This window comes from Choloepus didactylus, chromosome X, assembly GCF_015220235.1.
Source record: "Choloepus didactylus isolate mChoDid1 chromosome X, mChoDid1.pri, whole genome shotgun sequence".
Lineage (NCBI taxonomy): Eukaryota > Metazoa > Chordata > Mammalia > Pilosa > Megalonychidae > Choloepus > Choloepus didactylus.
The window spans coordinates 73,478,003-73,622,181 of NC_051334.1; the positions used below are offsets into that span (position 1 = coordinate 73,478,003).

A 144,179-nucleotide genomic window follows, 5' to 3' on the forward strand; every position below is an offset into this window, starting at 1 on the left:
TTAATATTTGTGTAGGGGGTGAGGTAGGGGTCCTCTTTCATTCTTTTGGATATGGATATCCAACTCTCCCAGCCCCATTTGTTGAAAAGACCGTTATGGCTCAGTTCGGTGACTTTGGGGGCCTTATCAAAGATCAGTCGGCCATAGATCTGAGGGTCTATCTCTGAATTCTCAATTCGATTCCATTGATCTATATGTCTATCTTTGTGCCAGTACCATGCTGTTTTGGCAACTGTGGCTTTATAATAAGCTTCAAAGTCAGGGAGTGTAAGTCCTCCCACTTCGTTTTTCTTTTTTAGAGTGTCTTTAGCAATTCGAGGCATCTTCCCTTTCCAAATAAATTTGATAACTAGATTTTCCATGTCTGCAAAGTAGGTTGTTGGAATTTTGATTGGGATTGCATTGAATCTGTAGATGAGTTTGGGTAGAATTGACATCTTAATGACATTTAGCCTTCCTATCCATGAACATGGAATATTTTTCCATCTTTTAAGGTCCCCTTCTATTTCTTTTAGTAGAGTTATGTAGTTTTCTTTGTGTAGGTCTTTTACATCTTTGGTTAAGTTTATTCCTAGGTACTTGATTTTTTTAGTTGCTATTGAAAATGGTATCTTTTTCTTGAGTGTCTCTTCAGTTTGTTCATTTCTAGCATATAGAAACATTACTGACTTATGTGCATTAATCTTGTATCCCGCTACTTTGCTAAATTTGTTTATTAGCTCTAGTAGGTGTATTGTTGATTTCTCAGGGTTTTCTAGATATAAGATCATATCATCTGCAAACAATGACAGTTTTACTTCTTCTTTTCCAATTTGGATGCCTTTTATTTCTTTGTCTTGTCGGATTGCCCTGGCTAGCACTTCCAGCACAATGTTGAATAACAGTGGTGACAGCGGGCATCCTTGTCTTGTTCCTGATCTTAGAGGGAAGGCTTTCAGTCTCTCACCATTGAGTACTATGCTGGCTGTGGGTTTTTCTTATATGCTCTTTATCATGTTGAGGAAGTTTCCTTCAATTCCTACCTTTTGAAATGTTTTTATCAAAAACGGATGTTGGATTTTGTCAAATGCTTTTTCAGCATCTATTGAGATGATCAATTGATTTTTCCCTTTTGACTTGTTAATGTGTTGTAATACATTGATTGTTTTTCTTATGTTGAACCATCCTTGCATGCCTGGAATGAACCCCACTTGGTCATGGTGTATGATTTTTTTAATGTGTCTTTGGATTCGATTTGCAAGTATTTTGTTGAGGATTTTTGCATTTATATTCATTAGGGAGATTAGCCGGTAGTTTTCCTTTTTTGTAGCATCTTTGCCTGGTTTTGGTATTAGATTGATGTTAGCTTCATAAAATGCGTTAGGTAGTGTTCCATTTTTTTCAATGTTTTGAAAGAGTTTGAGTAAGATTGGTGTCAGTTCTTTCTGGAAAGTTTGGTAGAATTCCCCTGTGAAGCCATCTGGCCCTGGGCATTTATTTGTGGGAAGATTTTTGATGACTGATTGGATCTCTTTGCTTGTGATGGGTTGGTTGAGGTCTTCTGTTTCTTCTCTGGTCAGTCTAGGTTGTTCATATGTTTCCAGGAAATTGTCCATTTCTTCTACATTATCCAGTTTGTTGCCATACAGTTGTTCATAATATCCTCTTATAATTTTTTTAATTTCTTCAGGATCTGCAGTTATGTCACCTTTTTCATTCATTATTTTGTTTATATGGGTCTTCTCTCTTTTTGATTTTGTCAGTCTAGCTTGGGGCTTGTCAATCTTGTTGATCTTCTCAAAGAACCAACTTTTGGTGATATTTATCCTCTCTATTGTTTTTTTGTTCTCTCTGTCATTTATTTCTGCTTTAATCCTTGTTATTTCTTTTCTTGTACTTGGTTTAGGATTGGTTTGCTGTTCATTTTCTAGCTTCTTCAGTTGATCCATTAGTTCTTTGATTTTGGCTCTTTCTTCCTTTTTAATATATGCGTTTAGTGCTATAAATTTCCCCCTTAGCACTGCTTTTGCTGCATCCCATAGGTTTTGGTATGTTGTGTTCTCATTTTCATTCGTCTCTATATATTTAGCAATTTCTCTTGCTATTTCTTCTTTAACCCACTGATTGTTTAGGAGTGTGTTGTTTAACCTCCAGGTATTTGTGAATTTTCTAAGTATGTGATGGTTATTGACTTCTAATTATATTCCATTGTGGTCGGAGAATGTGCTTTGAATAATTTCAATCTTTTTAAATTTATTGAGGCTTGTTTTATGTCCCAGCATATGATCTATTCTGGAGAAAGTTCCGTGAGCACTAGAAAAGTATGTGTATCCTGGTGATTTGGGATGTAATGTCCAGTAGATGTCTGTTAAATCTAATTCATTTATCAGATTGTTTAGGTTTTCAGTTTCCTTATTGGTCTTCTGTGTGGTTGATCTATCTATAGGAGAGAGTGATGTGTTGAAGTCTCCCACAATTATTGTGGAAACATCCATTGCTTCCTTTAGTTTTGCCAGTGTTTCTCTCATGTATTTTGTGGCACCTTTATTGGGTGCATAGACATTTACGATTGTTATTTCTTCTTGCTGAATTGCCCCTTTTATTAGTATGTAGTGGCATTCTTTGTCTCTCAAAACATCCCTGCATTTGAAGTCTATTTTATCTGAGATTAATATTGCTACACCTGCTTTCTTTTGGCTGTAGCTTGCATGAAATATTTTTTTCCATCCTTTCACTTTCAGTTTCTTTGTGTCCCTGTGTCTAAGATGAGTCTCTTGTATGCAACATATTGATGGTTCATTTTTTTTGATCCATTCTGCGAATCTATATCTTTTAATTGGGGAGTTTAATCCATTTACATTCAACGTTAAAACCGTGAAGGCATTTCTTGAATCGGCCATCTTATCCTTTGGTTTATGTTTGCCATATTTTTCCCTCTCTCTGTTAATATCCTTTATTGTACCCATACCGAATCTCTTTAGTACTGAACCTTTCTCCAAGTCTCTCTGTCCTGTCTTTGTTTCTCTGTCTGTAGGGCTCCCCTTAGTATCTCCAGTAGGGCAGGTCTCTTGTTAGCAAATTCTCTCAGCATTTCTTTGTCTGTGAAAAATTTAAGCTCTCCCTCAAATTTGAAGGAGAGCTTTGCTGGATAAAGTATTCTTGGCTGGAAATTCCTCTCACTCAGAATTTTAAATATATCGTGCCACTGCCTTTTTGCCTCCATGGTGGCTGCTGAGTAGTCACTACTTAGTCTTATGCTGTTTCCTTTGTATGTGGTGAATTGCTTTTCTCTTGCTGCTTTCAGAACTTGCTCCTTCTCTTCTATGTTTGACAGTGTGATCAGTATATGTCTCGGAGTGGGTTTTTTTGGATTTATTCTATTTGGAGTTCGCTGAGCATTTATGATTTGTGTATTTATGTTGTTTAGAAGATTTGGGAAGTTTTCCCCAACAATTTCTTTGAATACTCTTCCTAGACCTTTACCCTTTTCTTCTCCTTCTGGGACACCAATGAGTCTTATATTCGGACGTTTCATATTATCTATCATATCCCTGAGGTCCATTTCGAGTTTTTCAATTTTTTTCCCCATTCTTTCTTTTATGCTTTCATTTTCCATTCTGTCATCTTCCAGGTCACTGATTCATTGTTCAACTTCCTCTAGTCTTGTACTATGAGTGTCCAGAATCTTTTTAATTTGGTCAACAGTTTCTTTAATTTCCATAAGATCATCCATTTTTTTATTTAGTCTTGCAATGTCTTCTTTATGCTCTTCTAGGGTCTTCTTGATTTCCTTCATATCCCGTACTATGGTCTCATTGTTCATCTTTAGTTCTTTGAGTAGCTGCTCTAGGTGCTGTGTCTCTTCTGGTCTTTTGATTTGGGTGCTTGGGCTTGGGTTATCCATATCGTCTGGTTTTTTCATATGCTTTATAATTTTCTGTTGTTTTTGGCCTCGTGGCATTTGCTGAACTTGATAGGGTTCTTTTAGGGTTTGTAGACCTATTGAAGTCCTTATCTCTAATTTATCAGATCTACAGCTTCGTGGAGTACACTTTCTCTAACTAACCAGCAGGTGGCGTCCACGAGCCACCTGTTCTCCACAAGCCAGTTCTCCCCTGCTTAGCCTTTTTGGTGAGTGGGGGAGTGAGTCTTGTGGGGCCCAATTGGTGTACCAAGCTTGCGTGTGTAGTTGGTGTTGCCTGCCCCGTATGTGGGGCATGTTTCTGGGCAGTCGGGGAGGGGGGGTGGCCCTAACAATGAAATCTCCCTGATGATCCTAGAGTTTTAAAGCTGCTGCAATAGTCTAATCCTTCAGTTCATTCCTGCCACAGTTTGCCTCTGCCACTGACCCACAAGTCTTTGGTATTGGCGTATGGCTCCTGAGACTTGCAAGTGGGCCCCTCTTCCAGGCTGTGCACCCCGGGTCCTCTGTTGAGGGATGACTGTGCTATGTCACAGGTGAGTGCCGTCCCCCCAGGGCAGTTCTGGGCTGCTGGGCTGTGTAGGGAGGCTCCCAGTCTGCTCAAAAGATGGCTGAATGGGGCTTTGTTAATTCACACTGCTCCACCTTCGCAACTCTGGGATAATCAGCTGAGGTTGCAGGGAAGGCTAATGTCCACGCCCAGTTTTGTGGTGTGTGCCTGTTATTTGAAGCACTTCCGTCACACTGGGTTGTCTGGGGCAGCTCTGGGCTATGGGGCTGGCGATGGGCAGGAGTGTTTCCTGTCCACCAGGATGGTGGCTGTGAGGGGACACCCCCCTTTTCTTGGGAAGTGTTGTTTAGTGAATTTTCTCAGCCACTGGATTATTGCCTTTTGTCTCAGAGCTCTCTTAGTTCTGCTCTTGACTTCATGTGCCCAAATTGCAATTCTTTGAAGCTTTCTGTATTGGGCTTCTTAGAGTAATTGTTTTAGAAAAAGAAAAAAGGATTTAAAAACAAACAAACAAACAAACAAAAAAAAAAAAACGGCCCTCCTCAGAGATCTAATGGGTTATTGAAATGCTAATAGACAAAGCAACCAGGGCCATTAAGGAAAGGTCCACAGGGCAGAGAGATCAGCTTTGCTTCGGGATTTGCATATGCGCCTCAAGGCCTGAGCTCCACCCTTCCCCTTTCTGTGTTCACCAGAACTCCAAAAATCCTCTGCTTTTATTTTGGAGTTTTTCGTGTTGTTTTTTTTCTATGCCTGTCTCCTCTCTGCTGGGCTGGCTGCTCTCAGAGTCTCTGGTGTCTGGTCTCAGTCTATGTATGGTTGGAGTTTGAATCAGTAGAATGAGTTTCCGATAAGAGCAGCCACTGCAGTTCTCCCTTCTCCTTCCTGGAGCTGACAGCCCCTCCTCCCCCGGGACTGAGCCTGGCAGGGAGGGGCGCGGGTCCCCTGGCCGCAAAAACTTACAGATTTCGCTGATCTCAGCAGTTCCACGTTTTCATGAGTGTTGTATGAAGTATGCCCAAAGACAGATTGCTCTGTGGTGTCCAGTCCACGCAGTTCCTGGCTTTTTACCTACTTTCCTGGAGGAGTAACTAAAACTTACAGCTCACCAGTCTGCCATCTTGCCCCGCCTCCACACCTCTTAGGTTTTAATGTACTGGAATAGCTAGAAGTAAATGCCTGAAACTACGAAACTCCAACCCAGCAGTCTGGACTCCTGAAGACAATTATGTAATAATGTAGATTACAAGGGGTGACAGTGTGATTGTGAAGACCTTGTGGATCACACCCCCTTTATCTAGTGTATGGATGAGTAGAAAAATGGGGATAAAAACTAAAGGACAAATGGGGTGGGATGGGGGTTGATTTGGGTGTTCTTTTTTCACTTTTATTTTTTATTCTTTCTCTGGTTCTTTCTGATGTAAGGAAAATGTTCAGAGATAGATTATGGTGATGAACGCATAACTATGTTATCATACTGTGGACAGTGGATAGTATACCATGGATGATTTATGGTGTGTGAATGTATTTCAATAAAACTGAATTTAATAAAAAACGAAAAAAACAAGAGAAAAAGGTAAGATGAAAAAGAAAAAATAAAAAGTCTTTGTCTGGTATGTCCAGGTCTGGTCCTCCTCATTGACAGTGTCTAGTACTTTAATCTTCTTTGCCTGGGCCATTGCTTTCTGTTTCTTTGTATGTTTTGTAACCTTTTGTTGAAACCTGGACATTTTGATATTTTAATATGTTACTGCTGGAATGTAGACTCTGAGGTATCTGTTCCTTAAGCTTGTATCCAGCTGATGTTGTTGCAGAGTTTTCCCTGAATGCCAAGAACCAACCAAAAAAAGAAGAAGAAGGGGGGTGGGGAGGAGGAGAGGGAAGAAATAACTGCAGGACTGCTGCATGTTAGGGATGCTAAAGGCAGAAATGCAGTGGAGATAATTCCTGGCTAAGGTGAGCTCCCCCAGCAGGGGCAAGCTAGCAAAAGCCCTTGCTCAATTTCTAGAATGCAGTTGTTGCTCAGAGTGATATCTAACAGCAAAGGGACAGAAAGGTGTCCCAGCATAGGCAAGCCATGTAGTTGTCTCACAGATTTAGGCTCTGCAGATAGCTAAGTTTGGCCTCATAGTAAGCAGCCATGTCACTGTTTAGACAGTTGGCTGAGAGGTCCAGAACCCAAAGGTGACACAAGAGTTAGAGGGCCCTACCGTTGGCCAGATGGTTTTGGTCCAGGAGCCTGGATGCCAGAATGAGGGAGCAGAGCCAACCATGCTGGTAGAGGGCCCCTGGAGCCAGAACCTCCAGCTGTTATCTCGCAAGTCCGAATGTTAAAAGCCTTGGCCCAACCTTGGTTGCACCATCCTTACAGGACTTTTAGAAGGTTGTAAGAGAAGTCGCATTGTTCTGTACTCCATGGGAGCCCTGCCAGAAAAGTTTGGAAGTGGAGGGCCTAGCAGGAAATACTCCTTCTGGCCTTTAGGATGGGTGAGAGACAGGGTATCCTGTGAGCTAGTGAAAAAGTAGGGTACAGTTGGGGAGGGAGAGCTGACCCCATTCACTCAGAAAAAAAGGTCTTGAGCACCTCCCACAGCACTGTCATATATTTCCTCACATAGTGACTCTGAGAAGTAGGGGAGATTGTTCCTGCTGTATAGATGGTAAAAGAAGCTCAAAGAAGAAAAGTGACTGTCCCACTGTACAGGATTTTAACCCAAGTCTGGCTGACTCAAAGCCCATGCCCTTTCTACTATTTACTTGCCTCCTTAAATTTATCTTTTCCTAGTTCAAAAAGCCCTTGTTCCATATGGCAACAGGAAATTTGTTTCTATCCTTGAATGAATTAAGAAGGCAGAAGTTGATAGAATACAATACTGTGTCAGGCAATACTCAATACAGTACAAACCTTTAATGTTAGAGCTAGAAGGGACCTTGAAGACCACCTGACCACTCTGACAGCCTCCATTTTATAGCTGGAGAAACAAAAGACTCCAAGAGGGGAGAGTCATCCTGCTTACCCTCTGCCCCAGGAGTTCAGCAGGTGGGGTGAAGAAAGGAGGGATAGGCAACAACGAATACATTTCTGGAATCCTTGGGGGTGGATGCTGCCACAGTTACTCTTCCTTTGACATGGGGCACCCTCCCAAGACAGCAGGAACCTATTTATATTCCGAAAGGACTCAAACAGGGAGGTTCTCCTTCCACTCCTACCTCCATCTCCCCACCCCCTTGATTGCCCTCAGGGAACATACCTAACTGGGTAAAAATGGGTTTTGAGGTCAAAACAGATGGGTTCATTTCCACTAACTAGGCTGATAATCTTGGGAAAATTTTGTAACTTCCCTGAGCTTCAGTTTCCTCATCTGTAAAATAATGATATCAAAACCACCCTCACAGGTTTATTGTGGGGATTCAGTGCAATGACATATATAAAGCACACATCTATAAATACTCATTTGTCCCTTTCTTATCCATCATAACCCTCCAAATTTTTGTCCCAGACTGGGCCAGGAAGGCAAAAGTCCCCAGCATAGGGAAGATGTCATTGCGTGAAGGCAGCCTTGGATCAGAGAGGCAGCATTTCCACTGTGGCCCATGGGCTGCAGACAGCAAGGCCAGGAACAGGCTGAGTTATGGTTGGGCCACACTGTTGGGCATGGGTCTTGGGTGCTTTTAAATGGGCCCATGCCAGGGCAGGAAGTGCAAATGTACGGCAGGAAAAGCAGGAGCCAATGATTCTTCCTAGGGGAAGCAAGGAAAGGAAGAGAAATTGGGGAGACGAGGGGGGGGGGTAGGGGATGTTCTTTGAAAGTGAAAAGGAAACAGGTCAAGGAAAGTTGCTGGGTTTTTCTAACAGGAGTTACATCTTGGGGTGCTAGGGAATAAACAAACGGATGCTTCTTCAGGCTGGCCTGTAAGTTTCCCTCAGACCCTGAGGGCCATTATAGGGAAACTCCTCCATTGGAAGGAGAATCCAAGCTCTGAGTAGAAAAGCCAGCCTCCCAGCCCCTGTATTATGGGATCTGGCTCAGAGATTAGAATGAAGTCAGAGGGTGGTGGCCAGACTGAATCTGGGATAAGCCTCTACCACTTTCGGGTATTGTGCCAGGTGCCTCTCTCTCTACTTAATTAATTGGTGCCAGGCCTCATGGGGGGAGCTTCAAGTCTCATCCATGTTTAAGAAACAAAAGCTGTACCATGACCTTACTTCCTTTTCTGACCCGCTCTCCTTCCTTTTTCAGCCAAGCTCTCCGAAAAGCTTCATCACTGATTTCTTCCTCTGAAAAAAAGGAAAATCCATGGACTTTTCATCCTTCATTGCCATCCTCTCTATAACTTCTCTAAACTAAGTCCAGCTCATTTCTCTTCTGCCTCCAGGCTCTTCTTTAAGGCAGCTGGACCTCTTGCCAGATCAAGTCCAGCCTCCTTTACCTGCTGCATGTGATCTGACCCATGTTTATTCGTCTGTCTTTATTTCTTGTCCCTCTCCCACAGGAAATACGCATTTCAGCCATACTTAATTTCTTCCAGTTATTGGAATATACTCACACTGTTTCTTACCTCTCTTTATCTGCACATACCATTCTTTCTTTCTGGAATGCTCTGTTTCACCTTGTCATCAGGTAGAATTTGACCTGTCCTATAAGTTGCAGCTGAAATGTGATCTCTTTTGGGAGGCATTCTTTGATCTCCCACTTCTTCTTGGCTTCAGCCTTCTAGTCACCTAGGTGGTGCCCTCCTCATACTTCCTGGCTGGTTCCCGCCGTGTCTGGTCTTGTTTTTCCATACCTCTGCCCTTGATAGTTCTTAAATTGAGACTTACTCTATACAAGGCAGCTGCTGATGTTGTACATGTCTTAACTCATTGACTCTTTACACCCACCCAGTGAGTTTGTTACCATTATTATCCCCATTTTACAGCTGAGAAAACTAAGGCTTGAAGAATCAGGTTAGTTGTCCAGCACACCCAGGACATGAGGTTAGTAAGTGATATAGTAAAGATTCAAACCCAGGCTGACTCAAAAGGTTTAACCCTGGCCCTAAAATGCCAGGGTTGAGGAGCACAATAACTCTGGGAGAGGCTTCCTGAAGCTGGGCAGAAATGGAGGCCTGTGCCTGATCTATAGGCCAGTGACCTCTGGGCAGCCCAATGGTTAGTACCCATGGCTGCTTCTGCCTGAGACAGAGAGCAGGGTAGGGTAGCAAAAAGATGCAAGGCTTCTGGTACTGATGCTGCCTACTTCAGCTGCTCATACAGAATCCCCTGGCCATGCCTAGGCAGAGAAGATAAAAAAGTCCTGGGCAAAACTGACAGGCAGCATGGAGATGGCAAGCTGGAACAAAGGAGGCAGGAGTTCAGGCTCCAGCTGCCACCTGGTGGTCAGCCTTAGAGAGGGACATGAATGGGCCCAGGGTCCTGCCTTGGCACAAGCATTTCATTTACCTGAGGAGCTAAGAGGCTGCTCAGGTGAGCTGGGCCCTAGCTCACAGCATTCATCAATTCACTCATTCCTCCATCCATCCATTTGTTTCTTCATTCATTCAACACAGGTATATATTGTACCAGGCTCAGTTTAGGCACTGGGAAAGCAGCAGTGAACAAAACAGACAAAAATCATTACCCACATGGAACTCAGAGTCCAGTGGTGGGAGACAAACAAAAAAGCAAATAAGTAAATGACGTTCTGTTAGATGGTGATGAGTGCTATGGAGAAAAATCAGGGAAAGTGGGTGGGCAGGGGGGTTGCCACTTGTAAATATGATGGTCTTGGAAAGTCCCACTGAGGTAAAACTTGAGAAAAGACTTTAAAGACATAGGGGAGGTAGTCATGAGGATGTCTGTAGGAAGAGGATTGTGGGATAAGGAAACAGTGCAGGAAAAGACCCTTAGGTAAAGGAGCTTCTTGGTGTGATGGAGGCCAGTGTGGCTGGAGTAAAGTGAACAAAGGGGAAGAGTAATAGGCGATGAGCAAAGAGAGGTCAGCAGGGGTTAGATCACGAGGGGCTCTGGAGGCCTGTCTAAGGACTTTGGCTTATTCAACATACTGAGTGAGATGAGAAGTCATGGAAGGGTTTGAAGCAGAGAAGTGGCATGATCTAATTTGTGTTTTAAAAGGATCCTTCAGATTATTGTATTGATAATTGACTGTAGGAAGGCAAGTATGGAAGCAGGGAGACCTGTTAGGAGTCTACTGCAGTACGAGATATTGGTGCATTAGACCTGGGTGATAGTGATGGAAATGGAAGAAAGTAAAGGTCCAAATATGGAACAAATTAAAATGTGGCATGATTTGAAGCAGTTGGTGGAGATTTTTTTAAAGGAGAATCTATGTCACCTTGATGCTTGGAACATCCTCCTTCAAGTGGCAGGCTTCCTTCTTATTGCATCCATTTATGTTACTTGATTTTCAGATTTTAGAATCTACTTACCAACAAAGCACAGACAAGTTAATTATAGCTATAGAACAGAATGTAAATCCGTAAGCCCAGGAATCATATGTTATGGCATAGCTAAGATTTGGGATAGTATAGAGGCATTCATTTCTTAATCTTACATTGTGGGAAATTAAGAGATGTGGTATAAAGTTGATGAAACACAATAGAACAGAGGTTAAATAAATTATATCTTCAAGCAGTGGAACACTATGCAGTTTAAAAATGTGAGGTAGATCTGTTTGTATTGATATACAGTGATCACTGTGATAGACTGTTAAATCAAAAAAAGCACGTAGGAGGACAGTGTGTAAATGCTATCATTTGTGTACAAATAGAAGATTCTATATGCATATATACTTGTATATGTATAGACTATCTCTGGATAGATGTACAATAACCTGGTAAACAGTGGTTGCCTCCAGAGAGAGAAACTGAATGATCAAGGGACAAGGGTAGAAGCATTTTGTACTGTGGACATATATTACCAACTCTTCAAAGAGATAAAACAACCAATTTTTTTAATTTGATGGAACAAGAAATTGTGATTTAAGCGTATTATTTTAAAGTTATAAAGATATAAAAAATCTATTTTAAAAAAACCCAAAAGATGACCTTAAAAATCTCATAGGGAAATAGGTAGTGTAAGTAAGCTAATGTCTCTTGTTTTAAAGCAGGAAGTCAGTTGATTCTATCTAAAGTCAGAAAAAGAGGTAGAGATGCATCAGAAAGCTTTTAGCTACAAGTATGAGAAAACTCAAAATGCCTTAAACAATAAGGAAACTTTATTATCAAACATATTGAGAAGTCCTGAAGTTGGGCAGCTTCAGAGGCTCAAGGACATCATCAAGGACCCAGGCACTCTCCATCTTTCTACCCTGCCAACTTCAGCATGTCCGATTGGTCCTCAGGCTTATTTCCTCTTGTTCCCAAGATGACTGCTCCAGTTCTAAGAATTACATCTGGACAAAATAAAATCAAGGATGAGGTAGATTTCTCAAACCAAATCAGGTTTCTGTGAGAAGAGGAAGAGGGATGAATAGTTGTTAGAGACACAACGAACAGGATCTTCTACAAGAGATACAAGCATATTATTTGGAATTATGGTGATAACCATTAGAAGGTATAATCTCTCAATGCTTGAAAGTGTTGCTTCAGGAGAAGTTATTGTTTCTAGAGAAAGGAAGTAGGAGAGAGAGTGTGATAGGGTAGAAAACTTTGGCTTTTCATTCTTTGTCATGTGGAGGGTTTTTTTTCTGTTTTCTTTTTTTAAGCATGAGCAGGTATTACTTTTTCTAAATACTTCATTGAGGTGAAATCCACATAACATGAAATTAAGCAGGTATTACTTTTGTAATTAAACAGTCTCAATACCTCAACACTTTTTAAAATCCTTCCTTAATACGGTTTGTTAATCTCCATTTTAGATAAACTTTTGTTTACAAATCTGTTTTTAGACCCATGCAGTGTTTCCCAAACTTCCGTTATCCAACTACACTACACCTTCATGATTTTGACCACATATGTATGCCATATGTATATTGATGTTCACTTAAAATTTTCCTATAGATCTATTTACCTTTTTAGGTAAGTTTATTTAAAAAAAACAAACCACTACCATAAAAGGAAAACTGTTATTTGCTGTATCAGTCTAGCAGTAAAAATACTGTGAAAACAAAACAATGGCAATAGTTAACACTTATTGAGTGACTGCTGTGTGCCTCTCACTGTTCCTGATACTATATAACATAGAACATACTGTGAGCACCATTTTTCACATTGAGAAAACAGAAGCACAGAGAGGTTAGGGTCACCTAAGGTAGCGAGTGGCACTAAGCATTCTGACTCAAAAGCCTGTGTTCTGTGGTAGACATTGTGGTAGATTGAATTATGTGCCCTAGACAAAACATGTTCTTAATTTTAATCCACATTCCTGTGGGTGTGAACCCATTGTGAATAGGACCTCTTGAAGATGTTATTTTCAGTTAAGATGTGGCTCAACTGAATGAGGGTGGATCTTAATCCGGATCCACTGGATAAAGAGGACCTGGAAATCACAGAAGTGACAAAGGATAGGACATCGCCATGTGACCGGAGGCACCCGGCACCAGAATGCTACTGACCCCAAGAGAAAGCACAGTCTTGCCAGCACCTTGATTTGGACTTCTGTCGTCTGAAACTGTGAGCCAATAAATGCTTGCTGTTTAAGCCAAACTAGTTTGTGATATTTGTGGTAGTGGCACTGGCAAACTAAGATACTCGTAGACCAATGGGATAGAATTGTAGAGAACCTAGAAATAGACCCACACAAAGCTGCCCAACTGACTTTTGAAAAAGGTGCAAAAGCATTGGAAGAAAGATAGTCTTTCCAACAAATGGTTCTAGGGCAATTAGATAAGCATAGGCCAAAAAATGAACCTCAACCTAAATCTCACACCTTATACAAAAATGAACTGAAAATGGATCACATAGTTAAATGTAAAATGTAAAATTATGAAACTTTTAGAAAATAAAAGAGGAGGAAATCTCTGGGGCTAGGCAGAGTTCTTAGACTTGACACCAAAAGCACAAACCATAAAAGGAAACATTGATAATATTGGACTTCATCAACATTAAACTTTTGCTCTGTGTAAAACCCAGTTAAGAAAATGAAAAGACAAGCTACAGAATGGGAGAAGATATTTGCAAACCGCACATCTGACAGAGGTCTCGTCTCTAGCATACATAAAGAACTCTCAGAGGTCAACCACAAAATAAGCAAGCAATCCAGTTAGAAAATAGGCAAAAGACATGAATAGACATTTCACCAAAGGGGATACATGGCTGGCAGTTGAGCACATGAAAAGTTCATCATCACCAGCCTTTATAGAAATGCAAATTAAAACTGCAATGAGAAATCACTACACACTAATCACAATGGTTAGAACAAAATAAAGCAACAATGCCAGATGCTGGTGAGGATGTGGAGGAACTGGATGTATCACTCATGCATTGCTGGTGGGAATGCAAAATGTTAACACTTTGGTTGTTTCTTATAAAAGTAAACATGCAATGGCCATAATACGCAGCAGTTGCACACCTGGGCATTTATCCCAGAGAATTGAAAACTTATGTTCATACAGAAACCTGTACATGAATGTTTATAACAACTTTATCTGTAATAGCCAAAAACTGGAAACAACCCAGATGTCCATCAGGTGAATGGTTAAAAAAACTAGTATGTTCATACCATGGAATACTACTCAGTAATAAAAAGAACAAACTATTAGTACACTTGACACTTGGATGGATCTCCTGGGAATCAGCTTAAATGAGGAAAAAAGCCAATCCCAAAAGGTTACATACTGTTTGATTCCATTTATATAATGTTCTTGAAATAATAAAATTACAGAGATGAAGTACAGATTTGTGGTTGCCAGGGATTAGGGATGAGGGGAGGGAGATGGGTGGGTATGGTTATAAAAGGACAACATGATGAATATTTGTGGCAGTTGAACAGTTGAATGGCTTTGTATCTTGACTGTGGTGGTGAGTACATGATTCTCCACTTGTGATAAAATTGCATAGAACTATACACACATGCGCATGCACACACACACACACAAATGAGTGCATGCAAACTGATGAAATCTGAATAAGCTCTGTGAAGTGCATCAACATCAAGGTTAGTTTTTGTTGTGGTTGTTTTGTTTGTTTTGTTTTTTTAAGAAGGAATCCCTCAGAATTTTAACAGAGAACACGGTATCTGTTCCTCTAGAGAAACAGAAACACAATGACATTTGGGAAAGTACATACAATTACTCTTACAGTGATGTGAGGAATAATTGCTTCAGGTTTTTATTCTTCAGTGAGTTTCTTTAAAATTCTTTAAACACAAACCTATAGATTCATAGTTACTGTAAGTTTCACTTGATGAATCTTAGGGAAATAAGAACATTTAAAATGGCAATGGAGCTGCTGGTTTCTGATGATAGGATGGCTCCTTCTCAAGGTATAGCTGTGAATGAACCTTTTAAACCTGTATATTTCTTTTTTTAATTCAGTTTTATTGAGATACATTCACATACCATACAATCATCCATGGTGTACAATCTGCTGTTCACAGTACCATCATATAGTTGTGCATTCATCACCACATTCAATTTTTGAACATTTTCATTACCATACAGAAAAAAGAATAAAAGTTAAAGTGGAAAGGAACACCCAAAACATCTCATCCCCCCCTCCCTATTATTCATTTACTTTTTGTCCTCATTTTTCTATTCATCTGTCCATACACTGTTTAAAGGGAGTGAGAGCCACAAAGTTTTCATAATCACACAGCCACATAGCATAAGCACAGCATAACCACAGCCAAGATACAATCATCTTCAAGAATCAAGGCTACTGGGTTGCAGTTCTACAGTTTCAGGTATTTCCTTCTAGCTATTCTGAAACATTAGGACCTAAAAAGTGATATCTATGTAGTGCGTAAGAATACCCTCCAGAGTGACCTCTCAACTCCATTTGAAATCTCTCAGCCACTGAAACTTTATTTTGTTTCATTACTCTTCCTCCTTTTGGTCAAGAAGATTTTCTCAATCCCACTGATGCCTGGTCTAGTCTCATCCCTAGGAGATTTACACCCCGGAAGTCAGGTCCCATGTAGTGGGGAGGGCAGTGAATTCACCTGCTGGGCTGGCTTAGCTAGAGAGAGAGGCCACATCTGAGCAACAAAGAGGTTTCTGAGGGAGACTCTTAGGCACAATTATAAGTAGGCTTAGCCTCTTCTTTGCAGTAACAGGCCTCATAAGGGCAAGCCCCAAGATCAAGGACCCAGCATACCACGTTGTCAGTCCTCAATGTTTGTGAGTCTATCAACAATAACCCAGGTGGGGACACCCAACATTTCCACATTTTCCCCCAGCTCCTTGCGGGGGGGGGGGAGGGGGCTGCAAATATATTTTTATTCTCTGCCCAAATTACTTTGGGATGTATTGCTATTTCATACTAACCTATACAAACTTACCAGATCTCACTTCCTATTCAAAGTTCCATGTAATTATGGTGTTTGAATAAACTGACTGTACAAGTTAAATTATTTGGTGTAGTGTAGAAGATATATATCCTGTACGAAATAAACATGTCAAGATTAGTTTTGATATTGTACTGTAGTTATGCAGTATGCCAACATTGGTGCAGGTGGGGTAAAAGGTGCCCCAGATTTCCCTGCAACTTCTGTGAATTATTTCAAAGTAAAAATTGAAAACCAAAACACCCTGGAAGAAATGATGAGTTATTTTAAATAATAAACTTAGGGTGTTAGATCAGAAAAACTTGGAGACCTCCACTATGTTGGTTAAAAAAAAACAAAAACACAACTTTATCAGATTTATTAGCATTCATACCTGATAATCAGTTTCTCAGTGAGAAGATCAGAACTACCTACGATCTGGCATTAACAAGGATCTATTCAGAATGACTCTTAGTTTAACACCCTTATTTTACAGTTGGAGACAATGAGGCTACTTGGCTAAGGTCACACAGCAAAGGAGAATGGGTAGAAATATAATCCTCTTGGTTCCCAGTTTCAGTGAGGGTGGTATGGGGATGGGGGTAGGGGTGAGAACAAGACCAAGTGCCTTCACCTCCACGAGTCTCTCTTCCTTCAGCTCTGTAAAACGGTCTGTTGTGAGTTTTACTAAGTTAAGTACCTGGCCGAGTGCCTGGCACATAATTAATGCTCCGTAAACTGCAGTTTCCTTATCCCATTTGTTGAGAGAGGAGCCGCCAGGCCTTCAGCATTGGGATGGACAGAAACTCCGACTGCAAGCACGATGAGGAGGCACCCTAGCCTTCCAGCCCCACCTGAGTTCCTAGACCTCTAGAAGAGATTGATCTTGGTGATATCCTGGGGGTGGGGCTGAGGGTCACCATAAAAATGACTGGTGGAAAGGGAGGGGCGAGGCAGTCTGTTTCTATGGTGACAGCCTGAGACAGGAGATGTGACTTGGAAGGGAGCTTGGAATTCTTTTCCTGCAGATGGGGAAGGGGCTCGCTGAGGCTCACCTAGGGGTGGTGGCAGGGCGATTGTAGAAATGAAGCAGCTCATCTCTATGGTGATGGGCGGGGGAGAAGTGGAGTCACCCAGGAAACAGCTGAGCGAAGCTTTCTATCTCTGATGTGGGAGGACTGTTAGGAGTTCACTTAGTTAGACCTATTTAAATTTTAAAAATGTTCCTCTGTGTACGTATCTGAATTCATCTCTCATATCATCAGAATGCCTCTACCCTTTGGGAAAGGCTGGACCAGTATATCTGCTATAGTGTCTCAGAGCTATTCTGGGGAGCAGTTTGAGACATTGTTCTAAGTTCTTTGGAAATGAGTGCTATACAAATGGGAGGGGGGATACAATAGCCCCACCTTGTCTTTAATGATCCATGAGGGCAAGGATTTAGTCTGTTTCATTCACTGCAACACCTGCAACAGTATCTCACACTTGGCAGGCTGTCAGCAAATATATACTGAAGGATTGAATCACCTACCCCTTGTTGCCTCCAACTGTAAATTCTGATAATACCGAAATATTTCAAGTTCCCTGCACATCCTGTCACAATTCAAGATTCAGTTTAGGCATCCTCTCCTTTAAGAGGCCTTCTATGAACCTCCGGGCTAGGCTCCCTTCCTTATTCTAACATATCCTCCATGTGTCACAAACACAGCACTTACCACAATATCTCGAAATGATTTATCTCATTCCCTGAGCTGTTAGAACTTCAGGGTCAAGGACTGTGCATGTTTATACCCCAGCAGCTAGCACAGTGTCTGGCAGATAATAGGGCCTTGACAAATACTGAATTGAACTAAATGCCCTCCCTGTTGCTTATAGCACCTCCAGACTACACTCTTGGTTGACTATTCACCCTCCATAATGTGGGCCGGCCTACTGAGTCAATTTTACTCCCTTTTGCTTTCTAGCCCAATCTATTCCTGTTCACTTCCTCTTCTGTCTTTCACTAGGTCTGTAATCTCAGCTACCACCCCCCACCTTCTTTAGTATAGTATAGTGGTTAAGAGCATGGGCTCTGGAATCAGTTCTGCATTCAACAGCATTGGGTTCAACTCTCAGTTTAAGGTAACAGTACTGGGCGACTTACTTTAACCTATCCAAACAGAACCAGTTTCCTCACCTGTAAAACAGGTGTAACTGCCAATTTCTTATGGTGGTTGTCAGGATTAGTTGAGAAGATGTATGTAATGTACTTAGCATAGTCACATGGTAGGAAGTGAGCACTCAGAGAAGGTTAAATGTTACGATTATTCAATATTATTCATTCATCATCGAATCCTTACTCAACAGGTTTCAGGTGCTGCTCTGGGGTAAACAAAGATGAATAAGACATTCTCCCTGGCTCAAGGAGCTTTCAGTCTAGTGAAAGATAGGTGTGTAACTAGGTTGAACTCAAACATTTGGAAATGGATAGATGTGATGGTAGCATGTTACTGTGAGAATGATTAAAAGTACTGAATAGTGTGTGAATGCAGAGAGAGGGAGGAAGTTTAGAGTCATGTATGTCACCAGAAGGAAAGTTAGTTGGAGGTTAAAACATGGGAGTGTGCAATATAGTGAATCTTGTGATGGACAATGTCTGTGATTAGTTGTACAAATACAAAAAAGTTTTCTCATGAACCAGAACCAATGTATGACACTCTTACAAGGAGTTATAGAGGGGTATATGGGAAAAAACAGTACCTATTGCAAACTATGGGCCATAGTTAACAGTAATATTTTAATATTCTTTCATCAACAGTAACATGTACCACACCAATACTATGGATCAATAATAAGGGGGGTAATAAGGGGTGGGGATAAAGGGTATAGGAGGATTTGGGTTTCTTTTTTTACTTTTATTTCTTTTCTGGAGTAATGAAAGTGTTCTAAAATTGATAATGGGGGTGTATGTACAACTGTGTGATGATACTGTGAGTCAGCAATTGTATACTTCGGATAGTTTGTATGGTGTGTGAATATATCTCAATAAAACTGCATTAAAAATAAAAATAAAAAGCCAAAAAAGCAAAGAAGCCTATCAAAGTATAAGCTCCCCAAAGTTGGCAGAAAAAATGTGAAGGGTTTTGGACTTTGCTTTGGAATTGGGGATTCAGGCAATCTTATCTAAATCTTAGCAGGCAAGCTGATTATATGTATGTTAACTTCTGCCTGCTCTTTCCAGGGTTTAACTCATTTTGCCAAACTGTATGTAATTCAGGGAATAAAAATCTGTGGAATGCCTTCATCTATCACTGTTCACCACTCCTAACAATTGGATTAAAGAAATTAATCAAAAGTAAAGAAAAAAAGTCAGGCATGGATAAAGGTAACCTCAGTATAGTACTTTCGTAATGTCAAATAAAAAAAATCTAAACTTGGTAAGGAGAGACTTTATTCAAAAGGATTATTGTAAGGGGGGAAGGAAATATTGCAGTAGAGGGAGGGGGCTATTGTAATAAGGAGAAAGCTGTAACTGTAAGGTCTGCAAGTGTCTCTAGAGTTAGCCACCAGGGGTTTTTCTTTTATAGACAGGAAAGAACTAGGTGTAGGGAACTGGGATGAAAGACTGACATGATCAGACGGTAGATATGAGAATATTTTATGCTGAAACAGCCTATTTTCTGGGAGGCACCCTTAAAATTCAGGGGTCTGAAGGAAGGAGAGAAGTGTAACCGAAGTTTGGTTAACAAGCAGTTTGTTCCCATTGGTCAGTGGGGACAAGTAGTTTGGCTAATCATTCATGAGGCAAAGAAGGGGAATTTGGAGGGTCTGTGTCTGGCCTAGTCATAGGTAAGCAAGGGTGGGGGCATCTGTGAGTCTTATCTAAATCATATGGGGAAGGGTAGTTCTTTGCAGTAAGCTGCTTTCCAGAATACAAAGGATGGGGGAATTCCTTAACCTTCACTGTTTTCCAGGATCACAGGGCTCGGTAAAATTTAACATTGTCAAAAGGGAGATGAAATAAGTGCTGTAAGAGCTAAGAGAAGGGAGCCTTATGTGCAGGAGTAAAATCAGGAAATGTTTCCTGGAGGAATTGATCCTTCACCTAAGTCATGAGTAATGAATAAAAATTTGCCAGGCAGACAAGGGACAGAAGGGCATTCCAGGCAGAAGGCATGATCTGTGTAAATGCATGAAGGCCTAAGAGAACATGATAAGTTTGGAGAATGTAGGAGAGTTTGCTAAAGGTGGAACTTAGCTCCATGGATGAACAGAATGAAAAGGATGTCAGGAGGCAAGTCAGAAAGGATCTTCTAAATCAGAATGTACCTCAGGGCCAGTTATTCCATCCATTCTTCTAACACCTTGCACAAACCTTCACTATAATACTAACCCAGTCGAAATTCGATTATTTGTTTACCTGTTTCTTCTCTTGAACTATGGGTCCCTTGAGGGCTCAAGCTCTATATCTTGTTCTTAGTCAAATTCCCTGTGCCTAGCACAGGAAAGAGGGAAGGAAGGGACATTGTGAAGGTCACACAGCTATTTAGTAGCAGATGTAGGGCCTTCAGGCAGTATGTTGAAATGCTTTATCACATTCCTCAAAGTTGGAAATAGAAGTAGGAACTGAAATCTTTCACTGAAAGATTGTACTGGAGTTTTGTCTTTCTTGGCTTAGTGAACTTTCTGCCACTTGTCAGGCAAATTCAAATCCCAAAAATACTTGGTGAAGTATTTTGACCCCTAAGAATTAAGTAATCATTCCATAAATAATTTCTGGCTGTCCACTGCACATGATTGGATCTCACCTATTACTTTTGCCAGCAATTACAGGTCTGAGTATCAGTAAATTCTTGCCCACTCAAAACAAACAGCCAGTGGACCTCTAACATAGACCAAAGAAGATCTAAACTGCCAAGCACATCAATTCAACAGTAAAATGTCTAAGGTCTATTTTAACATTTCTTTGATGAATCACACAATTTGTTAGCCAAGATAAGAAATTTGTGTTAAGATTTAAACATAACAAATGGACATCCATAATTTCTATCAGGGATGCAAATCAGGAAGTACTTGAAAGGTCATCTCCTTTCTGTAGTCATGCATAGATTACTTAATCTTTCTACTATTTTCCTGGACTACTGTTTCTCTTCTTAGCTGTTTAACATTAGCTGTGTATTCCTAGATATGTGTGTCATCTAACTTCTTAGGGCCTGTTTCCTCATCTGCAAAATGATGGGGTTGTGCTAGATTAGTGCTTTACATATTCTGTTACTTAGAGCCCTCAGGTCCCTCAGAGGTGCCCCAGGTGCTACTGAGCAGGTTGGGAAGGTGACAGGCAGGCGGCAGAGGTGGCAGGTTTCCGTGTACCCACTTCAAACACAGCAGCTCTACTTTTATCCCTTTTAGAAGTTGCGGTCCTGTCTAAAATTTGGTTTGGAAAAAGAATTTTGCTACTATTAAAAGTTTATGTACCCTTATATTTTAATGATTTCTTAGGGCCATTCTTGTTCCCCCAAACAAGGATTTTTAAATCTCTCATACACAACAGGGGTTTAATGTGATAAAGTGTGTGTTTACACACAAAAACACAGTAAGCAGCTAGTTTTACATTATCACTTTTTTTTCTAACCAGTTTTTAAAATCTTGTTATCACCTCAAAATAAGATGCAGTATAATACTTAAAATGACTGTTTTGGTATGTAATATGTACCTGAAAGTAATTGACAGCTCCCATAAAGACTGTCAGTTTTAAAACCATAGAAAATGGCTTACAAAATTCAGAACCAAACTCAAATTTGCCTTATTTTTTTCCTCTAGGCAACAGGAAAGATATGTCTAATTCCAAGCAAATGCAAGGAACAAATTTCTTTAATCTCATAATTACTGAGCTTCCAGGTCTTCTCCCCAAGTACTCTCATTCTTCTTTATATTCCTGGCCGAGGCTGACCTGAAAGTTCAGTCTACCAGGGTCACTAGAGGTGCTACCAAACAAATCAAATAGTTAATTTGCAGTACTGTGGTTTCCTCCTCAGCTTCTAAGGGAACAGTTGCAAGGAGAGGTCTATTAGAATCGCCTCTGAAGCTTTTTCAACCTAAACTTATGCCCCACTCTCCTTCTTCTTGAAAAGAATTCTTCTAACTGGGGACTTCATTCTGTCCCACATAAAAAGTCCTCTCCACCTTTCTAAATCATACGAAACCCCAGGTTGGTGAAGTAGAAACAACTGAACTCAGAAGACCCTGGCTTAATCACAGACTGGTTGGGCAAGTCTGTCACAAACCGATCTGTTTTTTGCCTCTAATTTTTGAGGTTTCCTTCCAGTCATGAAATTTTATGACTGCATGCCATGTCTAAGAAGCCTTCAAAACTACTCCTAACATAGAATGACTTCTCCCTTCCTTGTCTTCCGGTAGCCAGTACAATACAATAGTATATAACCTAATTATATACCGTCCTATATTGCCCTTTAGTTGTTTCTTTTATGGATTTTTTTTTCCTTTTCTCAACTGTATTTAGTTTAAAATACATTTAGTTTAAAAATTACAAGTTTGTTTTGGGGGTCAGGCCACATTCCTTCCACTTATCTTAAATCTCCTAGGTCAACTCATGGTATATATTTATATTGATTTGTTCAAAGCAGTGATGTCTTCTCTTTCAAAGACCCGGAATTACATTATAATCAGCACTGTCCAGTATGAGCCACAAATGTGAGCCACGTAGGAAACTTTAAGTTTTCTAGTAGGCACATTAAAAAGTAAAAAACAGGTGAATTCAATTTCAATAATGTTTTTAACCAGTATATCCAAAACTTATCATTTCAATGTGGAGTCAATATAAAAATTATTGAGATATTTTGCATTCTTTTTTTCATAATAAGTCTTTGAAATCCTGTGTGTATTTTACACTCACAGCACATCTCAATTCAAAATAACCACATTCAAGTACTGAATAGCCATATGTGGCTAGTGGCTACCATATTGAACAGCCCAGTTCTGCATAATTGGGTTGCTTTCCAAACTGATTATTTTTCTAATCAATTATTATTATGCCATGTAGCACTTACTAAGTACCAGGCACTGGGCTCGCTAGCAGGTGCAAAGAAGAGTAAGGTTCATTGTGGTAAGGGAGATAGATCTATATATAAATCACTAAGTATAATACAGTGTGGTAGGTGCTATGACAGACATGCACAGAGGAAACTCTGATTTGGTGGCAGTGGGGGCTAGAAGGGCGCGGGGGAGAGGGGAACGGGTCAAGGAAGGTTTCACAGAGGACGCACCATTTGACCTGGGTACTAGGTGGCACGAAAGGAAGCCTGCTGTGCGGTGACTGGAGTTGCAGGTTACCAAATTATCTGGACTAAGGAGGGAGACTCCACGGGGCACCAGGTTGAAAGGACGTAGCTGCGGGTGTGTGGCGGAGTGGGTGGCAAAAGCAGGGGAAGAGGGTGGGTGGGGATTGGCGGTGAGGAACCCTGAGCCAATCCCCACCTTGGGTAGACGGAAGCCGGAAGAGGGCGCTACTTCCACTAAGTCCTCGCGCGCCGGTGCCGCTCACCCAGAGACTCAGAGCCCCTGGCTAGCCGGGCTCCTCAAACTGGGGACAGACTCGACAGCTAGGACGTGTGCCTCGTGGGCTCCTAAAGCGCTCGCTTGTTCGCTTTTTTCAAGCGGGCGTCAAATCCCATGGGACTTCCAAGCCCACTGCCAGCGAAGAGGAACAAACCGAAGGGTTTTACTTGTTTGTTTGACAAATGTCTGCGACTTGTCAAAGATTGCCTGCTAAGATGAGTCTATGGAAACAGTTGCCAGGGCCCGCAAACAGCTGCTTCCGGACGTTCTTTGACGCTTTGGTGTCAGTGAGGCGACTGGACAAATGCGAACCCTTTCTGGTTTCGTTGTGTGTCCCTGAGTTCTTTTCAAAGGTTGCCTTTGATCCCGGAAGTGAAGTTTTCTGGCTTCTTCCCTTCTCCAAGATGGCAGCAGCGGAAGATGAGTTAGTGTTGCCGCGGCTGCCTGAGCTGTTCGAAACCAGCAAGCAGCTTCTGGACGAAGTGGAGGTAGCGACTGAACCCACCGGTTCCCGGATAGTCCGGGACAAAGTGTTAAAGGGACTGGAACTCCTTGAGAAAGCTGCCGAAATGATATCGCAGCTGGACTTGTTCAGGTATGGGGAAATAGGGTAGTAACGGCTGAGAGGTAATAATGGTTACCAAGGAGGAGCCATTGAGCCTGGGTGGAGGAGACCTTTGAGACTGGGAACCTTTCATCGTCCTCTCTCGCTCCGATCATGGATACATTGTTTACATTTTCCACCTCTCTTCCAAGATGGTTAATATTCAACGAGTCTGCCCCCTAGTGTCGGGCTAACTGCATATCATTGGGTGTGAGTACTCAGCCACTTTCATTGGAAGAAAAACATGCCACTGTTCCCGTGCCTCATCCCTTTGCCCCTTGCCCACCCTAGTCCTCCCCTGCCTCAGGAAGCAAGAGCCATAGTTTAAATGCCTATCCAGGCTTCATAGCCTCCTCTTTGCTCTTTCCAGCCAAAATGAAGACCTGGAAGAGATTGCTTCTACTGACTTGAAGTACCTGATGGTGCCAGCATATCAAGGAGCTCTCACCATGAAACAAGTCAACCCCAGCAAGCGTCTAGATCATTTGCAGCAGGCTCGAGAACACTTTTTAAACTACTTAACTCAGTGCCATTATTATCGTGGTGCAGAATTTGAACTACCCAAAATCAAGAACAACTCTGCTGAAAATAACACTGCCAGCTCCTCCATGAATTATCTTAGCCTTGTTGCTATGGCATCTCAAAGACAGGCTAAGATAGAGAGGTGGGTCAATAACTATAATTCCAGGACTGCCCCATGGCAGTGCAACTGGGGGAGAGAGTGCATGTTTTATTGGGGGAGGACCAGAGTGGTGTATGCCACTGTCTTGATTCTTTCTGAGTCTAGGCCTTGGTGAGAGCAGACTTTCCTGAGTTTTTCAAGAAGCGTCTGCCTTTGTTGAGGAGATCATACATAGCTGTCAGACGACTCCTACTGTATAATTTCCAACAGCAGCAATGTAATTTAGCAAAGTGTCTCACAACCTTTTCCACATCACAGTATGACAATATTCATATGGTACAGTGGGGTAAATATCTCTGAAGGGCACAATAATGTGCAGCTGTAATCCATTTATTATTCATTGATTAAGAAGTTCTGGTCTAACAGAACACTAGATCAGGTGTGTAGTGTCCTGAATTGGTCTTAGTCCTGGCACAGCTTCATTATGTGACCTTGAACAAGTTGCTCATCTCTTAGTTTTAAAACATATATTAAGTGCTTACAGTGTGTAGGAACTGTACCAGGCCCTAGGGATACAAACTGTATGGATGTTTGTTTGAATGTATTGAGTATGAGATTTGGTTTGAGTATGGGTGGCCTGTGCCTTGGAGGAGCATGTAGACTGGTAAGGGAAACAAGCATAGAAAACAATATCAGTATAAAGCAATGTGATAGAGATACGCACAAGGTACTGTGAGAGCAGATCAGGAATGGGAGCATCTAGCCACAGAGACAGCGGAAAAGGGTAGAAGGGCCCCTGGTGGAGGTGACTCCTGTGCTGAGTTTTTAAAAGATGAATAGGAATATTATCCAGAGAATGGGGAGAGGAGGGCATTAGTCAGCAGAGGTAATAGCATTAGTAAAGTCACAGGGATGTTAAAGAGCACATTGCTTGAAGGTGGGATGTGCTTGAGGTAGGTGATGCTAGAATATGGAGGTGGGGGTGGGTGCAGTGGAGAGGGGAAGGAATGATGCTGAAGAACATTGTAGGGTCTGGACCAAGGAGAGTTGGTGATATGAGGAAAGTGAAGTTGTATAACCTTATTGCTAAGAACCTGGGAAGGGGTTCAGATTCTAGCTCCACCATTTAATCATTGTGATTTTGGGCAAATTACTTAATCTCTCTGTGCCTCAATTTCCCCATCTACAAAATTGGGATGAAGTGGTTATGAGGAATAAAATAGAAACCCATATAAAGCAGTTAGCACAGTGTCTTCTGACACATAGTGAGCACTCAGAGTCACCTATTATTATATCTTTGTGGCTATGAGTATGTGTTATGGAGTCAGGGACCTGGGTTTGAGTCCCAGCTTGATTTACTTTGGGTAAGTTATTTAACTTATCTAAGCCTCAGGTTTCCTGGTTTGTGAAATCTAATAATAGTGGTGCCTGTCTCATAAATGAGATAAAAGCACATAAAACACCTAGCACGGTGTCTGGCACATAGTAAGTAATCTATAAATGTTTGCTGTTATTATTATTAGGCCATATTAAAGAGCTTAAGCTTTGGTTGGTGATGGGAGTTCACTGAAGGGTTTTTAAAAGAGTAGCATGGTCATATTTGCCTTTTAACTAGCACACTCTGGCAACAGGAAACATTGTGAGGAAGATTAGACCCAATTTGGTCACAGAGGCAATGAGGACTCAACTAGGCAATGGCAGTAGGGATGGGGGAGATATGTTTATTTAGGGAGGGTGATTCTGCAGAAAACCTGGTGATTGATTGGCTATGGGAAGTGGGGTCAAAGGAAGTAGCAAGGAAGATGTCCATGTTTCTGACTTAGGTTGATGGCTGTGCAATTCACCTAGATGGGGAATAGAAGAAAGAGCAGATTCAGGGGATGGAGGAGAGAATGAATTCAGGATTGAGACATACTGAGTTGAGGGGGCCTAGTAGACATTCAAGTAGAGCAGACTGGTTGCAGGAAGCTTAGAGGAGAGGCCTAATCTAGAGAGCTATAAATTTGATTTATTTATTCAACAAATATTTATTGAGCCCTTCCTGGAGAACCAAAGTCTGTGCCCTCATGGAGCCTTTATTATGTGGAGGAGGCAAACAATAAACTAGTAAATAATAATGTAATTTCAGGTAGTAAGGGCTATGAGGTGCAATAAAGTATGGTTAGGGGATAGTTAGTGACAATGGATGATTTTCGAGGATATGGGATGGACTGATATGAGGGGAATTCAGCCTCATGGCCTCTGTAAGAAAGTGGGGGTAGCCCAATGACAAAAAACTGGTAGTTTAAACCATGAGTTTTGGGTCTAGATGATAATAATATATGGGAAAATAAAGACTATAAATGCCATAGATATAGCATTGTAGAGAAAGACAAAGGCATGATTACATGAGGAAAAGGTTTCAGAATGTGCTGGCATTTGAGATAGGCCTTGAAGGATGGCTAGAAATAGAAATTACTGATTTTTTTAATGTAAAAGTAATAGTCATTGTAGAATGTTTGGGAAACAAAAATATATGAAAAGATTGAAAGCAAGCCTTAATCCTAGCACTCAAAGATAATCGTTATTACCTTTCTGATGTATTTCCTTCCAGATTTATAGTATTTTAGTGAATAAACTTGGGATAATACTGTAAATGCAGGTTTTTATCCTGTTTAACCTAACATTATATGTTGTGAGCATTTCCCCATGTCTTAATAGAATTTTTGAAACTGTGATATTTAATGGTAACATAGTATTCCATCCTATAGTTGTGCCATAGTTATATAAACTAATTTGTTATTGTCAAATACTTAGACTGTTTCCAGTGTTTGCTATTCCAAGTAATGAGGTGAAAAAGGGTCTTTAACTGCATCTCTCATAGTTTCCTTAGGATAGAGTTTTAGAAAGACCTGACTGGGTCAAAGGGTTTGAATATTTTAAGGCTCTGTTAAGCACTATGTATCAACATTGTAGTTTCCACAATAACAAAGTTGCATTCTGTCCCACTCTACTCTCTTGGATGTTATTACTTAGAAAATTCAATTGGGCAAACAAAAAAGATATCCAGTTGTTTTGATTTGCATTTCTTTGACTAGCAAGCTTGATCTTTGAACGTTTGTTTAACATGCCTCACAGGTGAGATGTACTTTATACTAAAGAGTCTAACATTTTTGTCACTAGCTCAGACCTCTCCTGAGCGTCCCACTCATGTTTCCAGCACTCCACATGAGTGTTTCACAGACATATAAAACTTAATGTGCCGTAAATTGAACTCTTGAGATTTTCTTAACCCCCAAATCTACCCCTACACCCAAGTCTTCACCATCTTAGTAAGTGCCACCACCATTCACCCAGGTATTTAAGCCAGAAACCTAAGAGTTAGCTTCAATTCGTTTTTTTCTGAATCTCCAAAACAAGTCCATCGGCAAGGCCTGTCAATTCTAGCTACAAAATGTCTCCTTTCCTTCCATTTCTCTCCCTCTCCACTGTCATACCTTAGACTAAACAACCAGCATCTCTCACCTGAAACAGCCAAACTACTAACTACAGGGCGCTGCATAGTCTGGAGCCTGCCTCTCTCTCTAGCCTCATACTGTATAACTCTCCTCTTGTTCATTAAATTCCAGCCATACTGGCCTCCTTTTAATTCTCTGTACAGACCCGGCTCCTTTCCTCTACCGGGTCTTTGTACATTCTGCTCCCTCAGCATGGAATGCTCTTCACATAGCTAATTCTTTATCCTTTAGATCTCAGCTTCAGTATACTCTTCAGGCCTTTCATACCAGTCTCTTTAAGTGGTTAACATCTATCACTCTCTCTCTTAGCCTCATGTTTATTTCACTTGTAGTTATTTTATTTGTCTTTCTGGTTTCTGTCTCTCCCCCCTACTAGAATGTATGCTCCATGAGGTCAGGAACCATTTCTCTCTTGTTCACAGTGGTATGCCTAGCACAGGGCCTGGCAAATAGAAGGTGCTCAAGAAATATTTATGTTGATAGGCAGGAGGAACTACACAAGCAGAAGCCCAAAGACAGGGTACTTTGACATATGTACAGGGAATGAAAAATAGTCTGGTTTGGCAGAAGCAAAGAGCAGTTTAAAGAACTGATGTGTAGGGCATTGAAAATGAAGAGGACCACAGGCAGAAAAACAGATTAGCATGTTATGATAGTGCTACGACAACTAGGATGAGATGGTAAGTGTGAAGTTATACCTATCAGAAGTATTACTTTTGCAAGAAGCATTTATATGATTTGAAAACAGATTGTTCAGCTCCTTATTTTTGTAAATCCCTCTTCATGATGACCTACTAAGGCTTTCCTACACGGAACACCTAAATGGTACATCCTCTCTGTCTCAAACCTGTTTCTTCATCTACATTCTCTGCCTTCATTACCATTCCTTGAGGAGTAAGTGTGAGCCTGGTTGATTAACTCTTCTTCTATTCTGTTGACAGAAATAGAGAAGTAAGAAGTGGGAGCCGGGTAAGTAATAAGACCAGTTGTGAATTTACTGAATTTAGGTCCTAAAGTGACAGCTGGAGAGCCATGTCATGGAAATATGCAACTAAAAACTTATGAGACAGTTTTGGAGCTGATGCTAAAAGTTTAGGAGCCCTCTGCTTTGTGGATATGGGTGAGATTACCTAGGAAAAACTTGTAGAGAAGAAAAAGCTAAGGATAGTCTTGGGGACAGCCCATTTTAAGGGAGAACGAAGAGAAAGGAAGGAGGAATCAGAAGTACGAAAAGCAACAAGGTACAAATATGAGTACCTGGGAAAGAGAGAGCAAATGTCATGTCCTCTGTGAAGCTTTTCCCTGCCTGTCCTCCCTCCCAGATACTCTAGTACTCAGTTCATGTTACTTATCATGGTATAACTGTCCATCAGTCTCAAGACTTGGAACTCCTCAAGGTTGGGGGCCTTGACTAATTCTATCCTCCATGTCCTAATTGTATTGTTGTATCCCTGCTGCTTGATCCAGTAATTGGATCATTGTAGGTACTTGGTTGTGTCTTTGAGAGGACAGATGGAGAGAGAGGTCATCAAAATTTGGAAGCATTATAGTTCAGCAGAAAAAGTATTGACTTTTGAGTCAGGCAGACCTGAGATGATGAGTACAATTTCTGCCACTTAATTAGGATATCAGCTAGCCCCCCTGGGTCCCTGTTTCATTATCAGCCAACAATATTTACATTATATTGACACATACAAAGCACTTTCACTTTATTACTTCATTTGATCCTCTGTTAAACTCCATAAAGCAGACAATTCTTGTCTCCATTTTTGAGATGAGAAAATGGGCTCTGAGAATTTACTTGCCAAAAGTTACATAGCTAGTAGGTGGCCAGTCTAGGATTTAAATTCAGGTCTTCAAATTCCCAGTTTCATGCTGTTTCCACCATAGCACTGAACAGAGAAGAGTAATAATTTGAAAGAGTGGAAACCTGGGTTGAGGAAAGGCACCAATACAGTGAGGAATTTTAGCTCCTCATGATAGGGAAGATGACTGTAGAGTGAGTCCTGGAAGATTGTGGGTGGGAACTGGCTTAATAGTTGATAGTTAAAGTGGAGTGAATTACCCTCAGTAGAAAACAGTATTAGCTCCTTAAAGATGAAAGATGAAAGAAAAGGAGAAACTAGCAAAGTTACAGAGATTTTAAACTGGGGAAGGAAATTGGATTCAGTATTCGGTGAAGGCAGTGGGGTGGTGCCATGGAGTCCACCAAGATGAACAAAAGGATAGCTGAGCAAGTGACTGCTCAAAGTTTGGTAACATGGATTTATAGTTGACCTATTTGGCACAATAGGTCATGTTTTTTTTAAGCTCTTTTCAGCAGCTTGCTGAACAGGAAAAGGGAATGGTGAAAGTTGCCCAGAGTCAGAAGGGTCATAGGGGTAGGGATTCTAGAGTGATGGCAAGTGTTTCTATGTACTAGCTCAACTTGGGGATTAGGAAATAGTGATGAAGGTTTAGGACAGTGGCTTTCAATATGTTCCTAGGAGTTCTGAGATTCCATCACAGTGCCCAGTTAGGGGGTGTGGGGAACCCTCATCCAATTTAACCAAGGAGGATATTATCTGGTTATTATTTATTAGGAATCCATGTAAGCTTTTGTTACAAGAAAGGGTTCTTCTGCTAAGACAAAAAGATTTAAAAAAAATATTGGCCTAAAAGAGTTGAAGAGTTAGAAGTCCCAAGACAAAGCAAAGTCAGTAGGGGCAAGAAAAGAAAAAAGGAAGAACCAGAGAGTGCAGTTAGGCCATATGCATGCAAAGAATGTGAAGAAAAGCAAAAGAACTTTATTCAGAGGAGCAGTAGACTAACCCAGAATTTACCTTGCATTATATACATCCTAAAGCCCTAATGTGTTTTTTTTTTTTCCTGTGACTTGCGTACATTCAGGAAAGAAGGTAGGGGTAGGAGTGGGACTAGGGTTAAATGATATCAAGTAATATCTCTTAATATCATTCATGAGCGAGGCATTGGCCTTTGTAGTGTTTTACTCAGAAGGCTACTTGTGATGATGGTGTGACAGTTATTTGTAACATATAAAATGCTCACTTGTTGTTAAAAGGAACAGAAGGGCATAAAAGTTTTTATAATAAAAGAGTGTTTCCAGGGCAGTGGTTCTTGACTTTGTCTGGTTCCATGGGCACCTTTGATAACTTGGTAACAACTAGAGAGTCTCTCTCCAGCAAAAGATTGCATACATGAAGAATTTCAGGGATTTTAAGGACAGCCCCCTGAACTCTATCCATGGATTTCAGGTTAAGAACCCCTGGGTGAAGAGCTACAGAGAATCTGATTTCTGGAGGTCTAGAGTGGGTTTCGAAGCATAGATATTTTGAGAAACTTCTTTCGGTAATTCTGATGTGTAGCACTGGTTAAGAACCATTGCCCTAGAATGAATGTTGAGGAAGTTTGAGAATCTATATTGCTTAACTTTTCAAAGTCTAGACATTTTCTCCCGACAGTTAAGTACTCATCTTTAGCTGTTAGAAAATCATTTATGTTGCAGAGAAGTGGCTGGACTATTGTATGCTGGGGATGGGCACAGTCTTTCAAAAAGATCCTTTGGGAGTGAGATGCTCATGATTAGCCTCATGAACTTACGTAAGCAGCATAGTCTCTCTGGCTTTGGAAGTGTCTCTGGGGACAAGAAATATTTAGCAGACTGATTGGGAATGGAGTGGCTCACATTAGCAGGGCTAATAAAACCGTTTCCCATTTGTTCCAAACACCTGAGGAACTCTTTACTTCAACTACCCCACACCTGAGTCCTCCAGGTCCCTCTGGTAGCATATCAACTTGGGACTCCGCTTTCTTATGGTAAAACTTAATTTCAAAGCTTATCCAGGACTCAGTTCTTTGTCCTCTTCTCTGTATTTCCTAGGTGATGTTCTCTAGTGCCATCTCAAACCCTGGCTTCTTCACTAAACTCTTAATTTGTGTATCCAGTAGACTATTTGACATCAGTTGTTGAGTGTCTAATGGACATCTCAGAGTTAAATTTCAACATTGAATCTTTGAGTCGTGTGTCCTGCTCCCATCCCCCAGCAAGCCTGTTTTCCTTCTAGTCTTCCTCATCTTAGTAGATAGCAACTCCATTCTGACTGTTGCTCAGTCCAAGAATCTTGGACTCTTCTCTTTCCCTCAAGCCCTTACAGCCAATAAATCAGCACATCTCGTCCATTTTATATTTTTAATATATCCACATCTCACCACCTCCATCACTACCTTCCTGTTTCAAGTTACCATCTCTCACCTGGATTGTGGCAATAGCCTCTTAATTGATTTCCCTACTTCTACCCTTGCCGCCCAACACCCACAGTCTACACAACAGCCAGAGCTGCCGTTATTAAATAAAAAAAAAGTCTCTTCATGTCATTCTGTTCTATTCATGTAAAATACTTTATTCAGAAACCTCTAGTGGCTTTTCGCACCTCACACAAAATACCATTGTGTTTGATATTTTGGATGCGGCCTGCAAGTTGTAGCCCTGGTATCTCTCTGGCCTTGCTCCTTATCACTCTCTACTTCATTCCAGCCGCATTGGCCTTGCTTTCTCAGTCACATCAGTTCAAGCACTCTCCTACCTCAGGACCTTTGTATTTCCTTTTTACCCCTCCTCTCATAATTTCTCCAGATATCTGCATGGTGTGCTTCCTTATTTCCTTTGAGTCTTTGTTCAAACATCATCACTCTGTCTACTTTACCTTGCTGTTTGCTTCTTCATAGTACTTACCACCACCTGACTCACGTCTGCTTCTTTTTTGTCTGTTGTCTCCCACTAGAATGAAGGCTTCATGAGAGTGAGGACTTTGTTTTATACACTACTATGTCTCCAACACTGAGAACAGTGCCTGTCCCAATAGGTATTCAGTAAATATTTGTTACATGAGTGAATGGCAGATGACATACTAGAATACATCCTGGAAAAGGCAGCCAGGGTGGATATGAGTCTCTAAATTATATAAGAATGAGTTGGAAGAGCTGGGAATGTTTTGCCCAGAAGGAAAGAAGAGAGAACCATTTATTGGGCTGTTTCACAAAGAATTCCTGCATCAGTGGGAGTTAAATGACCCCTAAGACACTATGATTATTTGAAAGTGTAACTCCCAAATGGAAGCATTGTGTGATACTCATCACTCAACCTAATAAGGCTTAATGTAATAAAAAGGTAACTTCCATCCCTAAAGATAATGGCAGGAATTGCTCAGACCAGGTTACTTCTATATTTTTCTGACTTCAAAATGTATCTCAGCCTCTGCTGGTCCCTTCTTCACCTGGTAGTGTGAGGGAACTGCCTGGTAACAAGCTCTGGGGTATAGAATTTGTATTCCTGCCAAGTTTGAGATCATCATACTTCCTATCTTGTCATTTGAAAAGCTGAAATCCTTTTGTGGCCTTCTTTTGAAGTAACACCTTTTTATTTTAAGTTCATGGGTAATGCTTTTCTATGGAACAGATACAAGCAGAAGAAGGAGGTGGAGCATAGATTATCTACCCTGAAAACTACTGTGGAAAGTGGTGAAGCAGATGATGAGCGTGTTCGTGAATATTATCTCCTTCACCTTCAGTGGTGGATTGGTATCAGCTTGGAAGAGATTGAGAGTATTGATCATGAGATAAAAATCCTAAGAAAAAAAGACTCCTCAAAAGAGGTAAGCTTGGTCACTGCCCATATAACTCCAAAAGCTACTGTCAGAAGAATGGAATATTTTACAGAAGAATAATCAAATTAAAATTCTTTTACATCTCCATAAAATCATTATTCTTACCAAGATTAGTGGAAGAAGGCTGAAAATATGGTAGCTTTCTCTTTAGCTTATAGTAGTGTTGCCCAGTCTTTTCTCAGCTATAACACACTTCTAGCATCTGTAATTTTTGTTTTTTGACATGTCATGGGGGAGGGAGACTTCAAAATATAATTGGTTTTGGCTGTGAGAAGTTGCGACTGCTAAAGGAAAGCATGGGGAGGTAGGTCTTTCAAAAATTCTGTGCTTGACTAAAATAATAAAGAGGGAGAAGAATAGGATGGGAAAGGAGAAGAAACTGGAATTGGGGGAGAGAGAGCAGATTAGTAAGAAGAAGATAAAATGAATGACCAGAGAATATGTTTAAGTTGGAGGAGGAATCAGAATTTAACTTTATTCGACGATACACTGACGCTCCTTTAGAACACCCAAGTATGGCACACAGCAAGGACATCACACACAAAATGTTGGGTATACTGATAAAGAAAACCTGGTGAAACATAGCTTTGGCTGGCACTGAACATTATTACCCTGTTTTGGAGCTGCTGCTTCAAAAGAATAAGTTCTACTGCCGCTTGCTCTTTGGTTCAGGTTGCAGCATGAATTGAGTCGAATTTATCAGCTAGTCACAGACATTTATTTATTTAAGTCCTCAGAGAAAACTCTTCCTGATTTTCTTTGTACTAACTACTAGCCCATGAGCTCCTGCCTCAGGGCAGTGTCAACCTAGTTTCTCCATGTTCAAGGATCAAAGAATGAAGAATTCATATTCTAAGGTGATAGGCCCCTTGAGCTTATTTAGGTGAGTGGTTTTCAATAATTTGAGGCTGGAATCATTGGGTCCCCTCTTCTTCCCTCTTCATCTTCTTTTTTTGTTTTTTTTCTTGTAATGCTCTCTCATGTAGTATTGGGATTGACCTTGGAAGTGATAGAACTGTAACCAAAGTAAACACCTTTTCTTTGATCATACATTGTTTAAATACACCCCTTGATATATTTCCACACACATCCATATGAAAACTACTAACCCATTCTTCCCCCTTGCCTTTAGGATCATCTATTTCTAAGACATTCTAGGGGTTATTGACAATTAATAACACTATACATTCAGGGTTTCCACTGAAGGCCAGGCTGAAGAAAGGGGCTTCAAATGCAGCTTCAGGAATTTAGATGGAGTATGGAAGAAGGCCATGGAATCTTCTTCTTTGGAAGGGGGTATTTTAAAACCAGGTAATTTTTTACTTATGATGAGATGATTCCTTAGAGAACTTTCTCTTTCTCCCTTTTTAGTAAAGTGCTCAGGTCTCTTCAGAAGAGCTAAGCAACCTCCACCATTATTATTCTGCTGCTCTTTCTTAGAGATTGAAACCAGGGCTTTTCAAGTGCCTGAAGACTTAAGAGTCTGCATAATGGGGTGGACAAACGGCAGTGCGCCTCTGATAATTAATTTCTGTTTTAGGCATCAACTTCTCGCTCATCTCTTCAGGACAGGCCTCCAATGAAGCCCTTCATTCTCACTTGGGATGTGGCCCAAGCCAAGTAGGTAGTACTAGAAAGTAGGTTGCCTTTGCAGGCCCCTGCTTTTGTGATTCACTTACAGTGCGTGAATAACAGACAGAATGGGTTTCGTTGAAAGGTTATGATTCACCCATGAAGACTGTTCTTTCATTAAAGGGATAGTGTTGTCATTCCTCATGGTACTTTTTCCATGTCTGACTTCATCAGACATTTCCTTCTCAATCTTGAGCTTAAAAATAGGCTTAAAAGGAAACCAAAAAAGGAAGGAAACAATTTAAATGGAAAATTGTATACTTAAATTTATTTTCCCTTTATTGCTACCCTTTCTGCCTTTAGCTGCAATTCTCGAAAGGACGTACTTGCCTATTTAAGATTTAATTCTGTGCTCTTGAGATGCTTTCCCATAGGGTTGGTGGAGAGTCTCCTTCCTCTCTATACCTTTCAGACCCACCCAACCATAAAAATCCCTTTCACAGCACCATCACTGCTCTGTGGGGCATTGTATCTGGGATTGATTATTGGAAGATGATCCTGGGCTATCTCTATTCTCATTCTCATTCTCAAGGGGCTTTAATGCCTCTTTATGGATGCCTCTTTTTATATATTCTCACATGAGTTTCTTCAACTCCTCAGGAGATAGTTGGGTAGGGAAATAAGGATGAAAACAGAGACAGGCCTTGTACTAAACAGGAGAGGCATTCTTATGGTGCTATTTGTGTTTAATTTTCTAACTGTGATGTGATTCTTGTAGGGTGTTTGGAGCTGGTTATCCAAGTCTGGCAACCATGACAGTGAATGACTGGTATGAACAGCATCGGAAATATGGAGCATTACCAGATCAGGGAATTGCCAAGACAACACCAGGTAAAAAGTGGTAGGAGGAAAGTAATTATACTGCTGGTATCCTACTCCCTAGCAACTATATTCAGACCAACTATTGTTGCCCTTTGGGAGAAAAAGTAGTCTGGAAAAAGATTCTAAGTAATGGAAAGATTCTAGGCAGTATTATGTGTATTATTAAAATAAATAGCAGAAGATTCTGGGAGTATAGGGGCAGTGGTAGCATTTTTTATTTTGTTCTTGACATTGTGTTTCTTCTGATAAGATGCACTGAGAAATGCAAAGCATCATTTTTGTGGTATTCCTGCTGTCAGAGGGACCCAGGTTGCCAGTTTTCCTTAGACTATAAGGCCTCTACTCTAATACTGTCAAGGACATGAAAGCCTGGGAACTGTTCCAGATCAAAGGAGCATGAAGATATATGACAATTAAATGCAATACGTATTCCTGGATAGCATCCTAGACCAGAAAGGAACAGTGGGCAGGGGGTAAAATTTGGAACAGTGTGCAAAATTTATATGGGCTCTGTAGATTGGATGGTAATGTTGTACCAATATAGATTTCCTGATTTGGAAGGTTGTTTGCTGGTTATGTAGCAGAATGTTCCTGCTAATAGTTTGGTTTGGTTTAGTAGTGATGGGGCATAGTGTCTGCAGTTGGCTCTCCAAACATCTAGAAAAAGACTTAATAATAAGGGATATATACACACACACGGACATACACAGAGTGACCAGTGAAGCAGCATGGTTTTTTAATCTCTGCAGATCCCCACATAAAAACAGACAGTGCAGCTAGATAGCAAAATCAAAAATCCATGTATAGCATTTCCACTTCTGGTAATGGCAGACTTTAAGTTATTGTATCCTTGGTGCCTGGCCTGGTAATTGGATCATAGGTAAGCTAAAGTGTTTTTGGAAGGGGCATATAAAGAGAGTGGTCATCAGAAATATGGAAGCAATACGATATAGCAGGAAAATTATGAACTATTGAGTCAGGCAATCCTGGGGTGACCAATCCAACTTCTGCCTCTTAATAGATGGGGACATCATCTAGGCCCTCTGAGCCTCAATTTCCTTATCAATTGTATTATTTCAGTGATCATTTAACAACTCCATGAAGCCAACATTCCTATCCCTGTTTTAGGATGAGGAAATGGGCTCTGAGAGCTGACTTGCCCAAAGCTAGAAAGTGGCCTGGCTAGGATTTAAATTCAGGTCTTAAAATTCCCAGTTGCAGTTTTCATATAAAACAGAAGAATGGTAGTTTGAAAGTCTCCTGTTTTTTACAGCTTTTCACCTGTGAGCAGGCCACAGTTTCTGTGATGTGAGGTAGCTAAAGCTTGTATGGAAACCTGCAGTCTTACTGGTTGAGTAATGAGAACACTGTGTTGGAGATGACTATAGCAGTGAAAAGTGAGGGAGGATATCTCAGAAAGGAGAGAGCCAAAGAGGGGAAGCCCTAATTATGTATATAAACTGTGTTCAGATCTCTGGCTGACCCCTAAATTGTGCGTGTACAAGATGGTCTCCAAGCACCCTAGCCAAGACTAAAATAACTAAATGAAGAATTCCACTGCTGCCCAATGCAGGGAGTCACATACTAGGATTTCGAGTCTAGCCAAGTTAATTGCTTGCTAAAATAAAAAAATCTTCTTAGGGGAACAAAACAAAATGCAGAATCTCTACAACATATGCACACTGTCCAGAATTCAATCCTACATGACTAGAGATGTGAAAAAAAAAACAAACAAACAGGAAAATGTGACTCATACCCAAGAGGAAAGGAAGTCAGTGGAGACAGACCCTAAGATGGCTGAGAAGTTGGAATTAGCAGAAAATGACTTTAAAGCAACTATTATAACTGATCAAGGACAGAAAGGAAAATATGCTTATAATGCTATTTCTGCAGAGAAAGAGGAATTAGAAATGAAAAAGCTTCTAGAACTGAAAAATGCAATATCAGAAATATAAAAATCACTGAACGGACTTACTAGCAGATTGGCAGTGACAAAAGAAAGGGATAGTTAACTTGAAGATAGATCAGTGGAAATTATCCAACCTGAAAAACAGAAGAAAGTTTGGGGAAAAGTGAACAGTTTCAGTGACCCAAAGAGTAATGTAAAAAGGTCTAACATATGTGCAATTGGAGTACCCGAAGGAGCAGAGAGAGAAGGGAGCAGGAAAAAATATTTTTAGTAATGATTGCTGAAAATTTTCCAAATTCTGTGAAACAGACAGATTCATGCCCTTTATAACCTTGTGTTGGAAGTAACATACCATCACTTCTGCCACATTCTATTGGTCACACAGACAAACCCTGATACTTTATGGGAGGAGACTGCATAAGGGTATGAATACCAGGATGCAGGAATCATTGGGGCCATCTTTGAAGCCACCTACCTCTTGGTACAATATTAACTCTAAGTAGACTTTGAAAGTTAAGGATGAATATTGTATTCCCTCATACAACTACTTAAAAATATAACACAAAGAGACATAGCTAAAAAGCCAATAGAGGAATTAAAAGGGAAGAAGGCATAAAAGAAGGAACAGAGAAACAAACATCCTCACTTCATGTTTCTGTGTCACATTTTGGTAATTCTCATAATATCTCAAACTTTTTCATTTTTATTGTATCTGTTATGGTGATCTCTGACCTTTGATATTGCTATTGTAATTGTTTTGGGGCACCATGAACTGCACCCACTGAAGATGGCAAACAATTGATAGGTGTGTGTTCTGACTGCTCCAACAACTGACTGCTCCTCCATCTCTCTCCCTCTCCTCAAGCTTCCCTATTCCCTGAGACACAACAGTATTGAAATTAGGCCAATTAATAATCCTACAATGGCTTTTAAGTGTTCAAGTGAAAGGAAGAGGTGAACATTTCTCACTTTAAGTCAAAAGCTGGCATGATGGAGGAAGGTATGTCGAAAGCTGAGATAGGCCCAAAACTAGGCCTCTTGCACCAAACAGTTAGCCAAGTTGTGAATGCAAAAAAAAAAAAAAAAGCCCTTGAAGGAAGTAGATGCCGTCTAGGTTTTTCATAGCTAGAGAGGAGAAGTCGCTGCCTTGCTTCAGAGGACAGGCTGACTCTCTTGTTAGGGGATAATGTGGCTAGTGACTTTAAGGTGAAGCCACTGATCATTTACCATTCTGAAAATCCTAGGACCCTTAAGAATTATGCTAAATCTACTCTGCCTGTGCTCTGTAAATGGAACAACAGCACATCTATTCACAACATGGTTTACCGAATATTTTAACCCTGCTATTGAGACCTACTGCTCAGAAAAAAATATTCTTTACAAAATGTGACTGCTCACTGACAGTGCATCTCGCTACCCAAGAGCTCTGATGGAGGAGTACAGTGAAATTAATGTTGTTTTCATGCCTGCTAGCACAACAAAACAAAGTATGCCTGTACTTCAATAAAAACTCAAAAGAAAAAATCCATAGACAGTATTTACAGCAAAACTAGGTGACAGATTATCCCCAAAATAAAAACAGGTAAGGACAAGAATGAAGTTTGCCACATCTGTTGCCTCTTTCTTTCACAAAAGATTTCTCTGTAGCATGTGATGCTGTTTGATAGCATTTTTAATGCAGTTTTATTGAGATATATTGACATACCAGATTATCATCCGAAGTGTACATCAGTGGTGCATGGTATCATCGTATAGTTTTGCATTCATCATCACAACCAATTTTTGAACATTTTCATTACACCAAAAAAATAAGAACGAGAATAAAAATAACAATGAAAAAGAGCACCCAAAACATCCCATAGCCTTTATCCCCATGTTATTTATTTATTTTTGTCTTTATTTTCTTACTCATCTGTCTATATCCTAGATAAAGGAAGTGTCAGTCTAAAGGTTTTCACAGTTATACAGTCACACTGTAAAAGCTGTATAGTTATACGGTGATCTTCAAGAATCAAGGCCACTGGATTACAGTTCAACAGTTTGAGGTATTTCCTTCTAGCTATTCCAGCACACTAAAAACTAAAAAGGAAAATCTAGATAACACATAAGAATAAATTCCAGAATGACCTCTCAACTCTGTTTGAAATCTCTCAGCCACTGAAACTTTACTTTTCTGCACTTCTCTTTCCCCTTTTGGTCCAAGAAGGCTTTCTCAATCCCATGATGCCAGAGCCAGGCTCATTCCTGGGAGTCATGTCCCACATTGCCAGTGAGATTTACACCCCTGGGAGTCATGTCCCACTTAGTGGGAAGAGCAGTGAGTTTACCTGCCAGATTGGCTTAGACAGAGAGGCCACATCTGAGCAACAATAGAGGTTCTCTGGGAGAGACTCTTTGGCACAATTATAAGTAGGTTTAGCCTCCCCTTTTCAGTAACAAGTTTCCTAAGGGCAAGCCCCAAGCTCAAGGGCTTGGCCTTCTAAATTGGTGGTCCCCAATGCTTATGAAAATATCAGTAATTCCCCAGGTGGAGAAGTTTAATATTTCGCATTTTTCCCCAATCCTTCGGGGGCTTTGCAAATATATTTTTATTCTCTGCCCAAATTACTTTGGGATGTTTCAGGGTTTCACACTGACCTGTACAAACCAACCAGATCTCACTTGTTATTCAAAGTTCCATGTAATTATGGTGTTTGAGTAAACTGACCATACAAGTTAAATTAGATAGTGTGCTACGGAAGATATAAATATTGCACCAAATAAACATCTCTTCCTTTGGTCTCACACAGAAGTTGAAGTTTTAAAACACTGTTAATATCATCCTTTACACTTTAGTCTGATTTCCCTTAGTTCTAACAAGATCAACTTCATTCATATCTCTAACTGAAGTCTGATCTCTTTTTTAACAGTTGCTATATGGGATAATGCTGACTTTCATAGCTGCAGAACTCTAGCTCTGAGTATCAGGTGTCACACAGATACCTGAAGTTCCAGGGAACTACCAGGTTATTCACAAAGAGCTCAGCATCCTCAGAATTTAGAAACAACCATAACATCCCAGGAATAGATGTGACTGTTGTAAGAGGTTACAGTCTAGGAACCTTTACAATGAGCCTTCCTCTGATAACCTCCGCTCTTGAATTCAATTCTCAGAGTTTGCACATTACACTTAGTCCATATTGGTGAGGTGTTAAAATATTAGTCTTTTCATTTCTGGTTTATTTCACTCAACATACTGTCCTCAAGGTTCAGTCACCTAATTGCATATCACAACTTCACTCCTTCTCACAGTTACTGAATATTCCATTGTATGTATACACCACAGTTCACCATTCCGTTCATCAGTCGATGTACCCTTAGGCCTTCTCCTTCCATTGTGAATTGTGAATACTGCTGCCATAAACATCAGCATGCCTGCTTTCAGTTCTTTCAAGTATACACCTAATAATGGGGTTACAGGATCATATGGCAGCCCTGTACTTAGTCTCCTGTGGAACCACCACATTGCCCTCCAGAGGGACTGCAGCATTCTGCTTCCCTTCCAGTAGTGAATAGGTGCATCCCTCTCTCCACATTTTCTCCAGCACTTGTATCTTTCTATTTATTTTTCAAATAGTTTTATTTGTACCCCATAGAATCCGTCCTAAGTAGACAATCAATGTTTCCTAGTATAATCACATGGTTATACATTCACCACCACAATCTATATGAGGACATTACCATTTCTTCTGCTTAGAAAGAAGAGGAAAAAAAATGAAGAATAAAAAATAAAATACAATAAAATAAAAATAAGAAACAGCAGCAGTAACACCAAGAATCCCATAGCCATCCCTTAAATCACCCTCTTATTGACATTTAGCTATGGCATATTGCCTTTGTTACATTTCGTGGAAGTATGTTACAATGTTACTGTTAACTGTAGACTCTTAATTTGCATTGATTGTATTTTTCCATATACCATCCCATTTTCAACACCTTGTGAGGTTGACATTAATTTGTTCTCCTTCATGTAAAAATATTCTTATATTTGTACATTTAATCACCATCATTGTCCACTCTAGGTTTCACTAAGTTATACAGTGCCAGTCTTTATCTTCTTTCTTTTTAGTGTCATAAATGCCTCTAGCCTCCCTCTTTCACCCATACTCAGTCTCAGCTTTGTTCCGTGTACTTACAATATTGTCCTACCATCAGATAGTATTGTGCTATTCATTTCTGTATCTTTACATTCAGTCCTGTTAAATACTCTGTACTGCTTCAGCATCAAATGCCCCATTTCTACCTCTCTCTATCTCCTGATAATCTGTACTCTAAACTGTAGCTCTCCAAGGTCACTCATTAATGTTAGTTCATATTGGTTGGACCATACAGTATTTGTCCTTTTGTTTCTGGCTACTTTTTTTTATCTGAATATATATATATATATATATATATATATATATAAAATTGAGATTTTATATATATATATGTAATTGAGATCATATATATATATATATATATATATATATATATATATAGAGAGAGAGAGAGAGAGAGAGAGAGAGAGAGAGAGAGAGAGAGAGAGATTGTTCACATACCATTCAACTATCCAAAGATCCAAAGTATACAATCAGTTGCCCATGGTACCATCATACAGCTGTGCATCCATCACGACAATTAATCTTTTTGTCAATTTTTAGAACATTTTCATTACTCCAGAAAGGAAATAAAGACAAAAAAGGGAAACTCAAATCCTCCCACAACCCTAATCACCAATCCCCTCCATTACTGATTCATAGTTTTGGTATAGTACATTTGTTACTGTTGATGAAAGAATGTTAAAATACTACTAACTGTAGTATATAGTTTGCAATAGGTGTATGTTTTTTTCCTATATGCCTCTCTATTATTAATTTCTAGTTATAGTATCACACTTTTGTTCTAGTTCATGAGAGACATTTCTAATATTTGTACTGTTCATCATGGACACTGTCCACCACAGGAGTCACTGTTTTATACATTCCCATCTTTTAACCTCCAACTTTCCTTCTGGTGAAATATGTGACTCAGAGCTTGCCCTTTCCACCACAGTCACACACCTTTTAGCACTGTTAGTTGTTCTCATGACATGCTACCATCACCCCTGTCCATTTCCAAACGTTTAAGTTCACCCTAGTTGAACATTCTGCTCATAATAAGCAACTGCTCCCCATTCTTTAGCTTCATTCTATATCCTGGTAACATGTATTTCACGTCTATAAGTTTACATGTTATAATTAGTTCATATCAGTGAGACCTGCAATATTTGCCTTTATGTGTCTCTTAATTTCACTCAATATAGTGTCCTCAAGGATTATTCATCAACCGCTTTCTTTTAAGATGGTTTTGTTCACACACCATACATTCCATCTTAAGTAAAGAATCATTGGTTCCCTGTTTAGTCACATTTATGTATTCAGCACCATCGCCACTATCTATATAAGGACATCTCCATTTCTTTCACAAAGAAGGGGGAAGAGTCAAAGAAGACAGAAAAAAGAAAAAGAGAAAGAGAAAAAAAATGTGACAGCTAGAAAGCAACAAAAGGAAAGAAAACATTAACCTAAAGTAGACAGACATCACCACCAATGCCAGGAGTCCCATCACCACCAATGCCACTAATGCCAGGAGTCCCACCAATGCCAGACATCACCACCAATGTCAGGAGTCCCATACCTTTCCCCTATTCCCCTCACTCCCATATGCATATTGCTTTGGTATATTGCCTTTGTTATATTAGAGGAAGCATAATACAATGTTTCCATTAGTTATAGTCTCTAGTTTGCATTGATTGTATTTTCCCCCAGTCCCACCCTACTTTAACAGCTTGCAATGTTGACATTCATTTGTTCTACCTCATATAAAAACATATTTGTACCTTTTATTACAATTGTTGAGCACCCTAGGTTTCACTGAGTTACACAGTCCCAGTCTTTATCCTTCATCTTTTGTTCTGGTGTCCCACATGGTCCCAACCTTCCTCTTTCAGCCATGCTCACAGTTATCTTTGTTCAGTGTACTTACAGTTCTGTGCTACTATCTCCCCAAATTGTTTGCCAAGTCTGTCACTCCTGTCTTTTCCTTTCTGTCTGCAGTGCTTCCTTTAGTGTTTCCTGTAGAGCAGATGTCTTGTTCACAAACTCTGTCATTGTCTGTTTGTCAGAAAATATTTTAGGCTCTCCGTCATATTTGAAGGATAGTTTTGCCAGATATAGGATTCTTGGTTGGTGGTTTTTTCTCTTCCAGTATCCTAAATATATCACCCCACTTCCTTCTTGCCTCCATGGTTTCTATTGAGAAATCTGCACATAGTCTTATCAAGCTTCCTCTGTATGTGATGGATCGCTTTTCTCTTGCTGCTTTCAGGATTCTCTCTTTATCTTTGAGGTTTGATAATCTGATTATTGTTTTGGCATAGGCCTGTTCAGATCTGTTCTGTTTGGGGTACACTGCTTCTTGGATCCGTAATTTTATGTCATTCATAAGAGATGGGAAATTTTCATTGATTGTTTCCTCTATTTTTGCTTCTGCCCCTTTTCCCTTCTCTTCTTCTGGGACACCAATGACACGTACATTCTTCCTTTTCATTTTGTCCTTCAGTTCCTGGAGACATTTCTTGTATTTTTCCATTCTTTTCTCTATCCTTTTGTGTTTAGGCTTTCAGGTGCCTTGTTCTCCAGTTTCTGAGTGTTTTCTTCTGTCTCTTGAGATCTGCTGTTGTATGTTTCCATTGTGTCTTTCATCTCTTGTGTTGTGCCTTTCATTTCCATAGATTCTGCCAGTTGTTTTTTTGAACTTTCGATTTCTACCTTATATATGCCCATTGTTTTCATTATATGCTTCCTCTCTTTTGTCATATCTTCCCTAACGTTTTTGAATTGATTTAGTATTAGTTGTTTAAATTCCTGTATCTCAGTTGAAGTGTAAGTTTGTTCCTTTGACTGGGCCATAACTTTGTTTTTCTGTGTAGGTTGTAGTTTTCTGTTTTCTAGGCATGGTTTCCTCGGTTACCCTAATCATACTTTACCAGACCAAAACAAGTTCCAGACCCAGAAGGAAGAATTATTCAGTATCCGATTTCCCTGAGGGTGTGTCTTAGAAAATTGGTACACCCTGTGAGGCCTCAGGTCACTGTGCTTTTCTGCCCAGCTGGTAGTGCCTGTCAGTCTGTAGCTCCAGACTGGTGTAAGGAGGTGTGTTGCACGACGGTTTTCCAGCAGGCTCTGGGGTCTGGTTCTCAGTGGAAGGGGAGTAGTAGAGCTGGGCCTCACCTATTTCCTCTTAGGGAAGATAGACCCCCTGGGGGGTCATTAGCATTTGAATGACCTCTCTCTGTCTGTGCTGTCTCCACCCTTGTCTGGGTCAGAGTGCTGGGAACTGAAAATGGCTGAGGCTTTCTCAAGTGAGCTGAAACAGGGACAGAAAGCCCCCTTCAGGGCCAGTCCACAGCCACCTTCCGGCTCTCCAAAGTCAATTGTCACCCAAAGCCTCTGTCTGCTTGTTGGGGGTTTGTAGCTTGTATAGAGCAGTCCATGTTTGTTAATTAAAACCCCAGTTGGAACTCAGCTGAGTTGTATTCACTTGCTCGGAGATAGCTGATCTCTAGCTCCACGAAGCTTTGCAGCTCAGGCCGTAGGGGGAGGGGTCTCCCAGCTTGGATCCGCGGTTTTTACTTACAGATTTTATGCTGCAATCTCAGGCATGCCTCCCAATTCAGATTGGTATATGATGAGTGGACAGCCACGTTTGTCCCCCTGCAGTTAGTCTGGATTATTTACTAGTTGTTGCTGGTTATTTATTAGTTGTTCCAGGGGAACTAACTAACTTCCACTCCTCTCTATGCTGCCATCTTAGATCCAGTATATCTCTGGCTGTTTTTGCTCAACATAATGTCCTCAAGGTTCATCCATGTTGTTGTATGGTTCGTGACTGTAGTCTACCATTTTGCATTTTCATTTTTTACACACCTCAAGTTATTTCCTAATTTCACTTCTGATTTTCTCTTTTAGCCATTGGTTCCTTTTTTTAAAATTCTGTTTTATTGAGATAAATTCACATCCCATACAATCATCCAAAGTGTAGAATCACCTGTTCATAGTACCATCATATAGTTGTACATTCATCACCTCAATCAATCTTTGAACATTTTCCTTACTCTGAAAAGAATAAAAATAAGGAAAAAAAGAAAGGAAAAAAAGAAAGACATTTAGCTTAGGTATATTGCCTTTATTATATTTAATGGAAGCATATTACAGTGTTACTGTTAACCGTTGACTCCAGTTTGCATTGATTATAATTTTTCCCAATACCATCCCTTTTTCAACATCTTGCAAGGTTGACATTCATTTGTTCTCCCACATGTAAAAACATTTGTATGTTTGTACCATTAGTCACCATCATTGACCACTCTAGGTTTCACTAAGTTATACCATCCCAGTCTTTATTGTCTATCTGTCCTTCTGGTGTTATACATGCCTGTAGCCCTCCTCTTTCAGCTATACTCACAGACATCTTTGTTCAGTGTACTTACAGTATTCTGCTACCATCACATAGTATTATGCTGTCCCTTTCTGGATCTGTACAATCAATCTTGTCGAACATTCTGTACTCCTTTAACATCAAATGCCCAGTCTCTACCCTCTTTCTATCACCTGTGTTCCCAGCTTTAACTGTCAACATTTGCTCATAATATTAGTTCATATTAGTGAGACCATACAGCATTTGTCCCTTTGTTTTTTGGCTAACTTAACTCAACATAACGTCCTCAGGGTGCATCCACGTTGTTATATGTTCCATGACTTTGTTTTGTCTTACAGCTGTGTAATATTCCATCGTGTATATATACCACAGTTTATATATCCACTCGTCCATTGATGGACATTGGGGCTGTTTCTGTCTCTTGGCAATCCTGAATAATGCCACTACAAACATCGGTATACAAATGTCCATTTGTGTCTTAGCTCTCAGTTCCTCTGAGTATATACCCAGTAGCAGAATAGTTGGATAATATGGCAGTTCTATAGTTAGCTTCCTGAGGAACCACTACACTGCCTTCCAGAGTGGCTACTCCATTCTACCTTCCCACCAACAGTGAATATGTCTCCCTCTTTCTCCACATCCTTTCCAGCACTTGTAATTTTGCGGGTTTTTTTTTTTTTTTTTGATCAATGACCATTCTAGTAGGTGTGAGATGATATCTCATTGTAGTTTTGATTTGCATTTCCCTAATAGCCAGTGAATTTGAGCATGTTTTCATATATTTTTGAGCTGTTTGTATTTTTTCTTCAGAAAAGTGCCTGTCTGTCTTCTGCCCATTTTTTTATTGGGTTGTTTGTCTTTTTGTTAATGAGTTGTAGGATCTCTTTATATATTCCGAATATTAAACCCTTATCTGATATATGGTTTCCAAGTGTTGTTTCCCATTGCGTAGGCTGCCTTTTTACTTTTCTGATGAAGTTCTTTGATGTACAAAGTATTTAATTTTGAGGAGACCCCATTTGTCTATTTCTTGTTTCATTCCTTGTGCTTTGGGTGTAAAGTCTAGGAAACCACCTCCTGTCACAAGATGTTTAAGATATTTCCCTACATTTTCTTCTAAAAGTCTTATGACCTTAGCACTAGTGTTTCCGTTTATGATCCATTTTGAGTTAATTTTTATGTAAAGTTTGAAATGGAAGTTCTCTCTCATCCTTTTGGATATGTATATCCAGTTCTTAAAACACTTACTGAAAAAACAGCTCTGTCCAAGTTGCATTGGCTTGACTGCCTTATCAAAGATTAATTGTCCGTAGAATAGAGGGTCTGTTTCTGAACACACAATTTGATTCCATTGATCAGTGTATCTATCTTTATGCCAGTACAATGCTGTTTTGACCACTATAGCTTTGTAGTATGTGTTAACGTCAGAGAATGTGAGACCTCCCACTTCATTCCTCTTTCTCAAGATATTTTTGGATATTTGGGGCACCCTGCCCTTTGAAATAAATTTGTTTGTTTTTCTATTACGGCAAAGTAAGTTGTTGGGATTTTAATTGGTATTGCCTTGAATCTATAAGTCAGGTTAGTTGGAATTGACATCTTAACTACAGTTTCCAATCCATGAACACGGTATGTTCAATTTTTTTAGGGCATGTTTGATTTCTTTTAGCAGTTTCTTGCAGTTTTCTGTGTATAGGTCTTTTGTGGATTTGTTTTAAGTTTATTCTTAAATACTTGATTTGTTTTGACTGCTATGGTAAATGGAATGTTCTTCTTGATTTCCTCCTCAAGTTGCTTGTTATTAGTTTATAGGAACACTACTGATTTTCACATGTTGATTTTGTAGCCTGCCACTTTGCTGTATTCACTGATTAGCTCTAGTAGCTTTGCTGTAGACTTTTCTGGATTTTCTACATATAGGATCATGTCATCTGCAAACAATGAAAGTTTTACTTCTTCCTCTCCAATTTGGATGCCTTTTATTTTTTTCTTGCCTAATTGCTCTATCTAGAACTTCCAGCACAATGCTGAATAACAGTGGTGACAGTGGGCATCCCTGTTTTGTTCCTGATCATAGAGGGAAAGCTTTCAGTCTTTCTCCATTGAGTATGACGTTAGCTGTGGGCTTTTCATATTTTGCCTTTATCATATTGAGAAATTTCCCTTATATTCCTATCCTTTGAAGTGTTTTCATCAAGAAAGGATGCTGAATTTTGTCAAATGCCTTTTCTGCATCGATCGAGATGATCATGTGGTTGTTCTAGTTTGATATATTGATGTGGTGTATTACACTAATTGATTTTCTTGTGTTGAACCAACCTTGCATACCTGGAATTAATTGTACCTCATCATGGTGTATATTCATTTAATGTGCTGCTGGATTTGATTTGCAATTATTTTGTGGAGGTTTTTTGTATTTATATTTATTAAAGAGATTGGTCTATAGTAATTTTCTTTTTTTGTAGTATCTTTGTTTGACTTTGGTAATAGGGTAATGTTGGCTTCATAGAATGAGTTGGGTAGCTTTCCCTCCTCTTCACTTTTTTTTGAAGAGTTTGAGCAGGGTTGGTAATAAGTCTTTCTTCAGTGCTTGGTAGAATTCACATGTGAAGCCTTCTGGTGCTGGGCTTTTCTTTTGGGGGAGTTTTGTGATGACTGACTTAATCTCTACTTCTGTTGGTTTCTTGAGGTTGTCTATTTCTTCTTGAGTTCTTCTAGTCTTATTTGTTCATGTTTTTCTAGGAAGTTGTCCATTTCATCTAAACTGTCTAGTTTATTAGCATATAGTTGCTTATAATATCTGCTCTTAATCTCCTATATTTGCAGGGTCAGTAGTTACGTCCTCTGTCCCATTTCTCCATTTCTGATTCTGTTTGTATGCATCCACCTTTTTTTTCCATTTTATTGATTTTCTCAAAGAACCGACTTTTGGTTTTCTTGATTCTCTCTATTGTTTTCCTGTTCTAAATTTCATTTATTACTGTTCTAATCTTTGTTATTTCTTTCCTTCTGCTTGTTTTGGGGTTAGTTTGCTGTTCTTTCTTTAGTTCCTCCAGGTGAAGAGTTAATTCCTTATTTTTTTCTCTTTCTTCTCTTTTAATATATGCGTTTAGGGCACTAAATTTCTCTCTCAGCGCTGCCTTTGCTGCATCCCATAAGTTTTGATATGCTGTGTTTTCAGTGTCATTTCCTTCAAGGTATTTACCAATTTTAATTTCTCTTGTAATTTCTTCCTTTACACAGTGGTTGTTTAAGAGTGTGTTGTTTAGCCTCCATATATTTGAGAATTTTCTGACCTTCTGCCTGTTATTGATTTCCAAGTTTATTCCATCATAATCCAAAAAATGCTTTGTGTAATATCAATATTTTTAAATTTTTTGAGACTTGCTTTGTGATCCAACATGTGGTCTATCCTAGAAAATAATCCATGAGCACTCGAGAAAAATGTGTATCCTGCTGTTGTGGGGTGTAGTGTTCTATAAATGTCTGTCAAGTCTAGTTCATTCATCGTAGAATTCAACATCTCTGTTTCTTTATTGTTCCGCTGTCTAGGTCTTCTACCTATTGATGAGATCATTGATGAGATAGCTCCTCCTGCTTTTTTCTGGTTGCTGTTTGCATGAACTATCTTTTTCCAAACTTTCACTTTCAGCCTGTTTTTGTCCTTGTGTCAAAAGTGAGTTTCTTGCAGCCAGCATATACATTGGTCCTGTTTTTCAATCCATTCTGCCAGTGTATGGCTTATTATTGGGGAGTTTAATCCATTAATATTTAGTGTTATTACTGCAAGGGCAGTACTTCTATCATTTTCCCATTTGGATTTTATATGTCATATGTTATTTTTTTTACCTCTCTTCCCTTTTACCCTTCCTTGATAGTCTTCATTTCTGTACTCTTCTCCAAATCTCTCTCTCCTGTCTTTTCCTATCAGCCTGTAGCACTCCCTTTAGTATTTCTTGTAGCACAGGTCTCTTATTCACAAACTCTCTCACAAACTCTCTGTTTGTCTGAAAATATTTTTAATCTCTCCCTCATTTTTCAAGGACATTTTTGCCAGATACAGAATTCTTGGTTGTTCTGGTTTGCTAATACTGCCAGAATGCAAAATACCAGAAATGGGTTGGCTTTTATAAAGAGGGTTTATTTGGTTATGCAGTTACAGTCTTAAGGCCATAAAGTATCCAAGCTAAGGCGTCAACAATAGGGTACCTTCACTGGAGAAATGCTGTTGGCATCCAGAAAACCTCTGTTAACTGGGAAGGCACATGGCTGGCATCTGGTTGCTCCCAGGTTGCGTTTCAAAATGGTGTTCTCCAAAATGTCAACTTTCAATGGCCATCTTCCACAATGTCTGTCTCGGTTGCAGCTCTGAGGTCCTTCTATTTGTGAGCTTTTATAAGACTCCAGTGAATTAATCAAGGCCCATGCTGAGTGGACGGTGCCACACCTCCATGGAAACGTTCAGTCAGAGGTCACACCCTAACCAAAGTTGTCACTCACAGTTGGGTGGGCCACATCTCCATGGAAACAACCTAATCCCACTATCCCACAAGATTGGATTAAAAGATCATGGCTTTTTCTGAGGGATATAATATATCCAAACAGGAACATTGGTTGGCCATTTTTGTTTCATTATCTTAAATATATCATATCACTGCCTTCTCGCCTCCATGGTTTCTGCAGAGAAATCTGTAGATAGTCTTACTGAGTTTCCCTTTTGTGTGATGGATCGCTTTTCTCTTGCTGCTTTCAGAATTCTCTCTTTGTCTTTGACATTGGACAGTCTGAACAGTTAGTGTCATGGAGTAGGTCTGTTAGGATCTATTCTTTTTGGGGTATGCTGCACTTCTTGAATCTGTAGTTTTATGTCTTTCACAAGAATTGTGAAATTTTCAGTGATTGTTTCTTCTGCTATTCTGTCTGCCCCTTTTCCCTTCTGTTCCCCTTCTGGGATACCCATAACACGTATGTTCATGCACTTCCTTTTGTCATTCAGTTCCCTAATACCCTGCTCATGTTTTTCCATTCGTTTCCGTATTTGTTCTTTTGGGTGTGTGATTTCAAATGCTTTATCTTCCAGTTAACTGGTCCTTTATTCTGCCTCTTCAGATATACTGTTGTATGTCTCTAGTGTGTTTTTTCATGTCTTCTGTTGTGCCTTTCATTTCCGTAAGTTCTGCCATTTGTTTTTTCAAACTTTTGAGTTCTTCCTTATGTTCGTCTAACATCTTTATATCTGACGTCTCTTCTGCCATATCTTCCCATAGCTCATTGGTTTGGTTTTTCAATTGATTTAGCATGTTTGTTTGAACATCTTTAATTAATTGTTTCAATTTTTGTATCTCAGTTGAAGTATTAGTTTGTTTCTTTGTCTTGTCCATATTTTCGTGTTTCCTAGTGTGGCTTGTTATTTTAGCTGTTTAGGCATTTGATTTTCTTGAGTAGTTTACTCTGGAGCTCGTTTTCACTCTTTACCTAGGGTTTTCTTATTGGTTGGCTTTGTTCTCTATCTGTTCTTTGGCGTTCAGTTCAGATTATTCTAGACCTGTAGCATAGCTATTCTTTAGTTGATCAGAATTTTTCACCTCTTGTTTTTCTGGTTCTTGCCCTGCCTCTATGTAACCTTTTTTTGAGAAAGTCTCCCCAGATATGATTGACCCCAATCAGATTTTTCCAGTCCAGACAGGCCCATGTCTCAGAAGGAGGCTATGATGTTTCCCTGAGATCAAGACCCTCCAAGTTGACAGAGGCCACTAGACTCTGTGCCTTTCCTATCCTGTCCAGCAGGTGGTGCTTTTCAGCCTGCAGCTCCCCACCAGTATAAAGAGATGCCACAGGTGCCTTTAATTCTCCATAGACCCTGTTCCTGCCATGGGCGTGGCTGACTCAAACTGGTTTCTGTTTTCTGGCCCCTGGGGTCTGAGTTCTTTGATGGAGGGCTGCCATTTGAGCTGGGTCCTACCCCTCTCCGCCTTTTCTTTGGTAAGTTAAACCCTTTAGGGAATTGTCTCCCCCTTCTAGACTCATTGCTTTGTCTCTCAGACCTATCTCCTCCCTTGCCTGGGTCCAGAGGTCAACTGCAAATATCTGAGGCTTTCTGTAATGAGCTACTTAGAATAGTTATTTCAAAGAAAGAAAAAGAACTCCCTTTTCAGTGCCGTTCTCCAGCCCCCAAGTTTTGTCAGTCCCAGTATCAGCTATTTGAGGATACTGTTCCAGTTTGCCAGTGGCTGCCATTTTGCAAGACACCAGAAATGGATTGGCTTTTATAAAGGGGGTTTATTTGGTTACACAGTTACAGTCTTAAGGCCATAAAGTGTCCAAGGTAAGGCATCAACAGTTGGGTACCATCCCTGGAGTATGGCCAGTGGAGTCCAGAGTCTGGAACACCTCTGTTAGCTGGGAAGGCACATGCTGGCATCTGCTCCAGAGTTCTGGTTTCAAAAGGGCTTTCTCCCAGGACGTTCCTCTCTAGGCTGCAGCAGTGAGCTCCTTCTCTCTGAGCTTCTTATATAGGACTCCAGTGATTTGATTAAGAGCCACCCTGAATGGGTAGGGTCCATATCTCCATGGAAATTATCCAATCAAATGTTTCACTCACATTTGATTAGTCACATCTCCATGGAAACACTCAGTCAAAGGATTCCAGCTTAATAAACACTCACACATCTGCCCCCACAAGATTCCATCAAAGGACATGGCATTTGGGGGGACATAATACATCCAAACTGGCACAGATAGGCTACTAAGTCTTTCACTTGAATAGTTGTTTTAGTCAGCTTTAATTCCACCCTTGCCTGGGGCAGTGCTACAGCAGGTGCTCTGATGGGCTATTGAAAAGTAAAAAGATATAAAATGAGAGAGCAAGAAAAGAAAAGAAGAAAAAAAATAACCCTTTTCAGAGCCAGACCACAGCTCCCCAGGTTTGCAAATGAGAGCCTGAGTTGTTTCCTGTCTCTGTGTGCCCCTTTTTCTTGGTGCCCAGCCCTTTTCCTGTATTCTGAACACCTCCAACTCCAAAGTCTCTGTTTATTTTCCTGTTGTTATTAGCCCCACCTCCAGTCTGCCAGATCGATTCCTCCCAGTTCCTTTCATGTCTGCTCTTGGTTTATCTGTGCTTGGAGCTTTTATTCAGCAGTCTGAATTTGTTAATTAATTCTGCATTTGGGGCTGGGTTGAGATCCCCCTCCTTTCTCCCAGCAGAGATTGTTTCTTTTTCCCTGAGAGTCTTCTCTGCCTGTTGGGGAGGGGCACCAGCCCCCTGGCCGGGGAAACTTACAGGTCTTCTCTGCAATCTCAGCGATTTCATCCATTCCAGACTGGTGTACAATGCATGACCGGTCACAGAAGTCCTCAAAACAGCTTTCCATACAGTTCCTGGCCATTTACCAGCTTCCCTAGAGGAGTAACTAAATTCCACACCTCACCATTCCACCGTTTTGCCCCACCCACCCATTGGTTCTTTAAGAGTATGTTGTTGAAATCACTGAAGTTTTCGATTTTGAGTTGTTCCCCTTTATCTGTTTTGTCTTTTATTACTTGTGCTTTGGGTGTAAAGTCTAAGAACTCCCTATCACTAGATCTTAGAGATGTTTCCCTACATTTTCTTCTAGGAGTTTTCTGGTACTGTCTCTTAATATTGAGGTCTTTGATCCACTTTGAGTTAATTTTTGTACAGGGTGTGAGATAGGGGCCCTCTTTCATTCTTTTGGTTATGGATATCCAGTTCTCCCAACATGAATTATTGAAGAGATTCTGTTCCAGTTAAGTGGGCTTGGGAGCATTATCAAAAATCAATTGACCATAGATTTGTGGATCTGTTTCTGAGCTCTCTCAATTCAATTCTGTTGATCAGTATGTCTATCTTGATGCCAGTACCATGCTCTTTTGACCACTGTGGCTATATAATATGCTTTGACATGAGGATGTGTGATGCCTCCCACTTCATTCTTCTTTTTCAAGATGTTTTTAGCTATTCGAGGCCCCTTACCCTTGTAAATAAAATTGATAATTAGCTTTTCCATGTCTGCAAAATAGTGTGTTGGAATTTTGATTGGAGTTGCATTGAATCTGTACATCTTTTGGGTAGAATTGACATCTTAATGACATTTGGCCTTCCAATCCATGAACATGGAATGTGTTCCCATTTATTCAGGTCTTTTCATTTTTGTTAGCAGTATTTTGTAGTTTCCTGTATACAAGTCCTCTACATCCATAGTTAAGTTTATTCACAGATATTTGGTTCTTTTTGTTGCTATTATAAATGGAATTTTTTCTCAATTACCTCCTCTGATAGCTCATTATCAGTGTATATGAACACTGTTGATTTTTACCTATTGCTCTTGTATCCTGCCACTTTGGCTGAACTTGTTTGTTATCAAGTTGTCATTTTTTTCTGGATCTTCTAATTACAGGATCATGTGATCTCAAATAGTGACAGTTCTACTTCTTTCCAATTTGGATGCCTTTTATTTTTTTTTTTCTTGCCTAATTGCTCTAGATAGAACTTCAAGCACAATGTTGAATAGCAGCAGTTACAGTGGGCATCCTTGTTTTGTTCCTGATCTTAGAGGAAAAGCTCTCAGTCTCTCAGCATTGAGTATGATGTTAGCTGTGTGTTTTTCATATATGCCCTTTATCATTTTGAGGAATTTTCCTTTGATTCCTACATTTTGAAGTGCTTTTATCATGAAAGAATGCTGAATTTTGTTAAATGCCTTTTCTTTCTCAGTGCTTCAAAGGAGTTTGTCAAAAGGGTGAAAAGGCAACTGACTCAATGGGAGAAAATATTTAGAAACCACATATCTGATAAGGGTTTGATATCCAGATATATAAATAAATCCTACACCTCAACATAAAAAAACAAAGACCCACTTTAAAAAATGAGCAAAAGACATGAAGAGACATTTTCCTGAAGAGGAAATACAGATGGCTAAAAAGCACAATGAAAAGATGCTCAGCTTCACTAGCTGTTAGGGAAAAGCAAATCAAAAACCACAATGAGGTATCTATCATCTCACACCTATTAGAATGGCCACTGTTAAAAAAATAGGACACTAGAAATAAAGGAGAGAATGTGGAGAAATTGGAATACTTATTCACTGCTGGTGTGAATGTAAAATGGTGCAACCGCTGTGGAAGATCATTTGGCAATTCCTCATGAAGCTAAGTATAGGGTCACCTTAATGACCTGGCAGTCCTGCTGCTACTCAGAATATACCCAGAAGATCTGAAAGCAGGGACATAAACAGACATTTGCACACAGATGTTTATAGCAGCATTATTCACAGTTGCCAAAAGGTGGAAACAACCCAGGTGTCCATCAACAATGAATGGATAAACAAAATGTGGTATATACATAAGATAGAATATTATTCAGCAGTGAGAAAGAATGAATTCCTGAAGCATGCAACATCAATGAACCTTGAGGACATTATGTTAAGTTAAATAAGTCAGACACAAAAGGACAAATTTTGTATGATCTCACTGATATGAATTGATTATAACACATAATCTCATTGACATAAAATGTAGAACATAGGTTACCATGATGTAGAATGAGGCTAAAGAATGGGGAGCAGTTACTTATATGTATAGAATGTTTAACCAGGTTGGACTTAAATGTTTGGAAATGGACATAGGTGATGGTAGCGTGTTATTGTAAGAATAATTAACAGTGCTGAATGGTGTGTGAATGTGGTAGAAAGGGAAAGTTTAGAGTCAGGTATGTCATCAGAAGGAAAGTTGGAGGTTAAAACATGGGAATGTATAACAGTGCATCTTGTGAGCAATGCCCATGATTAACTGTACAAATATAAAAGGTTCTTTCATGAACTAGGACAAATGTATGACATATTACAAGGAGTTAGTAATAGAGGGGTTTGTGGGGGAAATGTACCTATTACAAACTATGGACTATAGTTGATAATATTTTAATATCCTTTCCTCAACAGTAACAGATGTACTACACCCATACTGTAGGTCAGTAATAGGAGAATATAAGTGGTATGGAGGATTTGGGTTTTCTTTTTTATTTTTATTTCTTTTCTGGAGTAATGAAAATGTTCTAAAATTGATCCTGGGGTTGTATGCACAACAATGTGATGATGCTATGAGCCAGTGATTGTATGCTTTGGATTTTTTGTGTGGTGTATGAATATATCTCAGTGAAACTGCATTAGAAAAGAAAAAGGATATGTTTAATTTTGACACACTTGTGAATTTCCACTTCCCCCTCTATTATTGATTTCTGGCTTCATTCCATTGTGGTCAGAATACGCATTGTATGATTTCAATATTTTTGAATTTATTGAGTCTTGTGTTCTGACTCAAAATATGATCTATCCTAGAGAATGATCCATGTCTATTTGAGAAGAACGTGTGTTCTCTTTTTCTTGGGTGAAGTGTTTAGTATATGTCTGTTAGGTCTAGTTGGTTCAAAGTATCATTCAACTCTTGTACTTATTAATCTTCTGAGTAAATGTTCTATCCATAATTGAGATTGGTGGATTAAAGTCTCCTACTATTAATGTAGAACAGTCCATTTCTGCCTTTAAATCTGTCAGTATTTCCTTCATATAAATTGGGGCTCTGCTATTAGGTGCATATATATTTATACTTGTTACATTTTCCTGTCAAATTTTTCCCCTTTATGTATATAATGACCATCTTTGTCCCTCGTAATGGTTTTTGACTTAAATTCTATTTAATCTGGTATAAGTATAGCCACCCCAGCTCTCTTCTGGTTACCACTTGCATAGTATATATTTTTCTATCCTTGCACCCTCAACCTACTGGTAACTTTGCCTTTAAGGTAAGTCTCTTGCAGACAACATATAGTCAGATCATGCCTTTCTTTCTGTTCCGCCAATCTCTGCTTTTTTTTTTTCATTTTTAAAAGTTTATTGAGATTGCTCACAAACCATACAATTATCCAGAGATCCAAAGTGTACAATCCGTTGCCCACAGCACCATCATACAGCTGTGTATCCATCACCAGAATTAATTTTTTTTCAATTTTTAGAAAATTTTCACTACTCCAGAAAAGAAATAAAGGCAAAAAAAGGGAACTCAGATCCTCCCATATCCCTAACCACCACCCCCTCCATTATTGATTCATAGTTTTGGTATAGTACATTTGTTACTGTTGATGAAAGAATGTTAAAATACTACTAACTGTAGTATATAGTTTGCAAAGGTATATATTTTTTTCCTATATGCCCCACTATTATTAACTTCTAGTTATAGTGTCATACATTAGTTCTAGTTCATCAGAGAGATTTCTAATATTTGTACAGTTAAACACAAACAGTGTCCACCACAAGATTCACTGTTTCATACATTCCCATCTTTTAACCTACAACTTTCCTTCTGGTGACATACGTGACTCTGAGCTTCCCCTTTCCACCACCTTCACACAGCAGTCAGCACTGTTAGTTATTCTCACAACATGCTACCATCACCTCTGTCCGTTTCCAAACATTTAAGTTCACCCTAGTTGAACATTCTGCTCATAAAAAGCAATTGCTCCCCATTCTTTAGCCTCATTCTATATCTTGGTAACTTATATTTCACGTCTATGAGTTTATGTATTATAATTAGTTCATATCAGTGAGACCCTGCAGTATTTGTCTTTATGTGTCTGTCTTATTTTATTCAATATCATGCCCTCAAGGTTTCTTCATCAACCCGTTTTTTAAGATGGTTTTGTTCACACACCAAACATTCTGTCCTAAGTAAACAATCGATGGTTCCCTGTATAGTCACATATTTATGTATTCAGCACCATTGCCACTCTCTGTATAAGGACATCTCCATTTCTTCCACAAAAAAGGAGGAAAAATTAAAGAAGGTACAGGGACAAAAGAAAAAGAAAAAAGAAAGAGAGAAAAAAAACATGACAGCTAGAAAGCAGCAAAAGGAAAGACAGCATTAAACTAAAGTAGAATAAAGAGTTAGACAACATCACCAATGCCAGAAGTCCCATACCCTTCCCCTATGCACCCCCATAAGCATTTAGCTTTGGTATATTGCCTTTGTTATATTAAAGGAAGCATAATACAATGTTTCTGTTAATTATAGTCTCTACTTTGCATTGATTGTATTTTCCCCCCATCCCACCCTATTTTTAACACCTTGCAACATTGACATTCATTTGTTCTACCTCATGTAAAAGCATATTTGTACCTTTTATTACAATCATTGAGCACCCTAGGTTTTACTGAGTTATACATTCCCAGTCTTTATTTTTCCTCTTTCATTCTGGTGTCCCACATGCTCCTAACCTTCCTCTTTCAACCACACAGTTATCTTTGTTCAGTGTACTTACATTACTGTGCTACCATCACCCAAAATTGTTTTCCAGACCTCTCACTCCTGTCTTTTCCTTTCTGTCTGCAGTGCTTCCTTTAGTGTTTCCTGTAGAGCAGGTATCTTGTTCACAAACTCTGCATTGTCTGTTTGTCAGAGAAGATTTTAAGCTCTCCCTCATATTTGAAGGACAGTTTTACCATATATAGGATTCTTGGTTGGTGGTTTTTCTCTTTCAGTACCTTAAATATATTACCCCACTTCCTTCTTGCCTCCGTGGTTTCTTTTGAGAATTCTTCACATAGTCTTATCAAGCTTCCTTTGTATGTGATGGATTGCTTTTCTCTTGCTGCTTTCAGGATTCTCTCTTTATCTTTAATGTTTGATATTCTGATTATTAAGTGTCTTGACATAGGCCTATCCAGATCTGTTCTTTTTGGGGTACACTTTCTGGTGCCTTGTTCTCTGGTTCCTGAGTATTTCCTTATGCCTCTTGAGATCTGCTGTTGTATGTTTCCATTGTGTCTTTCATCTCTTGTGTTGTGCCTTTCATTTCCAAAGATTCTGCCAGTTGGTTTTTCGAACTTTCGGTTTCTACCTATGTACACCCAGTGTTTTCACTATACACTTCATCTCTTTTGCCATAACTTCCCTAAACTTTTTGAATTGACTTAGTATTAGTTGTTTAAATTCCTCTATCTCAGTTGAAGTGTAAGTTTGTTCCTTTGGGCCATAACTTTGTTTTTCTTAGTGTAGGTTGTAGTTTTCTGTTTTCTGGGCATGGTTTCCTTGGTTACCTCGATCGGGTTTTCCCAGACCAAAACGGGCTCCAGTCCCAGAAGTTTCCCTGAGGGTGTGTCTTAGAAAATTTGTGACCCTTTGAGGCCTCAGGTCACCATGCTTTTCTGCCCAGTTGGTGGCACCTGTCAGCCTGTAACTCCAGACTGGTGTAAGGAGGTGTGGCCCATGGCTGTTTTCCCCCAGGCTCTGGGGTCTGGTTCTGAATGGAAGGTGGGTGGTAGAGCTGGGCCCCACCTCTTTCCTCTTATGTAAAATAACCCCCTAGGGAGAGGTCATTAGCATTTGAATAGACTCTACCTGTGCTGTCTCCATCCTTGTCTGGGTCAAAGTTCTGGGAACTGAAAATGGCTGAGGCTTTCTCCACTGGGCCAAAAAAGGGACAGAAAGCCCCCTTCAGGGCCAGTCTGCACTCACCTTCCGGCTCTCCAAGGTCAGTCATTATCCAAAGCCTCTGTCTGCTTGTTGGGGATTTGTAGCTTGTATTGAGCAGTCCACGCTTGTTAATTAAAACCCCAGTTGGAGCTCAGCTGAGCTGTATTCACTTGCTGGGAGAGTGCTGCTCTCTAATACCACAAGGCTTTGCAGCTCAGGCCATGGGGGGAGGGGGCTCCCAGCTTGGATCCACAGTTTTTACTTACAGATTTTACTCTGAGATCTCGGGCATTCCTCCCAATTCAGGTTGGTGTATGATGAGCGGACAATCACCTTTGTCCCCCTGAAGTTATTCCAGATTATTTACTGGTTGTTCAGGGTTGTCTGTTAGTTCCAGTGGCACAAACTAGCTTCCACTTCTCTCTGTGCCACCATCTTCTTCCATCTCCACAATTATCCAGTCTCTCCCTTTTGACTAGAGAATTTAATCCATTTACATGTAAAATCTCTTCTGATAATACAGGACTTACTTCTGCCTTTTTACTATTTAGCCTTTGTAAATCTTATACCTTTTCTGTCCCTCACTTCCATTAATGCCTTCCTTTATATTTATTTACTTTTTTGTGTTTTTTGGTATCGAGTGCCATTTTATTTCTATCTGGATCTATTTTACATCTATTTTAACACCCTAAGTACATAACAATCATTTGTTTTGATACCAACTTCCCTTCAATAGCATACACATAAACTTTTCTTATACCCCCTGTTCCCCCATTTTTATTTTACACTAGTTACCACTTATATCTTTATACATTGTTTATCCAGAAACAAAGATTTATCATTATTTTTTATCCGTTTGCATTTTAGCCCTGTCAGAAGTAAGAAGTGGAGTTACACACCAAACAGTACACTACAATAATACTGGCATTTATAATTACCCAAATGTGTACCTTTATTGCTGGTCTTTATTTCTTTGTGCTGCTTTGAACTACAGTCCAGTGTCCTTTCCTTTCAGTCTGAAGAACTCTGTGTAGCATTGCTTGTAGGGAGTTCTGCTGGTGGTGAACTCCCTCAGATTTTGTTTATCTGAGAATGTTTTAATCTCTCCCTAGTTTTGGAAGAATTTATCTCTGGGTATAAGTTCTTGGCTGGCAATTGTTTCCTATCAGCTCTTTCAGTATTTCAACCCACTGCCTTCTTGCCTCCATAGTTTCTGGTGTGAAATTGGCACTCAGTCTTATGGGGACTCCCTTGTACGTGACACGTTGTTTTTCAGAAACTTTCAGAGCTCCCTCCTTGTCCGTTGTATTTGATAGCATGATCAATATATGACAGGGTGTATTTTTCTTCTCATTTATCCTGTTTGGTGTTCTCTGGGTTTCTAAGATGTGCGTATTCATATCTTTGGGAAGTTTTCTGCAGCCCTTCAGCTAACTGGACCCTGCATTCATGAGGAAACAGCATTTTTAAGTCTTCATTGCCACTGCCCCTGTCCAGGGCAGGTTGAAACAATGACTGTTGCCTCCCTTGTCCAGGGCATGTTGAAATAATGACTGCCCTCAGAGCCGGTCCCCCAGCAATCTGAATTTGCTAATCAAAAGCCATGATCAGTGATCAGCCATGCCCACTCCTGTTCTTGGGGAAAGGAGTTTTATGTCTCTTGCTGTCACCAGCAGCTAGACAGGGGCTGGATTCCATGGTGGCCTGCTAAGAGAGTGGGGGGGATGGGCACCCATAGACACTGCATGAAAAGAGCAATTTATTGTTCTTTACCATGGTTCATCAGCCTCTTCCTCCCACTCTTCCCTAGATGCTGTACAGTGTTCTTCTGGCGTCTGAAGTTTTAAAATAGTTTCATATAGTTCCTGCTTGTTAAATAGTTGTTTTGGTGGAAGGACTGAGTCCTGGAGCTCCCTACTCCTCGATTTTCCCACAGTCCTCTCCAGAAGAAGGAAACTTTTAAAATTCAAAAAGAAATAAAGGTAAACAGAATTCGAGAGGAAGTGGCAAATAGTGAAGATAGCAAAGAAGATCCAACATTTAGAAACAGGATTCCCTGAAGAAGAAAACCAAACAAAGGGAATAGAATAAATAGTAAAAAAAATATAAGAAAACTTCTGAAATTAAAAAAAGAAAAACTGACTTGAGAAAGCACACCAGGTTCTGAGAGTTTTGAACCAGAATTTTCAATAAGAAAACACCATCTAATAGAATAACTAGACTTAAAAGCAAAAGAAATAGTAGAAACAAATTCACAGAAATGTTGCTATATTAGGTAACTTTCTTGGGGTAAAGTAGGAACAGGTTGGAAGTAAAGTAGTTACCTTAGGTTAGTTGTCTTTTTCTTACTCCCTTGTTATGGTCTCTTTGAAATGTTCTTTTATTGTATGTTTTTTTTTAATTTTTAAAAAATTTTTTTATTTTTCATGCAGTTGCTTTAGGAAAAAAAAAAGTTAAAAAAAAAAAAAACAAGGAAAAAAATATGCAGAGCCCCCTTGAGGAGCCTGTGGAGAATGCAGAGGTATTGGCCTACCCCACTTCGATGGTTGCTAACATGACCACAGACATAGGGGACTGGTTGTTTGATGGGTTGAGCCCTCTACCACAGGATTTACCCTTGGGAAGACTGTTGCTGCAAAGGAGAGGCTAGGCCTCCCTATAATTGTGCCTAAGAGCCTCCTCCCGAATGCCTCTTTGTTGCTCAGATGTGGCCCTCTTTCTCTGGCTAAGCCAACTTGAAAGGTGAAATCACTGCCCTCCCCACTATGTGGGATCAGACACCCAGGGGAGTGAATCTCCCTGGCAACGTGGAATATGCCTCCCGGGGAGGAATGTAGACCTGGCATCGTGGGACGGAGAACATCTTCTTGACCAAAAGGGGGATGTGAAAGGAAATGAAATAAGCTTCAGTGGCAGAGAGATTCCAAAAGGAGCCGAGAGGTCACTCTGGTGGGCACTCTTATGCACAATATAGACAACTCTTATTCGGTTCTAATGAACTGGGGTAACTAGTGCTAGATACCTGAAACTATCAAACTACAACCCAGAACCCATGAATCTCAAAGACAGTTGTATAAAAATGTAGCTTATGAGGGGTGACAGTGGGATTGGGAAAGCCATAAGGACCACACTCCCCTTTGTCTAGTTTATGGATGGATGAGTAGATGGGGAAGGAAACAAACAAACAAAAAGGCACCCAGTATTCTTTTTTACTTTAATTGCTCTTTGTCACTTTAATTATTATTATTGTTATTTTTGTGCGTGTGGTAGTGAAGGTGTCAGGGGATTGATTTTGGTGATGAATGTACATGTAATGGTATTGTGAACAATCGAATGTACAATTTGTTTTGTATGACTGCATGGTATATGAATATATCTCAATAAAAAGATTTTTAAAAAAGCAAAAGAAAAAAATGCCTTGGACAACTCAGCAAAAAGAGCAGGTGACTTAAAAAGGAAAGAAAATTTAGATCACCTACTTTTGACACTAACACTATGCTGGAAGGAAATAGAGTAACAAATATATTTAAGATACTCAGGGGGTAAATGTGAGCCAAGGATATTACATTTAGCACAGCTGACTTTCAAGTAGAAAAGGCACAAACATCAACACACGGAAACTTAAGGAGTATTGTTCCTGTGATTTTACTAGAGAATGAGCTTACAGCAACCAAAATACTGAGAGACATTGACATAGGGACTTGTGGTGAGCATTAAACATACAATTACTTGTAAAACTAAGACCAAATAAGGATTAAAAGGCAGAGTATAATATGTAATGCCTGTATGCTCAGTGTTCAGTTAGATATAGTACTACTTTTTTAAAATGGAGAAATGAGAAAGCACATGTAAAAAAATTTTACTGTTCTCAGTAATTATACTTGTAGTAATATTAGTATTATTCTGAAATTGGGTGTAAAGTGAGACAATGTAACTGAGTACAGGCATACCTTGTTTTATTGTGCTTCACATTATTGCTCTTCACAGATACTACATTTTTTACAAATTGAAGTTTGCAATTTTTAACCAAAGATTTCCAACAGCATGCATTTACTTCACGTCTCTGTGTCACACTTTAATTAGGATATGTATATTGTATTTTTAGAAATAATGCTTTCACATGCTTAATAGACTACAGTGTCATATAAACATAACTTTTATATGCACTGAGAAACAAAAAATTTTGTGTGACTCACTTTCTTGTGATATTTACTTTATTGTGGCGGTGGTCTGGAACTGAACCCATAATATCTCTGAGGTATGCCTGTAATTATGATATACTCTATTATCTTTGTCTTTGAGTACTAGAACTTTCAGTGTGGAAAGATGCATGTGTAATTCAAAAGAGTTTAGGAGATAGAAACTGTAGTTCTGAATATGAACCTATGAGGATTTTTTCATGCGTTTTTTTATTGTGAAATTTAACATCTATACATTATCAGTGATAATTTTCAAAGTATAATTTAACAAGTAGAGAGCAAATTTCCAAGAATGTCATGGGTCACAGTTCCACAACTTCAGCTATTTCCATTATTGTAAAATATAACATGTATGCAGAAAGATGTTAACTTTCAATGTACAGCTCAACAAGCAGTTATATAGATAATTTAAAAAATTGCTCTGGTTACAGTTCCACAGTTTCAGTTCTTTCCTTATTATGCAATATAGGGTATATACAGAAACGTGAAGATTTTCAAAGTACAATTCAACTAGTAGCTGTAGAACAAATTTCAAAGGATGTTACAGGTTACCATTCCACAATATAATTTACCTCCTTCCAGCTATTCCAACACTCCAGCATCTAAATATATATATTTATATAAAGTTTCAGTATTTATAGACCTTTATTAAATCTTATCTTGTTTGTTGCTACCCCTTCCTCTCACTTAATCTCTTTCTCCGTCTTCAGGTGTGTCTAGCAGTGAGCATCCTAACTTGTTCATATTGAAAGGGGGTGTCAACAGTATGGGGAAGGGGGCTGCATCTGATTTTTGTTCTTAAAGAGGTTGTTGCCTCTGAGTTTTAGGACTTGTCTGGCATAGGAACACTCTGGTGGGGTTAAGTTTCTGGGAGATAAAACTTAGTGTGTGAATCTTTTATAGAATCTCAGGTAGGGACCTAGGTATTTGGGGATGACTTTTGGTAAGGACATGGCATATTATGGCCATTTGGGATGTCTAGCTGGAGCTTGCATAAGACAAACCTCTAGTATAGCCTCTCAACTCTGTTTGGGATCTCTCAGCCACCATGACCTCAGCTTGTTACCTTTCTTTTCCCCCTTCTGGTCAAGTATACATCTTCAGTCCCTCGCTGGGAGTTGTGTCCCGTGTTGCCAGGGAGATTCATTCCCCTGGGAATCATGTTCCTTGGGGGGATGGGGGGTGTTAATGAATTTGTTGGCCGAGTTGGGCTGAGAGAGAGAAAGGCTACCTCTGAACATCACAAGAGCTTCCCTGGAGGTGCCTCCTAGGCCTAATTATAAGAGGTCTCAGCCTCCCATTTACAACCCTAGGTTTCACAAAAGCAAACCTCGAGTGCTTGATTTATTAAGTAGTGGGTTCCTGACTGCACTTAATATATATCTGTCCCAAGGTAAAAGGTCAGTTTATTACATTATCTTCACTTAGTTGTACAATCATCATCACTGTCAACTTTAAACAATTATCATAATACATCTGAGAGCTCTTATCAGCTGCTAATTATTCATCCCTAGTATTAGTGTAGTGTTGGTAAGATATTCCTATTAAACATAGTCTTTATTATGTAATGGGTAGTTTTTCCATATACGACTCTGTTGTTAACCCTCTGCACCAGTGTCACACCTTATAAGTATATCATGCTAACACTTATTTAGGTTTGTGGTGCTACTCTGTGTGTTACATGCCTTTAAATAACCATATATGGATATGTTCCACCTTCAGTGCATCACTGATACTTACAATCCCATTAATAAACCATAGTCACACCTGACCATTCCCATACCATTAAGTCACCCTCATTATCATATCTGTATATATTAGTTTGTCATTCCGCCTTCACTATCTTCTGTCTATTTATAGGTCCCCTATATTCTACATTATAAGATACTTACTTTACATTTTTCATGGAGTTCATATTAATATCATCACATTAGTGTTAACACGGTATCTTTCCTTTTGTGTCTGGCTTATTTCACTCAGCATTATGTCTTCATGGTTTATCCATGTTGTTATATATTTCATGACCTCATTCCTTCTTACTGCTGCGTAGTATTGTGTTATATGTATATACCACATTTTGTTTATCCACTCTGGTGTTGAAGGACATTTAGATTGTTTCCATCTCTTGGCAATTGTGAACAATGCCACTCTGAACATCGCTGCTCAAATATCTCTTCATTTCACTGCTTTCAGATCTTCTGGGTATATGCTAAGAAGAGAAATTGTTGGATTGTAGAGTAACTCAATATATAGTTTTATGAGGAAACACCAAACTGTCTTCCAGAGAGGCTATACTGTTATATAGTCCCACCAGCAATGAATAAGAGTTCCAGTTTCTCCACATCCACTCTAGCATTTGTAGTTTCCTGTTTGTTTAATGGCAGGCATTCTCATTGGTGTGAGATGATATCTCATTGTGGTCTTGATTTGCACCTCCCTAATTGATAGTGAAGATGAAAACTTTTTCATGTCTTTTTTAGCCATTTGCATTTCTTCCTTGGAGAAATGTCTTTTCATATATTTTGCCCATTTTATACTTGGGCTGTTTGTACTATAGTCGTTGAGTTGTAGGATTTCTTTATATATGCAAGAAATCAATCTCTTATCAGATACATGGTTTCCAAATATTCTCTCCCTTTGTGTTGGCTGCCTCTTCACCTTTTTGACAGATTCATTTGAGGTAGGAGAAGCTTTTGACTTTAAGGAGTTCCCATTTATTTTTTTCATTGCTTGTGCTTTGGGTGTAACATCTAAGAAACAGCCTCCTAGTACTAGGTCTTGTAGATGTTTCCCTACATTATCCTCTAGTTTTATGGTACTCTCTAATGTTGAGGTCTTTGATCCACTTTGAGTTAAATTTTGTATATGGTGTGAGGTGTAGGGGTTCTTTTTCATTCTTTTATATATGGATATCTAGTTCTCCCAGCCCCATTTGTTGAAGAGACTGTTCTGTCCCAGTTCAGCGGGATTGGGGATGTGCTGCTTTGAATGTATTATATCCCTCAAAACGCATGTTCTTTGATGCATTCTTGTGGGGTCAGACATATTAATGTTGATTAGGTTAGGATCCTTTGTTTCCATGGAGATGTGACTCAGTCAACTGTGAGTAAAATGATTGATTGGATAATTTCCATGGAGATACGGACCATGCCCATTCAGGGTGGGTCTTCATTTAATCACTGGAGCCCTGTAAAAAGAGCTCACAAAGAGAAGGACCTCAGAGCAGCTGTGAGTGACGTTTTGGAGATGGCCATTGAAACCAGACTTACACTAGCCCAGAGTTTATTCCAGAGAAGCTAACACAGGACAGAATGCCCCAAGAGCAACATTTTGAAGAATTCACAGGAGCTGAGAGGAGCTGGAACACAAACCGGGATCAGCAGATGCCAGCCACGTGCCTTTCCAGATGCCATTGGCCTTCCTTCAGTAAAGGTATATTCATGTTGATATCTTAATTTGGACACTTTTGTGGCCTTCAGACATAGCTTTGTATCCAAGTAAACTCCCTTTATAAAAGCCAGTCCGGAGAACTAAGATGGCAGCTAGGTGAGACAGGGCAAAAAAAACACCTCCATGAAAAACACTAGATAAAAACCAGAAAGTGACCCAGAGTACCGGTTACAGTGATGCGCCAGCTGGATGAGGTTTACTAGTACCAAAGGGGCTGTATACTTGGTGAAACTGGGAGTCTGCATTCTGAAACGAGTGAGTAAGCTGGCCAGAAGACCCGCAGCCATGCAGTGGTTTGGGGAAGCCAGGGGTTGGCGTTTGGAGACTGACTGGTTCTTTTTTTTTTTTAAAAAAAGGAAAAACCTAGGAGTGGCTGCAGTTGTTACAGTGGAAACCACACAGTAAAACACAGCAAGAGGGGGCTGGGCCAGCCTCTCAGTGTCTGGCCTGGAGGATAGTCCGCTGCAGATTCCCTTGGGGCCGGGGGAGTGGAGGGGAGAGCCGGAAGCAGAAAGAAACCCTGCTTCTTGCAGCTGGCTCCCTGGAGGGCTGGATAAACTCCTGCCTGGGGCCGTGCCCACAGCCCAGAGCCCCTCCAGTTGTCCCGGAGCTGGGAAGGAGGAACTATGTGAAGAGGGGGCAGTTGAGACGCCCTGTTCGGCCATCTTTGCATCAGGCTGAGAGCGCCTCTGCACGGCCTGGCGGCCCGGGGCTTCCCTTGAGGGACGGTGTGCACTGCTGACGTAGCACAGCATTCCCTCGGCAGAGATCGTGGAGGATCGCAGCTGGGAGGGGGCCCCCACTTGGAGAACCCAGGGACACTACGCCAAGTCTGGTGGCTCGTGGGACAGCGAGAGAGAGGGTCTGGGGCTGAAATGAAATGAAGGCTTAGACTCTTGCGGCGGCCTTGAATCTCTGGGAACCTGGGGGATTTGAATATTAAACCTGCGCTTCCTCCCTGGCCACCCGGACACACACCCCACATTCAGGGTGGACGACTCCAGCAGCACACCCAAACTGAGTTCTCCAGCTGAACCCCACAAGAATCTTTTCCCCACACACCACGGGGACAAGGTTGAGAACTGACTTGAGGGGTATAGGTGACTCACAGATGCCATCTGCTGGTTAGTTAGAGAAAGTGTATGCCACCAAACTGTGTTTCTGAAAAATTAGATTGGTGTCTTTTTTTTACAACTTGAAAGAACCCTGTCAAGCAAAGCAAATGCCAAGAGAGCAAAAACAACAGAAAATCTTAATGCATATGATAAAACCAGATGATATGGAGAATCCAATTCCAAACACCCAAATCAAAATATCAGAAGAGACACAATTAATCAAAGAACTACAATCGAGGAATGAAAACATGGCAAAGGATTTAAAGGACATCAAGAAGACCATGGCCCAGGATATAAGCGACATAAAGAAGACCCTAGAAGAGTATAAAGAAGACATTGCAAGAGTAAATAAAAAAATAGAAGATCTTATGGAAATAAAAGTAACTGTTGGCCAAATTAAAAGGACTCTGGATATTCACAATACAAGATTAGAGGAGGCTGAACAACGTCTCAGTGTCCTAGAAGTCCGCAGAACAGAAAATGAAAGAACAAAAGAAACAATGGAGAAAAAAATCGAAAAAATTGAAATGGATCTCAGGGATACGATAGATAAAATAAAACATCCAAACTTAAGACTCATTGGTGTCCCAGAAGGGGAAGAGAAGGGTAAAGGTCTAGAAAGAATAGTCAAAGAAATTGTTTGGGAAAACTTCCCCAACCTTATACACAATATAAATACACAAAGCATAAATGCCCAGCGAACTCCAAATAGAATAAATCCAAATAAACCCACTCTGAGACATATTCTGATCAGACTCTCAAATATTGAAGAGAAGGAGCAGGTTCTGAAAGCAGCAAGAGAAAAGCAATTCACCACATACAAAGGAAACAATATAAGACTAAGTTGTGACTATTCAGCGGCCACCATGGAGGCGAGATGGCAGTGGCATGACATATTTAAAATGCTGAGAGAGAAAAAATTTCCAACCAAGAATACTTTATCCAGCAAAACTCTCCTTCAAATTTGAGGGAGAGCTTAAATTTTTCACAGACAAACAAATGCTGAGAGACTTTGCCAATAAAAGACCTGCTCTACTTCAGATTCTCAAGGGAGCCCTATTGACAGAGAAACAAAGAAAGGAGAAAGAGATATAGAGAATTTTAACAGACTTATATAGAACCTTACATCCCAAATCACCAGGACACTCATTTTTCTCCAGTGATCACGGATTTTTCTCCAGAAGGGACCATAAGCTGGGACATAAAACAAGCCTCAAGAAATTAAAAAAAAAATGAGTATACTCAAAGCACATTCTCCAACCACAATGGAATACAAGTAGAAGTCAATATTTTTTTAATTGTAACTCCACTATTTACTTCCTACATGATATAAAATACACAGACTCTAATGACAAATCAGTTGTTTTGAACTCAACGTAAAATATGTAATTTTAGACAACTATATAAAGGTAGGGGCATGGAGGAGTATAGGAACATAGTTTGTATGTCCTATTGAAGTGAAGGTGGTATCAAAGAAAAACAAGATTGTTAGGATTTAGGAGGTTAATTTTAAGCCCCACAGTAAACACAAAGAAATTATCAGAGAATATGACCATAGAGATGAAAAGTAGAGTATGGGTTATGAGAAGTTGGGGAAGGGGCAATGGGGAGTTAAGAAATGAGTGTAGGGTTGCTGTTTGAGGTGAAGGGAAATTTCTAGTAATGGTTGGTGGGGAAGAGCATTACAGCATTCTAAATGTGATTAATCCCACTAATGGAAGGCTAGGGAGGGGGTGGAATGGGAAGATTTAGGCTGTATATATGTTTCCACAATTGAAAAAAAAAGACAGATTAAATAGATGACAATTGAATGCCAAGGATGAACCTGGCTGGGATTGGAGGATGGAGGACAGGAGGCTCAAAGGGACACAGTTGAGACATAAGGAAAAGGAAATATAGAATGTAAGCTTTGTATCATTGTTGAATCTCTTGTGCTTGTTAGCGGTGCTTAACGGGATTGCATAAAAGAATGTTCTTATTCATGGGAAGTGTATATGTGAATTATAGTGTATGTTCAAAGATGTGTGCAGCTAGCTCTCATGTTCAGAAGACAGAGCAATAGATGATGGATGATAGGGAGGGAGGGAGGGAGGGAAAGAAATAGCAATGTGACAGCATGTTAAAGTTGGTGGATTGAGCTATTGGGGGAGGGGGGTCAGGGTATGATGGAGTTCTGTGTATGGGGTTAGTATTGTTTTTGCAACTGTTCCTATAACTTTGAATTTATTTAAAAAAAAAAGCCAATCCATTTCTGGTACTTTGCATAGGGGCCTTATCAAAAATCAGATGACCTTAGATCTAGAGGTCAGTTTCCAAATTCTCAAGTCTATTCCATTGATCAATATGTCTGTCTTTGTGCCAATACCATGCTGTTTTGAATACTGTGTCTTTATAGTAGGCTTCAAAGTCAGGAATTGTTAAGTCCTTCCACTTTGTTTTTGTTTTAGAATGTTTTTAGTAACTCTAGGCCCATTTCCCTTCCAAATAAATATGAGAACTAGCTTTTCCCTGTCTGCAAATTAGGTTGTTGGAATTTTTATTAGATTTCATTAAATCTGTGTATCAGTTTGGATACGATTAACAGCTTAATGACATTTAGCTGTCCTATCCATTAACACAGAATATCTTTCCATCTCTTTAGGGTCCCCTTTTATTTGTTAGGTTATGTAATTTTCTGTGTAGAGGTCTTTTATATCCTTGATTATTTATTCCTAGGTACTTGATTTTTTTAGTTGCTATTATGAATGGAATCTTTTCTTGAGTGTCTCTTCAGTTAGATCATTTCTACTGTATAGAAACATTACTGACTTATGTGCATTAATCTTGTATCCTGCCACTTTGCTGAATTTATTAGATCATGTAGCTATGTTATTGATTTCTCAGGGTTTTCCAAATAAAAGATCATATCACCTGCAAATAATGACAGTTTTACTTCTTCCTTTCCAGTTTGTGAATGCCTTTTATGTTTTTTTCTTCCAGATTACTCTTGCTAGAACTACTAGCACAGTGTTGAATAATAATGGTGACAGCGGGCATCCTTGTCTTGTTCCTGATCTTAAAGGGAAGGCTTTCAGTCTCTCACCATTGAGTACTATGCTGGCTGTGGGTTTTTCATATGTGCTCTTTATCATGTTGAGAAAGTTTCCTTCAATTCCTACCTTTTGAAGTGTTTTTATCAAAAAAGGATGCTGAATTTTGTCAGATGCTTTTTCAGCATCTATTGCAATGATTATTTGATTTTTCTCTTTTGATTGTTAATGTGTTGTATTACATTGATTCATTTTCTTATGTTGAACCACCCTTGCATGTTTAGGATAAACCCCACTTGGTCATGGTGCATGATTTTTTTAATATGTCTTTGGATTCTATTTGCAAGTATTTTGATGAGAATTTTTGCATCTATATTCATTGGGGAGATTTGCCTGTAGTTTTCCTTTCTTGTAGCATCTTTATCTGGTTTTGGTATTAGAGTGATATTGGCTTCATAAAATGTGTCAGCTAGTGTTCCATTTTCTTCAATTTTCTGAAAGAGTTTGAGTAGGAATGGTGTCAGTTCTTTTTGGAAAGTTTAGTAGAATTCTCCTGTGAATCCATCTGGCCCTGGGCTTTTATTTGTAGGGAGCTTTTTGATGACTGATTGGATTTCTTTACTTGTGATTGATTTGTTGAGGTCTTCTGTTTCTTCTCTAGTCAGTCTAGGTTGTTCGTGTGTTTTCCCAGAAATTATCCATTTCCTCTAAATTGTCTAGTTTTTGCCATACAGTTGTTTATAGTATCCTGTTATGATTTTTTAAAATTTCTTCAGGATCCTCAGTAATGTCCCCCCCTCATTTAGTATTTTGTTTATTTGGGTCTTCTCTCTCTTTGACTTTGTCAGTCTAGCTAAGGTTTTGTCAATCTTGTTCTTCTCAAAGAATCAGCTTTTGGTTTTACTTACTCTATTGTTTTTTTGTTCTTCATATTTATTTCTGCTTTAATCCTTGTTTTTTCTTTTCTTCTACTTGCTTTAGGATTAGTTTGCTGATCATTGTCTAGCTTCTTCAGTTGTTCCATTCTTCCTTTTTAATGTATGCATTTAGAGCTATAAATTACCCCTTCAATTCCACCTTTGATGCATCCTGTAAGTTTTGATACGTTGTGTTCTTGTTTTCATTCTTCTCTATAGATATTTATCAATTTCTCTTGCAGTTTCTTCTTTGACTCACTCATTATTTAGGAGTGTACTGTTTAACCTCCAGATATTTGTGAGTGTTCTAGGTCTTTGATGGTTATTGACTTCTAGTTGCGTTCCATTGTGGTAAGAGAATATGCTTTGAATAATTTCAATCTTTTTAAATTTATTGAGGCTTGTTTTATGCCCCTGCATATAATCTATCCTGGAGAAAGTTCCTTGAGCACTAGAAAGGAATGTATATCCTTCTAATTTCAGATGTAATGTTCTGTATATGTCTTTTAAGTCTCATTCGTTTATCACATTGTTTAGGTTCTCACTTTCCTTATTGGTTGATCTGTCTATAGGAGACAGTGGTGCATTGAAGTTTCCGACAGTTATTGTGGAAACATCCATTGCTTCCTTCAGTTTTGCCAATGTTGGCCTCATGTAATTTGAAATTCCTTGATTGGGTGCATAACATTTATAATTGTTATTTCTTATTGGTGAATTGTCCCTTTTATTAATATATATAGTCCTTCATTTTCTCTTTTGACATTCTTGCATTTAAAGTCTATTTTATCTGAAATTAATATTGGTACCTCTGCTTTCTTTCGGCTCTAGCTTGCATGGAATATTTTTTTTCCATCCTTTCACTTTCAATCTCTTTGTCTCTCTGGGTCTAAAATGAGTCTCTTGTAAACAGCTATTGACTGTTCATGTTTTTAAATCCATTCTGCCAATCTATATCTTTTAATTGGGGAGTTTAATCCATTCACATTCAGTGGTATTACTGAAGGCAGTTCTTGAATCAGCCATCTTATCCTTTGGTTTTTATTTGTCAGGTGTATTTTTCCCTCTCTCTTTATTTCCTTTAAGTTACACTTACTAGTACTCTTCAGTTCTTACCCTTCTCCAGGCCTCTCTCTCTCTCCTCTCCTTTTTCTCAGCTGGTAAAGCTCCCTTTAGTATTTCTTGTAGGGTAGATCTCATGTTGACAAATTCTTTTTGCATTTGTTTGTGAAAATTTTAAGCTCTCTCTCAATTTTGAAGGAGAGCTTTGCTGGATAAAGAATTCTTTGCTGGATTCTGCACATAATGTTCAGCAGAGAAATCTGTATTTGAAAGTGCGTAAGTTGGACCTGAAGTAGTGTATATATAACTAAAAGAAAAGACAGGAAAATTAGAAACATAGGAGTGTGCAGCAATACACATGACCCATAAAAAATACATGGCCTGAATTAACAGTACAGTTCAGAATATTAGAAATATTCTTTCATCAAAGGCATTGATGATACCACATTAATGCAAGGTAGGAACATGATGCTGAAAAAAGTTGTACTTTAGGTTATTTGTTTTTTTTAAACCTTTGTTTTGTTCAGTTTGAAATGTGGGTTTTTTTTGTTGTTTGTGTGATATTTCTAATTTTTTGATTATGTTGAATATAAAGTAAATGAAATAAAAAAGAATGCTGGCAATTTTTCTCTTTTAGAATTTTTAATATGCCATACCACTACTGCCTTTTCACCTCCATGTTGCTTCCCTTATGTTGTTTCCCTTGTATATGTTGAATCGCTTCTTCCTTGCTGCTTTCAGGGCTGTATCCTTCTCTTCAGCATTTGACATTCTGATCAGAATGTCTTGGAGTGGGTTTATTTGGATTTGTTCTGTTTGGAGTTCTTTGGGCATCTTTGATTAGCCTAGTTATGTCATTTTTAGAAGGGTTTGGAAATGTTCCTCCACAATGTCTTCGAATACTCTTCCTAGCCCTTTTCTCTTTACCTTTTGGAACACCAGTGATTCTTATATTTGTGCACTTCATGTTTTCTATCATTTCCTTGAGATCCATTTCAAATTTTTAAAATTTTTTCACCATTTCTTTTGTGCTTTCAGATTCCATCATTCTGTCCTCAAGTTCATAAATTTGTTGCTCTACTTCTTCAGATCGGCTGTTGTGTGTCTCAACAATACTTTTTACATATTTTAATTTTTTTATTGAAAAATAGTCACATACCATACAGTCATCCAAAGTATAAAACAGTTGTTCACAGTATCATCGTATAGCTGTGCAAACAGTCAATCCTGGAACATTTTCGTTACTCCAAAAAATAAAAATGGGTATAAAAATAGATGTAAAAAGAAAACAGAAAACATCCCATATCCCTCCTCCCCCATATTATTCATTTACTTTTTGTCCCCATTTTTCTTCTCATTTGTCCATACACTGGGTAAAGGGATTTGGAGCCTCAAGGTTTTCACAGTCACATGATCACACTATATAAGCTATAAAGTTATACCCTTACCTTCAAGAATCAAGGATACTGGATTACAGTTCAACAGTTTCAGATATTTCCTTCTATTTTAATAAATTAAAAACTAAAAAGGGCTATCTATATAATGTTTAAGAGTTATTTCCAGAATAACGTCTCAGATGCATTTGAAATCTCAGCCACTAAAACTTTATTTTGTTTCATTTCTCTTCCCTCTTTTGGTCAAGAAGTCTCTCTCAATCCCACGATACAGGGTCCACGCTCATCCCTGGGAGTCACGTCTCACATTACGAGGGATATTTATACCCCAGGGAGTCATGTCCCCTGTAGGGGGTAGGACAATGAGTTTACCTGCTGAGTTGCTTAGAGAGAGAGGCCACATCTGAACAACAAAAGAGGTATCTGGGGCTGACTCTTAGGTACAATTATGAAGAGGCTCAGCCTTTTCTTTGCAGTCACAAGCTTCATAAGGACAAGCCCTAAAATTGAGGTCTTAGCCTACCAAACTGGTATTCCCCAGTGCTTGTGACAACATCAGGAATTCCCCAGACGTGGAAGTTTAATATTCCCACTTTTCTTTCCCAGTCCCCCAACAGTTTCTGCAAATACTTTTTTTTGCCCACATTACTCTGGGTAGCATTGGGCCCTCATGCCAACCTGTGCAAACCAATGAGATCTCATTCCCTCGTCAGTATGCCATGTAAAATTGTGGTGTTTGAGAAAACTGACCATACAAATTAAATTATATAGTGTGCTACAGAAAATACAGATTTTGTGCCAGATATACATCTTTTCCTTTCATTTCTGGATTGTTTCACTCAACCTACTGTCCTCACGATGCATTCACCTAGTTACATACCTGACAACTTCATTCCTTCTTGCTGTTCCCTCGTGCAAAATCATTCTTATATTTGTACATTTAATCAGACTCATTGACCACTCTAAGTTTCGCCAAGTTATGCAGTGCCAGTCTTTATCTTCTTTGTTTCCTTCTGGTGTCATTCATACCCCTGATGTTCCTCTTTCAACCATATTCACAGTCATCTTTTTTTCAGTGTGTTTACAATATTGTGCTACCATCAGACTGTATTGTCCTATCCATTTCTGTATCTATACAGGCAGTCCTCTAGAACATTCTATACTCTTTCAACATCAAACGCCCAATCTCTGCCCTCTTTCTATCTCCTGATATCTTTATTTCTACACTCTTCTCTAAACCTCTGTCTCCTGTCTTTCCCTATCTGTCTGTAGGACTCTTTAGCATTTGTTGTAGAGGTGTCCTGTTCACAAACTCTATGTCTATTTATCTGTAAATATTTTAAACTCTCCCTGATTTTTGATGAACAGTTTTACTGGATATAGGATTCTTGGTTGGCAGTTTTTCTCTTTCATTATCTTCAATATATCATACCAATGCCTTTTCACCTCCATGGATTCTGCTGAGAGATCTGCACTTAGACTTATCGCACTTTCCTTGTATGTGATGGATTGCTGTTCTCTTGCTGCTTTCAGAATTCTCTCTTCGTCTTTGACATTTGAAAATCTGATTAATAAGTGCCTTGAAGTACGTCTGTTTGGATCAATTGTGTTTGTAGTACGCTGTGCTTGTTGGACCTGTAATTTTTTGTCTTTCAAAACGGTTCCAGTTTGCTAATGCTGCCAGAATGCAAAACACCAGAAGTGGATTGGCTTTTTTTTTTATCTTCATTTTATTGAGATATATTCACATACCACGCAGTCATACAAAACAAATCGTACTTTCGATTGTTTACAGTATCATTACATAGTGGTACATTCATCACCCAAATCAATCCCTGACACCTTCATTAGCACACACACAAAAATAACAAGAATAATAATTAGAGTGAAAAAGAGCAATTGAAGTAAAAAAGAACACTGGGTACCTTTGTCTGTTTGTTTCCTTCCCCTGTTTTTCTACTCATTCATCCATAAACTAGACAAAGTGGAGCGTGGTCCTTATGGCTTTCCCAATCCCATTGTCACCCCTCATAAGCTACATTTTTATACAGTTGTCTTCGAGATTCATGGGTTCTGGGTTGTAGTTTGATAGTTTCAGGTATCCACCACCAGCTACCCCAATTCTTTAGAACCTAAAAAGGGTTGTCTAAAGTGTGCATAAGAATGGTATATGAATATATCTCAATAAAATGAAGATTAAAAACAAAAAAAAAGACATAATGCTGAGCAAAATAAGCCAGGCACAAAAAAGAGAGATATTGTATGTTACCACTAATGTGAATTCTGTGAAAAATGTACAATGTTTTATACTGTAGAATGTAGGGGACCTAGAGATACCAATTAGTGGAAGGGGAATGATAATCTAATAAGAACAGATAAACTATGGAGGGTAATCTCAATGTTATGGGAATGCTCAGGAATGATTATGGTTTGTAAACTTTCTTGGATATAGTAACATCATGTTGGAAGCAATAGAGTTATTTTAGGTTTTTTTTTCTCTTATTCCTTTGTTTTCTTAGGGGTTGTTAATTTTCTTGGGGTATGGTAGGAACATGTTGGAAGCAATGTAGTTATTTTAGATTATTTGTTTTTCTTACTCCTCTGTTTGGACATGGTTTATTAATTTTCTTGGGGTATGGTAGGAACATATTGGAAGCAAAGTAGTTATTTTAGGTTATTTGTTTTCCTTAATCCATTGCTTTGTTTGAAATGTTATGGGGTTTTTTTGGTTGTTGTTTTCCTGTTTCTTATTAATTTTTTGATAAACAAAGTTAAAAAATTGAAAAAAAATCAGTAGAAAAATGGGAGTAAAAACTAAATGACAAATAGGGTGGGATGGGGGGATGGTTTGGGTATTCTCTTTTCACTTTTCTTTTTTATTCTTATTCTGATTCTTTCTCATGTAAGGAAAATGTTCAGAAATGGATTGTGGTGATGAACGCATAACTATATGATCATACTGTGAACAGTTGATTGTATACCATGGATGACTGTATGGTTTGTGAATATATTTCAATAAAACTGAATTAAAAAAAATAAAATAAAGTGTGCATAAGAGTGCCCACCAGAGTGACCTCTCGGCTCCTTTTGGAATCTCTCTGCCACTGAAGCTTATTTCATTTCCTTTCACATCCCCCTTTTGGTCAAGAAGATGTTCTCCGTCCCACGATGCCAGGTCTACATTCCTCCCCGGGAGTCGTATTCCACGTTGCCAGGGAGATTCACTCCCCTGGGTGTCTGATACCACGTAGGGGGTGGGCAGTGATTTCACCTTTCAAGTTGGCTTAGCTAGAGAGACAGGGCCACATCTGACCAACAAATAGGCATTCAGGAGGAGGCTCTTAAGCACAACCATAGGGAGGCCTAGCCTCTCCTTTGCAGCAACCGTCTTCCCAAGGGTAAAACCTGTGGTAGAGGGCTCAACCCATCAAACCACCAGTCCCCTATGTCTGTGGTCATGTTAGCAACCATGGAGGTGGGGTAGGCGAATACCCCTGCATTCTCCACAGGCTCCTCAAGGGGGCACTACATCTTTTTTTTTTCCTTGTTTTTCTTTTTTTTTTTTTTTTAGCTTTCCCTTCTTTTTTAAATCAACTGTATGAAAAAAAAAGTTAAAAAGAAAACAAACATACAATAAAAGAACATTTCAAAGAGACTATAACAAGGGAGTAAGAAAAAGACAACTAACCTGAGATAACTGCTTAACTTCCAACATGTTCCTACTTTACCCCAAGAAAGTTACCTAATATAGCAGCATTTCTGTGAACTTCCTCCTACTATATCCATCAGAAATTAACAGACCATAGTCATTCCTGGGCATCCCCAGAACGTTAAATAGCTTATCTGTTCTTCTTGGATTATTGTTCCCCCTTCCTTAATTGCTCTCTATTGCTAGTTCCCCTACATTCTACATTATAAACCATTTGTTTTACATTTTTCAAAGTTCACATTAGTGGTAGCATATAATATTTCTCTTTTTGTGCCTGGCTTATTTCGCTCAGCATTATGTCTTCAAGGTTCATCCATGTTGTCATGTGTTTCACGAGATCGTTCCTTCTTACTGCTGCGTAGTATTCCATCGTGTGTATATACCACATTTTATTTATCCACTCATCTGTTGAAGGACATTTGGGTTGTTTCCATCTCTTGGCAATTGTGAATAATGCTGCTATGAACATTGGCGTGCAGATACCTGTTCGTGTCACTGCTTTCCGATCTTCCGGGTATATACCGAGAAGTGCAATCGCTGGATCGAATGGTAACTCTATATCTAGTTTTCTAAGGAACTGCCAGACTGACTTCCAGAGTGGCTGAACCATTATACAGTCCCACCAACAATGAATAAGAGTTCCAATTTCTCCACATCCCCTCCAGCATTTGTAGTTTCCTGTTTGTTTAATGGCAGCCATTCTAACCGGTATGAGATGGTATCTCATTGTGGTCTTAATTTGCATCTCTCTAATAGCTAGTGAAGCTGAACATTTTTTCATGTGTTTCTTGGCCATTTGTATTTCCTCTTCAGAGAACTGTCTTTTCATATCTTTTGCCCATTTTATAATTGGGCCGACTGTACTATTGTCATTGAGTTGTAGGATTTCTTTATATATGCAAGATATCAGTATTGTCAGATACATGGTTTCCAAAAATTTTTTCCCATTGAGTTGGCTGCCTCTTTACCTTTTTGAGAAATTCCTTTGAGGTGCAGAAACTTCTAAGCTTGAGGAGATCCCGTTTATCTATTTTCTCTTTTGTTGCTTGTACTTTGGGTGTAAAGTCTAGGAAGTGGCTGCCTAATACAAGGTCTTGAAGATGTTTTCCTACATTATCTTCTAGGAGTTTTATCGTACTTTCTTTATATTGAGATCTTTGGTCCATTTTGAGTTAATTTTTGTGTAAGGGGTGAGGTAGGGGTCCTCTTTCATTCTTTTGGATATGGATATCCAGCTCTCCCAGCCCCATTTGTTGAAAAGACCATTATGACTCAGTTCAGTGACTTTGGGGGCCTTATCAAAGATCAGTCAGCCATAGATCTGAGGGTCTATCTCCGAATTCTCAATTCGATTCCATTGATCTATATGTCTATCTTTGTGCCAGTACCATGCTGTTTTGGCAACTGTGGCTTTATAATAAGCTTCAAAGTCAGGGAGTGTAAGTCCTCTCACTTCGTTTTTCTTTTTTAGAGTGTCTTTAGCAATTCGAGGCATCTTCCCTTTCCAAATAAATTTGATAACTAGCTTTTCCAAGTCTGCAAAGTAGGTTGTTGGAATTTTGATTGGGATTGCATTGAATCTGTAGATGAGTTTGGGTAGAATTGACATCTTAATGACATTTAGCCTTCCTATCCATGAACATGGAATATTTTTCCATCTTTTAAGGTCCCCTTCTATTTCTTTTAGTAGAGTTATGTAGTTTTCTTTGTATAGGTCTTTTACATCTTTGGTTAAGTTTATTCCGAGGTACTTGATTTTTTTAGTTGCTATTGAAAATGGTATCTTTTTCTTGAGTGTCTCTTCAGTTTGTTCATTTCTAGCATATAGAAACATTACTGACTTATGTGCATTAACCTTGTATCCCGCTACTTTACTAAATTTGTTTATTAGCTCTAGTAGCTGTATCGTCGATTTCTGAGGGTTTTCTAGATATAAGATCATATAATCTGCAAACAATGACAGTTTTACTTCTTCTTTTCCAATTTAGATGCCTTTTATTTCTTTGTCTTGCCGGATTGCCCTGGCTAGCACTTCCAGCACAATATTGAATAACAGTGGTGACAGCGGGCATCCTTGTCTTGTTCCTGATCTTAGAGGGAAGGCTTTCAGTCTCTCACCATTGAATACTATGCTGGCTGTGGGTTTTTCATATATGCTCTTTATCATGTTGAGGAAGTTTCCTTCAATTCCTACCTTTTGAAGTGTTTTTATCAAAAACAGATGTTGGATTTTGTCAAATGCTTTTTCAGCATCTATTGAGATGATCAATTGATTTTTCCCTTTTGACTTGTTAATGTGTTGTAATACATTGATTTTCTTATGTTGAACCATCCTTGCATGCCTGGAATAAACCCCACTTGGTCATGGTGTATGATTTTTTTTACTGTGTCTTTGGATTCGATTTGCAAGTATTTTGTTGAGGATTTTTGCATCTATATTCATTAGGGAGATTGGCCGGTAGTTTTCCTTTTTTGTAGCATCTTTGCCTGGTTTTGGTATTAGATTGATGTTAGCTTCATAAAATGAGTTAGGTAGTGTTCCATTTTCTTCAATGTTTTGAAAGAGTTTGAGTAAGATTGGTGTCAGTTCTTTCTGGAAAGTTTGGTAGAATTCCCCTGTGAAGCCATCTGGCCCTGGGCATTTATTTGTGGGAACATTTTTTGATGACTGATTTTGGCTCTTTCTTCGTTTTTAATATATGCGTTTTAATATATGCGTTTAGTGCTATAAATTTCCCCCTTAGCACTGCTTTTGCTGCATCCCATAGGTTTTGGTATGTTGTGTTCTCATTTTCATTCGTCTCTATATATTTAGCAATTTCTCTTGCTATTTCTTCTTTAACCCACTGATTGTTTAGGAGTGTGTTGTTTAACCTCCAGGTATTTGTGAATTTTCTAAGTCTCTGATGGTTATTGACTTCTAATTGTATTCCATTGTGGTCAGAGAATGTGCTTTGAATAATTTCAATCTTTTTAAATTTATTGAGGCTTGTTTTATGTCCCAGCATATGATCTATTCTGGAGAAAGTTCCATGAGCACTAGAAAAGTATGTGTATCCTGGTGATTTGGGATGTAATGTCCTGTGTATGTCTGTTAAATCTAATTCATTTATCAGATTGTTTAGGTTTTCAATTTCCTTATTGGTCTTCTGTCTGGTTGATCTATCTATAGGAGAGAGTGATGTGTTGAAGTCTCCCACAATTATTGTGGAAACATGAATTGCTTCCTTTAGTTTTGCCAGTGTTTCTCTCATGTATTTTGTGGCACCTTGGTTGGGTGCATAGACATTTATGATTGTTATTTCTTCTTGCTGAATTGCCCCTTTTATTAGTACATAGTGGCCTTCTTTGTCTCTCAAAACATCCCTGCATTTGAAGTCTATTTTATCTGAGATTAATATTGCTACACCTGCTTTCTTTTGGCTGTAGCTTGCATGAAATATTTTTTTCCATCCTTTCACTTTCAGTTTCTTTGTGTCCCTGTGTCTAATTTCAGTCTCTTGTATGCAACAGATTGATGGTTCATTTTTTTGGATCCATTCTGCGAATCTATATCTTTTAATTGGGGAGTTTAATCCATTTACATTCAACGTTATAACCGTGAAGGCATTTCTTGAATCAGCCATCTTATCCTTTGGTTTATGTTTTCCATATTTTCCCCCTCTCTCTATGAATATCCTTTATTGTACCCATACCGAATCTCTTTAGTACTGAACCTTTCTCCAAGTCTCTGTGTCCTTTCTTTGTTTCTCTGTGTGTAGGGCTCCCTTTAGTATCTCCAGTAGGGCAGGTCTCTTGTTAGCAAATTCTCTCAGCGTTTGTTTGTCTGTGAAAAATTTCAGCTCTCCCTCAAATTTGAAGGAGAGCTTTGCTGGATAAAGTATTCTTGGCTGGAAATTTTTCTCTCTCAGAATTTTAAATATATCGTGCCACTGCCTTCTTGCCTCCATGGTGGCTGCTGAGTAGTCACTACTTAGTGTTATGCTGTTTCCTTTGTATGTGGTGAATTGCTTTTCTCTTGCTGCTTTCAGAACTTGCTCCTTCTCTTCTGTGTTTGATAGTGTGATCAGTATATGTCTCGGAGTGGGTTTATTTGGATTTATTCTATTTGGAGTTCGCTGAGCATTTATGATTTGTGTATTTATGTTGTTTAGAAGATTTGGGAAGTTTTCCCCAACAATTTCTTTGAATACTCTTCCTAGGCCTTTACCCTTTTCTTCCCCTTCTGGGACACCAATGAGTCTTATATTTGGACGTTTCATATTATCTATCATATCCCTGAGGTCCATTTCGATTTTTTCAATTTTTTTCCCCATTCTTTCTTTTATGCTTTCATTTTCCATTCTGTCATCTTTGAGGTCACTGATTCGTTGTTCAACTTCCTCTAGTCTTGTACTATGAGTGTCCAGAATCTTTTGATTTGGGTCAACAGTTTCTTTAATTTCCATAAGATCATCCATTTTTTTATTTAGTCTTGCAATGTCTTCTTTATGCTCTTCTAGGGTCTTCTTGATTTCCTTTGTCTCCCGTACTATGGTCTCATTGTTCATCTTTAGTTCTTTGAGTAGCTGCTCTAGGTGCTGGGTCTCTTCTGGTCTTTTGATTTGGGTGCTTGGGCTTGGGTTATCCATATCGTCTGGTTTTTTCATATGCTTTATAATTTTCTGTTGTTTTTGGCCTCGTTGCATTTGCTGAACTTGATAGGGTTCTTTTAAGATTTGTAGACCAATTGAAGTCCTTATCTCTAATTTATCAGATCTACAGCTTCGTGGAGTACACTTTCTCTAACTAACCAGCAGGTGGCGTCCACGAGCCCCCTGTTCTCCACAAGCCAGTTCTCCCCTGCTTAGTCTTTTTGGTGAGTGGTGGAGTGAGTCTTGTGGGGTCCAATTGGTGTACCAAGCTTGCGTGTGTAGTTTGTGTTGCCTGCCCTGTATATGGGGCGTGTTTCTGGGCAGTCAGGGAGGGGGGTGTGGCTCAAACAATCAAATCTCCCTGGTGATCCTAGAGTTTTAAGGCTGCTGCAATAGTCTAATCCTTCAGTTCAGTCCTGCCACAGTTTGTCTCTGCCACTGACCCACAAGTCCTTGGTATTGGCGTATGGCTCCTGAGACTTGCAAGTGGGCCCCTCTTCCAGGCCGTGCACCCCCTGGTCCTCTGTTGAGGGATGACTGTGCTATGTCACAGGTGAGTGCCGTCACCCCAGGGCAGTTCTGGGCTGCTGGGCTGTGTAGGGAGGCTCCCAGTCTGCTGAAATGATGGCTGAATGGGGCTTTGTTAATTCACACTGCTCTACCTTCCCAACTCTGGGACAATCAGCTGAGGTTGCAGGGAAGGCTAATGTCCACGCCCAGTTTTGTGGTGTGTGCCTGTTATTTGAAGCACTTCCGTCACACTGGGTTGTCTGGGGCAGTTCTGGGGTATGGGGCTGTCGATGGGCAGGAGTGTTTCCTGTCCACCAGGATGATGGCTGTGAGCGGACACCCCCCTTTTCTTGGGAAGTTGTGGTGTTTAGTGAATTTTCTCAGCCACTCGATTATTGTGTTTTGTCTCAGAGCTCTCCTAGTTCTGCTCTTGACTTGACCTGCCCAAATTGCAGGTCTTTGAAGCTTTGTGTATTGGGCTCCTTAGAGTAATTGTTTTAGAAAAAGAAAAAAGGATTAAAAAAAAAAAGGGCCCTCCTTAGAGATCTAATGGGTTATTGAAATGCTAAGATACAAAGCAACCAGGGCCATTAAGGAAAGGTCCACAGGGCAGAGAGATCAGCTTTTCTTCGGGATTTGCATATGCGCCTCAAGGCCTGAGCTCGGGCCTGGGCTCTGCCCTCCCCCTTCTATGTTCACCAGAACTCCAAAAATCCTCCGCTTTTATTTTGGAGTTTTTCGTGTTGTTTTTTTTCTATGCCTGTCTCCTCTCTGCTGGGCTGGCTGGTCTCAGATTCTCTGGTGTCTGGTCTCCGTCTTTCTATGGTTGGAGTTTGGATCAGCAGAATGAGTTTCCGATAAGGGCTGCCACTGCAGTTCTCCCTTCTGCTTCCCGGAGCTGACAGCCCCTCCTCCCACGGGACTGAGCCTAGCAGGGAGGGGCGCGGGTCCCCTGGCCGCAAAAACTTACAGATTTCGCTGATCTCAGCAGTTCCACATTTTCATGAGTGTTGTATGAAGTATGCCCAAAGTCAGATTGCTCTGTGGTGTCCAGTCCACGCAGTTCCTGGCTTTCTACCTACTTTCCTGGAGGAGTAACTAAAACATACAGCTCACCAGTCTGCCATCATCAGATTGGCTTTTATAAATAGGGATTTATTTGGTTACACAGTTATAGTCTTAAGGCCATAAAGTGTCCAAGGTAATGCATCAGCACTTGGGTACCTTCACTGGAAGATGGCTAATGGCGTCCGGAAAACCTCTGTTAGCTGGGAAGGCACATGGCTGGGTTCTGCTCCAAGTTCTGGTTTCAAAATGGCTTTCCCCCAGGACGTTCCTCTCTAGGCTGTGGTTCCTCCAAAATGTCACTCTTAGTTGCTCTTGGGGTGTTTGTCCTCCTTAGCTTCTCCAGAGCAAGAGTCTGGTTTCAATGGCCGTCTTCAAACTATCTCTTATCTGCAGCTGCTCTCTCAGCTTCTGTGCATTCTTCAAAGTGTCCCTCTTGGCTGTAGCAAGTTCACTCCTTCTATCTGAGCCTATATAGTGATCTAATAAACTAATCAAGGCCCATACTGAATGGGCGGGTCCACACCTCCATGGAAACCATCCAATCAGAGTCATCACCCACAGTTGTGTGGGTTGCATCTCCATGGAAGCACTGAAGGAAGTACAATCTGATCAACACTAATATGTCTGCCCACAGAAGATTACATCAAAGATAATGGTGTTCAGGGGGACATAACACATTCAAACTGGCACAATAAGAGTTGGGAAATTTTCATTGATTGTTTCCCTTATTATTCTTTCTGCCGCTTTTCGCTTCTCCTTCTGGGATACCTGTAACACATATATTTATGCACTTCATGTTGTCTTTTAGTTCCCTGAGACCCTGCTCATATTTTTCCATTCTTTTCCCTATATGTTCCTTTGTTCACAGGATTTCAGATGCCTTGTCCTCCAACTCACTAATCCTTTCTTCTGCCTCTCCAAGTCTGCTGTTGTATGTCACCACTGAGTTTTTCATCTCTTCTATTTTGTCTTTCATTCCCATAATTTCTGCCATTTGTTTTTTCAAGCTTTTGAAGTCTTCCTTATGATAATCCAGTGTCTTTCTTATCTTCTTCAACTCTTTTGTCACATTATCTGTCAGCTCATTGATTTGAATTAGAAGATTTGTTTGAACATCTTTAATTAGTTGTTTCAACTCCTGAATCTCAGTTGAGGTGTTAGTTTGTTCCTTTGACTGGGCCATATCTTCCCATTTCCTGATGTGGCCGCCTGTGATTTTTTGCTGTCTAGGCTTCTGAATTTTTTGATTGGTTTATTCTGTAGGTTGTTTTCTCTCTTTTGCCTAAAATTTCCTTGTTGGTTGTCTTTAATCTCTGTCTTCTCTTTGTTTCTCCCCCTGGCCATTTGTCAGATTGGCTTTGCCCCCCAGTCTCCCCCCCCCCACATCAGCCCCTCTCCCAATGGCCTGCCACAGGGATGGGCAGTTTGCACTGGGCACCCCAGCAGGTTCCCTGTATGTTAATACAAATCTGCTGGCTTCCAGTGGTGCTCTGTTTTCCAGTGGCTAGCAAGACCTGCATTTGTTTTGGAGCCCTGCTTTAACGGTTGGATCTTCCCTATTTCTCAGCCAAAACAGGGCTGGGTTTCTTTACAGAGCATGTAGACTAGCTCCTGTGTGCTTAAGAAAGGGTCTGAAGCATCTTTTAAAAAGTATTTTACTTCCCTTGTACTTTCCGGGCTGTCCAGCAGATGGTGCTGTTTGGTCATGTCATCGTCCTCAGAGGCTGCTTTGCCTCTCTGAGCACAGGCTGTCTGACACAGCTGGGCTAAAACTGTGGGATTCCTGTGCCCACACTTTGCCAGCCAAAATCTGGCTTGATGTGGGGTTCCACCTGTGGCAAAGTAGTCCCTCAGGTGACCCAGCACTCCAGCTGTTTCCAAGGCAAGGAAAAGGCTCCTGGCTGCTGCTTGCCTGAAGGATGAATGAAGGACTTTGAGACCTAGGGCTGGAAATGGTCTCTGTCCATGTTTTCTCAGTCTCTATGTCCCTCACTTGTCTGGGCCATGAAATGTCCTACCCTGTCCACCAGGTCTTCAAATAGTGAGGGTAGTTTTCACTACTGTGGGAGGTTTTAAAATTTGTGTCCTTGATGGGAGGGTTCCCATCTGCTGATTCCATGCCTCAGATTGAGGGGGAGGAGAAAGGACCGGCTAGTATAGGACAGAAGATTCCTACCTTATATTTCTTCTCTTCATTTCTGCATTTGCAGGGTCTTTCTCCAGTCTATATCCTCCTCCAGAGTTTCAAACAATTCAAAATTGACCTTTTTTTGTTGTTGAATCTCTGGAGAGAAGTTTTCAGTAGCTGTTTACATCGCCGTGTTGATGATGTCACTCCTCAAGAATATTTTTAATTTGATCAACAGTATCTTATTTCCATAAAATCCACTATTTTTTTATTTGCTCTTGCAAATCTTTCTTTATGCCCTTCTAGGGTCTTCTTCATGTCCTTTATATCCTTTATATCATTGATGTCTGTGTGTACTTTGATTAATTGCTCCAAGTTCTGTGTCCCCTGTGGTTTTTTTAATTTGGATGTTTGGGTTATCCATATTTTCTAGTTTCTTAAATGCTTTATAATTTTTTGTTGTTTTTCGCCTTTAAGCATTTGCTTATCTTGATAGGGTTGTTTTAGGATATGCAGGATTATTTGAACATTTATCTATAATTTGGCAGAGCTTCATCTTGGTGGTGTGCACTTGCCCTGACCTACCAACAGATGTCGCTCTTGCCACCTCTTACCCTCAAGCTAGCTCTTCCCCATCTTCGTCTCTGCACTGAGTGGGGATCCAAAACATGTGGAAGTCCAATCAGTGCACCAGTTTTCCATGTGCACTGGTGACTGCCAGCCCTGTGGGTGGAGGCCGTGCCATGCACAGTTTGCCAGGGAGTCCGCTCCAGGACACAGTGGTTCCAGCCATTCCTAGGGGCTGCGGGTGGAGTACTCTGGGGCAGCAGTGCTGTGCGTCTCACCTTCCAGCTTGAATACCCCACAGTTCCTGTCTGCTATGCGCTCATGAGCCCCTGGGATCAGGGGGAGGGCTCCTGGCACTTCCGTGTGTCATACTTGCCTCTAGGTTGTGCACGTCATGGTCTTCCATGGAGGAAGTGGTATCTCCCTTCACTCCTCCCCAAAGATAGCTGCACTGGACGTGGAAAACTGCCACATTCTGTGCTCATCTGCCTGCTCCAACCATCAGTCCCTGGCATGGGGGCTCTTGGCTGCCAGTCTTTGAAGGGTTATCACCTGGCCAAGTGCTGAGGAGGGTGCCCGGGGCATGGAAGGCTGCTCTCTGTGTTCATCAGCCAGCTCCAACCACCTGTTCTCCAGCAGCGTTCTGGGCCAAACAGTCACCAGTCTTAAACACAGTCTCACAGCCTCTCCAAGTACACACTCACTGTGGTTGTAGAAGTCCCTGCCCAGCCGGTGGAACCCTGGAATTGCTGTTTTGGAGTGCTTTTTGTCCTTTATCTAGTGTTTTTCACAGAGGAGAATTTTGCTCTGTCTCTTCTAATCCACCATCTTCCTGGAAGCCTTCTTGCTTTTTTGAGAATTTTTTTTTTAAACACACTCACACTTCTTTGCTCTATCAGCTGAGAAGGTTTAAAAACAGTGACCAGCCCAAGAGTAGTGAGTACATCCAGTACCCAGATTGTGGTCTCAAAATACCATTCCCATCAACAAAATCCAGGATGTCTTGGAGAAATAGCTAATTCCATGTCTGGGGCAAGAAATATTCAAAATGGACCTGCAGCATCTTATAGTGCTAGAAAATAAGGAAGTACTTAAAAAACAAAATTGGGGTATGTCAAAGGGACACAAGAGCCAGCTGCAGTAACTCGCAATGTTCAAAGCTAGAAGAATTTGAACAACAAAATAAATGCTATAGTATTGAATTATAGCCCAAGGAATAAAATAAGTATCCCTAAGTCCATAGTGTTATAAATAAATAGGTAAAGGAGAAGAGCTAAATCTCCCATTAGGAAGAATTCCAAAATATGTATATAGAAACTCCTGCCTCAAAGAGGTGGAGCATAACTCCCCACCCCAAAAGTGTGGGCTGTGCTTATTGTCTTGATTTCAAAGATTGTAGTATGGTAACATCTTTAGTGAGAACTCATGTTCATAGTATATTCCATTGATAGGATATGATGAGAAGGACACTTTACCTCTGTGGTGTTCTCCAAAACCTGTCACCCCAACCTAATCATGAGAAAAACATCAGACACAACCAAGTTGAGAGACATTCTACAGAATACGTAACTAGTGCTCCTCAAAACTGCCAAGGTCATCAAAAACAAGGAAAGTGTAAGAAATTCACAGCCCAGAGGATCCAAAGGATACATGCTGACTAAATGTAATGTGATATCCTGGATAGGATCCTGGCACAGAAAAGGGATATTAGGTAAAACAAAGGAAATCTGAATATGATATGGACTTTAGTTGTTAATAATGTACAAGTACTGGTTCATTAGTCATAATACATAAACTATAGTACTGTAACATGTTAACAAAAGGGGAAATTGGGTGTGGGATGTGTGGGAACTCCTGTAAATTTAAAACTTCTAAAATTACAAGATTTATTTAAATATTATCAAAGAATAACTGCAGTTGATTGAAACCCATCAAATATATCTAATTCCATGAGTTTATAATGATATTTTAAAACAAAAACAAATTGGTCAATGCCAGAGCATGATAGGGAACCAATTAGTTATCTTGAGAATTGGCAAATAAAGGGATAGAATGAAACATTTATCATGTCTTTCCTACTGTGTAACTAAACAGTGGTAGATGAGGGGAACCCTCTCTTTAAAAAAGTATTCCAGGAGGAGGCGGGGCAAGATGGCAGACTTGTGAGCTGTATGTTTTAGTTACTCCTCCAGGAAAGTAGGTAGAAAGCCAGGAACTGCATGGACTGGACACCACAGAGCAATCTGACTTTGGGCATACTTCATACAACACTCATGAAAACGTGGAACTGCTGAGATCAGCGAAATCTGTAAGTTTTTGCGGCCAGGGGACCCGCGCCCCTCCCTGCTAGGCTCAGTCCCGTGGGAGGAGGGGCTGTCAGCTCCGGGAAGCAGAAGGGAGAACTGCAGTGGCAGCCCTTATCGGAAACTCATTCTGCTGATCCAAACTCCAACCATAGAAAGACGGAGACCAGACACCAGAGAATCTGAGACCAGCCAGCCCAGCAGAGAGGAGACAGGCATAGAAAAAAAACAACATGAAAAACTGCAAAATAAAAGCGGAGGATTTTTGGAGTTCTGGTGAACATAGAAAGGGGAAGGGCCCTGAGGCGCATATGCAAATCCCGAAGAAAACCTGATATCTCTACGCTGTGGACCTTTCCTTAATGGCCCTGGTTGCTTTGTCTCTTAGCATTTCAATAACCCATTAGATCTCTGAGGAGGGCCCTTTTTTTTTTGTTTTTTTTTTTTGTTTTTTTTTTTAATCCTTTTTTCTTTTTCTAAAACAATTACTCTAAGAAGCCCAATACTGAAAGCTTCAAAGACTTGCTATTTCGGCAGGTCAAGTCAAGAGCAGAACTAGGAGAGCTCTGAGACAAAACGCAGTAATCCAGTGGCTGAGAAAATTCACTAAACACCACAACTTCCCAAGAAAAGGGGGGTGTCCGCTCACAGCCATCATCCTGGTGGACAGGAAACACTCCTGCCCATCGCCAGCCCCATACCCCAGAACTGCCCCAGACAACCCAGTGTGACGGAAGTGCTTCAAATAACAGGCACACACCACAAAACTGGGCGTGGACATTAGCCTTCCCTGCAACCTCAGCTGATTGTCCCAGAGTTGGGAAGGTAGAGCAGTGTGAATTAACAAAGCCCCATTCAGCCATCATTTCAGCAGACTGGGAGCCTCCCTACACAGCCCAGCAGCCCAGAACTGCCCTGGGGGGACGGCACTCACCTGTGACATAGCACAGTCATCCCTCAACAGAGGACCCAGGGTGCACGGCCTGGAAGAGGGGCCCACTTGCAAGTCTCAGGAGCCATACACCAATACCAAGGACTTGTGGGTCAGTGGCAGAGACAAACTGTGGCAGGACTGAACTGAAGGATTAGACTATTGCAGCAGCTTTAAAACTCTAGGATCACAAGGGAGATTTGATAGTTAGAGCCACCCTCCCCCTTCCCTGACTGCCCAGAAACACGCCCCATATACAGGGCAGGCAACACCAACTACACACGCAAGCTTGGTACACCAATTGGACCCCACAAGAATCACTTCCCCACTCACAACAAAGGCTAAGCAGGGGAGAACTGGCTTGTGGAGAACAGGTGGCTCGTGGACGCCACCTGCTGGTTAGTTAGAGAAAGTGTACTCCACGAAGCTGTAGATCTGATAAATTAGAGATAAGGACTTCAATTGGTCTACAAATCCTAAAAGAACCCAATCAAGTTCAGCAAATGCCACAAGGCCAAAAACAACAGAAAATTATAAAGCATATGAAAAAACCAGATGATATGGAGAACCCAAGTCCAAGCACCCAAATCAAAAGACCAGAAAAGACACAGCACCTAGAGCAGCTACTCAAAGAACTAAAGATGAACAATGAGACCATTGTACGGGATATGAAGGAAATCAACAAGACCCTAGAAGAGCATAAAGAAGACATTGCAAGACTAAATAAAAAAATGGATGATCTTATGGAAATTAAAGAAACTGTTGACCAAATTAAAAAGATTCTGGACACTCATAGTACAAGACTAGAGGAAGTTGAACAACGAATCAGTGACCTGGAAGATGACAGAATGGTAAATGAAAGCATAAAAGAAAGAATGGGGAAAAAAATTGAAAAAATCAAAATGGACCTCAGGGATATGATAGATAATATGAAACGTCCAAATATAAGACTCATTGGTGTCCCAGAAGGGGAAGAAAAGGGTAAAGGTCTAGGAAGAGTATTCAAAAAATTGTTGGGGAAAACTTCCCAAATCTTCTAAACAACATAAATACACAAATCATAAATGCTCAGCGAACTCCAAATAGAATAAATCCAAATAAACCCACTCTGAGACATATACTGATCACACTATCAAACACAGAAGAGAAGGAGCAAATTCTGAAAGCAGCAAGACAAAAGCAATTCACCACATACAAAGGAAACAGCATAACACTAAGTAGTGACTACTCAGCAGCCACCATGGAGGCAAGAAGGCAGTGGCACGATATATTTAAAATTCTGAGTGAGAAAAATTTCCAGCCAAGAATACTTTATCCAGCAAAGCTCTCCTTCAAATTTGAGGGAGAGCTGAAATTTTTCACAGACAAACAAATGCTGAGAGAATTTGCTAACAAGAGACCTGCCCTACTGGAGATACTCAAGGGAGCCCTACAGACAGAGAAACAAAGAAAGGACACAGAGACTTGGAGAAAGGTTCAGTACTGAAGAGATTCGGTATAGGTACAATAAAGGGTATTAATAGACAGAGGGGAAAAATATGACAAACATAAACCAAAGGATAAGATGGCTGATTCAAGAAATGCCTTCACGGTTATAACGTTGAATGTAAATGGATTAAACTCCCCAATTAAAAGATATAGATTCGCAGAATGGATCCAAAAAAATGAACCATCAATATGTTGCATACAAGAGACTCATCTTAGACACAGGGACACAAAGAAACTGAAAGTGAAAGGATGGAAAAAAATATTTCATGCAAGCTACAGCCAAAAGAAAGCAGGTGTAGCAATATTAATCTCAGATAAAATAGACTTCAAATGCAGGGATGTTTTAAGAGACAAAGAAGGCCACTACGTACTAATAAAAGGGGCAATTCAGCAAGAAGAAATAACAATCATAAATGTCTATGCACCCAACCAAGGTGCCACAAAATACATGAGAGAAACACTGGCAAAACTAAAGGAAGCAATTCATGTTTCCACAATAATTGTGGGAGACTTCAACACATCACTCTCTCCTATAGATAGATCAACCAGACAGAAGACCAATAAGGAAATTGAAAACCTAAACAATCTGATAAATGAATTAGATTTAACAGACATACACAGGACATTACATCCCAAATCACCAGGATACACATACTTTTCTAGTGCTCACGGAACTTTCTCCAGAATAGATCATATGCTGGGACATAAAACAAGCCTCAATAAATTTAAAAAGATTGAAATTATTCAAAGCACATTCTCTGACCACAATGGAATACAATTAGAAGTCAATAACCATCAGAGACTTAGAAAATTCACAAATACCTGGAGGTTAAACAACACACTCCTAAACAATCAGTGGGTTAAAGAAGAAATAGCAAGAGAAATTGCTAAATATATAGAGACGAATGAAAATGAGAACACAACATACCAAAACCTATGGGATGCAGCAAAAGCAGTGCTAAGGGGGAAATTGACAGCACTAAACGCATATATTAAAAAGGAAGAAAGAGCCAAAATCAAAGAACTAATGGGTCAACTGAAGAAGCTAGAAAATGAACAGCAAACAAATCCTAAACCAAGTACAAGAAAAGAAATAACAAGGATTAAAGCAGAAATAAATGACATAGAGAACAAAAAAACAATAGAGAGGATAAATATCACCAAAAGTTGGTTCTTTGAGAAGATCAACAAGATTGACAAGACCCTAGTTAGACTGAAAAATCAAAAAGAAAGAAGACCCATATAAACAAAATAATGAATGAAAAAGGTGACATAACTGCAGATCCTGAAGAAATTTAAAAAATTATAAGAGAATACTATGAACAACTGTATGGCAACAAACTGGATAACATAGAAGAAATGGACAATTTCCTGGAAACATGTGAACAACCTAGACTGACCAGAGAAGAAATAGAAGACCTCAACAACCCATCACAAGCAAAGAGATCCAATCAGTCATCAAAAATCTTCCCACAAATAAATGCCCAGGGCCAGATGGCTTCACAGGGGAATTCTACCAAACTTTCCAGAAAGAACTGACACCAATCTTACTCAAACTCTTTCAAAACATTGAAGAAAATGGAACACTACCTAACTCATTTTATGAAGCTAACGTCAATCTAATACCAAAACCAGGCAAAGCTGTTATAAAAAAGGAAAACTACCGGCCAATCTCCCTAATGAATATAGATGCAAAAATCCTCAACAAAATACTTGCAAATCGAATCCAAAGACACATTAAAAAAATCATACACCATGACCAAGTGGGGTTTATTCCAGGCATGCAAGGATGTTTCAACATAAGAAAATCAATCAATGTATTACACCACATTAACAAGTCAAAAGGGAAAAATCAATTGATCATCTCAATAGATGCTGAAAAAGCATTTGACAAAATCCAACATCCGTTTTTGATAACAACACTTCAAAAGGTAGGAATTGAAGGAAACTTCCTCAACATGATAAAGAGCATATATGAAAAACCCACAGCCAGCATAGTACTCAATGGAGAGAGACTGAAAGCCTTCCCTCTAAGATCAGGAATAAGACAAGGATGCCCGCTATCACCACTGTTATTCAACATTGTGCTGGAAGTGCTAGCCAGGGCAATCCGGCAAGACAAAGAAATAAAAGGCATCCAAATTGGAAAAGAAGAAGTAAAACTGTCATTGTTTGCAGATGATATGATCTTATATCTAGAAAACCCTGAGAAATCGATGATACAGCTACTAGAGCTAATAAACAAATTTAGCAAAGTAGCGGGATACAAGGTTAATGCACATAAGTCAGTAATGTTTCTATATGCTAGAAATGAACAAACTGAAGAGACACTCACGAAAAAGATACCGTTTTCAATAGCAACTAAAAAAATCAAGTACCTAGGAATAAACTTAACCAAAGATGTAAAAGACCTATACAAAGAAAACTACATAACTCTACTAAAAGAAATAGAAGGGGACCTTAAAAGATGGAAAAATATTCCATGTTCATGGAAGGAAGACTAAATGTCATTAAGATGTCAATTCTACCCAAACTCATCTACAGATTCAATGCAATCCCAATCAAAATTCCAACAACCTACTTTGCAGACTTGGAAAAGCTAGTTATCAAATTTATTTGGAAAGGGAAGATGCCTCGAATTGCTAAAGACACTCTAAAAAAGAAAAACGAAGTGGGAGGACTTACACTCCCTGACTTTGAAGCTTATTATAAAGCCACAGTTGCCAAAACAGCATGGTACTGGCACAAAGATAGACATATAGATCAATGGAATCGAATTGAGAATTCGGAGATAGACCCTCAGATGTATGGCCGAGTGATCTTTGATAAGGCCCCCCAAAGTCACTGAAGTGAGTCATAATGGTCTTTTCAACAAATGGGGCTGGGAGAGTTGGATATCCATATCCAAAAGAATGAAAGAGGACCCCTACCTCACCCCCTACACAAAAATTAACTCAAAATGGACCAAAGATCTCAATATAAAAGAAAGTACCATAAAACTCCTGGAAGATAATGTAGGAAAACATCTTCAAGACCTTGTATTAGGCGGCCACTTCCTAGACTTTACACCCAAAGCACAAGCAACAAAAGAGAAAATAGATAAATGAGAACTCCTCAAGCTTAGAAGTTTCTGCACCGCAAAGGAATTTCTCAAAAAGGTAAAGCGGCAGTCAACTCAATGGGAAAAAAATTTTGGAAACCATGTATCTGACAAAAGACTGATATCTTGCATATATAAAGAAATCCTACAACTCAATGACAATAGTACAGTCGGCCCAATTATAAAATGGGCAAAAGATATGAAAAGACAGTTCTCTGAAGAAGAAATACTATGACCAAGAAACACATGAAAAAATGTTCAGCTTCACTAGCTATTAGAGAGATGCAAATTAAGACCACATTGAGATACCATCTCACACCGGTTAGAATGGCTGCCATTAAACAAACAGGAAACTACAAATGCTGGAGGGGATGTGGAGAAATTGGAACTCTTATTCACTGTTGGTGGGACTGTATAATGGTTCAGCCACTCTGGAAGTCAGTCTGGCAGTTCCTTAGAAAACTAGATATAGAGTTACCATTCGACCCAGCGATTGCACTTCTCGGTATATACCCGGAAGATCGGAAAGCAGTGACACGAACAGATATCTGCACGCCAATGTTCATAGCAGCATTATTCACAATTGCCAAAAGATGGAAACAACCCAAATGTCCTTCAACAGATGAGTGGATAAATAAAATGTGGTATATACAAACGATGGAATACTACGCGGCAGTAAGAAGGAACGATCTCGTGAAACATATGACAACATGGATGAACCTTGAAGACATAATGCTGAGCGAAATAAACCAGGCACAAAAAGAGAAATATTATATGCTACCACTAATGTGAACTTTGAAAAATATAAAACAAATGGCTTATAATGTAGAATGTAGGGGAACTAGCAATAGAGAGCAATTAAGGAAGTGGGAACAATAATCCAAGAAGAACAGATAAGCTATTGAACGTTCTGGGGATGCCCAGGAATGACTATGGTCTGTTAATTTCTGATGGATATAGTAGGAGCAAGTTCACAGAAATGTTGCTATATTAGGTAACTTTCTTGGGGTAAAGTAGGAACATGTTGGAAGTTAAGCAGTTATCTTAGGTTAGTTGTCTTTTTCTTACTCCCTTGTTATGGTCTCTTTAAAATGTTCTTTTATTGTATGTTTGTTTTCTTTTTAACTTTTTTTTCATACAGTTGATTTAAAAAAGAAGGGAAAGTTAAAAAAAAAAAAAAAGGGAAAAAAAGATGCAGTGCCCCCTTGAGGAGCCTGTGGAGAATGCAGGGGTATTTGCCTACCCCACCTCCATGGTTGCTAACATGACCACAGACATAGGGGACTGGTGGTTTGATGGGTTGAGCCCTCTACCACAGGTTTTACCCTTGGGAAGACGGTTGCTGCAAAGGAGAGGCTAGGCCTCCCTATGGTTGTGCCTAAGAGCCTCCTCCGAATGCCTCTTTGTTGCTCAGATGTGGCCCTGTCTCTCTAGCTAAGCCAACTTAAAGTTGAAATCACTGCCCTCCCCCCTACGTGGGTCAGACACCCAGGGGAGTGAATCTCCCTGGCAACGTGGAATATGACTCCCGGGGAGGAATGTAGACCTGGCATCGTGGGACGGAGAACATCTTCTTGACCAAAAGGGGGATGTGAAAGGAAATGAAATAAGCTTCAGTGGCAGAGAAAATCCAAAAGGAGCCGAGAGGTCACTCTGGTGGGCACTCTTACGCACACTTTAGACAACCCTTTTTAGGTTCTAAAGAATTGGGGTAGCTGGTGGTGGATACCTGAAACTATCAAACTACAACCCAGAACCCATGAATCTCGAAGACAATTGTATAAAAATGTAGCTTATGAGGGGTGACAAGGGGACTGGGAAAGCCATAAGGACCACACTCCACTTTGTCTAGTTTATGGATGGATGAGTAGAAAAATAGGGGAAGGAAACAAACAGACAAAGGTACCCAGTGTTCTTTTTTACTTCAATTGCTCTTTTTCACTCTAATTATTATTCTTGTTATTCTTGTGTGTGTGCTAATGAAGGTGTCAGGGATTGATTTGGGTGATGAATGTACAACTTTGTAATGGTACTGTGAACAATCGAAAGTACGATTTGTTTTGTATGACTGCGTGGCATGTGAATATATGTCAATAAAATGAAGATTAAAAAAAAAAAAAAAAGACATAATGCTGAGCAAAATAAGCCAGGCACAAAAAGAGAGATATTGTATGTTACCACTAATGTGAATTCTGTGAAAAATGTACAATGTTTTATACTGTAGAATGTAGGGGACCTAGAGATACCAATTAGTGGACGGGGAATGATAATCTAATAAGAACAGATAAACTATGGAGGGTAATCTCAATGTTATGGGAATGCTCAGGAATGATTATGGTTTGTAAACTTTCTTGGATATAGTAAGATCATGTTGGAAGCAATAGAGTTATTTTAGGTTTTTTTTTTCTCTTATTCCTTTGTTTTCTTAGGGGTTGTTAATTTTCTTGGGATATGGTAAGAACATGTTGGAAGCAATGTAGTTATTTTAGATTATTTGTTTTTCTTACTCCTCTGTTTGGACATGGTTTATTAATTTTCTTGGGGTATGGTAGGCACATATTGGAAGCAAAGTAGTTATTTTAGGTTATTTGTTTTCCTTAATCCATTGCTTTGTTTGAAATGTTGTGGGGTTTTTTTGGTTGTTGTTTGCCTGTTTGTTTTTAATTTTTTGATAAACAAAGTTAAAAAATTGAAAAAAAACAGTAGAAAAATGGGAGTAAAAACTAAATGACAAATAGGGTGGGATGGGGGGATGGTTTGGGTATTCTCTTTTCACTTTTATTTTTTATTCTTATTCTGATTCTTTCTGATGTAAGGAAAATGTTCAGAAATAGATTGTGGTGATGAACACATAACTATATGATCACACTGTGAACAGTTGATTGTATACCATGGATGACTGTGGTTTGTGAATATATTTCAATAAAAGTGAATTTTAAAAAAATAAAAAATAAATAAATAAATAAATAAATAAATAAATAAAGTATTCCAGTTCATAAAAAAGGAAATGAAATTAGGAGTATCATCATTTCAAAACCCCCAATGAATTAATGGATTTAAGGCATTGAGCATTGCACATCAATAACTACTAATATCACAACCAGTGAGAGACAGATATTATATGCCTCCTGATGAAGAAACACAGCACCACCTGTAATCATGTCAAAGAGATCCACCATGAGTCCAGTCAAACCTCTTGTATCCCGCTACCAACCCCCAGGAAATACATGCAAGCATGTTGGATTATGTCATGACTGTGCAATCAGCAAAATTAGGCTTTGGGAAACTGCAAGTCAAATGCCTCACCTTCTTCAGCAGATACCTTGTAAGGAAAGAGGGATGGAAGGGGAAACCTTTAGGTTAAAAAAGATACTAAAATATTTTTAAATGGGAGAGACTAATCTCAAAAATGTTATGCTAAGTGAAAGAAGCCAGACACAAAAGACCATGTATTGTGTGATTCCATTTATATGGAATGTCTAGAAAAGGCAGATATATAGATAGAAAGTAGATAGTGGTTGCCAGGGCTGGGTGTGTGTGTGCAGAATGGGGATTAACTGTAAATGGACACAAGGGGTCTTTTGGAGGTGATATAAATGTTTTAAAATTAATGTTTTGGTGATGGTTGCACAACACTGTACATCTACTAAAAATCATTGAATAAAAAATGAATGTAAAATGGGAAACTGGTGTCTAGGAATGCACACATGGGTAGTAAAGCTGTAATGAAACTCGAAGTTACTACTATAAAAGGCAGTACAGTAGTTACTTTTAGGAGAGGGGTTTGTAATTTGGATGATGTATGAGGAGAGGCTCCTGGGATAGGTGGAAAAGTTCTATTTCTTGACCTGGGTGAAGGCTATAAACGGCATTTGCCTTATAAAAATTTAAGTTATATGATTTTTTTTCCTGTATCTGTTTAATTTTACAGTAATAAGTTTTTTTAAAAAAGGAAAAACAAAAAAAACACAGGGTTCCTAAGATACCGGAAGAGATCATATTCCCACAAATTTCACTCCTTATCATAGTAATAAAAATATATCTCATGAGCAAACTCAGGGTAGTCCAGAAAATGTTGTTTTGCTTCACAAAGGAAACATTAATGCAAAAGAAAGTTGTAGCACTTGGTTTAATTTCTTTTGGTTGTATACTCCATGACAAGTGACATTTGGACTTCACATCTTGTCCAAGCACTTGCAAAGTAACATATAGGCATTCTTTTCCAGTAGGTTCAATTGCCCCATGGTTTTCAAATTCATGCAAACCATAAATTTTTGTGGAAAATCAGTGAGTAGAAAAAGTTACCTGCTATCCCACCTCCCTGGCATATCACAAATCATAAAGTCATAAGTATTTTTCACCTTGGTGTTTTTGGTTTTCTGTGTGTGTGTGTGTGTGTGTGTGTGTGTGTGTGTGTGTGTGTGTGTGTGTGTGTGTGTGTGTGTGTGTGTGTGTGTGTGTGTGTGTGTGTGTGTGTGTGTTTTGGCCACTTTTACCAGGAATTCTTTCCCAAAGTAGAATTCATTCTTAGGGGCAACTTTTATATGTTTTGCCTTCTTGTGAAAATCACTCAGAGCATCCTTTCTTACTTTTATTTAACACGTAATATGCTAAATAATATATGTATTCTGCCCACTCCCTGCTGTGTACAGGGTAGACGGCCAGCTCTATTACTTTTCCTCAGTTTATGTGGTTGTGTTCAAAGTGGAGCTGAGGCCCTTAACATTCGTTTTTTAACATTCTCTCAATTTCTCACCCCCACTTTCTCATTTTTCCACTTTAGCAGAGTTCAAAAAGGCAACTCAACAACAGGAAGATCAGGAGCCAAAGGAGGAAGAAACTGATGAGAAAACACTACAAAGAGCCCGGGAGTGGGATGACTGGAAGGACACGCATCCTAGGGGTTATGGCAACCGACAGAACATGGGTTAATCTTCCCACAAGACAGGACTAGAGGTGGCTCACATCCTCCCCTCCAGGGAAAGGTGTACCATTCTTCCCCTCCTTGGGCTCCTGCTTCAGTTATGTACCATGAAGGTAAAGATGCTTCATCTTGCTTTGTGTTCAATAAAGTATCAAACAATTAAGTGTGTATTTGTACCCTTGATGATGAGCCAGCAGTCTTGTTTCAGCGTTATCATCCTTATCATGATGTATTTCAGATTCTTATCTGGAAAGAAAAGAGCATGGAATGGCTTAGTATAATCAATGGCTGTATGAATTCTCTTTAAAAAATAATAAAGTTCCTTGTGGAGGCCCCACTCCAGTCAAGATGGCACAGTGAGAAACTTCAGGGCTCCATTCTCCCACAGAAACTTTGAAGAAGCAACAAGAACTGGCAGAAAAGAAACTTCTTTCTCAAAGTTTTAGAAAGCAGTTAAAGTATTGCAGTAAGGGGGAAGCACCAAGTCAAGAAAAAGGCCACTTAAAAGCATGGATCTCCTGGTTCCCTGACCCTTCACCAGCTTGAAAGGAGCTGACCCATGCTTCCAGTGTGTATCCCTTGTCCCAGTTCCAGAGGGAGAAGAGTAATCCTCATGTGCATTCTGAGAGCATGTATGTCTAGCTCAGTCTACCTGGTGGTGGCCTGAGGAACTCATTGTCCCGGAACTTGCTCTGTGTGTAGAAGGTGGTTCGCAGAGTTCTCCTACAGAATGCTTTGGGACAGCAGTCAAGTCGTGGCTGCCTGGGGCAAGGTCTTGCTGGCTGTAGGACATACAAGGCAGTGCCCAGGACTGTAAAGAAACTGTTTCCTAGGGAAGAGGGGACATTTGTATTTGTGGAAACAAGGGAGTTCCTAGGGCCGCACATGCATGCCCAAGATGATGCATGCACAGAAAGGACCCTAGGAATACCCCTACACTTTGGCCTGGAGCTGTTCTCCAGACTCATTGTGTGGATAAGCTCTAAAGGAGAGCACTTGCACAGATCAGTGACCAAGTACTGAGAAAGGTATATTTTTCCTCTTTCTTTTTTTTCAATCTCTTGGCATTCAAGGAAACCTGTCGTAACATCAGCTGGATACAAACTTAAGGAACAGATGCCTCAGAGTCTAAATTCTAGTGATATGCATTTAAATATCAAAATGTCCAGGTGTCAACAGACAATCAGGAAAACAATAGATATCAATACAGTGATAGAAATTATGAAAAGGAACCAAACAGAGCTGAAGATCACAGTAACAGAAATTAAAAATTCCCTAGAGGGGTTCAACAGCAGATTGGAGCTGGCAGAAGAATCAGTGAACTTAGATAAGACAATTGAAATCATTCAGTCTGAGGGGCAGAAGAAAGAATGAAAAGTGGACAGAGCCTGGGGATCCTGTGAGACACCATCAAGCATACCAATATACTCATCATGGGAGTCCCAGAAGGGAAAGAAAGGAAGGAGAAGAGAGAATATTAAAGGAAATAATGGCTTAAAATTTAGCAAATTTAACGAAAGACATGAATATACACATCCAGAGACACTCAACAAACTCCAAACAGGATAAATCCAAATAGACTCACACAGTGACATAATCAGACTGTTGAATTCCAAACAGAATTCTGAAAGCTGCAAGAGAGAAGCAATGTGTCACATACAAGGGATCCTCAATAAGAATAGGTGCTGGTTTCTCCTAGGAAACCACAGAGGCAAGTAGGCAGTGGGAAAAAATATTTCAAGTACTGAAAGCAAAAAATTGCCTACCAAGAATTCTATATCTGGCAAACCTGTCTTTCAGAAATGAGGGAAGAATTAAGACATTCCCAGATAAACAAAAGCAGAGGGAGTTTGTCACCACTTAGGGCACCCCTACAACAAATGGTGAATGGAGTTTTGCAGGCTGAAAGGAAAGGACACTAGACAATTGACGGAAGCCACATGAAAATTTTTAAATCTCTAATAAATATAATGAAATGGGTAAATATAAATATTATTGTATTTTTTATTTATAACTCCACTTTTTAAGTTCCTACAGTATCTAAAAGGCAAATGCATGAAGTATAATGATAAATTAGTGGTTTTAGACTCATAATGTATAAACATGATTTGCGGACAAGAACTGCATAAGAGGGGGTGGATTGAGGGGTATAGGAACATAATGTATGTATACTATTGAAGTTGGTATCAAAGCAAACAAGATTGTTATAGATTTAGGATGTTAAATTTAAGCCCTATGGTAACCTCAAATAAAACACCAAAGAATATGCAAACTCATAGAGACAAATTAAAGTACCAGTTACCAGGATGGGGCACAAGGGGAATGAGGAGTTAATGCAAAATCATTGTAGGTTTTCTGTTTGGAATAAGGGAAAGATCTAGTAATGGATGGGGTGAAGATACTGCAACAATGTGAATGTGTTTAATCTCAGTGAATGGTATGCTTGGGGGAGGGGTTGGGTTGAGATTTATGTTGTATTTCCACAATTTAAAAAAAAGAAAAGAAAGTGATAGTGACAAATGCAATACATGTTTCTGAATGGGAGCTAAGAATGGAGGAGAAAAGGCTCAAAAGGACATTACTGGGACAAAAAAACTTGGAATATGGATTGTCAGCTTCATATCAATGTTAAATTTTCTTGATTTTGATAACTGCACTGAAGGTGATTACAGATATCCTTGTTAATAGGAAATGTACATGGAAGTATTATATGTTTAAGGAGTGTGATGTGGGCGACCTGCTCTCAAATGTTCAGAAAATAGATGAATAGATGAATGATAGATTGATATGTCAAAGGTGGCAAAATCTGGGGGAGGTGGGGCCTGTTGGAGTTCTCTGTATGGGGTTTGTATTATTTTTGCAACTGTCTTGTAAGTTTGAAAGTATTGGAAAATAAAAAGTTTAAAAAGATAATAAAGTGTCTTCTATTACATGAGCCTTTACAGTACAATCTGGGTAGCTGCAACTTTAGGGGGGGATTGGGAGGTGGGGTCCAGATATCAACTATGGGTCCTTGGGCTTTTTATGAAGAAAGCCTGGTCATCTCTCTTTGGTCTGGGCAGTGAATTCCTCAGCATTAGAGCTGCCCAGATCACTGGAGCTTTTTTTTTTTTCCGTTCCTACCAGGAACATAGTGTGAAGTCATGTGCATAACACCCCAACTGTGCTTTACAAGGGAAGAGCACAAAGGCCAGGAGTTTCCTCTCCACATATCACCCCTTTCAGGAATTAGAGCTGGAAGTGAATGGCCCTTAAAAGGTTAGACTGCATTTCCCAATGTTTTCTACGTAGTCCTTTTTTTTGGCCAAGAGACAGCTTGGGTTCTTGTAAATTCAGCACTTACAGAGGGCCTGCTACCTTTAAGATATAGTACTAAGAGCTGTAGGGGTGGCAGGAAAAATCATTATTCCCTTAAATAAGATGAGGAAGAAAATTAGAGAAACAGATGAGGCACTGCGAGAGTCACCCTTGTGTTGTATCTTAGGCAAGGCCTTTACTTTCATGGAAATATTTGCCATGGCCATTAAGGTAACAGCAACCTCAGGCTAAAGCCTAGTGCTTAAATTAGCCACTATAGGCCATTTCATCCCCTTCCTCACCTATCCTGTGCCATATCCGGCACATCCCAGACCAGTGGCCCAGATAAATGTGCTGTGGTGGTTATGTTGCTGGTTAGTGAGGTGCCTGCAATCATGCTGATCACTGGGTGTGGAGGAGGGGACAACACAGATGACACTGCAGTACCTACACGCTGGGATAGGGAGAAAACATGTCCTCAGCCCTTGGGTTGATATCCTAAAAAAGCAGCCATGTGTTGAAACAAATGATCTGTGTAGCATCATACTTTTGTTCTCCGTGGATTTGGAACATTGAGTTTTTCTTTGAAGAAGATGACTCATCCCTCTTAGCTTTTGCAGTCTAGCTTAGGAGAGGGGTTTGGAAAAGAGACTCAGTTGCCTCTCCATTTATAGGGTGCTGAGTGGAGGGCTGCCAGGTGATGGGTTAGAAGGTTGTGTTTAGTGGAAGACGACAGGGAGAAAACTAATGATACACTTGTATGCTGCTTAATAAAAGACTCATTTCACCCTCAAAGCATAAGCTCCTGAAACTGGTAGAGCACAGATTAAATTCCCCAATTTGGGAAGCAAATGTACGTTCCCAGCTCTTTCCCAATTATTGCCAGGCTGCTCTTCTATCAGTGGCCTATTCCCTGCTCTCAGAACTCCACCCAGAGTCAGTTCATTCCCAAAACCTTGGCCAGGTCAGGCTACCCCCTTGGTTCAAGTCTGTTTAAGGATGGGCCTTCCAGAAGTTCCAGCTCAATTAAGCCCCTCACACATTCTGATGTCTGAGAGGCAAGCCCGACAAGGTGGGTTTGGATCCTGGCTTTAGAAACTGGGAACCATTATAATAAACTCAGGCAACTGGAGAATAAACATTTTCTGTTGGCCTGTGCTAAATGACAGCAGTCTGTCCACTAAGAAAGGAAAGGAAATGGCATCTGTTAAATGCCTGGCACTGGACCCAGCACTTTCACATGCTCACAATGACCCTGCGAAATAGGCAGCAGGATCCCCATTTTACAGATGAGAAGACAGGCCCAGAGAAGCTGAGTGATGTTCCTCAAGTTCACACTAGTAAGAAGCTGTGCCGCCATTTTCCACCTGCTTCTCAATTGCTTGTGCCTTTAGTTAGGTCTTCAAGCTACTTAAAAAGAAGGAACAGCTTTAAAAATCCAAAAACCACTACTTACACATTATTGGAGCTCTAGGAATTCCTCTTAGCTGACTCACCAACGAAAAGGTTATGCCAGCTCCCCTGCTACCCGCCCCCCTCCTGCCTCAGCCGGGGGATAAGAGGATGGAGGTAGTGAGCAAGGCCATCTTCCTCCATTTTCCTCCCCACTAGTCTGCCTGACTGTAGGAGAAACCAAAAAAGAACCATCTTCTCTCCTTCTACCAGAGCTAAGACCTTTCAGGATCCTAGAGTGAACTGGGTTTGAAGACTCCTCAAAGCTTTCAGCAGATAATACTGCTTTAGAGTTTGCAGAATGCCTTTGCATGAACAGCTTATTTAATTCTTGTAACCTGTCAGACAAGAGATGATATGTTCATTTTATAGAGGAGGAAACTGACTTGTAGAGATGAAGTGAGTGACTTATTTTTTTTCATGGAAGAACATTCTTATATTTGTACTATTAACCACATTCATCGTCCACAACAGGGTTCACTATGTTACACAGTCCACTGTTTTATCTTCTAGCATTCCTTCTAGTGACATACATGACCCTAAACTTCCCCTTTCAACCACAATCACAGGCACAATTAGTTCAACACTGTTAATTATGCTCACGATAATGTGCTACCATCACGTCTATCCATTTCCAAACATTTACCCAGTCAACCTTATTAAAAATTCTGCACAAATTAAGCATCAGCTCCCCATTCTCTACCCTAATTCTATCTCCTGGTAACTTGTATTCTAGATATGGACTCCATGAGCTTGCTCAGTATAATTAGTGCATATATTAGTGATAGCATAACAATATTTGTCCTTTGGGGTCTGGCTTGTTTCACTCAATGGAGTGACTTACTTTTAACATCACACAGCTAATAAGAAGGGCCCAGAACCAAATTCCTGTCTCCTGACTAAAGGTCAAGAGAAGAGTGTGTGAACAGTTTAGCTAGAGTATTTGCCCTCAGTGGCTCTCACCTGGAGACCAGTAAGATTTGGAAAAGGGAGTCTGTAGCACTAGTTCTTTTAATTCCTCTGTACAGTGAATTATCTGTCATTTCCACTCCAGTTCCTCTCAGCACACCAGTGAGAAAGAGGGGCGGGGCTGAATGAGCTGATTTCAAGCCCAAGGAGTCCTGAGTTAGAGTCTCCATTCTCTGGGTTCTGGCACTCACTGGGTGGAGGACCCTGGACAAAGTCTTCACTTCTGTCATTTAAAACAACTTGAAATGGGGAGGGAGGGACTTTTGAAACTAAAATGACTTCTCTGCATGCATCTGAACTACAGAAAGTCCTCTACTGACTGTGGGCCTCAAATTTACTCATCAGCACCACAGGCACGACAACGCCGATCTCTGGGCAAACAACAGCAACATGTCGGTGTTTCACTGTCTCCTTGCAAGCCAGCTCTCCCTCATACCTGCATATCATTTCCTCACAGATTCCTTTTTTTTAACATAACTTATTTTTTTATTGAGATTGTTCACAATCCATACAATATCCAAAGATCCAAAGTGTACAATCAGTTACCCATGGTACCATCATACATCACCACAATTAATTTTTTTTAATTTTTAGAACACTTTTATTACTCCAGAAAAGAAATACAGACAAAAAAAGAAAATTCAAATCCTCCCATACCCCTAACAACCCCCCTCCATTATTGATTCATAGATTTGATATAGTACATTTGTTACTGTCGACGAAAGAATGTTAAAGTACTACTAACTGTAGTATATAGTTTGCAATAGGTATATGTTTTTTTCCTATATGCCCCTCTATTATAAACTTCTAGTTATAGTGTCATACATTAGTTCTAGTTCATGAGAGAGATTTCTAGTATTTGTACACTTAATCATGGACGTTGTCTGCCACAAGATTCACTGTTTTATACATTCCCATCTTTTAACCTACAACTTTCCTTCTGGTGACACGTGACTCTGAGCTTACCTTTTCCACCACCTTCACACACCTTTCAGCACTGTTATTCTCACAATGTGCTACCCTCACCTCTGTCCATTTCCAAACATTTAAGTTCACCCTAGTTGAACATTCTGCTCATAATAAGCAACTGCTCCCCATTCTTTAGCCTCATTCTATATCCTGGTAACTTATATTTCACATCTATGAGTTTACATATCACAATTAGTTCATATCAGTGAGACCCTGCAATATTTGTCGTTATGTGTCTTATTTCACTCAAAATAGTGCCCTCAAGGTTTCTTCATTAACCCATTTTTTAAGACAGTTTTGTTCACACACCATACATTCCATCCTAAGTAAACAATCATTGGTTCCCTGTATAGTCACATATTTATGTATTCAGCACCATTGCCACTATCTATTTAAGGACATCTCCATTTCCTCCACAAAGAAGGAGGAAGAGTCAAAGAAGGCAGAGGGACAAAAGAAAAAGAAAAAAGAGAGAGGAAAACAAAAACATAACAGCTAGAAAGCAACAAAAGGAAAGATAGCATTAATCTAAAGTAGAATAAAGAGACATCAACAATGCCAAGAGTCCCATACCCTTCCCCTATATCCTACCCCCCAGTATGCATTTAGCTTTCTGTATTGCCTTTGTTATATTAAAGGAAGCATAATACAATGTTTCTGTTAATTATAGTCTCTAGTTTGAATTGATTGTATTTTCTCCCCAATCCCACCTTATTTTTAACACCTTGCAATGTTAACATTCATTTGTTCTACCTCATGTAAAAGCATATTTGTACCTTTTATTACAATCATTGAGCACCCTAGGTTTCACTGACTTATACAGTCCAAGTCTTTATCTTTCCTCGTTCGTTCTGGTGTCTCACATGGTCCTAACCTTCCTCTTTCAACCATGCTCACAGTCATCTTTGTTCAGTGTACTTACATTGCTGTGCTACTGTCTCCCCAAATTGTGTTCCAAACCTTTAGCTCCTGTCTTTTCCTTTCTGTCTGCAATGCTTCCTTTAGTGTTTCCTGTAGAGCAGATGTCTTCTTCACAAACTCTGTCATTGTCTGTTTGTCAGAGAATATTTTAAGTTCTCCCTCATATTTGAAAGATAGTTTTGCTGGAGTGGGGTTCTTGTTTGGTGGTTTTACTCTTTCAGTATCTTAAATATATCACCCCACTTCCTTCTTGCCTCCATGGTTTCTATTGAGAAATCCATGCATAGTCTTATCAAGCTTCCTTTCTATGTGATGGATCACTTTTCTCTTGCTGCTTTCAGGATTCTCTCTATCTTTGACCTTTGATAATATGATTATTAAGTGTCTTGGCATAGGTGTATTCAGATCTATTCTGTTTGGGGCACACTGCACTTCTTGGATCCGTAATTTATGTCTTCATAAGAGATGGGAGATTTTCATTGATTATTTCCTCTATTATTGCTTCTGCCCCTTTTCCCTTCTCTTCTCCTTCTGGGACACCAATGACACTTACATTCCTGCATTTCATTTTGTCCTTACGTTGCTCATATTTTTCCATTCTTTTTTGTGTCTGTTATTTTGTGTGTCGGCTTTCTGGTGTCTTGTTCCTTAGTTCCTGAGTGCTTTCTTCTGCCTCTTGAGATCTGCTGTTGTGTGTTTCCACTGGGTCTTTCATCTCTTTGTTGTGCCTTTCATTTCCATAGATTCTGCCAGTTGTTTTTGGAACTTTCAGTTTTTACTTTATGTATGCCTAATGTTTTCATTATACGCTTCATCTCTTTTGCCATATCTTCCCTAAAGTTTTGAACTGATTTAATATTAGTTGTTTAAATTCCTGTATCTAGTTGAATTGTAAGTTTGTTCCTTTGACTGGGCCATAACTTCGTTTTTCTTAGTGTAGGTTGTAGTTTTCTGTTGTCTAGGCATCTGGTTTCCTTGGTTACCCAGTGAGGTTTTCCCAGACCAGAACAGGCTCAGGTCTTAGAATAAGGCAATATATCTCTGAGGGTGTGTCTTAGAAGACTGGTACACCCTGTGAGGCCTCAAGTCACTGTGCTTTTCTGCCTAGCAGCTGGTGCCTGTCAGCCTGTAGCTCCAGACTGGTGTAAGGAGGTCTGGCCAATGGCTGTTTTCCCCTAAACTCTGGGGTCCAGTTCTGAATGGAAGGTGGGTGGTAGAGCTGGGCCCCACCTCTTTCCCCTTAGGGAAGATACCCCCCTAAGGAGGGGTCATTAGTATTTTAATAGTCTCTCTGCCTGTGCTATCTCCACCCTTGTCTGGGTCAGAGCACTGGGAACTGAAAATGGCCGAGGCTTTCTCCACTGAGCCAAAAAAAGGGACAGAAAACCCCCTTCAGGGCCAGTCCACATCCCCCCCTCAGTTTCACCCATTGGCCAGAGACAGCACCCGGTCCTCTGGGCTTCCCCTCCCTCCCAGAGAGGCCCTCCTGCTCTCCAAGATCAGTCGTCACCAAAAGCCTCGGCTTGTTGGGGATTTGTAGCTTGTATTTAGCAGTCCACATTTCTTAATTAAAACCCCAGATAGAGCTCAGCTGAGCTATTTTACCTGCTGGGAGAGTGCTGCTCTCTAGCACTGCAAGGCTTTGCAGTTCGGGCCATGGAGGGAGGTGGATCCTGGCTTGGATCTGCAGTTTTTACTTACAGATTTTATGCTGTGATCTTGGGCATTCCTCCCAATTCAGGTTGGTGTATGATGAGTGGACTGTCACATTTGTCCCCCCATAGTTATTCCAGATTATTTACTAGTTGTTCCAGGTTGTTTATTAGTTGTTCCAGGGGGACAAACTAACTTTCACTCCTCTCTATGTTCCATCTTCCCTCACAGATTCCTTTTAACCCATCCATCCAAGGTACTACTCCACCTGACATGTTCCATAAAAAGATATATGGGTTCTAGTCCCAGCTCTGCCACTGTCTTACCCTTCTCAGATGCAGACAACAGCTGCCCTCCCCACCTGACAATCCACAGTGGGGAGGAAATGAAATCAAAGATGTAAAAGCATTTTGAAACAGTTATGACAAATGACATGAGAGTGAGGAGCAGGAGGAGTTGTAAGCCAGGGGCACAGGAGGGATGCATTCTGTTTATATTTATCCCAGCATTTCTCAACTTTATTTTAACCCATGCCCCTCCAATGTTTTCTCAACCTGTTTTCTATATACCACCACCAGCCCCAAAGTTTTTTTTTAATTCAATTTTATTGAGATCTATTCACAAACCATACAGTCATCCACAGTGTGCAATCAATTATTCACAGTACCATTACATAGTTGTGCATTCATTACCACAATCAATTTTTGAACATTTTCACTGCCACACAAAACATAATGGTAAAAATTGAAGTAAAAAAGAGCACACAAAGCATCCCATACCCACCATCCCTCTCTAATTCATTTACTTTTTGTCCTCATTTTCCTACTCATGTGTCCTTACACTGGATAAAGGGAGTGGAAGCCACAAGGTTTCCACAATCACATGGTCACACAGTGTAATATATAGTTATACAATCATCTCCAAGAATGAAGGCTACTGGATTGCAGTTCATCAGTTTCAGGTATTTCCTTCTAGCTATACCAATACACTAAAAACTAAAAATGGATATTTATATAATGCAAAAGAATACCCTCCAGAATGACCTCTTGACTCAATTTGAAATCTCTCAGCCACTGAAATTTTATTTTGTTTCATTTCTCCTTCCCCTATTAGTCAAAAAAGGCTTTATCAATCCCGTGATGCCAGGGCCAGGCTCATCCCCACAAGTCATGTCCCACATTACCAGGGAGATTTATATCCCTGGGAGTCATGTCCCACGTAGGGGGGAGGGCACTGAGTTTACCTGATGTGTGCTTAGAGAGAGAGAGAATCCACATCTGAGCAACAAAAGAGAATCTCTGGGGATGACTCTTAGGCACAATTTTAAGTAGGCTTAGCCTCTCCTTTGCAGTAACAAGTTTCCTAAGGGCAAGCCCCAAGATCAAGGCCTCAGCTTTCTAAATGGGTAGCCCTCAATGAGAATATCATTAATTCCCCAGGTGATGAAGTTTAATATTTCCACATTTTCCCCCAGTCCCTCAAGGGGGCTTTACAAATACATTTTTATTCTCTGCCCAAATTACTCTGGGATGTATCAGGACTTCACACTAACCTGTACAAACCAAGCAGATTTCACTTCCTATTCAAAGTTCCTTGTAATTATGGTGTTTGACTAAACCAGCCATACAAGTTAAATTATATAGTGTGTTACAAAAAATTTAGAGTTTACACCTAATAAACATCTCCTCCTTTGTTCTCACAGAGGTTGAGGTTTCAAAACACTGTCACTCATTATGTTGAGCAAAGTTAGCCAGAAACAAAAGGACAAATACTGTATGGTCTCACTAATATGAACTAACATTAATGAGCAAACTTTGAGAGTTAAAAGCTGAGAATACAGGTTATCAGGAGATGGAAAGAGGGTAGAGATTGGGCATTTGATGCTGAAGGACTACAGAATGTTCAACAGGATTGATTGTATAGATCTAGAAATAGATAGCATAATTCTGTGATGGTAGCATAATATTGTAAATACACTGAACAAAGATGTCTGTGAGTAAAGCTGCAAAAGGAGGGCTAGGGGCAAGTATGACACCAGAGGTAAAGATAGACAGTGAAGACTGGGACTCCATAACTTAGTGAAAACTAGAGTGGTCAATGATTGTGCCTAAATGTACAAATATAAAAATATTTTTACATATGGGAGAACAAATGAACATCAACCATGCAAAGTGTTGAAAAAGGTATGGTATTGGGGAAAAAATATAATCAAAGCAAACTCGAGTCTGTGGTCAACAGTAACATTTTAATATCCTTCCATCAAATGTAACAAAGGCAATATACGAAAGCTAAATGTGTATGGGATTCTTGGTAGTGATATTGTCTGACCTTACTGTTGTATAGTATTTTATTTTTCTTTTTATTATCTTTTCTATTATTCTTAAAAAATTGTGGGTTTTTTTGTAGTAACGAATATGTTCAAGTGCTGATTGTGGTGATAAATCCACAACTATATGATTATACCGTGAACAATTGATGGTTCACTGTGGATGATTATATGGTATATGAACATATATCTATAAAACTATAGGAAAAAGTATAAATAGGGATAAAAGTGCTGGAGAAAACATGGAGAGAGGAATATACCTATTTACTGCTGGTGGGGAGGTAGAATGTTGTAGCCTATCTGGAGGAAAGTGTGGTGGTTCCACAAGAAACTAAGTATGTGGGTGCCGTAAGATCCTGCAACCTCATTATGGGGTATATACTTGGAAGATCTGAGAGCAGGCACATGAATGGACATTTGCACACTGGTGTTTATGGAGGCAGTATGCATGTTTTGCAATAGGTGGAGGTGGCCTAAGGGTACACTGACTGAGAAACAGAATGGTGAACTGTAGTGTGTACATACAATGGAATGTTGAGCAACTGGAAAAAAAATTGAAGCTGTGAGACACGCAAGGAGGTGAAGGAATCCTGTAGACAGCATTTTGATTGAAGTAAGCCAGAAATGAAAATAAAAACATTGTAATACCTCACCACTATGGATTAACTACAGTGTGTAAACTCAGAGTTGAATCTTAGAACACAGCTTATCAGGGGAACGCTCATTGTAATGGTCACTAGATTGTAAGCTCTTAAAGCAGTCACATCTAATCCTGCATCATTATGGCTATCTCCAAATCCTGAGATGTATAACCTGTTCAGTCCCTGGAATTTTAGGTATCTGTGTGACACCTGAAACTGGGAGCTAGAGCTTGGCAGATATGGATGCCAGTATTACTGCATACAGGAACTGTTAAAAAAAAAGTTGAAAAAGAGTCCAGACTTCAATTAGAGATATGAATGAAGCAGATCTGGTTAGGACTAAGGCAACTCAGGCCAAAGAGTAGAGGGTGATATGCAATGTGTTTTAAAACTTCAAGGGATGAGATGTTTATTTTGTACAGGATATATGTCTTCTACACACACTAAATAATTTAACTTGTATGGTCAGTTTATTCAAACACCATAATTACATGGAACTTTGAATACGAAGTGAGATGTGGTGGGTTTGTACAGGTTAGTGTGAAATAGTGTTACATCCCAAAGTAATTTGGGTGGAGAATAAAAATATATTTGCAGGGCCCCCTGAGGGGCTGGGGGAAAATGTGGAAATGTTGGATGTCCCCACCTGGGTCATTGCTGATACTCTCACAAACATTGAGGACTGACGGTTTGATGTGCCAAGCCCTTGATCTTGGGGTTTGCCCTTATGAAGCTTGTTGCAAGGGAGCAGCTACACCTACATGTGGTTGTGGCTAAGGGCCTCCCCCAGAGTGCCTCTTTGTTGCTCAGATGTGGCCCTCTCTCTCTAGCTAAGCCAACTTGGCAAATGAATTTACTGCCCTCTTCCCCTACGTGGGACCTGATTCCCAGGGATGTAAATCTCCCTGACAATGCAGGATATGACTCCTGGGGATGAGCCTGGGCCCAGCATCATGGGATTGAGAAAATCTTCTTGAACAAAAGGGGGAGGCAAAATGAACTAAATAAAGCTTCAGTGGCTGAGAGATTTCAAATGGAATCGAGAGGTCACTCTGGAGGGCATTCTTATGCACTATATGGAATTCCCTTTTTAGGTTTTATTGTATTGGAATAGCTAGAAGGTAAATACCTGAAACTATCAAGCTGCAACCCAGTAGTCATTATTCTTGAAGATGATTGTATAACTATGTAGCTTACATGGGGTGATGGTGTGATTGTGAAAAACCTTGTGGCTCACACTCCCTTTATCCATTGTATGGATGGATGAGTAGAAAAACAGGGACAAAAACTAAATGAAAAATAGGATGGGATGAGGGGGTGATTTGGGTGTTCTTTTTTACTTTTATTTTTTATTCTTATTCTGATTCTTTCTGATGTAAGGAAAAATAGATTGGGGTGATGAATGCATAACTATATGATGGTACTGTGAACAGTTGATTGTACATCATGGATTATTGTACAGTATGTGTATATACCTCAATAAAACTGAATTAAAAAAAAAAACTCCAGCACTATCATCCTTTACCCTTTATTCTGATTTACCTTAGTCAGAACCAGAGTCCGTTTAGTTCATATCACTGTTTGAAGTCTGATCTCTTTTTCAGACTCTAACATTTGCTGTATGGGGTAATGCTGACATTCATAGCTGCCAGACCCTGGCTCTCAGTCTCAGGTGCCACACAGACACCCGAAGCTCCAGGGACCAACCAATCACACACAAACACCTCAGCATCTCAGAATTTAGAAATAGCCATTACAACTCAGAAATGGATGTAACTGCTGTAAAAGCTTAAAATCTAGGAACCTTTACAGTAAGCCTCCCCTGATAACCTATGCTCTCAGATTCAATTTTCAGAGTTTGCACATTATATTTAGTCCATATTAGTGAGACATTATAATGTCTGTCTTTCATTTCTTGTCTATTTCATTCAACATAACTGTCCTCATTGTCCATTCATCTAGTTACATACCTTACAACTTCATTCCTTCTTGTAGCAGTTCAATATTCCATTGTTTGTATGCACCACAGTTTGCCACTCTGTTCAGACCATGTGCCCTTAGGCCACCTCCATCCACTGCAAATCATGAACACTGCCACCATAAACACTAGTGTGCAAATGTCCATTCATGTCCCTGCTCTCAGTTCTTCCAAGTAGATACCCAATGACTGGGTTGCAGGACCATATGGCAGTCACATTCTTAGCTTCCTGTGGAACCATCACCCTGCCCTCCACATGGGCTGCACCATTCTATTTCCCCACCAACGGTGATTAGGTATGTCCCTTTCTCCACATTTTCACCAGCCCTTGTATCACTCTGTTTATTTTTACACAGTTTTATTCATACATCATACATTCCTTCCTAAGTGAACAATCAAAGATTCATAGTCTGATCACATAGTTATATATTCACCACCACTATCTATATGACGACATTTCCATTTCTTCCACAAGTAAAGAGGGAGAGAAGAAAAAAAGAAAAAAAAGAGAAGAGAAATGACAACTAAAAAGCAACCAAAGAAAAAATTAAAATAAAACACAACAAAGTTAGACAACAACACCAACACCAAGAATCCCATACCTCTCCCTTATATCCCCCTCTTGTAGACATTTAGCTTTGTTATATTGCTTTTGTTACAATTAATGGAAGCATATTACAATGTTAGTCTTAACTATAGACTCTAGTTTGCATTGATTATATTTCTTTCCCAATACCATCCCATTTTCAACACCTCACGAAGTTGACATTCATTTGTTCTTCCTCATGTAAAAACATTCTTATATTTGTACATTTAATGACAATCATTGACCACTCTGTGTTTCATTAAGTTATACCATCCCAGTATTTATCTTTTATCTTACCTTCTGGTGTCCTACATGCCCCTAACCTTACACTTTCAACCATACTCACGGTCACCTTTGTTCAGTGTACTTACATTGCTGTGCTACCATCACCCAAAATTGTGTTCCAGACCTCTCACTCTTGTCTTTTCCTATCTGTCTGTAGCACTCCCTTTAGTATTTCTTATAGAGGACGTCTTCTGTTCATGAACTCTCTGTAAATATCTGTAAATATTTTAAACTCTCCCTCATTTTTGAAGGACAGTTTTGCCAGATAGAGGATTCTTGGTTGGCAGTTTTTCTCTTTCAGTATCTTGAATATATCACACCACTGCCTTCTCGCCTCCATGGTTTCTACTGAGAAATCCACACTTAGTCTTATTGAGCTTCTCTTGTATGTGATAGATTGCGTTTCTCTTGCTGCTTTCAGAATTCTCTCATTGTCTTTGACATTTGACAATCTGATTAGTAAGTGTCTTGGAGTATGTCTACTTGGATCAATTCTATTTGGGGCACTTCTTGGACCTGTAATTTTATTTCTTTCATAAGAGTTGGGAAATTTTCATTGATTGTTTTTTCTATTATTCTTTCTGCCCCTTCACCCTTCTTGTCTCCTTCTGGGATACCTATATCACATATATTTATGTGCTTCATGTTGTCCTTCAGTTCCCTGAGTCCCTGCTCATATTATTCCATTGTTTTCCCTATCTGTTCTTTTGTGCATAGGATTTCAGAAGTCTTGTCCTCTAGTTCAGAAATCCTTTCTTCTGCCTCTCCAAGTTTGCTGTTGTATGTCTCCATTGTGTTTTTCATCTCTTCTGTTGTGCCTTTCATTCCTGTAATTTCTGCCATTTGTTTTTTCAAGCTTACAAATTCTTCCTTATGATTACCCAGGGTCTTCTTTATAACCTTCATCTCTTTTGTCACATTCTCTGTCAACTCGTTGATTTGATTTAGAAGATTTGTTTGAACATCTTTAATTAGTTGTTTCGCCTCTTGATTCTCAGTTGAGGTGTTAGTTTATTCCTTTGACTGGGCCATATCTTCATGTTTCCTAATGTGGCTTGTGATTTTTTGTTGTATAGGCATCTGATTTTCTTGACTGATTTATTCTGGAGGATGTTTTCTCTCTTTTGCCTTGGGCTTTCTTGTTGGTTTTCTTTGATCTCTTTATTTCTTTGTTTCTCTCACTTGCCAGTTGTCAGATGGGCTCTGCCCCCCATCATCCCACCATTGCCTGCCACAGGGATAGGAGGTAGGCACTGCCCCCACCCCCACCCCCTCAAATTCACTGTGTATGGTAATATAGATCTGCTCACTTCCAGTGGTGCTTTGTTTCCCTTGCACTTTCTGGACTGTCCAGCAGATGGTGCTGTTCAGTAATTTAATCATACTCAGAGGCTTCTTTGCCTCTGAGCACAAAGTGCATACAGATGAGTTCAACCTGTGGAATTCCTATGCCCTCAATTTGCCAGCCACTATCTGGCTTGATGTGGGGCTACACCTGTGGCTACTTCCTCAGCTGACCCAGTACTCCTGCTATCTCCAAGGCAAGGAAACAGCCACCAGCTGCTGCTTCCCTCAAGGGTGGTGGAAGGGTACTCAGACCCAGGGCTGGAAACGCAGTCTCTGTCCACATTTTCTCAGTGTCTTTGTCCCTCACTGATCTGGGCCTTGCAATGTCCTCCTCTGTCCCCCGCGTCTTCAAACAATTGGGGTATGTCTTACTGCTGTGAGAGATTGCAAAATCTGCGTCCCTGGTGGAAGAGTTCCCAACTGCTGATTCTGCCTTTCCTACACGGAGACTGAGTAAAGGGGAGGGGAGAGGACAGGCTGGTTTGGGATGGAAGATTCCTACCTGATATTTCTTCTCTTTCTTCAATTTGGCATCTGCAGGGCCCTTCTCCAGTCTATATCCTCCTGCAGAGTTTCAAACAATTCAGTATTGTCCTTTTTTTCATTGAATCTCTGGAGAGGAGTTTTTAGTAGCTGCTTGCCCCAAAGGTGTTTTTGTTTGTTTCTTTTATTAGAGAAGTTGTGGGTTTTCACATGCTTTGTTTGTATGCTATGATGACCTGCAAAGGTAGTGAAGAAGGAGAACCAGTTTTTATGTATCTGTCTACCAGGCTACCTTTGACAGATGGATGTGAAAAGATGGTGCACAGTCTTAGATTTCAGCATCTTGCCCCAAGTGACAACCATACCCTCAAAGAGTACAACTCAGAGATGACTGAGCCAGACTATTCCAGTGTGGTAGCAGGAATAAAAAATAATAGCTACCGTGTATTGAGTACCTACTGTATTTTAGGGGTTTTACATACATTATTGGTAATCTTCACAAAAATGGCCCAAGGTAGATATCAAAACCTCAATTTGTAGAAGAGGAAGTTGAGACTCAGAGAATTGATTTGTCAAAGATTGTGCAGCTCCAAGTGGTAGAGCTGGGCCTTGATTCCAGGTCTGTCTGACTCCAAAGGCCCTTCCATTCGATCATACTGCCTCTCTAGGAAGCACAGGGAACATACCAAGGTTGTGCTCTGAGGATAAGCTCTCACCTCTCTCTGTCCAAGGTTTGAGCAACATTTTCATTGGCTTTGTCTGCTGGGCCTTTCGGGCATACACCTGAGATCTGCTTATTCAGAGAAAGCTCCCCACTCAGAAATTCATCCTTCTTGGGGCCCCACATCACAACCTTCAGGGAAAAGTCCCTGCTATCCATGCCAAGAATCCCTGCTCTCCCCTTCCAGCCTAGCTTGTCTTTGTTCAGATAAATCTTGTAAACTGTCAATCCCAGACTCTCACTCAGGGGTTCCTACTCATTTCCTAAGACATTCAAAGCACCCTTTAGTCTACTGGGCCTTCCCTGACAACTAAGACCAGACCCAGGCCATGAGTTCTGCCTGAACTCTGAGGCCCCTCAACGCTCTGTTCCAGATAAAGCCTCTGCTACCTGATGCCCTTGGCCCTGGTTCAGAGGCTTTGGAGAGAATTGCTGAAAGACTTCCTCCCTAGCTCTATTTAGCCTGTCTTCTTTCTTCCTTGTCTGTCTTTTCCCTAGGTGAGCAGCTCCACTCCACCTCCAGCTTTCCTGGCCACATGCACACTGCATGATGGGTATCATTAGCCCTGACCTTTCCCCTGAGTTCCCAGACCTATCCTACCACCTGTTTCATGGCTCCCCCTGATAAACAAAACTCAGATATGACAGTCTTAAAAGGAATTCATCACATCTCACACCTCCCCACTCCATCAGAGCTTGCCATGTCCCCTTCACCTACTTAGCATTCATCCCAGGGAGTTCAACATTATTTCTGGCTTTTTCCTCCTAACAAAGCAAGCATTCAATGTTTGATGAATGAATTACTGAATGAATAAGTCCCATCATGAATCACACTTCATCAGGCAGATTCACAATAATCCAGCCTTTTGCTTTTCATAGTCAAACAACTTCACATAAAAGAAAGCTCAGTGGCGGTGTGGGGCCCGGGGAGGCTGGAGGGGTGGGGTGATGCACGCCAGGAAGCGAGGAGGCACACGGAGCCCAGATTGAAGATAAATACGTGAAGATCATCAAAACAATTGCATTGACTTTGTTTTCTTGGAGAGGACGTAGTATAGGGCCCACACACCCTGTGTTCATCCCGAGTCTCCTTTGATATAAACTTTAGGACAATGAATCTTGAAAGTGATGGAGCAACATCGCAGAGCATTTTTGATTTGGACTATGCTTCATGGAAAATTCGCTTAACACTAGTGATAGCTGGTTTTTTCTTTTACCTGGGTGTTTTTGTTGTCTGCCACCAGCTGTCTTCTTCCCTGAACGCCACTTACCGTTCTTTGATGGCCAAAGAAAAGGTCTTCTGGAATCTTGCAGCCACCCGGGCTGTGTTTGGTGTTCAGAGTACAGTGGCAGGTCTGTGGGCTTTGCTGGTGGACCCCGTTCTTCAAGCTGATAAAGCCCTTAACCAGCAGAACTGGTGTTGGTTCAACATTGCAACGGCAACTGGATTCTTTTTCTTTGAAAATGTTGCAGTTCACCTGTCCAACTTGTTTTTCCAGACATTTGATTTGTTTTTAGTTGTCCACCATCTCTTTGCCTTTCTGGGATTTCTTGGTTCAGTGATCAGTCTCAGAGCTGGCCACTATCTAGCCATGACCACATTGCTTTTGGAGATGAGCACTCCCTTTACCTGCATTTCCTGGATGCTCTTAAAGGCTGGCTGGTCAGATTCTCTGTTTTGGAAGCTAAATCAGTGGCTCATGATTCACATGTTTCATTGCCGCATGATCCTAACCTACCACATGTGGTGGGTGTGTTATTGGCACTGGGATGGTTTGATCAACAGTCTGTACCTGCCTCATTTTGCACTCTTCCTTTTTGGACTGGCCCTGCTCACACTAATAATTAATCCATATTGGACTCATAAGAAGACTCAGCAACTTCTCAATCCAGTGGATTGGAATTTTATACAACCAGAAACAAAAAGCAGTCAACCTGAAAGGGCCAATGGGCAGGTACTCCAGAAGAAGAAGCAGTAGCTGTTTCAGGAACCAAATGACTCCTAATAATACCAACCTGGAGAGTAGTGCTTGTGATTATATGACGTTCCTTGAACAATGAATTTTATGGGAAAAAAAAAGTGAATGTTTTTGTTTGTTCTTGTTTCTTAGTGAAATACTAACTTTGTATTTCATTAGTATTAATTTTGAAGTAGCCACGGAGTAAACCTTGGTTTGCCTTTAGGAGCAGATTTTTACCATCATAATTTGACTGTTTGGGTTTATTCCTGTAAGTTTAACCGTGTTGGACCACTTGAACTCCTTTAAGAAAAGGAAATCTCAGGATCAAGGCATTGCAAGCTGTTGAGAAGGAGCGAGCATGGCTTGTCTGAATACTTGAAATGACTTCATATTAGAAATGCCCACATGGTAAATGTGGTTGAGTCAGCATTGATTCTTTCTGGTCACATATTCACATTTTGGGTTTATTATTAAAAAGTCTTATTCTTTTTAGTTGGAAAGAATTGGCCTAAGCTACAAAGTAGTATTGGTTACCCTAATTAAAATTTTCCAGTGTTGTGGAGGTTTAAAACTACATAATGCAACAGTGTCCTCTAGTGGCCAAGTGGTATAAAGACATTGTCAAGGCTTAGTGACCCTCGTAGGGAAAAAGCAACTATCTTGAAATCCACCCACCCCGATGTGAATGGGGGTGGAGGGGGGTGGGATAGTAATTTAGGTGAAATATTTTAGGAATTTTTTTTTAATCAAGAAGCCTATTTAAAATGAGGATTTTTATTCGTGTTGGATTGCTCATTTGACTAAAGGCAGGATTTTTAGTAATCAGACATGTCTAGATTTTAGAGCCTTTTTAAGTTGACCAAGTTGCCTAGAGGTGTCCAAACAGGGCCCCTAGTTCTTGGGTGTTTCTCTGTAGATGTCAAGATGTTGATCACTTTTGCCCTACATGATATGGACTAGACCTGGACACCTTTAGAGATTATCGTCAGTTGCAGCCCGAGATCACTAGAAGGCTTCCTGCCACACTCCCTAGAGAGGGGTTCAAGAGTGCTGGGGTTGGGTCATTGTTTTGTTGACTGCTTCTTAGTTGCACTTTAAACTTTATAAATTATTGACTATATTTAGGTCAAGATATGTAATACCTAGTTATCTTAATTGAGGAAGTGATTTAAATATTTAAAATATCCAGCAAATCATGTCCCTATTAAGACTGTTCAGCCAAAATCCCTGTAGCTCCCGGAAGGTTTACTCTCTGTGCAGTTGTGTCCTTTCTTGTGGAAGCAGCGACAGCTGGTGTTTTCTAACTGCGGAGAAGAATAATGTAACTGATGTTTACAGGACCCAAATGGAAGGCAGTTCCTGTCTCTCAGAATAAATATACCTTACTGTTTATAGCAAAAAAAAAAAAAAATCTCTTAGACCTCCTTTCATTATATCACTGAAGAGACCACGTTTTTATGGAGTGTATTCAATGTAGAGGTCTGCTTGATATTCTGATTTTAAAGCTTTGCATATAATCCACTACAGAGACTGCCTCATATTGGTTTTAATGACTTACAATAATGACTGCAGATTTTAGTCGATAATGCTGATAAATAATAGTTTACTTAGCCAGCCCAACATTTTAAACATTTGAATTGTTTCCAGGTTTTTACTATTTCTTCCTTTATTCACTTAACAAAGCAAATTACAGCATTTGCTTGTGTGTGCTTAAAAAGTCCCTGGAGGGATACACAAAAAACTGGTAACAGAGGTTGCCTCTCAGGAGGGGTGTTGGGTAGTTAGAGGCCAGGAATGGGAAGGAGATTTTTCACTGAATACCCTATTGTTCCTTTTGAATTTTGAATCATGTGACTATATTGACCATTCAAAGCATATGTACTGAAAGTTTATTGGCACCAAGCATTGCAGTAGAAGCTGGGTGTTGAGGTGAGGTCTTCACTCCCGAACTGTAACTCCATGATATGTTGCTCTCCAAAAAGTATGTTTAATGTACCTTGTGAACCCAGGGAAAAGAGCAAGGTAGAGAGACTCAGGGAATGACATTTTCACTGAATCTTGAAGGATGGGTAGGAGTTAGACTGATAAGAGACCAGCGTGGGCAAAGGTCCAGAGTAGGAAAGGGGACTTCCTGTTTGGGGAAACAGGCTGTCTCTGGTGTGGTGTGAAAGTGGTGGGAAATGAGACTTTCAAGGGAGCAGAAGCCAGTATAGAATGCCAGGCTCTGGGGTTTGAACTTGATCCCAGAGGCAAGGGAGTTCAAAATAGTTTTTAGAGAGTTCAAAACAGGGCAGAGCTGTGTTTTGGGTAGACCAACCCTCTAGAAGTCCGGGAGATAACAACAAGGGCCTGAGCTAGGAGGACTAATTGTCCTGGTTTTCCCAAGACCAGCTCAGTTTTGGCACTAAGAGTCCTGTATCCTGGAAAACTCCCTCAGTCCTGGGCAACAGGGAGGGTTGGTCACCCTGGCCTGGACCAAGGCAATGGATGCTGCTATTCCCCAGGACCTTGCCTGCCCTAAGAAGGAATCCCCTAACTAATGCTTCCAGGAGATTTTGAAATACACCTCCCTCCCCTGCTTTTTGCCCTCCCATCCACCTCCACAAGCCCCTCCTCAAACTGCCACTCATGGCTAGACTCTATACCCACTGACCTCCAAGAAGCATAAAGAGATTTGTAATGAAAACATTCCACTTTCTGTTCTTTTCTCCTTCTACTCCCTTCTACTCCCTTCCAAAAACCTGGGGCTCCAGTTACACTAAACTATTCCCCATGCCAAACAAACCTCCAGACTTTTGTATATAGTGGGACCCCCGCCAGGAAATGCCATGTTCCCCACTCCTCTACCTGTTGAAGCCCATTGCAAATAACCACCTCCCCACAGCTCAATACCAATACAGTTGAACACCTCCCTGGTGCCAGACACTGTGCTAGGAGCTTTTCAGACATTATCTCTGATCCTCATACCAAATAACTATGATTAGCCCCTTTTTCCCAGTGAAGAAACTGAGACTCAGAGAGGTGAAGTGCTTTGTCTAGAGTCACAGCGCTACTAGCCCTCTCCTCCCTCTCCTTTGAATCTTCATAGCCCTTTATTTGTAACTCTCTGATGGGCCCAATAATTATGTTCATGATTTATGCACTTCTTTCATTCTTTCCACACACATACACTCACACACACGCACACTGGCATATCCCAACACAGACACAATATCAGGCTTATAGTAGGACCTCAATAAAAATTTGGAAAATGAAGGGACCAAGTATATACCTTTATAGCACCCAGCCTGGTGACTGGCATTAAACAGGTTCTCCCTAAATGTTTTTAATTGAAGTGAAATTGTAATACCTAACCAAATAAACATATGACAGAAGGGAGCAGATCAGAAGGGAAATGAAGTATGGCAAAGGGTGAACCTTCCAATCCAGGAATAAGAATCCTGGGACTGCTACTTTCTTGCAGCTGCCCACACATCCACCCCTCTTTCTGAGCTCTCCTGTCTACTTGATCTTTTCATTTCACTTTTCTCCTTTCTTTGTTCTTCTGTTTTCTCCTTCAAAGCATCTAAGCTTTCCAGCTTATCCCAGACCCCCTTTCCTTCTGGGTGGGTGCACAAGTTGCAGCCTTTCTTGGACTGCACTGCCGTTTCATTTTCAACTTGTCCATTTCCCCTTACTACAACATCCTCTCTTCCATAAAGCCTTCTCTTATCTCACCAGGCTGGTAGGTGCTTCTTTTCTATGCACACTATAGCACCCCACACAGGTGTCTTTTTTTACATCTACCTCCCACACTAGACTGAGTTTCTTGAGGGTGAGAATCAGGTCAGCCTTAAGTGTTTGTGAATGAAATGGGTTGACCTGCTTTTCATGGCTGTCTTTCCTTTGTTATTGCTTATTCTGAGGCAGTCAAGCGTTTGCTTGTTGGCTGGTGTGCTGGATTGAATCTATTATGTACCCCAGAAAATCCTATGTTTTTTTAATCCAATCTTGTGGGGTCAGACCTATTGTGGGTGGGGCCTTTTGATTAGGTTATTTCCATGGAGATGTGACCCAGTCCATTCAGGGTGGGTCTTAACCCTCTTGCTAGAGTCCTTTATGAGAGGATAAAAGGTAGAGACATTTTGGAGAGAGCTCAGAGTTGCTAAGACAGAAGCCCAGAGACATTTTGGAAAAAGTCGCAGAAACCAGAAGCTAAACCTGAGAGAGGACTAGCAGACTCTGGCCACGTGCCTTCCCATGTGACAGAGGAACCCCAGATGCCATCAGCCTTTCTTAAGAGAAGGTATCATCCTGTTGATGCCTTAACTGGGGCATTTTCATGGCCTTAAAACTATAAATTTGTGAACTAATAAACCTCCGTTGTAAAAGCCAATGCATTTCTGGTATACTGCATTCTAGCAGCTTTAGCAAGCTGAAACGGTTGAATTGTAATTGGGAAATATCATGAGTGCTGGCTGTTTAGGGTTTCTCTGCTAGCCTATTACTCTTCTTCCTGTTCCATATTCCCCGGTGTTTATGTTACACTTTTCCATTCTTGGAAGTAGAGAGTGACCAATCAAGTTCTCAGCCCCACCTTGCCAGTCCATCTTGTTTTAGGCACCAGGAGACCTGACCTCCCTCATTTGTTCCACTGGTGTTTACTTGATTTCCTCCTCCGGGCCAGGCTCTGGGCTGGATACTAGGGCAACAGAAATGGAAAACGGTCTGTCCTTCTCCTGCCTCTGGCTCCCTTTGTGACCTTGAGCCCTTTCTAGACCTCCTCCACTTACCCATCTGAAAGTGAACAGTGGTAGATGTGTGATCTGTAAGGGACATTTAAGCTCTCCAAATTGTGGACCTTGTCTACTCTGAGTATTTTAGGCCCCTCCACTCCTGTGTTTGGCCCCACTGGAGCCAGGCCTGCCTCTCTACCCTCTCACTCTTCTCCCCTTCAAATTCTGGGTACATATTCTCCAATACATCTCACCCTCTGTGTGACTAAGCAGCCCCAAGGAGCAGCTTGAAAACCCCAGCTAGCCCAGGAAGAAGAAAAGAGGAAGAGGAGAAAGAGGTGGCATGTCAAGTGACTATCTAGGGTATGTTGGGGAAATAAATCATACCCAAACAACTATCTATCAATCTGTCTGTCAATCCATTTTTTGAACACTTTAATGTAGGTTGTATACATCATACTCCTTGAACACATTACTGCCAGGTACATTTCATAACAACAAGGTTACTCACTTATGTATCCACTTTAAGTGCACTTATCAGGTTCTACAAATTTAACAATGACATAAAGTTTACAGTCTATATTCCAATTTTTTTTCTATGTACCAAGAATATAATTTTTGAGCCTTTTGTCCTCCTTTGTTAGATCCCACCCAGGATCATGTATTGCATTTAATTGTCACTGTCTCTTTAGTTGCTCTTTCTTTTTTTATTGTGGAAACATATATACAACGTAAACTGTCTCATCAAGCAACCACTCCCAAGCATACCATTCAGTGGGATTAAACACATGAACAATGTTGCAGTACCCTCCTCATCATCCATTACTTTTCCATCTCCCCAAACAGAAAACCTGCACACCCATTATGCATTTATTCCCCATACTCCTGCACCACACCCCTGGCAATCTATACTCTACTTTGTGTCTCCATGAGCTTGCGTATTCTCCAATATTTTCTTTGTGGTTACCACAGGCTTAAATTAGCATTCTAAATCTATAACAGTCTCCTTTACTTTGACAGAATTTTAACTTCAATAGTATACACAAACCATGTTCCTATTCCCCTCTGTCCCCCCTACCTTTATGTAGTTCTTATCACAAATTACATGCATATACATTATGAATCCAAAACCACTGATTTATCATCACATTTTATGCATTTTCCCTGTAGATCCTATAGGAAGTAAAAAGTGGAGTTGCAAACCAAAAATACAAGAGTACTAGCATTTATATTTACACATGCCATTACCCTCACTGGCAATCTCTGTTTCTTTCTGTGACTTCAATCTATTGTCTGTTTTCCTTTCCTTTCAAAATGCGGAACTCTCTTCAGCATCACTTGTAGAGCCACTCTAGTGGTGATGAACTCCTTCAGCTTTTGTTTATCTGGGAATGTCTTAATAACTCCATTTTTTTTCAATTTTATTGAGATATACTCACATACCATAAAACCATGCAAAGTAAACAATCACTGGCTCACAGTATCATCACGTAGTTGTTCATACAGCCCCATGATCAATTTTAGAACTTTCTCATTACTCCAGAACAGAAAGAAGAATAAAAAATAAAACCCAAATCCTTCCCTAACCCTTATCCTCTCCTATTGTTGACCCCTAGTGTCGGTGTAGTAAATTTGTTACTGTTGATGAAAGAATATTAAAATATTACTATTAACTATAGTCCCTAGTTTGCAATAGCTATGTTTTCCCATATACCCCTCTATTATTTCTTTAATTTTTAATAGTTCATGCAAGAACTTACTTATATTTGTAGAGTTAGTCAGTGACATATGTGACTTTAAACAACCACTTTCAATCAAATTCAACTATAATACAGCACTATAACTTATAATACCAATAACAAGCTACCATCACCTCTATCCATTCCCAAACATTTAACTTCAACCTAGCTAACAATTCTGTACATATTCAGTAACCACTCCCCCTCCTAGCTTATGTCCACCTCTAGGTACCCTATATTCTTTAAGACTCTGAGTTCACATGTTCTAATTAGTTCATATTAGTGAAGTCACACAATATCTGTTCTTTTGTGTCTGGATTATTTCACTCACCATTATGTCCTCAGGGTTCATCCATGTTGTCACATGCTTCAGGACCTCATTCTGTCTTACTGCTGCACGATATTCCATGGTATGTATGTACCATATTTTGTTTATCGAGTCATCGGTTGATGGACTTTTGGATTGTTTCTGTCTTTCGGCAATTGTGAATAATGCTGCTGTGAACATCGGTATGGAAATGTCTGTGTCCCTACTTTCAGATCTTCTGGGTATATACTGAGTAGCAGGATTGCCAGGTCACAAGGCAACTCAATATTTAGTTTTCTAAGGAACTGCCAAACTGTCTTCCACAGTGGCTGTACCATTTTACATTCCAACAAGCAGTGGATAAGTGTTCCTTTTTCTCCACATCTTTTCCAATATTTGAGATGTCCTCTTTGTTCAATAGTGGCCATTCTTATAGGTGTGAGATGATATCTCCTTGTGGTTTTGATCTGCATTTCCCTAGTAGCTAATGAAGGTGAACATCTTTTCATGTGCTTTTTAGCCATTTGTATTTCCTCTTTGGAAAAATGTCTGTTCATATCTTTTGCTCATTTTATAATTGGGTTGTTTGTCCTTTTATTGTTTATATATACTGGATATCAAACCCTTATCAGATATATGGTTACCAAGTATTCTCTCCCATTGAGTTGGCTGCCTCTTCACCTTTTTGACAAAGTCCTTTGAAGCGCAGAGTGTTCAATCTTGAGGAAGTTCCAGTTATCTATTTTTTCTTTCATTCCTTGTGCTTTGGGTATAAGGTCTAAGAAGCTGTCTCCTATCACCAGGTCTTGAAGATGTTTCCCTATATTTTCCTCTAGGAGTTCTATGGTATTGGCTTATATTTAGGTCTTTTATCCATTTTGAATTGATTTTTGAATAGGGGGTGAGGTAGGGGTCCTCATTCATTCCTTTGGATATGGATATCCAATTCTCCTAGCCCCATTTATTGAAGAGGCTATTCCATCCCAGTTCAGTGAATTTAGGGACCTTGTCAAAAATCAATTGACCGCAGATCTGAGGGTCTATTTCTGAACTCTCAATTCAATTCCATTGATCAGGAGGTCCATCTTTGTGCCAATAACATGCTGTTTTGACCACTGTGGCTTTATAATAAGCTTTAAAGTCGGAAAGTGTAAGTCCTCCCACTTCATTCATTTTTAGGATGTTTTTGGCTATTTGAGGCCCCTCTCCCTTCCAAATAAATTTAATAACTAACGTTTCCAAGTCTGTAAAGTATGTTTTTGGCATTTGGGTTGATATTGCATTGAATCTGTATATGAATTTGGATAGAGTTGACATCTTAATGATGTTTAGTCTTCCTCACCATGAACGCAGAATATCCTTCCACCTATTTAGGTCTTCTTTCATTTCTTTTACCAATGTTTTATAGTTTTCTGTGTACAGGTCCTCTACATCCTTGGTTAAGTTTATTCCTAGATGCTTGATTCTTTTAGTTACTGTTGTGAATGGAATTATTTTCTTATTTGCCTCCTTGGTTAGGTCATTACTAGTATATAGAAACACTACTGATTTTTGCATGTTAATCTTGTATCCCGCCACTTTAGTGAATTTATTAGCTCAAGTAGCTTTGTCTTAGATCTCTCAGGATTTTCCAAATATAGTACAATGTCATCTGCAAATAATGAGAGTTTTACTTCTGCCTTTTGATTCAGATGCCTTTTATTTCTTTTTCTTGCCTAACTGCTCTACCTAGAAATTCTAGCACAATGTTGAATAACAGTGGTGACAGTGGCATCCTTGTCGTGTTCCCAATCTTAGGGGGGACGCTTTCAGTATCTCACCATTGAGTACAATATTGGCTGTTGGGTTTTTCATGTATGCCCTTTGTGCCGGTTTGAATGTATTATGTCCCCCAGAAAAAGCCATATTCTTTGATGCAATCTTGTGGGGCAGACAGAATAGTGGGGATTAAGTTGGAACGTTTGGATTAGGTTGTTTGCATGGAAATGCGCCCCACCCAACTGTAGGTGATAACTGATGGGATATTTCCATGGAGGCGTCGCCCCACCCATTCAGGGTCGGCCTTGATCAGTGGAGCCATATAAATGAGCTGACTCAAAGAGAAGGAACGGAGTGCAGCTGTGAGTGACGTTTTGAAGAGGAGCAAGCTTGCTAGAGAGGAACGTCCTGGGAGAAAGCCATTTTGAAACCAGAACTTTGGAGCAGATGCCAGCCACATGCCTTCCTAGCTAACAGAAGTTTTCCAGACGCCATTGGCCATCCTCCAGTGAAGGTACCTGACTGCTGATGTGTTACCTTGGACACTTTATGGCCCTAAGATGGTAACTGTGTAACCAAATAAACCCCCTTTTATAAAAGCCAATCCATCTCTGGTGTTTTGCATTCCACAGCATTAGCAAACTAGAACACCCTTTATCATGTTAAGGAAGTTTCCTTTGATTCCTACCTTTTGAAGTGTTTTTATTAAGAAAGGATGCTGAATTTTGTTGAATGCCTTTTCCACATCAATCAAGATGATCATGTGACTTTTCCCTTTCAATTTGTCAGTGTGTTGTATTATACTGATTAATTTTCTTGTGTTGAACCACCCTTGCCCTTGCATGACTGGAATAAATCCGCTAGCCATGATGTATTATTCTTTTTCTTTAATTCAATTTTGTTGAGATATATATACACATACTGTACAATCATCCATGTGTATTATTCTTTTGATGTGATGTTGCAAGTATTTTGTTGAGAATTTTTGCATCTGTATTCATTAGAGATTGGTCTGTATTTTTCCTTTGTTGTAGTATCTTTATCAGGTTTTGGTACTAGAGTGATGTTTGCTTCATAGAATGAGTTAGTGTTCCCTTTTCTTCAATTTTTTGGAAGAGTTTGAGCAGGAATGGTGTTAGTTTCTTGTAGTGCTGGTCTCTTATTCACAAACTCTCTCAGTGTCTTTTTGTCTGAAAATATTTTAATCTTTCCCTCATTTTTGAGGGACAATTCTGCCAGATATAGAATTCTTGGTTGGCAGTTTTTCTCTTTCAGTATCTTAAATATGTAATGCCATTGTCTTCTCGCCTCCATGGATTCTGCAGAGAAATCTGTACATAGTCTTATGGAGCTTCCCTTGTATGTGATAGATTGCTTTTCTCTTGGTGCTTTCAGAATTCTCTCTTTGTCTTTGATATTGGACAATCTGATCAGTAAGTGTCTTGGAGTAGGTATATTGGGTCTATTTTGCTTGTGTATGCTGTACTTTTTGAATCTCTAATTTTCTTTCTTTCATAAGAGTTGGGAAATTTTTCAGTGAATATTTCTTCTATTATTCTTTCTGCCCATTTTCCCCTCTCTTCTCCTTCTGGGATACCCATAACATGTATACTGATGTGTTTCATGTTGTCACTTAGCTCCCTAAGACCCTGCTCATATTTTTCCATTTTTTCACCATCTGTTCTTTGGTGTGTATGAATTCAAATCTCTTGTCTTCCAGTTCACTGATCCTTTCTTCTGCCTGTTCAAATCTAATGTTGTGTCCCTCCATCATGTTTTTCATCTCCTCCATTATGGCCTTCGTTCCCACAAGTTCTGCCATTTGCTTTTTCAAGTTTACGAATTCTTCATTAGGGTCATCCAGTGTCTTCTTTATATCCTTCATCTCTTTTTCTATATCTTCCTTTAGTTCATTGAATTGATTTAGCATTAGTTGCCTCAACTACTGTATCTTGATTGAACTATTAGTTTGTTCTTTTGGCTGATCCATAATTTCATGCTTCCTAATATGGCTTGTTATCTTAAGTTGTCTAGGCATCTGATTTTCTTGATTAGTTTATTCTGGAGCTCATTTTCTCTCTTTTACCCACGGGTTTCTTGTTGGTTGGCTTTGTTCTTTGACCTCTGTTGTTCAGTTCAACTTATTCTAGACCTCTAACTTAGGTTCTATTTAGTTGATCAGAATTTTTCACCTCTTATTTTTCTGTTTCTTGCCCTGCCTCTATGTAGCCTTTTTGTGAGAGGGTCTCCTCAGTTATGGTCGACCCCAATCAGATTTTCCCAGTCTAGAGAGGCCCAGGTCTAATGAGGAGGGTATGTGGCCTCTAGAATCAGTGCTTTTTCTCTCCTGTCCTGCAGGTGACATTTGCCAGCCTGAAGCTCCCCCACCAGGAGGTATGGAGCCTTTAATTCTCCTGGTGACTCTGATCCTGTGGGGGGTGTGACTTACTGAAGCTGGAATCTGAATTCCAGCCCCTGGGGTCTGAGTTCCCAGAAGGAGGACTGCCAATTGAGCTGGATCTCTCTGCACTCTCCCAATCCTAGGAACTCCAGTTGTCCCCCAGGAGCACTATTCCCATCTCCCCTCTCCTCTTTGGGGTAACTCCAGCTTAATGCCTTAGTCAGCCTGAATTGCCAATTAAAGACAGGGGTGGAGACCTTCTTCAGAAGTGAATCTGGAATTCAAAGAATTTCTGGGTACTCTGTCTCCCCCCAAGCCTAGCCTAGTCCTTCAGCTTGGGATTTCTGATAGAAAATAACCACATAAGTTACTTTTAGAAAAAAATAGAAAAGAAAAACAAGAAAAAAGTAGTCCCTTTTAAAAGCCTTTCCCCAGCCTGGACATTTTGTCAGTGTCAGAATAGAGCATTTAAAGATGTACTTTTGCCTGTTGTCTGATAATTACTCTCCAACAGCTTGGATTCTGCCCCTGCCAGGGGCTATTGAAATTCAAAAAGATAAGGAGTCAGGGAGAAGAGAGGAGGGACAAAATGTAGGTGGAAAAAAAAAGGCTTTTTTGGAGCCTGGGAATGGGTGCCTGCTTTTATGTGCCCTCCCTTCTTGGCCCAGCCCTTCTTTAGCACCCCCAGCTCCAAAAATTAGTTAATTAATTTGTTAACTAATTCTGCAGTTGAGGCTGGGTTGAGCCCCCCTTCTTGCCCTCAGCTGATTGTTGTTGTTGTTGTTTCCTTTCAGGGAGCCGGCAGCAAGACAGTCCATGGGGTCTGTGTGGGAAGGGGCACAAGGCCCCTGGTTGGGGGAACTTACAATGTTTGCTGTGATCTCAGCTTTTCCTCCAATTCCAGACTTGTGTCCAGTGTGTGACTGGTTACTGGAGATCCCAAAAACACTGTTTCATATAGTTCTTGGGTAATTACCAGCTGTTCTAGGGGAGAGACGAAATTCTGCTCCTCACCACTCCGCCATCTTGTTCCTCCTCCATCCCACAGGTTTTGATATGTTGTTTTCTCATTTTCATTCATCTCTATAACAATTTCTCTTGCTATTTCTTCTTTAACCCACTCATTGTTTAGGAGTGTGTTGTTTAACCTCCAGGTATTTTTGAATTTTCTAAGCCTCTGATGGTTATTGACTTCTAATTGTATTCCATTGTTATCAGAGAATGTGCTTTGAATAATTTCAATTTTTTTAAATTTATTGAGGCTTGTTTTATGTCCCAGCATATGATGTATTCTGGAGAAAGTTCCATGAGCACTGGAGAAGAATGTGTATCTTGGTGATTTGGGATGTAATGTTCCATATATGTCTGTTAATTCAAATTCATTTATCAGATTTTTTAGGTTTTCAGTTTCCTTATTGGTCTTCTGTCTGGTTGATCTTTCTATGGGAGAGAGTTGCGTATTGAAGTCTCCCACAATTATTGTGGAAACATCAATTGCTTCCTTTAGTTTTGCCAATGTTTGTCTCATGTATTTTGTGGCACCTTGATTGGGTGCATAAACATTTATGATTGTTATTTCTTCTCATTGAATTGTCTCTTTTATTAGTATGTAGTGGTCTTCTTTGTCTCTCCTAACATCCTTGCATTTAAAGTCTATTTTATCTGAGATTAATATTGCTACTCCTGCTTTCTTTTGGCTATAGCTCGCATGAAATATTTTTTTTCATCCTTTTGCTTTCAATTTCTTTGTGTCCCTGTATCTAAGATGAGTCTGTTGTAGGCAACATATTGATGGCTCATATTTTTTAATCCATTCTGCCAATCTATATCTTTTAATTGGGGAGTTTAATCCATTTACATTCAGTGTTATTACTGTGAAGGCATTTCTTGAATCAGTCATCCTATCCTTTGGCTTATGTTTGTCAGATATATTTTTCCCCTCTCTCTTTTAATATCCTTTAATGTATCCACACTGAATCTTTTTAGTTTTGAACCTTTCTCCATACCTCTCTCTCCTTTCTTTGTTTCTCTGTTGGTAGGGCTCCCTTTAGTATCTCAAGTAGGGCAGGTCTCTTGTTAGCAAATTCTCTCAGCGTTTGTTTGTCTGTGAAAAATTTAAGCTCTCCCTCAAATTTGAAGGAGAGTTTTCCTGCACAAAAAAATTCTTGGTTGGCAATTTTTCTCTTTCAGAATTTTAAATATGTTATGCCACTGCCTTCTCACTTCCATGGTGGCTGCTGAGTAGTCACTGCTTAGTCTTATGCTGTTTCCCTTGTAAGTGGTGGGTTGCTTTTCTCTTGCTGCTTTCGAGACTCTCTCCTTCTTTTCAGTATATGACAGCCTGTTCAGCATGTGTCTTGGAGTGGCTTTATTTGGATTTATTCTATTTGAGGTTCATTGGGATTCTTTGACTTGCATATTTATGTCTTTTATAAGTATTGGGGAGTTTTGCCAAATTATCTCTTCAAATAGTCTTCCTAGCCCTTTTCTCTTCTCCTTCTGGGACACCAATGATTTTTATGTGTGTACACATTGTGCTGTCAATCATTTCCCTGAGATCCAATTCAAATTTTTCCATCCTTTTCACCATTTGCTCTTTTGTGCATTCAAATTCATTTGTCTGTCCTCTGGTTCAGTTATTCTTTCTTCTACCTTTTCAAATATGCTGTTGTGTGTCTCTAGTATATTTTAATTTGATCTACAGTATCTTTCATTTCTGTAAGGTCTACTATTTTTCTATTTATTCTTTCAAATTCTTCTTTATGCTCTTCTGGTATCTTCTTGGTATCCTTTATCTCTTTAGCCAACTTATTGAAGTTCTTTAGTAGATTTGTATGAACATCTTTAATTATTTGTTTCAAATTCTGTCTCCTCCAGCTTTTTCTTTTGATCATTTGGCTTGGCCATATCTTCTTTTTTCTACATATGGCTTTTGAGTTTTAATTGCTGATTCCTTGACATTTGATTATATTGATAACATTATTTTGTAAGTTGATTTCCCTCACTCATTCAAGATTTTGTCTTTTCTTGGGTTTGTGTTAAATGTTTCCTTTGACACTTAATTTGTCAGTAATTTGCAGCCCAACCAGGGCCAGGGCCTCACAAGGTTGTGCAACACTTTTTGGAAGTCCATTAGGGACTGAGCAGAAAAGCTATTTGCCAGACTGAACTTTCCCTGTCTTCCCAGCAGATGATACTCCTGGATATAGTTGGGGATCTGTCTCACTGCTGTGTGAGACTTTATAGTCTGTGTCCCCAGCGGGAGGTGGGAGGGATCCAAGCTGCTGCATTCTGTGCACTTCCCTAGATGTGTGTGACTGAGTGAGAAGGAGGTACGACGACCAGCCTGTTCAGGACAGAAGTTTCCTACCTGATATTTTTCTCTTTCTTCAGCATTTGTGGGATCCTTTTCCAGTCTATACTTTCCTCCAGAGTTTTGAACAAGTGAGAATTTCCCCTTTTTTTCTCACTGAATCTCTGCAGAGAAGTTTTCAGTTACTGTTTACATTGCCATGTTGATGACATCACCCTCCCTCATTTCCTTTTAATGGTTGGACTTCTCTGAAGAAAGCCCACTGGCATCTGGGGTTCCTCTCTTAGATAGCAAGGCACATGGCTGGCGTTTGCTGGTACTTCACTCCCAGGTCTCATTGCTTTCAACTCCTGTTCTTTCTGTCTCCTGCATTTTTGAAACACAGTTTTGCCAGATACAGAATTCTTGGGTGGCAATTTTTTTTTTCTTTCAGCACTGTAAATACGTCTTCCCACTGCCTTCTTGACTTCGTGGTTTCTGGTGAGAAATTGGCACTTAGTCTTATTGAGGCTCCCTTGTAAGTCACATGTTGCTTCTGTCTTTTGGCTTTCAGAATTCTCTCTTTATGTTTGAAATACATCAGTTTGATTATAATATGAGACAGTGTGGGTTTGTTTGGGTTTATCCCATTCCGAGTTTGCTGAATGTCTTGGAAGTGTATATTCACGTTTCTCATTAAATTTGGGAAGTTTTCAGCTATTATTTCTTTGAATACTTTCTCTGCCCTTTTCTCTCTTTCTTTTCCTTCTGTGACTCACACTATATTGGTATGCTTGGTATACTCAGGTTCTGTTCACTTTTCTTTATTCTTTCTTCCTTCTGCTCCTCAGATTGGATGATTTCAATTGTGTTATCTTCAAGTTCATTGATTCTTTCTTCTACCAGCTCCAGTATTCTGTTGAACCCCTCTAGGTGATTTTTAATTCTTTTACTGTGGTCTTCAGCTCTGTTTCATTCCTTTCCATAATTTCCATCTCTCTATTGATATTCTGTTTGTGTTCATCTATCATTTTCCTGAATTCCTTTATTTTTTTGTCCATTTTTTCCTTTAGCTCTTTGAGCATATTTAGGACCAGTTTTTAAAAAAAGTCTTTTTCTGCAATGTCCCTGGTCTGATTCTTCTCATGATGATGCCTGGTGCTCTGATATTCTTCTTTGCATGGGTCATTGCTTCCTGTTTCATTGTATAGTTTGTAACCTTTTGTTAAAACCTGAACATTTTATATTTTAATGTGTTATCACTGGAATTTAGACTCTGGGGCATCTGTTCCTTAAGCTTGTATCCAGCTAGTGTTATAATTGAGCTTTCCTTAATGCCAGGAGCTAACAAAAAGAAAAAGGAGGAGGAGGAATTGAAGAAGAAGGAGGAGAAGAAGGAGAAGGAGGAGGAGGAGGAGGAGAAGAAGGAGAAAAGAACAAGAACCTGTGTGCTTCAGAGCTTATCCATACAATGAGATTAGAGAATAGCTCCAGGCCAAAGTATAGGAGCCTCCCTGATCCTTTCTGTGATGCATCTTGTCATGGGCATGCATGTGTGGTCCTAGCAGTTCCCCCATTTACACTGATTCAAATGTCCCCTCTTTCCTAGGAAGCAGTTTCCTCATGGTCCTGGGCACTGCACTGTATGTCCTACAGCCAGCAATCCCTCATCCCACACAGCCATGACTTGACTGCTGTCCCACAGAATTCAGTAGGAGAGTTCTGTGAGCTGCCTTCTGCATACAGGGCAAGTTCTGGGATGGCAAGCCTGCAACAAGTGTCCTGGTTTGGTCTCTTGGGCTGCTACAAGAGATACTGTGAAACATGCATGTTTCCAGTATGTACATGAGGGTTACTCTGCTCCCTCAGGAACCAAGACCAGGGACCCACACTGAGTCAGTGAGGGGATAAAGGAGGGGCTAGCCAGAGCACTAGGAGATCCTACTGCTTTTAAGTTGCCTTTTTCTTGATTGAGTGTTCACCTTGTTACTGCAATCCTTTAACTGTTTTCTGGAGCTTTGAGAAAGGTGTTTCTGCTCATTCTTGCTATTGCTCAAATCTTCTGTGGGGGGGGGGTGGATTCCTGGAGCTTCTCACTCCACCATCTTGACTGAAGCAGGGCCTTTCTTTTTTTAAACTTTTTATTTTGAAATAATTTCAAAGTTATAAAACAGTTGCAAAAACACTACAAAAGCTATGTAGAGAACTCCAACATACCCCCACCCCCATCCAGATACCCAGATCCACCAACTTTTAACATTTTGCTACATTTGTTGTGTCATTATTTCTATCTATCCATCCATCCATCTATGCCATTCTCTTTTACTGCACTAATTTATCAGGGATCCCCAAAGCTAGAGCCAACCCAAGGCCATTTCTGCCTTATGGCAATTGGCTACATGTGGAGAAAAAACAGGCAGGCTACAGCCTGGGTAGATTAGGTCATCTGATCCGGAACCTGATGTGTATGTGTAGGAAGCTGGGGTAGGACAGAGAGCAGGGAAGACTAAGAGAGAGGTTAGGTGAAGCCTAAAAAGCCCCAGCAGCTAAATGGATGAAGTAAGAAGGAATTAGAGCAAAGCTCAAATCAGCTTAAGAGGTTTCACAGCCATGGCTTTCTTCTCCTGACTGAATCTCCAGGAGGGCCTCCAAGCCTTCTCTGTTATGCAGTGGATCCCAGGCTACATATTGTTAGGTGAGTGGACCCCAGGGCCTGGAGAGTACATGGGAACAGGCCAGAAAAGTGCCCAGGAATCCCCAGATGAGGAGGGCTCCATAGAGTTCATCTGTTCAGTCACCTCCATCTGGAAAGAACTGTGCCTCCCCACCCAGAGAGTTGGCAACTGTTGAATTTACCACTAGATTTCTCTTCCCCCAACTGAGGAGCACAAAGAGGGTGGGTAAGGAAGGTGGGTCTTGCAGGATTGGGGTAACTAGGTATGTATAAGGTGATTTTCCAGTAGAAGGGTGAGAGAATTCTGAAAAATCTGAGGTGTGCCCAAGTAACTCGTTAGGCAGAATTTTGAGAAAGGGCCAGTTGTTCAGTAGACTCAGAGCATAGCAGATATGAGCACTACATAAAGGGGCTGAGATCTCCAAGCTTTTCCCAGCCACAAACCAGGGCTTTGTGGGTCTCCAATTACAATATCCAGCTTGGAAACGGGAGGAGGTGAAATAATGTCATCTGGAATGATGGGACAGTTAGGAGACAGCCAGTTCCAATATATAGGAGGCCATATGACCCTATAGAGCAGAGATTCTTAACCAAGGACCTATGTCCCTAGAATCTGGGGAGGGGAGAGGCTTTCAATTTAGGTTGGAAAAAAATTACCTCTTTATTTTCACTAACCTCTAATTGAAATGTAGCATTTACTTCAATGATTAATGTAGGCAGTAAGCCACAGAAATGATAGCAGTACCTGTGACTTTGTCAATAACAGAAATATTATAGATATTTACATTTCATATTACAGTTGTTACAGGTATCTCAAAATTTCATGTATGCTTCCAAATTACAATAGTTATTGAAACTGCCATTAGGTCTTGTTCTTTAAGGCATAAATCAAGATGCACCTATATTACTGTATCACATTTTTGTACTATTTTGATAACTGCATTTTAATATGATTGATTTTCTTTTTAAGCCTGTGTATTTTATTTTGTGCATTTAACAATATTATTCAGAGACGTAGCTCATAGGTGTCACCAGACTACTAGAGGTGTCCATAGCCCCCCAAAAGATGAAGACATTAACCTTTTGAACCCAAATTAGGCCAAGCTCTTAACCCGTCAGTTGCTGAACTTTACTTGTATCAGAACAAGGAGATGACTTTTCTGTAAACTTATCTGTTTCTAGTCTTTCATATTGCTTTCCTTTGCATTACCTTAACTTCCTAAAAAAGACCCCCATTGATAAGTTACAGCCTTCAGCTAGGAAAGCAAGGGATCCAGGAATGTCCTAAGAAATTTGGCACTGTAGTTAACAGCCACTATTTCAAGTCTGGATCCCAGAGAAAGTAGGTAAAGATGGGGCAGAGAGAGCAGAGAAAAGAGGTTAAGAGAGAAAGAGCTGTGTGAACTGATCCTTCTAGGTATGGAGTCTCTCCTGCCCAAGAAAGCCTTTGTATAGTATTTGAACACAAACACCTAGATTGTCCTGGCTCTTCTGGGGGAAGATTTCCCCATTAAAATGTTCTAATTTTTCTCCTAGAAAATGCTTCTTTCCTAAGTAAGTATTTTTCTCCATTCCTTTCCCCCTCTTGAAGGATGCTGCCTCTGGGTGGGGATGGGGTAGAGCCTATATCCTACCCTGGATATATGAGGGACTGAGAAGGTGAGGGCTAGCTTCCTGGCTATACCCCTCCAGTCTCACCAGCTTCCAGTTATCTTGAAAGAGCTGGAGTGGAATGGGGATGTTAGGGACAACGTCACTTACTGTCTTCAGTGAAAACACATAGTAATCTATTTGAACATCTCTTTTCACCTGCCTTTTTGAATCTTGGCATAGGAGAGGCAGAAGGGTTTAGAGTAGGGTGATGGGATTGTGATCCCTGAGCACACTGGGAGGCTGAGTTGACATCATGGGGAGAAAGGAACAAAGAGAAGTTTCCCACAATGTTAGGAGGCTAAATAAATAAGACAAATATGAAGGGAGCTAGGAGACTAAACCTTTATATTTGTAGAGTACTTTACACTTTACAAAATGCTATCACATGGCTCAGAGCTGGAGGAAGATTCAGTGCAAAGGGGATGTGTAACTCCATAGTTTAGGTTTTTGTTCAAAGCAGCCCACTCTGCCTTCTTCTGGCATGCTCCTGGATGACTGTCTGCTAAATACAGGACAAAAATGGCTTTAGCTGGATGAGCTTCCTTGTCTAATATCTGGCACCTATGGCCTCCCTTTAAAGTCTGTTTTGCCTGATAATGATATAACTACAAAAGCTTTCTTTTGGCTGTTATTTCACATGGTATGTATTTTTCATCCTTTTGTTTTCAGCATTTCTGTATTCTTGTTTTAGATGTATTGCTTGTAAATAGCACATGGTTGGGTTTCTTAAAAGAACAGTCTTTTAATTGTAGCATTTATATTTAATGTATTTACAGTTTGGCTATACTTGGGTTTAAACCTACCATCTTCTTTTGTAATTTTAATTTATCCCTGCTGCTCTAGGTTTCTTTTTGTCTCCTTTCTTGATTTCTTTTAGATTGGTTATCTTTATCATTTAAATTGTCCCCTTTTACTAGTTTAGGTTGTTATACATTCTGTTTCTGTGCTTTTGGTGATTGAGCTAGAAATTATAATCTGTATCCTGGGTCTTGGAGGTTACCAATGTACCAATACCTAACATGGTGTGCTGTCCACAGAGGTGTCTAAGATGTTCAAATCAGCTCAATTAAACAGTTATTGAACAAGTACTAGTAGTAAGAACTTGATGAAACTACAACAATTAGTCACGTACAGGATCCTAAATATCAGAGTTAAACCAATCATTCGTTCAGCCATTGTACAAATTTTATATGCCAGTGCTGGGGCATTGCGTTAGGCCCTGCACACGTTCACAAATCACTACAATGTAAGACAGATTGTGGTAAATGAAGGAAAGAGCCATAATGAAGAGATGTTAGGTATCAGAGAAAGAAAACATTACACCAAGTTGAGGGGATCAGGGAAGGCAGGAAAGGGAAGCAGCACAGCAAAATGAACAGGTTGCAGGTTCTAGATAACAATTAGCTATGTGACTTCCAACAAGTACTCTAATCTCTCTAAGCCTCAGCATCCCCATCCTCTCAGCCTGATCTACAATAAATGCTCCATATAGAAAAATCTCCATCCCTTCATTTCTTCCTTTCCTCCTTCTTTTCTCCTCTTTCTCACCCTCTTTCCTTCATTCCTTCTACCCTGCTCAGAGCCTCCCTCAGTGCTTCCCCTCCTTCCCAAATGATGTTCACAGTCTGGGACCAAGAAAGTGATAGGGGAGGAAATAGGGAAAGAGGGGTGATGAAAGGTGGTAAGTAGAGAAGGAGGGAGGAAACAAGAGGAGAGGAATGTGAAGATGGGTTGGGGAAGAAGTGGAATACAGATATACATGACCACAAGAATTAGGCAGTGGCCCTGACAGTCCCTCTGAGGGCCAGTTTCCATTTGGAGGGTGGCTCTCCATCTTCCTCTTCCTTTCTAAATTTGCATAACCACCTATGTAAACTACTGCAATATCCTCCTTATTGGCCCCTAGCCTCTAATCTCCATCCTCTCCAATCTATTCCACAGCCTTCCCCAGAAGAGTCTTTCAAAAGCATCTTTTATTGCATCCCTCTCTTGCTCAAAAATAGTCTGATTTATACATGAAGTACAAACATGCTTGCCTGGCATTTAAGGCCATCCTCCACAGTCTGGCTCTAATGCCCTACCAGCTTTTCCCCTACTCTTCCCCTACATGACTCTTGTATTCCAGGCAAGCCATTCATTAGAACAAATAAGAGTGTGTATTCTCCCACTCCTTTACTTCTGCTCCTCCTGTTGCCTCCACTGGAAGGATGCCCTAATCTCTCTTCCTGGGCTATCTACAGACAACCCCTCCTTTGAGATATTGTTCAGGTCATATCTTTTCTGCAAAGTATTCCAGACCACCCCAGACTACCTCACCTCCAAAAGTCCAGAGCACTTTGTAAAAAGAGGCTGGGTAATAGCCCTTATATCTTTTGTCCTCTCTAACCAATAAACTTCACAAGAACAGAAGCCATGTCTTATTATTATTGTATGTTTCACAGCATCACGCTTGACACTAAACTGAGGGTCCTTCTAGATTTCTTCTTCCACAGTAGAAACCTTTAAGTCCACCCCTTGTTATTTTTTCTCTCCCCTTTTTATTGTGGGCTTTCCTGCTTTCTCTGGTTTCTGATACTAAAATAAATAAATAAATAAATAAATAAATAAATAAATAAATAAATAGCTATAATGTAGGTCTTGGGAGTCAGGCAGATCGGTTCTGCCACTTACTTGCCATGTGGCTTCGTGTAAGTAAGTCACTATTATTTTTTATGTGACTTTTGACCAAGTAACTCACCCTCTATCACCATAGGAACAGAGCAACATACTTGCCTCCCAAGACCATTCCAAAGATCAGTGAGGTGAGAAAATCTTCAAGAGATATTCTCTATTACAGAAATTGACATTACTTGGAACCCAATCACCCCACCTCCTAAGATGCTGCCAATCTTGTCACTTGATCAACAGATGAGTGACAATCACTTCTGAGGGAGGCATCCCAGACTCATTTCATCGGACCTTCAGGGAGAATAATGAGTACAGTGAACTAGGTCCTAGAAAATTAGGAAAATAGAGACTAATTCATTCCCAGCGTTCCTACAAGCCCCTTCAAGGCATCTTTCACTACTCCCTTACCCTCACCCCAACATCCAATCAACTGCCAAACCCTGAAAATTCTGCCTTCATGGTATCTTTCCAATTTGTTTTGAGAAATAGTGGCCTATTTCAGGTTTCCATTGCTTCTCATCTGAATCACTGTTGGGGGCTGATCCCCTGCCTATTGTTTCTCCTGCTCCCACAGTTATTGCAAATTATCTTCCTGAAACACAAGATATGATCATGTTATTCCTGTGCTTTATAACCTTCATTGACTGCTCCTTCCCTTAAACATCAGGCCTAATCTCCCCAGCTTCCTTTCTAGTCCATCTCCTCCTCCAAGGCTTCCCCATGCTCTTTTTACTCTCACAGCTTGAGATGTTGCTCACAGGCCTTGGAATCCACCTCCATGCCTTTGCTTAAGCTCTTATGCCATCAATCCATCTGCTAAACTCCTTCCAATCCAGCTGTCAAAATCTTATACTTTCTCAAAAATTCAACTTAAATCTTACCTTCCACAAGAAGCCTTCCCAGATTCCCCAGTAGTAATGAATGGTCCTCTCCTTTGGGTTTCCAAAGAAATACATTTGAACCCTGATTCTGTAGTTCTCACTCTCTGGGATATATCAATTATTTGTGGTATCAGTTTTCTCCACTTGACTATGAGGCCCTGGAAGGAAGGCACTTGGTTTTCTACACATGTTAATATGAGTTAACACATACAAAGTGCTTAAATTGCTCTTGGCACGTAATACTCAATAAATGTTGCCTGTTTTTTTCAAAGCTTGGGAAGAAGATACATAACCTCTCTGATTATCACTGTTTTCATGTTTAAGGGGATAACAAAATTATCTACCTCTCAGGGTTGTGGGAAGATTAAATAAGATAATGGATATTTTTTTTTGTTCATTCATCATCCTGATCTATTTTTTTTTAATTTTCCTTGTACCAGAAAAAGTGATAATAAGAATTAAAAAAAAATAGTGAAAAGGGAACCCCCAAATCGTCCCCCACCTCTGCCCTATTTTTCCTTTAGTTTTTTGCCCCCATTTTTCTATTCATCCGTCCATAAACTGGATAAAGAGAGTGTGATCCACAAGGTTTTCAAAATCATACTGTCACCCCCTGTAAGCTACATTGACATACAATCATCTTCAAGAATCAAAGCCACTGGGTTGGAGTTTGATAGTTTCAGGTATTTACTTCTAGCTATTCCAATACAAGATAATGGATATTAAGGGCTGAACAGAGTGCCTGTTCGTAGTAAATGCTTGATAACTGTATCAGTGACCATAATTGCTTTATTTTCATTGTTTCCATGTTAACTACCTTCACCCTCCTTTTCCCAGTCCCTAACCCTGTCACCATAGCTTCCAGCACAGAGATTTCACATGAACAGGGCTCAGTCAATCTGTGATGAATTATTAAAATACTTTTTACTCCCAAAGATTCTTATGTTTATGGTTAGTATTCATCCAATAAGTAATGAAAAAGCCCCAGAAATGCCTTGTTTGGGTTTGGTAAAGCTGATGAAATGCAATATACCAGAAATGGACTGGCTCCTAACAATGAGGATTTATTAGCTTACAAATTTACAGTTCTAAAGCCATGAAAATGTTCCAATTAAGGCATCAACAGGACAATACCTTCTCTGAAAACCGGTTACCAGCAAGCTTGGGCTCCTCTGTCAGATAACAAGGCACCAGGCAATATCTGCCTGTCCTTCTCTAATGGGGTTCATTGCTTCCAGCCTCTAGCTTCAGTAACTTCCTCTCTCATCTTCTGTGGCTGTGTCCTTGTCTCTCAGCTTCTCTGGGACTTTTTGGTGAGCTTCTCTTAATTTTATCTCTTAGCTTCTGTATGTATTTTATCCTCTTATAAAGGACTCTAGTAAGAGAATTAAGACCCACCTTGAATGAGGTGAGTCACATCTCAATTGAAATAACCTAATCAAAAGGTGCTACCCACAAAGGTCTATACCCACAGGAAAGGATTAGCTGATCTTTTCTGAACATGATCTTTTCTGGGGTACATAGAACTTCAAACCACCACATGCCTCTTTGACAAATCAGTTGTGTTCTTGGATTTCTGAAGGCTTTGAGACAACTGGCTAGGTTTGGCAAGCACTGGCAACACTCAGCTTTAGGCCGTTGCCCTGAAACATCATGTTTCCATACACAAAGACAGTGGGTTTTTGCCTTACACTGGAGATAACTGGCATGCATGGCCTTACACACACCTGAGGCCTCAGAAAACCTTTCATTGTTTGAAATACGCACCCTGGTTATTTCTCTTTCTTTTACTTTTTTCCTGCCATCTGAAGAATTTTGAAATCAAACTTCTCCCTGTGCTATAATTCCATGTAACAAATA

The 144,179-nt window shown here is 39.9% G+C and overlaps 2 protein-coding genes across 2 annotated transcripts; both read left to right on the forward strand.

Moving 5' to 3' along the window:
* The first annotated feature begins 23,795 nt into the window (after positions 1-23,795).
* IGBP1 (immunoglobulin binding protein 1) lies at positions 23,796-100,794 on the forward strand. The gene is made up of 6 exons (XM_037822176.1): positions 23,796-23,986; positions 24,366-24,659; positions 33,570-33,765; positions 35,318-35,397; positions 36,128-36,240; positions 100,503-100,794. Exons 1-6 carry the CDS (start codon positions 23,796-23,798, stop codon positions 100,649-100,651), a joined length of 1,023 nt encoding a protein of 340 aa, XP_037678104.1. The 3' UTR covers positions 100,652-100,794.
* Positions 100,795-119,380: 18,586 nt separating this feature from the next.
* LOC119523432 (protein CLN8-like) lies at positions 119,381-120,351 on the forward strand. The gene has a single exon (XM_037822203.1). It carries the CDS (start codon positions 119,384-119,386, stop codon positions 120,248-120,250), a length of 867 nt encoding a protein of 288 aa, XP_037678131.1. The 5' UTR covers positions 119,381-119,383; the 3' UTR covers positions 120,251-120,351.
* The last annotated feature ends 23,828 nt before the right edge of the window (positions 120,352-144,179 follow it).

Excerpts from the sequence above, each read along its gene's own strand:
- LOC119523432 (XM_037822203.1), top strand. The coding sequence starts at position 119,384 with ATGAATCTTGAAAGTGATGGAGCAACATCGCAGAGCATTTTTGATTTG.
- IGBP1 (XM_037822176.1), top strand. The coding sequence starts at position 23,796 with ATGGCAGCAGCGGAAGATGAGTTAGTGTTGCCGCGGCTGCCTGAGCTG. Across the intron at positions 24,660-33,569 it reads AGACAGGCTAAGATAGAGAG|ATACAAGCAGAAGAAGGAGG; the intron begins GTGGGTCAATAA and ends TCTATGGAACAG. Across the intron at positions 35,398-36,127 it reads TGGGATGTGGCCCAAGCCAA|GGTGTTTGGAGCTGGTTATC; the intron begins GTAGGTAGTACT and ends TGATTCTTGTAG.